Source organism: Notolepis coatsorum (assembly GCF_963971535.1).
Source record: "Notolepis coatsorum genome assembly, chromosome: 1".
NCBI classification, from domain to species: domain Eukaryota; kingdom Metazoa; phylum Chordata; class Actinopteri; order Aulopiformes; family Paralepididae; genus Notolepis; species Notolepis coatsorum.
In genome coordinates this window covers 303,588,769-303,732,947 of record NC_140165.1, presented here as the reverse complement: position 1 = coordinate 303,732,947, position 144,179 = coordinate 303,588,769, and the positions used below count along the sequence as shown (strand labels likewise).

At 44.2% G+C, this 144,179-nt stretch overlaps 4 protein-coding genes across 7 annotated transcripts; 1 reads left to right on the top strand and 3 right to left on the bottom strand.

Annotated features, from left to right (window-relative positions):
• Positions 1–32,757: 32,757 nt before the first annotated feature.
• socs9 (suppressor of cytokine signaling 9) lies at positions 32,758–41,482 on the bottom strand. 2 transcript variants are annotated; one of them, XR_014619955.1, is made up of 3 exons: positions 41,397–41,482; positions 37,658–40,139; positions 32,758–37,615 (listed from the first exon to the last, which is right to left on the bottom strand). XR_014619955.1 is itself a non-coding variant. In XM_084319291.1 (2 exons), exon 2 carries the CDS (start codon positions 39,960–39,962, stop codon positions 38,238–38,240), a length of 1,725 nt encoding a protein of 574 aa, XP_084175417.1. In that variant the 5' UTR covers positions 39,963–40,139; positions 41,397–41,482; the 3' UTR covers positions 37,608–38,237. The 2 variants fall into 2 exon arrangements, 1 of the variants encoding a protein (XP_084175417.1); XM_084319291.1 differs by having other exon boundaries at positions 37,608–40,139.
• A 3,744-nt stretch (positions 41,483–45,226) lies between these two features.
• samd4b (sterile alpha motif domain containing 4B) lies at positions 45,227–74,103 on the bottom strand. Of its 3 annotated transcripts, none has more exons than XM_084319263.1 (13): positions 73,454–74,103; positions 71,187–71,731; positions 69,560–70,048; positions 68,885–69,130; positions 66,479–66,588; positions 66,066–66,152; positions 65,063–65,339; positions 62,189–62,274; positions 61,791–61,906; positions 60,283–60,487; positions 59,382–59,508; positions 51,166–51,249; positions 45,227–48,473 (listed from the first exon to the last, which is right to left on the bottom strand). In XM_084319263.1, exons 2-13 carry the CDS (start codon positions 71,380–71,382, stop codon positions 48,445–48,447), a joined length of 2,052 nt encoding a protein of 683 aa, XP_084175389.1. In that variant the 5' UTR covers positions 71,383–71,731; positions 73,454–74,103; the 3' UTR covers positions 45,227–48,444. The 3 variants fall into 3 exon arrangements, with proteins under 3 accessions (XP_084175389.1, XP_084175391.1, XP_084175390.1); XM_084319265.1 differs by having other exon boundaries at positions 69,599–70,048; XM_084319264.1 differs by having other exon boundaries at positions 73,798–74,103.
• A 7,536-nt stretch (positions 74,104–81,639) lies between these two features.
• On the top strand, positions 81,640–84,540 carry gmfg (glia maturation factor, gamma). The gene is made up of 7 exons (XM_084319325.1): positions 81,640–81,750; positions 82,197–82,293; positions 83,442–83,491; positions 83,575–83,628; positions 83,723–83,801; positions 84,054–84,127; positions 84,356–84,540. Exons 1-7 carry the CDS (start codon positions 81,748–81,750, stop codon positions 84,425–84,427), a joined length of 429 nt encoding a protein of 142 aa, XP_084175451.1. The 5' UTR covers positions 81,640–81,747; the 3' UTR covers positions 84,428–84,540.
• Positions 84,541–84,781: 241 nt separating this feature from the next.
• paf1 (PAF1 homolog, Paf1/RNA polymerase II complex component) lies at positions 84,782–102,521 on the bottom strand. The gene is made up of 14 exons (XM_084319304.1): positions 102,300–102,521; positions 100,896–100,928; positions 100,127–100,219; positions 99,885–100,006; positions 99,704–99,770; positions 98,253–98,354; positions 97,676–97,781; positions 96,882–96,950; positions 95,996–96,099; positions 95,647–95,763; positions 94,872–95,000; positions 93,641–93,746; positions 89,841–89,916; positions 84,782–85,709 (listed from the first exon to the last, which is right to left on the bottom strand). Exons 1-14 carry the CDS (start codon positions 102,344–102,346, stop codon positions 85,204–85,206), a joined length of 1,677 nt encoding a protein of 558 aa, XP_084175430.1. The 5' UTR covers positions 102,347–102,521; the 3' UTR covers positions 84,782–85,203.
• Positions 102,522–144,179: the final 41,658 nt, after the last annotated feature.

Here is a 144,179-nt window from a genome sequence, read left to right as displayed (position 1 = left end):
TGGGCCGTCGAAGCGTCGGGCCGTGTTGAAGTTAGAGGTTCTATGTAGGATTGTTAGTAACTGTCTAACTGCATATATAACTGTTTCCACTAGAGGGCGCTCTAGGCGGAGCCACTCCTGATACCACCAGGTGGTGAGTATAAATAGAGATGTCTCCTCCCCCTCTACCTCTTTCCCCCCAGCCTCTCAGTGAGCGGAGACCTCATGTGCTGCTGCTATACCATGTGAATGAATAAACCACGCCGCTTAAAGGCTAAAGATAGAAACTATGCCTCTTGACCACATTATTGTCGCCCTATAGCCGGATTCTGTCAACAGGCCGAGATTCGATTTTAATCCGAAGCTTCAAGATAAAAAAAAAAAAAAAGATAAAAATTATCTTTTTTTAATCTTATGTTGTGGGACTTGTACAGCACTTTGGTCAACTTTGTTGTTTTTAAATGTGCTCTATAAATGAAGTGGATTGGATTGGATTAATTAATTAATTAAATGAATAATGAGTCGGGAGCTGCGCTGCCTGGGCGGCTGCTCTCCGTTACACAGCTAACAACATTACATTACATAATTATGTTGCAACCTTCGTCTATAAAGCAAACAATTATATAAATATTTATATGTATCTGGCACAACCCTGACTTTCAACTCTGCAAATCACCCATATACTTCCCAGCTTGGAAACAAAAAGGCATTACTCATCTTCACCACATCTTCACAGACAACAGCCTAATCACTTCTCAAGATTTGACTGAAGGATACGGCATTGGGACAGACCAACACTTCCAATTTCTACAGCTGAAATCCATTTGGAAATCTAAAATTAACACTACACAAAATTATCTTGAACCACCTCCAATTATATTAGAAATTAATAAAATAACATCACAGAAAAAAATATTTTCAAAAAGATACAAAATACTGGCAAGCGCAGACACTACATTCGATCTCCCCTTCACAAAATGGGAACAGGCTTTCTCTCCCAATGCTGTATCCTGGGAAAAAATTTGCACCAACACATTCACAATGACTAACAACACTAACCTTCAATTAACAGTAACAGAGTACATATCACACAGCACAGGATGTTTCAAATGGGATTGGCAAGCACATGTATGCTCCATTGCACCCTCAACACCCCAGACAACTATTTCCATGCCACCTGGCTCTGCCCACCTGTTCAAGACTTCTGGAATTCCGTCATCAATACACTATCCCGGGTCATGAGCTGCAGCATTCCTCTCTCCCCCTCCCTCTGTCTACTTGGGGATACTACTGCTATCACTTTATTAGTCCAGAACACCAAACCCCTGCTCGTTTCCCTAGCTGTCGCCAAGAAGACTATCCTCTTAAACTGGAAGACAAGAAAAAACGTGAATACTGGGCAATGGTTGGGCCTTCTCTCAAATTATATATCACAGGAAACAATCTCAACGGTGGATCACATCCAAGTCTCACAATTTAATAGCATCTGGGAATTGCTTGTGGATAATCTAGGCTCCTAATCACAGGAGATTGACCTGTGAGCCATCGACTCCACAGAGGGAGCTCCACAAATCATGTTAAACCCAGATTCGGCTCAAATAAGGGACTAAACACGTTTCGCAATTATGCCACATCAATGTGGAACGCCCTACCCAAAGCTGTAAAGGAATGTGGATCACTACCCACTTTCAAAACCTCTCTCAAGAGACACCTACGGGAGATTGCAATTCAACACTGGCCCCTGTAAATATCCTAACCCAACCCCCTCCAATGTACAGTCATTTACCTAGTATGGTTTTGTCAATAGTCCAATGTACAATTTTGTTTGTTTGTACAGAGTCTCCCCCCCCTCAATGTACAGTTTTGCTTGTTTATACAGTGTGCCCCCCCCCCCCCCCCCCCCCAACCACCTCCAATGTAAATTACCCAGTATGGTTGTCAATATCCCAGTGTACCCAACCCCCCCCACCCAACCTCCTCCAATGTACAGTTTCTACGTCAAATGTATATACTCCCTTTTCTTGACTCCTTCTGTATCACAAACAGTACTGTATTTGCAAATCTGGTATGTCATAAATGTATAGATGTAGCAGTACTGACTATCTGTATGTCATGTATGTCATATATGTCCTGATGAATTGAAAATGGGGGACCCTGGTGGAAACAAGACGAAAGTCTTTCTCTGGTCTGCATCCCCTTAACAATTGTGTGTATTGAGCTGTACTGTATTGTACCCATTCTGCAATCTGTTAATAAAGTTTTCAATCAATCAATCAAAACCACCCTCCTCTCAATCCCCCTCCTCACCCCCTCCTCTACTTACTCCCCTCTCTGCCCCCCCCCCTTTCCCTTGGCATGTGTATTCGTTGTAATTTGTTTGTCAATGTCTAGTCTGAGTTCCCCCCCCCCCCCTCCGAGAGGGCAATGAATTGTCACAATCTTTCTTATTTTACTACACTTTTTATTTAATTTTGCACTGTAAATAGTTCAAATGTATAATAAATAATAAAGTTGTCCCCCGAAGAGGGGAGTTGGATGGAGTGCCCTCAAAAAAGGGCCGGGAGTAAAAAAAATTTAAAAAATTTAAAATATTTATATATGTATATGTAGTTAATAGAGACAAAGGCAAAATTCGACTTAATTTTTTATTAAGACATGTTTTTATATGGGTCGGGACACTATAAAAAATACTGTAGAGAATTGTCAGTGCTGTAAAGTTTAAACCTTTTTTAATCTTAGACAAACGAAACACTTTTATGCTTTTATGAAATATTGTAAGCCGTCATTTGAGGCTTTATAAAAGCAGCACAATGAACACAAATCTGTCAGTGCAGAGTCCGACCTCATCTTAAATAACAAACAGCATTGCTTGTTGTAGTTAACAAAGAAAGGCAGAGTTAATGAGGCGTATGATGTTCGTTGCATTGGAGGCGCAAGATTTTGCAGGTGGCAGGGGGGATAACATTTATATATATATATATATATATATATATATATATATATATATATATATATATATATATATATATATATATATTCGAATGTTATTTTCCCGTTCAAATCCCGTGCCCATTGAACGAAGCTTTGAAGTATTTAAGACAGCCCTAATGAGAATGGAGGGGCATCACACCAAATAACCTGCTGGCCAGTTATGATTTTTATTATATGCACTGCTTGTCTTGATTCCATCTCTCTCTCTCTCTCTCTCTCTCTCTCTCTCTCTCTCTCTCTCTCTCTCTCTCTCTCTCTCTCTCTCTCTCTCTCTCTCTCTCGTACAACAGTGCCATATATTGGAGCTGTCCACTCGCGTTACTCTCCTTCCATATTCTCATTGTGGATATTAGCCTACACCTGGCCTGCGTTCTGCAGGAATGACCCGAAAGCAGCTGGGAAGATATTGGAAATGCGATGCAGATAATAAAACCACTCGCCCAGGCGCTACCCGATAATAAAACCACTCTCCAGGCGATACCAGATAATAAAACCACTCGCTATAGGCAATACCGATACAGAATGTCGGAAAGATCAGAAATTGTATTTCCAAGAAATAGCAGGATGACCAGCGATGACAGCTGTCTCTACAAAAGCTGATTAGGCCTATCTCGTGAAATCACATAGCACTTGCCTTGCGTGTTCATTCCATACTCCAAATTGCCACTCAAGTTCTCAAGTGTCCTTTACAAGCTCCTCACAGCTTCTTTCAGTGGGGCCCGTATGAATGAATGTATCTACAGAAATGAATCACTGTTCACTGGGAATTTGTGAAACAGTAGGGACCCAGTGCACTGAGTGAGTTGGACCCTTTGGAAAGATTGCAGGTTATTAGATTAGATTCAAATGAATTGTCATCATCATACAGCACAAGTACAGTACAACAAAAAGAAGTTTGGTATCCAAACAGAGTGCAAATGTAGCAGTACAGTGCAACAGCAATATACAATGTACAGGTGATTAAACTGGGTACAAAATATACAAATTAGTACTACTGAGTGTAGTGCTAATCAGATGTATGTACAGAGTTGTAGTATAATAAATAAAGACAGTATGACTACTACTGGCCAGCAGCGTACTAGTAAGAGTAGGATATGTATACAGATATAGATATAGTAGACTCCGGCTGTCGGCATTGCCTCCGGCTTGGGCCAGCCGTCATACTAACTCAATTGGCAGAGTTAGGGGGTGGAAGTCGATGGGTGGTAATCTGGACGTTGTGGACAGCGACTCCTTCAGGTCGGTTGGGGACGCCTGCACAGCAGAGACAGGAAGTAGCGGGGGTAGTGTGAGCCTCCCACACGCTTTCACCTCGCCAATGAGAGTCCGCGCTGGCAGGTGAAAAGAAGTGACAGGCTGCCTCCTCGTGTACCGGAGGGGACACGTGATGCAAGGCTTCTATACTCCCTACAACCGGCCAGTGGGGGGCATATGCGAGCAACGTTCAAGACAGGGGAGGGAAGAATTGGCACATTGGAATTGGGATGGGAGAAAAAAATTTAAAGTGGAGAAAAAGTGGATCAAAAAAACAAAAAAATATATATAGATATAGTAAAGGACTATGTGCAGGTAAGTACAGACAGGTGAGGATAGGATAGAGGATAGGATAGAGGATATCTGCATCCACATGAATTTATCATCATCCTTCAATGTGGCAGGACACTATAGCTGGGTAAATGACTGCATTTATATAGCGCTTTTATCCAAAGCGCTTTACAATTTGTTCCTCACATTTTACCCATTCACTCACACATTCACACACCGATGGCAGAGGCAACCATGCAAGGTGCTGCTGTAGTTTGTTGGTCATGTTAAATAAAAAGTACATTCATGTAACTGCTTTGTGGTCAATTCCTAATGTAAATTTCTTTATAATGCACCAGGTTAGAGGGTTCCTTGTACAATTTACAGCATTAGTTCTTTGAGAATTTCTTTCATATACATGCCAAATTGGTATTGTAACTGAAATATCCCTAACCAAACAGATATTGAATCACCTCGGAAACTGAATTGAATTCGGACGTTGTGAATCAGAATCGAATCGATTTGGAAAATTTGTGTCAAGCGTACCCAGCCTTATAGGACACATCTGCGAAAAGAATGTGGTGTGAGTGACCGGATCTCAATGTATCTTGGGTGCGTTCACACACCTGTACTTAAAGCTGTCAGTGAACGGATCACTGAAGGCCCATTGAGAGGGAGAGAACTTCAGGTTTACTGTACAAAATATTAGTTCTAAATGATTATAAGCGTTGAGATAAACATTGGACTCACCCCATTTAGTGGGATGTGTGACACGATGCTTTTGTAATCGGGCTCTGTGTACTACCTGGAAACAAAGATCCGAAGGGGCAGTTTGGTTCTGTTTTCACTTTTTTTCTGTTATTTTGCCTTCTCCAGGAAAGCCAGTAAGCCTTGTTACTGGACCTGACGTCTTTTCACAAAACAGACACATACAGCACATCTTTGAATGTCCTGTAGCCTACTCTTCTTCATACCCGTGTTTTTATAAAAATAATTCGTAGCTATTCTAGCCTCACATTAGCTTTCCACTGACACGATGTGTGTGCACCGGTGCATGGCCCAATATCAATTAGTAGTTCATTTGGAGAGGAGGGGAGAGGGAGGGGAGGGGGCATCAGATAGTTTTATAGGTTCTAAGTCAAATTAATATGTCTTCCCTCTGCTCTGCAAACGTTGTTCTTCCTCTGCTTTCTTTCGTCCTTTTGGAAGCCATGGCAGTGAATAGAATATCTGTCATGGGACTTGAGGACTCAAGTCAGTCCGTAAATACGTCAGAATCCGGCGATGTATGTGTTGAAACATGACTGAAAGTGCCACATACGAAGCATACCTAGATGCACAACCGTTTGGGCCGTCGCGACCATGGCTCCCGGCACACTTGGTCTAGTGCTGCAACGTAGCGCTCGCTATTCAGGCTCCATTAGCCTCTCCGTCATGGAGACTGCCTTGAGGTGTACGCCCGAATAGCCAGTCTGTTGACTCGGCTGTAGGGTGCTCTTCCTCCAGTTCATAGCAAATCCCATTCTGAAGACAAGGTTCACCAGAATGGCAAATGGAATTCCGGTGAATGAATACACCTGGACCCGAAAGGAAAAAGCAGTTGAAGAGTTACCGAGGCCCTTGGAACATGTTCGCCCCCAAGGGCAGATGTTTCTCGTGGCTTTGGTCGCTCGTACAGTATGTGCCTGGCTGTGAACTGAGGCGGCGTTGCGGCGGTGAACGCCAGATGTGGAGGGGGAAGTGGGGAGACATAATAGAGCATCACTGTCTAGTTCTCTAAATGTCGCTGAGTCGGAGGCCTCTGAAATGTGTTCACCCAAGGGCGGACATGACAGAGGCCGTTTGATGTCCTTTCTCTTCATAACCCATGGGATTAATGGAGGGGGGTGCCGTTCCACTCTTGATGATGCAGTAGAACAGACATGTCAGAACACTGCGCCAGATGTAGCAGGGATGCCGGTGTGGGCTCAGACGGGGGGTGAGGGGCTAAACAGGAACTTGCTTCTAATTGTGTTTGTGGGCGGAGGAGGGGGGTTTGGTTGGAGCAAGGGATGTGCAGCGCAGGGGTGTAAAAAGTATATATAAAAGTATATATAAAAAGAAATTATACTTAAGTGAAAGTATGGGTACCGTCTCAAAATCGTACTCAAGTAAGAGTCAAGAGTATCTGGCTAAAAACACACTTGAGTAAAAGTAAAAAAGTTTCTACTGTTAAATGTACTTAAGTACTAAAAAGTTAAAGTAAAAAATATTTTTTATTGCAAGGGATAGACCAGGGGTCTCCAACTCATTCCAGCGTGGGCCAAGTTTTCATTTGATATGAAATTATTCTTCTGATAGCAGGTGTTTAATCAAAGATCCCCGCTTTCTAGTCTTGCACAAGGACCAATCAGCATGGGTATGGTCGGGTTAATTTTCCATTGATGGGGATTTGTGCGGCCGCAAGATTAATAACGTTAACGTATCCAAGGGGAAGACAAATATTTGATTAAGATATTGATAGTGGCAGCCAAGAAAGCTTTAACTAAACTGTGGTACAAGGTAGAAGTGCCGACAAAGGATCAATGGATAGAGTTGGTAGAGGGGATACAGGAAATGGAGAGAATCACACATCTGCTGAGGCTGCAAGAAGAAAAGTTTGAATGGAAATGGGGAAAATGGGAACAATACAGGAGGGGAAGTAACGACATCACAGAGGTTTGAAAAGGATACAAGGAAATGAATAAAAATGTAAATAAATAATGCAAATGTAGAAGGGACCGAAGGACCCATGTCACACTTTTTCTTTACCCATTTTTTGTCTATTTGTTTTAATTTATGTACTGTGTATTGTCTATGAATGTTGTCTATGTATGTTGTTGAAAAAATGAAAATAAAAATTTAAGTTTAAAAAAAAATAACGTTAACGTTAGTTCGGCCAGAGAAACAAATATACTAATAAAAATGGTTGGACCTGCGAGATTTGTACCTCGTAGGTCTGCATTTTAAATGTAAGGAGTACGTTTTTTTTCTCTGAAATGTAATTGAGTAAAAGTACAAGTATACAAACCTAATAATACTCGAGTAAAGTATAAATCCCCAAAAACAGTACTTAAGTATTGTAACAAAGTACAATTACTCAAGTACTTTGCACCCCTAATCAAGTCTTTCTCGACACAAACATTACACAAACAACTAAACATATTGACCCCTTTTCCTCCCAAGCAGACACTTTTGTGAACATTTGGGCGCTCCCTCAGCCGCCACTTACACCCAGGCTGCCACCACGCTTGCTTTGCAAGGCTCTCGTGACTCTTGCCTGTGGTTGGGGGGGAATTCTGCAAAATAAGAATAAAACCCTTCCTCTCACTCAGAGATCTGGAAAGATTCATCCCAGCTTTAATTTAATCTCGGCTTGACTACTGTAATTCCCTGTAGCCTACCTACACTGGGATCAACCAGTCGTCCGTCCGTGTCCCGCCTGCAGCTGGTCCAAAATGCAGCTGCCAGGCTTCTGACTGGTTCCAGAAAGAGGGACCATATCTCCCCTGTTTTGGCCTCTCTTCACTGGCTCCCAGTTCATTATAGAATTGATTTCGAGGTCCTGCTGTTAGCTTTCAAAGCTCTGAACCAACTGGCTCCCTCTTATATCTCAGATCTCTTAAGCCCTTACACCACCTCCAGGTCTCTCAGGTCCTCTCACCTGGGCCTCCTGGCCGCCCCCCACGCTCAAAACTCAAACTCAGAGCTGACCGTGTGAAGTAACACATTTGATTCATAGGGCCATTGATTTAAGATTAAATTAAAACTAGCTAGATAAATAATATTAATATGTGGACTTTAGACACATTTGTCTCCAGCCTAAGAAAGACACACTATGTTGTTAAATTGCCACACCCCATGGGCCGGAGGACACAATCCCCCAGACTGACCTAATCAATCACACGCTAGTTTCATGTGACAGGCACTCTCACACACACACACACACACACACACACACACACACACACACACACACACACACGCACGCACATGCACACGCACACACACACACACACACACACACACACACACGTACACACGCCCTGACCCACCCGATCACAAGACCATTGTTGTTAAAACCTGTTTATCAAAGAAACCTTTGTAATACGTGTGATTTGGAGCAGCTAATTTTTTATGAGAATAGGGGTCAACAATTTAGATATAAGAACCCGGTTTGACCATTGTAAGGGACTCAGTCTAGTTGAGGCTGTGTCAAGGATGGAACTGTTGCTGCTGTGCTGTGAAACCTGTACTTTGAATGCTGAATAAATCACCTTTTCACCAACTGGGCCATTGCCGCTGAAAACAATCTCCAGTCTGAATTATTTCGGGAAACCAGCGCTCTCACTCACAGAATTATACTTCACGTGCTTTCGCAGTTACAGCCCCTAGACTATGGAATAGCCTTCCCTCTTCCATCAGACTCGCCCCATCTGACGATTCTTTCAAGTCTTGGCTTAAAACGTACTTCTATTCACTAGCGCTTGAATCTTCTTAATGGGTTTTTTGTGCTACTTGTATATAGTGTATATGTCTCTTCTATGCTGACTGCTGTATGCCTGCTTTACCATAACACCAAACACTTTGGTCAACTCTGTTGTTTTTAAACGTGCTTCAGGAGTTTCATAAGCAGGAGACGATAGGGTGCCACTGCCAGCCGCTTCTTTCCTTCCTCCACTTTGCTTAGCTTCTCCATCATCATCATCATCATCAGTCTTCCCCAAGCAGCGAACCATAGGAGATGTTGTCGAACAGGAGGTTTTGAGGGGCCAAGAAGAGGGGATGCTGCAGGATGATGGCATTGGATCGGTCTCCTCCTGGATTAGGGAGAGGAATGTGGGTGCAAAAAGGTAAGTTTCCTGTGCATCTGCAATCTCTCCCATCATTAGTCAGTGTTTGCTGCCATGCCTGCCTGTGTCATAAGGCGAAACATTAACCATTGAATTCCACTAACCCCATGTCAGTCGTATCATTGGGATAAGATGTCACCACTGCCGAGGAGAGACAATGAGGGAGGGGTCAGCACTGGAACCAGATCTCCTTCCAGTCAATGACGTTTTGCCGTCTTTGGCACACCCTGTTCCACGAATCCTTCAACAGCATATTCTCAACATCTTGAAAAGCTGGAGAGATGAAGGCTTCAAGGAAAGGAAGCAGTTTTCTCATTGGTCCAGTCGGCTGACCTCCACCATCGGCGAAGAAGGGGGAACTGGGACAATAATAAGTTGACATAAGAATCACATTAAAATAGAATGCCCCACTGGTGAGGGTTGAGAGGGAAGCACCAGAGGGGAAGACTTGTCGTTGTGCTGACTTGTCGTACAGAACTTGTTAGTCACTTTGGATAAAAGTGTCAGCTAAATGACTCAATGTAAATGTAAGATGGTCTGAGCATTCAGCTTCAATCTACAGAGTACACCTAATGTGTTCCCACAGGCTTGCAAACTTCTTTCTCGATAGCCTGTGAAAATTGGTGGCAGGTTTTCAGTTTAAAGCAAGCCAGAGCCAATAGAGCACACCTGGGACATCGCCTCCTTGATGAGCTGCCCCAGGTGAGGCCAATGCCTTGTTAACCCACTTGGCATTGGCACCTGTCTCACCAACTAGCTTGACTGCCAGTTGACGAGACAAATGGCTCTCTATTTTTCTCTCCCACCGCTTTGGGCTGTGCCTGACACATGCAATGCACCTGAGAAGAGTGAATAAGACAGTTTGGGAAGTCTGCAAGCACGCTTTAATGTCAGAATCTCTTGTGAATATGATTTGAGCTGAAACGCATTTGTTGTTGCCCACAATAAAAATATTTGTTTTAACAATATGATATTCTCAACTGGCTTATTTAACAATGTGTCAAGCTTAGTATCACAGGTTGACAGAAACATTGTCTATTATATTTCCCCTGAGTCCTTTTAAGAAACGGTCCTGTCTTGATGGAATGACCCTGTGTTTTTCCCCGTGGCTGTGTGCCCAAGGCTGTGATAGTGGACTAATTGGAGGATGAGAAGACACAGCTGTGGGGAGTTTAGATTGATTATGGGAAGACCCACCTATGTCTTTTCCCTAGTCTCTCATATAGGTGTGTGATGATGTAATGACCTACACACCTGGGCCTTATCATGGCAGCCCAGCGTTGAGAGGACAGATGACCCCTGGGTGGGATGATTAAACAGAGACTGAGGTCTCCCGAAGGCGTACAGCTCATTCTACATCTACAACGTTGGAGCCATTATCCACCATCTACCTCCATCTTCCATCTTCTAACCATCTACATCACTGCCGGTTTGGAGATCCACCGACTGGGGCCGACAACGCTGTGCATCTGCATCAGCCCCCCAGTTAAGTGCATTCTTGTTAACTCTGAGAACAACAAGCCATTGAGAAGAGGTTTCTCCTCCACCAGCTGCCTCTGTGCGACTGACGTGGCCGGAATCAACGGAACCTTCGGAGGATATGTGTTTTGACAGAGCACCGTTGTTTTTACTTTCTTTCTACATTTAAGTCAACTGTGGCAGTGCTGGCCAGTGTTCACGCTACCAGGACGGCAACATTTTCTTTTTCAATCTTAGGCTGTCTTCCCCCTGCTCTGTCTGTATCCTCCCTGTCCCGTTTCCCCTTTGCTGTGTTTTTTTTAGCTTAGGTAAGTGTTTGAATCAGGTAGTATTTTTAGTTCCCAGTGTGTGTTCCCTCATATCCCCCTTGTCTGCTTACAGTCTCCACGGAGGTCTGCTCGGGTGAAGGGACATCTCCGCCGCAACTGTAGCAGTGGTACCCTGTACCCCGTTCTAATCAGTCACTGTTGAAACCTGTGCATGACCTGTGTAGCTCAACATTTGAGCATGAAAATAAGTATCAGTAAATGTAGAATCCACCTTTATGGATGGTGATTTTCACAGGGCGGCTACGTGGCGTAGTGGGCAAGGCGCTCGCCACGAACGACGGAGACGCTGGGCTTGCCTGTTCGAGCCCAGCGCTCCACATTGCTTTCAGTTTAGCTGGTCGTTCATACTAATACACATTGGCCGTATTAAGGGGTGGGAAACTGATGGGTGGGGATCGGGCGTTGTGGACAGCGACTCCTACAGGTCGGTTGGTGCGCCTGCACAGTAGAATCAGGAAGTGTCGGGGGCAACGTGAGCCTCCCACGCGTTACTCCTCGCCACTGAGAGATCGAGCTGCGCACGTGAAAAGATGCGACTGCTGTTATCTCAAGTACCGGAGGGGACTTGTGCTATGTATGACTTAGTCCACATTGCAGCCGGCATGTGGGAGGCAAGAAACAGCATTCGTGACAGGGGAGGGTTGAATTGGATGATACGAAATTGGGATGGGAGAAAAATATAGAAAATGGGAGAAAAAGGGGATCAAAAAAATGTATGGTGATTTTCACCTGTGAGGTGTTCCAACGGCTATATGTGCACTGACACTTGAGATAAGATATTCCTTTATTGATCACCTTGGGGAAATTCAGGCATCATAGCAGCATGGGGGGAGGGGTGGTACAGGTCACAGAATTATAGTACAGTGGAGAAGTAAAAATATAAATATAATAAAAAGGCAGTGTAAACAATATACAATATAATTAACTCTTGACATGCGCATATGAGCAACAAGGTGCGAGATGAGGGTATGTAGCCCTCTCAGTTATAATTGCCAATTGTCCGTCATTAAGCAGATTGTCTGAGATTTTCTTTTAACCTTATTTTATTTTCATTTGTATTAAAGTTGAATTCCCAAATAAATATTTACCTGTTGTGCTACTGTGGTGGACTCAGGGCGGGGAGGGGGGGTGCAGGGAGGGGCCCCCATGGTTAAAAAACGTTGCGCGAAAACAAGAGGACCTTCCCTATTGGTTAAACTTGACCATGTGGCCCCACAGTTGAAAACATCGCGCTAAAGTGCCCTTTGAGTGGAGAAAATGAGAGGATGTGCCCTATTGGTGCCTTTCCAATGGTCTAAATTTCCTAATTTCCCTCTGGATTATTAAAGGATTTCTATTCTATGAAATTAATGAATGAAAACTTTATTTAACAGATTGCAGAATGGGTACAATACAGTACGGCTCAATACACACAATTGTTAAGGGGATGCAGAGCAGACCAGAGAAAGACGTTTGTCTTGTTTATATCAGGGTCCCCCATTTTCAATTCATAGTGACATTTATGACATACACAACATACATGACATCATGACATTTATGACATAGGGACATACATGACATACAGGTATATAGTACTGTTACATTTGTGACATATACGATATGCAAATATACAGTACTGTTACCCAGAGATCCTAACAGAAAAATATATACATATGATGGGGAGGAGACTGTATATTAGGAGGGGGTGGGTGGGTGGGAGAAAATATATTGAAGTATATTCTGCTTCATTTATATCTATATCTAAGTTCTGTGATCGTATAGTCTTTTACCATTCTCCTCTGCATTGTTTGGTATTTCAGATGTTCGGTTCAATTAAGGAAAGAAGCTGACGAGGTGGTCTGAATAAAACAAACTGGTGTGTTTATTTCCATTTCTAAATAAACCACAGCTATGAATCAAACCAGTACAAGATCTTTACTGTAATCAAATCGTCTCTTTGATGTGGCAGTTTTGTCCATGATCTGATCAGCTAGGGCCGATCAGAGCCGTTTCTCCGGTGGTGGTGTTGTTGTCTCTCGGGTTTCCCATGACAACACGCGGCTTCTCTTTGTGGTTGGTGGTCGCCAGGGCAACCTTGGGTCGTGAGTCTCAGCGCTCAAGCAAGGAGCGCTTGATTTCGTCTCTCTCCATGGCAGGATCTCCTGCTGCGAGGCGATCGTCTATCATCGTCTGGGTCCATAGCTCTGTGCGTCTCCGGCTCGGCTCTCGAGTCTCCGGCTCGGCTCTCGAGTCGCCGGGGTGGTGAGTATCTCTCCATCGGTGGAGGTTCAGCGCTCCAGTCTACAGGTCTCCTCCTGTCCAGGTCTGTGTCTCAGTCCATCTCCAGGTCTGTGTGTGTCTCGCTCTCGTCCATCTCCATCCGCCCTGCTTAAAAAGGGAAGAAGAAGGAACTCCCCCCCCCGTGTGTCCCAGGGCTCGGGCTTCTCCATTGGCCAAAGGATCTTCTCGCTGAGTGACACGTCAGCCTTGGTCTGCTGACACAACGTTTTCCACAGTAGAATCTGCCTCCTTGTTTAGCAGTTAGCCATTTATAGTACATTTCCTTTTAATGAGTGACACGTCCTACTGTTCTTGTGACACAATGTTTACACAGTCTAAATTGGGGAGACAGACTGGCTCTCGATTCACAGATAATAGCATATACGTCTTTCAACAGAAAATTTAATATTTGGTCTCTGAATAACCAATAAAGAGTCCTATGTCATGGTTCTTTTATCCTTTATTATTCTATAGTTTATTCTTTATTGTAACTACCGTTTTCCTCATAGTTCTAAGAGTTATGTCCATGTTACTAATGAAATCGAACTTTATTTGATTGTTTCATCCTACAGGGGTATTTCCTATTCTAAAGTAATCTGTAATCTAGGTTGTAGCTCTATTTTGATCACTAAGTATTTTGTTCAGTATTAACATTAATTAACAAACGATGTAACTGGTGGCATTCTACTGTGTAAGGGGAGATTTTCCAAATAGTCTGTGTCACCTTTCTGACCTCTGGGTCTTCGTCAGCAGCTGCCGTGTCGTAACCTGAAATTGCTTACTAGTGTCAATAAGACCTTTGATCTCAACTGTTATTTTCAGTTGGTCTTCCTGTTCTAAGATAATTAGTTCCTCTTTTATCTCTTACCATTTACTATAAACAAACCTCTCTTCCTGCCAGCTGGCCGGGGGAACCACTGTCTCTCAACCTCTTTAGCCTGGGGCCACAGAGATAACTAACATGGGGTTTTCAAATGACCCTCCTTGTCAAATCAGCATTTCTGTCTAATCATTATTTTGTACATTTCAATTGCTATGTTCATGTTTCATTTAGAAATACACGACAATATACATAATTTTTTTGATTACATTGGATGCCATTTTGTCACAGGAAAGATTTGCCTCTAGGATGGAACCCAGGTATGTAGAGGCCCCAGCGCGGTCTCCACGCACTTGGTGAAGATGCGAGGAGCCAGAGAGTAGCCGAATGGCAGCCTCCGGTACCCGTACGCTAAGCCCTGAAACAGGAAGCGTAGGTATTTCCTAGGAAGGAAGATCGGGATGTGAAATACGCATCCTTCAGGTATATGGAGGTGAACCAGTCTCCCACTCTGACAGCGCTTAACAGGTGGTTGACGGTCAACATTCTGAACCTTCCATGGGACAGGTCCAGTATGGGTAAACGCCACTCATCGCATCCTCCCATGGGACCACGACGATGGCCTGCTTCGCCACAGAGAACGAATCTCTTCGGCCAGGGCTGTCACTGCCACGGACTCTGACAATAGAGTCTGTACCAAACCCAAAAACGGAGGGTGGGGGTGTGCAAACTGTAACACAAGCCCCGCCCTCAGCGTTCTCTCCATCCACACCGACATATGGCACTACTATAGCCATACGTGGTAAAAATCCCAAAGCGCCCCCGCCGCCAACTGGCGCCGGTTCGCTAAGAATCGTAGACAGGTGGCCCGGTCCCTCCCGCTGTGCATTGCAACCCTGGTTTCGCCAACCGCGCAAGCAAGGTGTCTCGCGGAGTCGGGATATCGCACCCTGACTCTACCAACGAGGCAATCGCACCCAAGGGGGACCCCGACAAAAAGGGGCGGTCTGATACGGGGGGAGCGCTCATCACCCCCCGTGAATGAGGTAGTTCCCCCGCTGAGCATCTTCCCGGCTTAGCTTGCATGCTGCCCGATAGGGTGAGTCCCTAGACTCCCTACACACCGTCCCTGTAGTGATATTACTACCACCCAAATTACGCGTGCCTGACTGACCACCGCGGGATTGAAAGTCCGGACGGGGGAGGCACTAACGTAATACCCGGCCTGGCGAGGGCGGGGCTGGGGGAACCCACGCTGCGACCTCCTGGGCCTAGAGTTCCCCCTCTGACAATTTTTTTTTGATACAGGGAACCCTGCTCCGTCGTCGGATACAACACCAGGCTCACCAACACAGACGCAGGACGTGTGGTGCGGGAGCCTCCTGACAGTACAGCATTCTCATAGACAGACCCAGGCCTAGCTAGCAGCTGGGTGTCAGCCCCTGTCTCCATGAGAAGTGATATGTGGGGCCGCTTGCGCTTCACTGGAAGAACACGGCCCACAGCCAGAGGGGACAAATCAGAGCCTTGAATCCCGTAGTGTAGCGGGGGGAGTGACCGGAGAGCGTGCTAGACACAGCTAGATGGCAACGTTTTTTAGGGCGTGCCCATCTAATGCAGCCGATCCCTCGGCCGCCGAGACTGTGTTTTGGACAGACCAAAAGTCCATCCACGGAGAGGGGAGCCCTGAGGAGGAGAACCCTCCTCTCCTCCTCCAGTGGAGATTACTCCAACCAAAGATGTCTGTGAACAAGAATCGACAGCATCCTAGCCCTCCCTGCGGTTATTGCCTGCGGCTGCATCAAAAGCTGAATAACCTCAAAACCTTGCGCGATGGTTTTGACGTCGGCTAGTCCTAAGACCCCATCACCCGACACCATTTTCGACAGAAAAACAGCCAATTGAGTTGCTGCTAAATTCTGTACTGCTGCGGTATAAGCTTCAACAGCCCACTCAGCCACCTGCCGGGCCGACTCGCCCCTTGGCGTCGGCTACCGGGCGGGATACCGCTCTACCACGTCAGGACAAAGGACCGATGCCACCCGCTTCTCTAAGCATGGCACACCAGTGGCGGCTGCTGACCAATTCTATTTACTAGTAAAGCACTGCCTCACTAGTAGTCATGCAAAAACCTCCACTGCGGCCACCTGTCCTGAGCCCCGTCGTCAGACCGTCCCCCCGCGTAAGGGATAAATGAATGAATGAATGAAAACTTTATTAACAGATTGCAGAATGGGCACACTTACCACGGCCCAATCACAACTGCTAAGGGGATGCAGACCAGAGAAAAACATTTGTCTTGTCTACATCAGAGTCCCCCATTTTCAATTCATAGATTCATAAATGCATAGGGTAGACAAGCCTCAGATACCGTTTGACCTACAGCAGTGTAATGGTTAAACGGGGGGAACTGAACACAGCCCCGGCGGGACAACACACGTGGGAGCAGCGTCCCGAAAAGCAACAGAATTAGTAGTAGCCGCGCGCGCCATGATAAATGGAAAGACATTTAACAACGTGTCACATTCATCCAAATACACAGCCCCCCGCGCCATCACACTGCCCGGCCGTCACACAGGACAACCAGCAGTAGTGAAAACGCTTGTACTAAAACTTGCTCCCCCCTACCTGAGCACGGCGTAGCTCGACCGCCAAACGCCGCACGAAGTCCCTCGGCGAAGGGGCGGCGCAGATAGGGTCGCATCCTCCCAGTCTTCATCACAGGACGTCCAACCCTCCGGTCATCACTCCGAGACAGCCACTCACAGGGAGACAGGGGGACAGGGAGACAGGGAGACAGGGAAACAGGGAGACAGGGAGACAGGGAGCCGGGACAGGTGTTAGACAGTTCGCGTGATTGTGATGGGCGGACATAGCAATAGATACAAGTGGTAAGCATATATGTGAATAGAATAGATATATGTAGTAAGCATATTATCTGAATAGAATAGAAGCACCTAGTGGCGATTTGCTACTGCTTCTATGAAGCAGTAGCTGTGTCTCACAATTCAGGGGCCGCGTCCTTCAAAGTACGTAGTCTAAAAAGGCGTGTCATCGAATGAATAACTCTCTCCCGTCCTTCAATACCAACCACTGAAGTGCCCTTGAGCAACTGCTCCAGTGGAGTTGCTCAGTGTCAGACTGTGGTTGTACTGGGCGGCTCCCAGGTGTGAATGGAACTGTGTGAATGTGAAGCAGAGCCTTGCTGAAAAATAACTTCCGTGCTCAGCGAACCAACCCTGGGTAAACAAAGGATCCTTCAAAATGCGCCGTGACGCATTCGGCCTTCCTGAAGGATGAGGCCCCTGAATGGAGACACAGGAAGGAGTCTACTGTATTGTCTATTTTTTACCAAAAAAGGGCCACAAATAAAGGTGCTAGACATACGAAATAAATAGTATGTCAATAGGATACCAAAAATGCATAAAGTGTAAATAATTAGCAAAGGTGTACATTATGGGACGACAGCATGTGGCTTATTTTGGGGTTTCTTTTTCACTTAATTCGCCAAAGGTTTGAAAATGATTGAAGAATGTGTTCTTTTGCTTACAATTACATTTACATTTACGACAAGTCATCAGGAAGGGCTCAACTTTTTTCTTCTTTATAAAGGTCTGTCCAATTAGGCTACCTGGCTGCAAGAGGGAACCGCTGCTGTGCTGTAGGCTGGAGGGCTACTGTATGTGACAAAATGGTCAAATAGTTCTGTAACAGATTTAGTCACCAGTCAACAGTTATGTATAAAGCGGCACGGTGGTGTAGTAACACTGTCGCCTCACAGCAAGAAGGTCCAGGGTTCGATTCCCGCTTGGGGACCAGGTTTCCATGATGCCAGGTACTCAGGTGGGGTATCTCCCAGGCCTTTCTGTGTGGAGTTTGCATGTTCTCCCCGTGCTTGCAAGGGTTTCCCCCCCGATAAGATAAAAAACCCAATGGAAAAACATGCACAACAACAGATCGCTAACGCTGTGGCGTCCTTGACGAAGACGGACAGGAGCACTTGGATTGGTCCCCGGGGCGCGGCTCACGTTGACGCCCTATCTGCTCCCGGCTGCCCATGGGGGGAAGGACAACGGGATGGGAAAAGTGCAGAGAGACATTTCATCGGCAACTCAGTGCATGTGTGTGTGTGTTCCTGTGGGTCGCCCATCTCGCGTGTGTGTTAAAACTGCATGACAAATAAAGACTTCTAGTCTAACAATTATATTATATTATTAAATTAATTGGTTGTTAGTACATTAATGAAACTGCTCTTTGTTGACACTCCCCACCCTTGTGTGTGACCAGCAGCTGTAGCAGTCAACTACACATAGGCGTATGACAAAGTATTCAAATTATATTACCGTATCTGCTCTGTATGTAGCTCTGTTATTGAAACTGAATGTTTGGAGAATGCAATTCATTACGACATCATTCATTTACCCTCACATTTGGTTTAAATATATTGAATTTGAGTTTGTGGAAAAAACTCTACATACAATATTATCGTCCCACATCATTTACATAGTAAATGTATTATCCAGGCTATAAAGGCACGGTGGTGTAGTGGTTCTCACAGCGAGAAGGTCCTGGGTTAGATTCCCGCTTGGGGACCAGGTTGCCGGGCTACCAGATACCCAGGTGGGGATATCTCTCTGGCCTTTCTGTGTGGAGTTTGAGTTTGCATGTCCTCCCCATGCAACCCTTCCCGCTCGCAAGGGTTTCCCCTCCAGAAAAAGAGACAAACCCAATGGAAAAACATGCAGAACAGATCGCTAACGCCGTCGCATCCCTGACGTAGACGGACAGGGCGAACTTGGATTAGTCCCTAGGTGTGGCCTCACGCCACAGCCCATGTCTGCTCCCGGCTGCCCTTGGGGGGGAGGACGACGGGATGGGTCAAGCACAAAGAAGACATTTAATTGGTGACCCCCCCCTTAACCCTGAACCCCACCGTCATAGGCAACTATCGTCCTGTCTCTCTTCTCTCCTTCCTTTCTAAAACACTTGAACGGGCTGTATCCAACCAACTTACTGCTTATCTCTTACAGAATGACCTCCTAGACCCTAATCAGTCTGGCTTCCGGACTGGCCACTCCACAGAAACGGCCCTCATCGCGGTCACAGAGGCACTTCACTTAGCAAAAGCGAAAGGCCTCTCCTCTGTCCTGATTCTCCTAGATCTATCTGCAGCCTTCGACACAGTCAACCATCAGATCCTCCTCGCGGCCCTCGCAGTAATGGGAGTGGCTGGCTCTGCGCTGACATGGCTGACATCATACCTCAATGACCGCTCCTACCAAGTGTCATGGAGGGACCCTGTTGGCCACCCGCCCCCTGCGGACGGGTGTCCCCCAGGGCTCGGTCCTAGGACCCCTTCTCTTCTCCCTCTACACTAAATCACTGGGTAACATTATCACGTCTCATGGCTTCTCGTATCATTGTTATGCCAATGATACTCAACTCTTCCTCTCATTCCCTCCCTCAGATATCCACGTCTCTGAGCGGATCTCAGCCTGTCTGTCCGACATCTCCGCCTGGATGACGACCAACCCACCTCAAACTGAACCTAAGCAAAACAGAATTGCTCCACCTGCCGGCCAAATCCTCCCCCCTGACCGACCTTTCCATCACAGTCGAGAATGCAGCTGTGACCTCGTCCCCTCCCGGCCGCGTGAATATTAAAGGCAACCAACTTGTGTTCGGCTTTTCTCTGATTGGCCGCGCCCCCCCGCCCCCACGCGCAGGCAAGCGCAGTCGTCCCACGTCCCAAATGAAATCCAAGGAGCGCGCGCGAGCGGCAGCGCGGGCAACCAACTTGTGGCTGCTGTTCCAACGCACTTGTGTTGGGCTGCGGTAGCAGTGGAGCGCTATGAAATGCGCTGAACTAGAAAGCGTAACGTTATTATGTTTCGCGTTTTTAACAACCAACTACCAGATTCACTCGTGTATAAACAAAGCCCATACAGTTATGAAATGCGCTGAACTAAAGTTATTATGTTTCGCGTTCCATTGATTAACGCCATTACCTGCTGTGCTGTAGGAAGCAGAGGTACAGTAAGTTACAGTAGGTGTAGGTTATATGTTTAATCAAAGCCCATACAATTTTTTAGATGAATGATTGTGGATATAATATAGAAAACACATCATTATGATATTGTCAGAGGGAGAGGCATGACTTCGCGACAGCCATATTAGACACTCACTGTACATCAGTGTGGAACTGTAACATTATATGTTATTTCGCCCGTGGAGGCTGCTGAGCCTGAAGCGCCAGCGGGGCGACGCGGTGGTTTATACCCGGCTTTCGTGCGCCGCCGCCGGCTTGATACAGCTTCAGCAGCAGCAGCGGCGGTGCTCTGTTGTAGGAAGCCCTTCAATGACAGCGGCGCGCTCTCATATTTTGCGAATGCATAAACTATATCTTAAATGATGGTCTAATATGGCTGTCGCTTATCAATGACTTCGCGACAGCCATATTAGACACATCGCCATAATTTAAGATATAGTTTATGCATTCGCAAATATGAGAGCTCTGTCATTGAAGTGGGTGGTGGCAGCAGCATTACTAACAGTAGCGATTTTTATTGTTCTGTCATGACCAAACATAATCCCAACATAGATAGGAGGTGTACTGTATGTCAAATGTCGGTCATGTGGTGGAAGGGTTTAGTACAGTCACACAACAGAACACCGCTGTAGTACAGTCACACAACAGAACACCGCTGGTTCGACCAGCGCTTCTGCCGCGCCGCAAGGGCGTGTGCTAGTGGATTGATTGATTGGCCGTTAGGCCAATCAGAGAAACGCTGAATGAAAAGCTGAACACAAGTTGGTTGCCTTTAATATTCACGCCTCCCGGCCACTGCCACAAAGCCTCTTCAACTCATTCAGAACGCAGCGGCCCGCCTGATCTCAAACCTACCGAAGTCGGCCCATGTCACCCCACTTCTTAGGGACCTGCACTTGCTCCCCATTGCTGCACGTATCCGCTTCAAGGCCCTCGACCTAGCATACCATGCGGCAAAGGGAACCGCTCCCGCCTATCTCCGGTCAATGGTCTCTAACTACACACCCTCAAGACCCCTACGCTCTGCATCTTCTGGCCGCCTCAGACCTACTACTATCCAAGCTCCGGGAGGGTCATCAAAGAGAAGTTGCCTATTCTCAGTTCTTGCCCCACAATGGTGGAATGAACTACCCACCCCAGTTAGGACAGCCGAAACCCGTCCAATCTTTCGCCGTCGACTAAAGACGCACTTCTTCAACCATTATCTGAAATAATAAAAAAAAATAAAAATAAAAAAAAATCTAACCCTAACTAACCTTACTGTCATGCACTTGTCCTAATAAACTAACCTACACTCAACACTTTGCTGAACATTGTTACTCAGCTGATAGAGTTGTACCCTTCCTGATGACTTGTCGTACAGAACTTGTAAGTCGCTTTGGATAAAAGCGTCAGCTAAATGACTAAATGTAAATGTAAATGTAAATGACCGTTGTTAGCGGGTCAATGTTGACCCGGGGTCTAACTCAGTCCTGACCACTAAAAAGAAAGGAGTATCACTCAATATAGTTAATACTACATCCTAACTAACATTATATGCATTCATAACCATATAATCCCATTGTAATTTGATTTTATGGCCCCCGAGACACATTATGTCCCTTATTTTTAAGATGAAAATGAGGTTGTTCAATCATAATATACTAAATGTGAAACCCATAGATAATAATGTTTTCTGACTATAATAGAACAATATTAGAATATAACTACTGAAAAAAAGTTTAGTATATTTATTATTATTTTATTTATCTATATTTATTATTTTTATAGTATAGTTTTACCTTGTCGGGTCAAGAATGACCCTAACACCACAGTCGTACCCTTTTTTCTGCAGATACCTTCAGAATTTTCAAAATGGTGAAACATAGTTTTGCTGTGCTTATATGTGTGTTGTGGAGGATATCATAAAGCCTTGTTCTAATAAAATCAACTACATGGTAGTTATTACATATTATAACCTTGAAACGGGTCGCTGGAGAGACCCTAACACCACATAAGGGTTAAGAAAAATGCATGTGTGTTCCTATATGTCGCCCAACGCATGTGTGTGTTCGCTGCGCAATGTGTGCAATCAATAAAGACTTCTTCAAGTCCGATTTAATTTGCCATCATCACGCTTGGTTCAAAAATATCGAATTTGACCTCGCAAAACTCTACACACAATATTTACCGTCCCACCCCCCCCCCCCCCCCCCCCCCATGTACTGTAAGTGTATTATCCCGGCTATAAATAACGTACTGGCTTTCTGTGGTAGCTTGTATGCTAAGCAGCTACTATTTAATCTAAGACCTGCCATAGCAGGAGCCGTCACAGCAGGGGTGAGTGAGATAGTTAGAGGGAAATACGGCCGTGAGAATATGCCACAACAAGTCAAATTAGTAGACTGAGACTGCAAACAAAAGAAGTCTCTCTTTTATGTGGCAAAGGACCTACATCGGTTTGTATATATATATATGCCTGAGAGAATAGGGATGGTATTGGGTTATGAATATGAGGCAAAGGAATTGTCATGGTGTCAAAGAAAGGCCTGCATTCAGGGAAACAAGCCATACATGTTCAAAAATTACTTCCTACGGGGATATTTAGAGACTTTTAAGAAATCTTAAATGATGCTTTATATTCACAGAGTACTCGGTGAAAAGGGGGAAAGATGGGGGACTCGGGAACACACGGGAATGTTACCTTCATCTTCATGGTGGAATTTCCAGCGGGATTCGTCTGGTGACCCAAAGTGTCCTCTGCTCTGTCAGAACTGCTAGCTAGATAAATGTATTCCTCCTCCCAGGAGGATGAGAGGAATCGTGTGTCTTGCCGTGTGCATCCTGCAAGAATCTCAAATCTGCTTTGCTACACCGTCCCCTGGATTTACGTCCTAAATACAAAGTGCGGCATTCCGGCTCAGGAGACGATAACGATGCCTCCACACATACACCCGCCAGTCCCCCTGCACCCTCTGTACGCACAGATGAGCCCTGTCTGAGGCACAAGACGAGACCCTTTCACAGGTGTTGTGTTGATTATATGACCACCGGATTATTTTGGGAAACTATTGTCCCTCCGGTGTTGTGAACATTCCAAGCTTATTCTCCACCCCCACGGCGTTCCATTCTGGAGATTAGGCTCAGGGGGAAATCTTCTCCCTCGATGGATGGAAGGTAAAAGGGGGCCAAGCAGACTGAAACACACTAAGTATGTGTAGCCAATCTGCTTTCTGCCTCGCTGGTGCCTGATGTCCCTCTGGGTCCGTTGATCCAGGCACGGTAAAGTCCCTTTTCTTCCCCCCCATGTGCCTGAAATACAGTACCTGCATGGGAACCAGGGCGCTGCAGCAGCCACGCTCCTCACACATGCCACCCCCAACACACACACACACACACACACACACACACACACACACACACACACACACACACACACACACACACACACACACACACACACACACACACACACACCACACACACAGAAACTCAAGTAAGCATACAAACACGGGCAGCCAGTGTTTCAAACATGGAAGCTCTTTAGAGCCACCTACTGTATTCCCTGCAGCACAGCATTGTTGTGGCTCACTGACTAAGGCACTGAGAGGTGTACTGTACATCATAGAAATGCATATTTGCATTTGTAGTTTTATAAAATGTATTGGTAAATGATAAATGGAGCAAGTGTCTTGCTCAAGGACACTTCGACACCCTGCCCGGGAGGAGTGGGAATCGAACCGGGAACCATCCGATTACCAGATGACCGCTCTCCCACTGTGGCCAGGAAGAATAAGCACAGAAGGAAAGGCTATTTAATTGAGAGAAACCACATAATGGGGCCTAGTGCACTCTGGGAAATAAAAACATATGGAATAATATGGAAGGTAATGAGTCATGCTCTGCTGAGACACCTGATGTATCTGACGTCTGAATGTGTCTCAGAATAGGATCGTCCTGTTGCTGACGCAACCTAGTCTCAGTGACATCAAGTTCCAGTCCTGTATCTGGAAGTATTGGTACAGTGCCCTGTTGTAGAGCTGCTATTGGTTTATGTTTTTATTTATTGTTATGTAATTATTTGATTATGTTTGTGTGTTTTTTACTCTGTGGACCCTGTGTCTGTTAATAAAGATGATTGATTTTGATGAATGGTGTCACAGTGCCATCCAGAATTATTGGGTGCACTGTTGGCAAAAAGGACAGAGTCGTGAGCTATATTCAAACTTTTATTCAAACCTGGGGGGGGGGAAGGCACTTGTTCAAAATAAGTTGATTTCCACTGTGTGATTGAGCTATTAAAGAAATATGTACCTCAGATGAAGAACGATATAAGTCCATTTTAGGTTTTCAAAGGAACAATGTTTTCAAACTTTATTATCTAAAGATGGTAAGTTAGATTGTTGTGTTCATGCATAGTTAAAGACAGTAGAGGTTGAGTACTTTATTATCTAAAGATGGTAAGTTAGAGTGTTGTGTTCATGCATAGTTAAAGACAGTAGAGGTTGAGTACTTTATTATCTAAAGATGGTAAGTTAGAGTGTTGTGTTCACTCATAGTTAAAGACAGTAGAGGTTAAGTACTTTATTATCTAAAGATGGTAAGTTAGTGTTGTGTTCACTCATAGTTAAAGACAGTAGAGGTTGAGTACTTTATTATCTAAAGATGGTAAGTTAGAGTGTTGTGTTCACTCATAGTTAAAGACAGTAGAGGTTAAGTACTTTATTATCTAAAGATGGTAAATTAGTGTTGTGTTCACTCATAGTTAACCTGTTAATCTGTAGACCGTTTTCGCCTAAAGGTACATGCCTAAGTAAATGGAAGATTGCTCCACTTCTGCAAGGTCAATTTGCATGTTCTTGGTATCTAGGAACATCTAGGGACCTGGGGGTATGTATTTCCAGTGTCAGAAATATTCACCACCTTATTGAGATCATGTGTACAAAAAATCTAAGCAAATGAACCACGGGAAGATGATTAAACAGAAGGATTTGTAGATACAGTAATTAATGATAATCGACTTTAATTATAAATTCATATTTGACCTTGAACTTGACCTTGACCTTATTATGGCCAAATCATACATCTATGGATGGGGAAAATGCTCCTCTTTCCAATGGCAGGGTTGAATCTGGATTGAGTCATTTCTTGCGGTTTTTACGATAATTAGCATTTTCCGATAAAACATTTTTTTCCGATAAATCGTATAAAACATCGGTACAAATTTAAATATACACTTTGACTACTGTTTTTGATAGGGTTATGGTCTTTACTCTTGGCTACAAAAAAAATATTTAAAAACATTGACCTCTTAACATCCAAGGGCCCACATGTGGACGATTCTTTGCTGACCTCTAGTGGCTCGGGTGTGCATTTTTTTTTTTTTTTTTTTTTTGTCTTTTTCCCCCTCCATTTTTCCTCCGATTTTCTCCCATCCCAATGTTAGTCGTATGCCAATTCCCAGTCCCTTCCTGGTCGCTGCGCTTTACCCCCCACAGTCAGATCATTTGGGAGAGTGGAGGCTACCACGTGCTTCCTCCGACACACGTCCAGCCAATCACCGCTTCTTTTCACCTGGCAGCGCGGATTCTCATTGAGAGGGCGTAGCGTGTGGGAGGACCACACTATCCCCCTCACGTCCAATCCGCGCTTAGCAGGCGCCCCGACCGAACTGTAGGAGTCGCTGTTTACAACGACCCGGACCCACCCCGCCAGCTTCTCCCACCCTCTGATACAGCCAATTGTATCAGTGCAGACGGCCAGCCAAGCTGGTGACAACCCCGGAGCTGTGAGCTGGATTCGAACAGGCGAACCAAGCTCACAGCTCCGGGGCTGGTGACGAACGCAATCTCCGCTCGACCACCTAACCGCCTGGGTGTGCATTTCTTTTAATACAATATATAGATGGAATTAAAGCCCTATTTGTTGCCTGTCGATTGCCCTTTCAGGTGACAAAATCCGTTCAGCGGTTCTCGAGTTACATGCCGATATGTGAGGCGTGCCCCAAAGTACGCAAAAGTACACATTACCACCCCCGACTCCCGGGGCTCTAGCTCCGTCAATCATTTGGCGATCTCGAAAATCTTTGCACAGGGTTGTAGCCAATGAGTGTGGCTTTCCAATGATACCCCATTATATGATAATTGGGGATCTAATACGGTCTCTATTGATCGATTTATGATAAAGAAAAGCAGGGTCCCCCTATAGGGGGACCTTAAGGCTTAACATGTTAAAGACAGTAGAGGTTAAGTACTTTATTATCTAAAGATGGTAAGTTAGAGTGTTGTGTTCACTCATAGTTAAAGACAGTAGAGGTTAAGTACTTTATTATCTAAAAATGGTAAGTTAGAGTGTTGTGTTCACTCATAGTTAAAGACTGTAGAGGTTGAGTAGTCTCAACACTCCCAAGTGATTTAGATGAACTTCACAACTGCAAATACGTGGGCTGTAAAAAAAAAAATCAATTACTGTATATGGTTCTTGCAAGTGTAAGGGTTCAATTGTCGGCAGCCTTTGTTATAAAGCTAATTAGAGACTTCATAGAAATCTACTCAAACTCCTGTTTCAAGTACAGTGTAGCCCATCTAGCTCTTGATTTATAGCTTCCTGCATTTGAATACAGCTCTGTGGGTTTTTCAGAGCTTTCCATTTTTGGGATATTCAATGTAATGTGGTATTCTAGTATTGTGTGTACTATAGACTTAGTCAAATGCCCTTGTATAATTTGGACTGCATGGATGATGAATGGAACTGAATGCGAGACGCTGAGGTTCTGAGGGTGAAATGGAACCATCAACCGCTTTCAATATACAAAAGCATCACAGATAAGGGGATGTGTTACAATTACAATATTGTAATTTCCCCCGTTTTTATGGAAAAATACAAGAAACCCCACTTTAACTCAGTGCCAGGGATGAGCCTTATCCCGTTCTAGCTATGCCACGCTTTAAATATAGGGGTGTGTCACCTTGTATGTAGAGCTATATCTATATTCTATATTATAGCTATGGAGACAATACTATAGTCATTTGACAGTGACTTTCTTCCGTCGAACATGCAAAAAAGAGATAGTTTTTCATGCATACGTTTGCGCGTTATCCTGTGGTGAATATAAGTATAGTTTGCCCCTTTTTTTTTTTTTTTTTGTACCGGCTCAGTGGCCTCGTGGGTAGAGTGTCCGCCCTGAGTTCGGGAGGCTGGGAGTTCAAGCCCCGGCCGAGTCATACCAAAGACTATTTAAAAATGGTACCCATAGCCTCCCTGCTTGACACTCAGCATCAAGGGTTGGTTTGGGGGGAAGTCCTTGCGACATACTAGCGTCATGTCCAAGTTGGACATGACGCTAGTATGTTGTACTTGTACATCAAGCTGCCTCACACTTCGGAAACAGGAGATAGGCTCCTGCCCCATGTGCCGTTACGGCTCGAGAGCCATTGGTTCTCAAAGGCAACTTCTTCTTCTCTTCTTGCCCCTTTTCCACTGCATGGTACCTACTCTACTCTACTCTACTCTACTCTACTCTACTCTGCATTTTCGGTTTTCCATTGCCAAAATACCTGGAACCGGGTACTTTTTGGGTTCTTTTTTAGTCCCTGCTCTGTCGAGGTTCCAAGCGAGTAGAACTGGTACCAAAGTGACGTGAAACACTGCAGACCACTGATTGGTCAGAAGAGAGAAGCGTCACACGTTGGAGCGGACTCTGCACAAAAACAGAAAGCCGCCATCTTTAATGCCTCGCATAGGATTTCATTATTTGTTTGCAGCAGGAACAAGTGCAATAAACAAAAAAGGATACATTCACTGTGTATTCTGCCTCATTTATTGATGAAACAAAACCAACATCAACACAATTTACCACCGAGCGGAGAGTTTACTCTCACAAAAGGATCGCTGATTTGTTAGCTTATGTGATTGCGTTTTACCGTTAGCATTTGGCTAGCGTACATAGCCTGTACAGATCAATATAACTCGCTATTGATTGTTTGTACTAGTAACGTTAATGCTAGTAGAATAGACACAATGTGAGGTAATCATCATCATCCATTTTAAACCGGTTATTACCTAATGCTAACATTAACATTAGTAGAATAGACACGAGACAATGTTAATGTTAGCAGAATAGACACGAGAGGTTATGTTAACGTTAGCGGAATAGACACGAGAGATAACGTTAACGTTAGCGGAATAGACACACGAGAGTCTGGTTAATGTTGTTATTGATTGAAAACTGTGTTTTACTCTGGCTTGCTCCAAGCCCCCACGGACATAGCTATGCTCACGGAGCTCATGCTGTACGCCAGCGGCCCCGCCTCCCCACAAAGAGACAAACGGAGTACTACCTGCAGTGGAAAAGGAACGAAGTACCAGGTATCTAAAGCGGGTAGAGTAGAGTAGGGTAGAGTCGAGTAGGTACTATGCAATGGAAAAGAGGCAGTTTAGGAGTGATCCGGGATAATTCCTGGGGGTTGAAATTGATGTCAGATAGTCCTTACCTTTGGTCGGGGGTATTCCAAAAAGAATATTCCATTGTCTGATCGCGATTTCCAGTATTGGTGTCCATCTGGTCCCGAACATAATTTGGCACAACTTATGGATCGAGTGCCAGATGCGTTTCGAAGTGGTCGGATGAAGCGGTTTACTCGGCTCCATAACATTTTTGCACCCGGAGGGATTTGAGTATAACACAGGGTCTGGAACAGGGTTTACTGCACTCTCGATACTGCCACCTGGCAGGATCTGGCCGGTACTGCACCCTCTGGGTTCCAGTATGCCTTTTAACGACAACATACAGGTCTGTGACATTGAATAGAATATTAAAATCGGACCAAATAACGTATATACATGTGGTTGGCGTTCAACGGTTGTCGAGCAAACACGTATATAAACGTTGGTGCACAAAGTGTATAGCGCCACAGCAGCACTTTGCAATAATTTAGTCAGTTCAGTCAAGTCGTGTAGTTAACGACATACCAAAGTAAACAATAGCCCAATCAGGTACATACCTATTATCTATATATACACTTGCATATAACCCAGAGCTCTGTATGATAGCATGTACAATAATGCTGTATATACCGTATATATATTTATTCTCACCATATATATATATATATATATATATATATATATATATATATATATATATATATATATATATATATATATATACATCCACACCTGTCTGTACTTGTCTGTACATCTGTAGATACTAGATCTATATCTGTACATATCCTTCTCTTACTAGTTACGCTGCTGGCCAGTATGACTACTACCATACTGTCTTAATACCTATATCACTGTACATATTACTACAACTCTGTACATACATCTGATTTGCACTACACTCAGTAGTACTAATTTGTATATTTTGTACCTAGTTTAATCACCTGTACATTGTAAATTGCTGTTGCACTTTACTGTTACATTTGCACTCTGGTTGGTGCTGCTGTATAATGACAATACATTTTTATCTAATCTAAAAACCCAACGGTGGTTTGAGTAGCATATGCTGCAGATGAGGAAACAATATGCCATGAGACTTATGATCTAGAACGAAAGTAGACAAGATAAATACAACAAAGAAATAAAAAACATTTAGGTCTAACTATTGCAATGCAAAACTTTTTAATGACCGATTGCTTTTGAATGTGAGTGTAACTTTCTCAGTGGACTTTTAGTACTTTTAGTCCAGACAAAATGGTTCAGATTTACCTAAAAGCACCTAAATTGATTCAAATAGTTTGATGGCCATTTTCAGAATTGGACCCATCACAAAAATGGCACCCAAATGGCTGCCATTCTGCGTTCCATCATTCCTGGCAAATGGGTTTTCCTGCACGTCTGCTGAACTGAGCGTGATATGATTTTCTTTTCTTCGCATCTACTACCCTTATGTTTTCCTGGTCAGGGAATGCAATGATACCCAAGAAAATGGCAAACTCAATGATATCCTGCAAAGTAATACAATAGAATTGCAGCTTTTAAAAGAGCATGGGAACATATTTTCCATTTTACGATCAAATACAATAAAACGGAAATACAAGAAACAGTTATCGACAGTAAAAGGGATTTTTATTAAAACTGGGAACAGATTGTTGATAATGAACAAAAGAACAACAACATTCAAATATCTGAACATATACCTCTAGTTGTATGAACTGTCGTTATGGGTAACACCTCATCACCTGAACTCAGAAAGTTGCGTCTGCCGCCATCCAATCGCATTAGGGCCATGTCGCTGTCATAAAAGACTATCAACACCTTCTCAAGGTTATAGACCCGGCACTGCCACGCTCCGACTCACTTGTTCAGCCAATAAAAGAAAGTAGAAACAGAACAGAGGGCCTGCATTCACCAAGCTGCACACTAGTTAATATAACTAACGACATACCTATCTATTGATGTATTTCACTAGTGCTTCACTGTCTGAGAAGCTGTCGCATTGCGTAATGAGTGTCTGAGTCTGCTAAATGTGAAGCAACAGACCATGGGGTGGGCGGCTGGCTGGACTGCCGCCTAGTTCCTGTCTCTAGCAGGAGGGAGGAGGGCACCAGGAGACTGAAACCAAGGTAACAATTCACGTCAAGAACAGACAGAAGGCTGGAATTGTAAACTCATAAGAACCAACAGAGTAACTGGAACTGCATCCAGGTTCTTACTGTATCCCCATTATTCTGACCACTTGGTTCAGAATAAGGGGTACCTTACTTTTATATAGGGATGGTAACAGGGTTCGAGTTATCGCCTGAAAGCTATGGGGGCCCCCGAAACCATGCGCCGCCGGAAATTTTTTTTACTCTATTTTTCCTGAAATTGTGGCAGTTTTTGAAGTCATATTTAGAGGAATATCTCATTAGGATTAGAGTCTAATAGTAATGAGTAATGACATCACACAACAGTCTAGGATGGCTTAGAGTAGACGACACACAGGTACCCATGTACATGTCGAAATACTTCCCAAAGGTCAGTGAATACCACGCCCACAACACCAGAGGAAGTTCCACAAATCATGTGAAACCCAGATTCGGCTCAAACAAGAGACTAATGTGGAACGCCCTACCCACAGCCGTAAAAAGATGTGAATCCCTACCCACATTCAAAACCGCTCTCAAAGAGCACCTACGGGAGGCTGCAATTCGAAACTGGCCACCATAAAGGTCCAACCCCAACCCCCCCCCCCCCCCCCCCCCCCAAATAGACAATCTCCTCCCCACCGTATGTATATTTTTTCTCCCACCCGCCCACCCCCTCCAAATGTACAGTCTCCTCCCCATCATATGTATATAATTCCTCCTAACTTTTTCTTTTATCTGCTGGTTCAGTGGCCTGTCCATTAAAGATAGGAACAGCCTACAGTACATAGTGAAAGTGTGCTCCAAAATAATTGGAGTAAAACAGAGAGACCTATGTTCTCTCTGGACGGACCAGGTGGTCAAGAAGGGGACGAGCATCATTAATCAACCCCTCCATGCTCTGTCTCAGCGGTTTTCACTGTTGCCTTCTGGCCGCCGTTATGACGTCCCACCAAGTAGGACCAACCGCTACGCTAAATCTTTTGTCCCCTCGGCTATCAGACATTTAAACACAGACGGTAGTCATTTTAAGTAGCCTTTTGCACTTGGTTGTCTGTTTTTACTTTTACTTTTACTGCTGGATTGTGTATCACATGGAGTGTTTCTCTTTTTATTTGCCGTGCTGTCGTTGAGATGTTTTGTTGTTTGTTTGTCTTTGTTGCTTGTTGGTGAAGCTGCAAATATGAATTGCCCCACGCGGGATCAATAAAGTTGTCTGAATCTGAATATAATCTCTGTTAGGATCTATGGGTAACAGACTAGTACTGTATATTTGCATATGGTATGTCACAAATGTAGTAGTACTATATACCTGTATGTCCCTATGCCATATATGTTGTGTATGTCATAAATGTCACTATGAATTGAAAATGGGGGACCCTGATGTAAACAAGACGAAAGTCTTTCTCTGGTCTGCATCCCCTTAACAATTGTATGTATTGAGCTGTACTGTACTGTACCCATTCTGCAATCTGTTAATAAACTTTTCAATCAATCAATTAATCAAAACAATTGTGTGTATTGAGCCGTACTGTACTGTACCCATTCTGCAATCTGTTAAATAAAGTTTTCATTCATTCATTCAGTCTAATCATTAGACTATTGTGTGGTGTCATTATTCAGTCTCATTCTTAACCATCATTATTTGTTCATTGTCTTTACTTATTTGCATCTGATAAAATACAACAATTTAATTTGAAAAATGAGACAAAATGTATGAACTGAAAACAAAATATTATCTATTAAGAATTTATTTAGGTAACATATTAAATAATACTAATTCGTACATTGAAAAAAAATATATATACAAAAATTATTTTCAAAATGCTTTTTTTGAGACCCCCACATGTGTTGTTGACTATGGGGGCCAAGCCCCAATAACTCGAACCCTGGAGTGGATGGTAATATACTGGATGCTAATTCGCTCCGTAAAACTGCCTGTACTAATCCCTTGCTGGGTCTAGGACAGAAATGGCAAAGGATTTGGAAGACATGTTCATAATGTAATGATTAACATTAACACGGGGAAGACCGCAGCCTCAAGGCCCGGACCAGCAGACTACCGGACAGTATTTTCAGACTCATGAACAAATAACACTAGCGGCCTATGACTGGGGAATCCAGTGCTGTTTTATTGCTGTTCTGCACACACTACACCCATGCAGTGTCTGCTATGTAGAAGCCTAGAGCTACTTCGTCACACTCTGCCACTTTGTACCACCACACCCAGTGATTACGACATTGTAAATAGGTGCTTTTTTTTTACCATTGCTTATGCTGCTAATTCATACATTTTTATTGCTTTCTTTTGTACTACTTTGTTGATGATGATGTTGCTGCTAGACTCAGGAACAAAGAACAACATAATTTCACTATGCTGTAACAAGGACAGGGAATGTGACAATATAACCGATTCTGATGCCGCCACACATATGTCTTCCACACTCACTCCCGTGCTGAGAACAGTCCACATACCAATGCTATCGTGGAATAAATCAAAAACTGGCAGGATATCCTTGGTTGCAAAATTGGTAGTTTAATTGTAAAAAATGTACCACAGGGGGAGAGAGCGTTTCTGTACCCCATTACCATCTCTTTGTCAGGGCATCCCTTTTACACTAATACAAAGATGGGGAGGGGAGGGCAAATGGTGAAGACAAGCCTAACCAATTGAATTGGACTTACAATCATAACACCATAACGGTTTAGAATCAGTCTTCCTGTGTCCTGGGGGTAAGATTCCTACCCAGTATATGACCCAAAAGATTTACGGTTAAAACAGAACCAATGGTCTCGGGAAACATTTGATGTATCTGTTTAATAAATGGACTGCATTTATATAGCAGCTTTTATCCAAAGCGCTTTACAATTTATGCCTCACATTCATTCAGTCATTCATTCACACACCGACAGCAGAGGCGACCATGCAAGGTGCCGACCTGCTCATCGGGAGCAGTTAGGGGTTAAGTGTCTAATATTTTATGTTTGTCTTAACAAGTAATGTTACAACAACCGTCTCGAATCTATGAAACTTTCACAAGAATTTAATTGTAATGAATCACTATGAGACAAGTGGGGTGACTCACAAACTGGGGAGGGAGCCCATATATTTACATTGGATAACCAGTGCTCCAACCTCCCTTTTGTTCTCGTCTTCAGGTACCGAGACATTGTCCTCATTTGCTTCCAAGGGAAAGAGGACAGGATGGGACACCTGGATGTCCTATGACAACGTGAATAGTAGAGAGACCTTTCCATCGCTTGCAAATGTCTCGTATGCATTTTCCCCAAAGATCATTTCTGATTTGGAGTGTGAAGCATTTGATCATTTTATCAAAATCATGCCGACAGCAATGTGGAGTTCAGTCAGCAACAACCAAGACATCGATCTTGAATTATTTTTCTAACTTCTTTTTTTTACAGATTCCTCCCATTTGGGATTCTCTGGTGCTGCACATCAAGAGAGCTATGTACCACGGAGGATACCGGTGGGGTGTCAAGCTCTAAAGGTGACTCTAAACACATCATCTCCAGCTCATTGAGATTGGAATAGCCCAACCTACTGGGGACCATTATGGCCCATCCTTCCCCCTAGCAGATCAGTCATTACTTGAGCGTTTGCCGGTTAAGAGGTTAAGGCACTCAAAGTGCTTAAAAGCATCACTTAAGTGTACAGTTCTCCGTCAATGGAGGCAGAGAAGAATAGTTATCGAGTGAGAATGTATGAGAGTTGAGAGCATGATTTTCGATGCATTATCAACAATCTGTTCTTAGTTTAATAAAAGCCTTCCATTTCTTGCATTTCTGTCCTCGATAGTAAAATGGCAATTACTTTTGTGTCTTTTATTAACAGTTTTACACACTTGTTTTCTTTATTTTGTATGTTTTATTATTCTGTATATTTTTATTATCATTTTACATCATTGTAAATTAGGGCCAGCCCTCAATGATTATTCGAGAATAAATAAAGGCTATATATAGATATATATTCTCTGCTCTTTATAAATTGCTATTTCAGTGTATTACTTCACAGATCATTGAGTTTGCCATGATATGAAAATCTGAACAGCTTGTGTTTTTCCTTATTATTGCATTGCCTGTCCATGAAAACATGGGGGTAGACTTTTTTTTCTTTTTTTTAACCCCATCATGTTTAGTTCAGCAGGAGGAAAAGTTGGTGATGGTGAAAAGATAACTGTCCGTTACTACTGCGGTTGGGTACGATTTTTGCTATGGCTCCAATAGAGGGCTCGCACAAGACGCTTGTGTATTTCTTTATTCCAGTATGGCTGCCAGTAAACAATGGTAACCACTTTAAAAAGAAAATGCCTAATTTCTGTGCAGTGGTAGAGTAGGTAAAACACTGGAAAAGCACGATATTACTGTTCCACTGTGACTTGTTTACAAGATCCAGTAATAAAGACACCAAATTGTATACAGTCGCTGGACTCGGTACATCACTCTGCCCTCAGATTCATCACTAAATGATAGATACGACACTCATCACTGTGTCCTTTATGAGAAGGTTGGTTGGTCCTCGCTGATGGAGAGGCGCAACAAACACTGGTATTTGTTCATTTTTAAGGCCCTTATTTGTAAGCTACCTCCTTATACTACTTCATTATTGGAATGGAATGTTGGATCCTATGGAACCCGTTCTAGTGACTAGAATTTTAATTTATTCACACACAGCTGGTCCTTAAGGTCCCCCGAGTTTGCTCGGAACAGGGTAAATCTGCATTTTGCTATTTAACTCGTGAAATTAACTCCAACAGTCCTTAACACACTCTGTGCCAAAAATGGCTTTTTACGTGTTTGGGCGCCGACGGTTGACGTAAACGTAAAAAGTCGTTTTTGGATCGTTTGATCTTTTTACTTTGATCCCCGCTCTACACAGTTGCCCAGAGCGATCTGCATCATTTAGGCACGTCCCAACACATTGGAACTGCATTCTGATCGACTATCACCAGGTGGCAGTATCGTCCCGTGTCTGAACTGCATGGGGCTCTGGGCCGATAGTCAGCTTCACTTTCAGTTTCTCCTCGCGAGTGGCCCCTCCTTCTCCTGGGACAGAAATTCACAGTCCTCGCCTCGGGATTCCGTTGCATAAGCGTATTTGACCATCGAAACGTGTATAGACATATACACTGGTAATCGCAATGCGATCACTTGGAATTATTCTTTTGGAATACCTTCTGGCTAAGGTAAGGTACATTCTATGTCTATTTTACCTCATCTGAAACGTGTTTTTCTAACGATCACAATTCTGTGTTTCATTCAACAGACGAAAAACATGCTCGGCAAACGCGATCATAGTTACCCCCCCCTTGATGATTTTGTGATGATACATATATACAAGTCATATATATACCTTTGATATGGGAGTATTCAGGGTTTCAGGGGATCAGCCAGAACGGTTTGAGCTTATTGCACATAACGTGTTTTATCTCGCGATCTATGAAAAAATACTATTATCTTGGAAATGCACGATGTTTAGCGTGTAATAAACAACAGCGTGTGGAAACAAACTATTATTCCCATGCTGGACTACAAGTAATGTTTGACGAAATGGGCCACACCGTGTCTCTACAGCTATAATACAGAACACATACACAGCTTCACAAACATAGTGCAACGACCACGGAAACGACTAGAAAGGCTGGCATTCTAAAAGGTAAATTAACCAAACAGCGCGGCACTCAAAGTGTTAATGCTTGGGATTCTCCCCTCTGTTGTAGTTAAAAATCTTGATTTCCAACCTTTCAAGTTGTACGTGTTTTTGTTGATTTGTTACCCTTACTTTTTCCTCGACTTGTCGTCTTATGATTTAATATGCCGTGTGATTTTAAGGCTTTTTTGTGTGTGCTTATTTCTGTATGTACACTCGACGTGACTGTAAATGAGGGAAACCTCAGTTGCCTTTCGAGTTTAAATAAACGGTTTGAAATTAAACGGAAAAATATATTTCTCATATATCAAGACATAGCAACATTGCAGTGTAGTACAACGGTTGCTATGTTACAGGCAGGAAGACCGAACAACAAAACATCCCGTGTGAGGCCTCTTCGGGGGAACACACTGCACTGCGTGTATGAATTTTGGCATTTTTTGGGTAAATCTGAATGAGTCATAGCCATTTCGCCTGGAGTATTTACATCGTTATTTACCAAGTGTGCCCGTTGCTCTGGAGAGCACTGCACGAAGACCTACGATACAAAAGGAATCAGGATGGCTAGAGGCCAAATTCCTTTATGCAAAAGAATTGCATGCAAATATTTCGAACCTTGCCGTAGCCCCACAATTCATCACTGTAAACTCTATATTCATGTAATTCTAAGGGTAAGGCTTTTGAAGTAATATAGATGTTGTATAGGGTAAAAATAATTTCCATCTGGTCACACACACATACTAACAATTAACACACATTAACTGACGTATCTCCCTTTGGAACCACCGAGTGTTGAGAAAATGAATACCAATGTAAATGGTGCATTTATATAGTGCTTTTATCCAAAGCGCTTTACAATTTTGTTCCTCACATTCACACAGTGACGGCGGAGGCGACCATGCAAGGTGCCAACCTGCTCATCAGGAGCAGTTAGGGGTTAAGTGTCTTGCTCAAGGACACTTCGACACGCTGCCCCGGGAATCGAACCGGGAACCTTCCAATTACCAGACGACCGCTCTACCTCCTGAGCCACTGTCACCCCGATGTCAGTCAATCGCCCCCCCCCCCCCCCATTATCAGGTGACGACTGGGTTTACTAGTATCCTAGCTTCCTCCTGAACGACTGACTGGTCAACACATACATACACTCGAGTTCCTTATCCCCTTCGATGGTATGACGTCGATCACATGATCAATATTTCACGGCTATTAATAAAAACAGCTCTGCACCTCGGAGGGGGAGATAAAAACTCGTCTCTGCGTGAGTGCTACCTTCTCAGCGTCTGTCTGATGAACTGCTCCATCATAATCATCTCATCTCACCTCACCTCAGGGAGCATGCCCGGCCCCCACTCACTGCCAAGTAATTACACAGGTTGTGTCAAGCCGCCACGCGCGTCTGATTGGAACACTTCAGACACAAAAGAAGACGGATATGAAATGGTGCACGCGCGCCACACACCGTCTGTTGTTAAAAACGAGCTGCATGTTTAATGTGGGCATAAAGAAATTTGGAGTGTGCGGGATACTTCACAACTAACGTACTGTTTATAAATTTTCGTTTTAGTGTAAGACACACGGCAAAAAAATAAATAAGTACAGTGTAGATTAATAAACAAAAAGGGAGTGATGAGCACGTCAACTCATTGTTCAGGAAGAGGGACTTGCTTTAAAAAAAATTGTTTTAGTCGTTTTTTTTGTTGTTAATTCGCTCTTTGTTAGTCCCACCAGGTGTCCATTCTCCGTACGCGCACCCTCTGCTTGTAGTGGTACTCCTTCAGGTGCTTCTTCAAGGCGTTTGGAATGGGAAGCACGTTGATGCCGTCGTAGGTGGTGCGGCTGCTGACGACCGCGCGGCAGACGTGCTGCAGGCCGAAGGGCTGCGTCCGGTGGATGGGGTTGGACAGCAGCGGCTCGAAGAACATGCAGGAGTTGGGGTCCTTGTAGTGCTCCAGCAGGCCCGTGACCGTGGGCGCGTGGAACACGCTGGGGTCGTGCACGTCAAAGCTGAAGTTGTGGTTCCACTGTTCGATGCGCGCGTGCAGCGAGCGGCCGTAGCGTCGGAAGCTCACGGAGAAGAGGTAGTCCTCCTGGGCGGAGTCGCGCAGGAGGAAGGTGCCCTCGGGCTTGCCCTCCAGCAGAGTCTCCGCCTCGTAGCGGTCCATCACCCCCCAGTAGCAGGGCAGGTTGGTGATCTGCAGCAGGTCCGGGACCAGACAGTGGATGTAATCGATCTGGGTGTGAATGCGGTAGCCGTCCTGACTAGGTGGCGGTTGCTCGGCCGGGGGGAGCGCGGCGCTCGGTGGCATCTGGCTCACGATCACCTCTGGGTCAGCCGGAGGCTCGGGGACGGGATCACAGGTGGATGTGGGAGCAGGGGCTGGAGCAGAGGCTGCGGCAGGGGCTGAAGCGGAGGCAGAAGCGGAGGCAGAGGCTGAGGCAGAGGCTGAGGCAGAGGCCACTACTTCATCCAGAGTGTCCAGACAGCTCTGTAGGAGGAGCTGGTGTTGCTGCTGTGTCTGGAGGAGCAGCTGTTGTTGCTGCTGAATCGTGGCTCTGTCGTCCCCCGCCAACTCATTCATGCCGTGGGCTAGCTTTGGACCCAGCTTGTAGAGGGGGTTGATTTGCGCCGTCACCTCGAACGTGTGGATCTCGGCGTTGGGCGGCGGCTCGACGCCTTGCTCGATGCTTATGCGCCGGCGCTCTCGCAACCGGTCGTCCACGTCCTCCACCAGAGCGGCCATGGTGGACGTCGACGCACTGCTGGCCACCGCGGGAGGAGCACTGCTGCTGATGACCACCATGGCGTCCAGCAGCGGAGGCTGGGTGATGGGGGCCGTGTGCTGCTTGATGAGGTACCACTTCTGGGCCAGCTCCGAGCCCGCGGGGAACGGGCAGTCGTCCAGCATCAGCTCGCTCAGGTGGATCTTGCGCTTCGACGAGGCAGAAGCCGCCGACGACGGCGGGAGAGTCTGCGGAGTCGGCGGTGCTGCGGTAGCGGCTGCGCTGTGGGTCTTTATGGGGAAACACTGCCCCATGGCGTCTTGGATCTTTTGACGGAAAGTGCGGCTGCCGCTCATCCCCCTGCCTTCGTCCTCGCAGGGCGGCTGTATCTCTGCGACCGAGCCGTCCGCTCCCTGTCCGGCGGCTACGCCGTCTTGTCCTAGTAACGAGGCGGCGGCTTCCAAGCCCTCCCACCTCTTACCTTCCGAACTTTGGTCCCCGGCATCGAGGCCATTTAGCAGCTCACCGTACTCGAAGCCGTCGCTGACGGGTCGCTCGGAAACCGTCTCATGGGTAGCGAGGCCCTTCTTCTTCCCCTTTCCCCCTTTTCGTCCTCCACCCGTGTCCCTTCTCTCCTCCGACCGGCTCTGCCTCACCTTGGGACGGGCTCCCCGCTCTCTGCCTTTCCCTCGCTCCTCTGTCTCCTTTGGTAATGACATGACCGTTTAACTGTGTGTACTGAACTAACGAGAGTTGCACTGGAAGAGTCCACTCCAGTGGAATTGTGAATGACTTGCGAGTGCCCTTAGTCCTCAACAGCAGGTTTTCCATCCAGAACGGTAGATGGCAGTCATTACCGTGGTCCATGCATCACTCTCACCGAGACATCAGGTTACCTGTTAAAACAGAACAAGACAGCTCCAGTTAAAGACAGAAATTAACGTGTTAGGATGATTCTAGCTAACATACTGTCATATTACATGGTGAATGAATGAATGAAAACTTTATTTAACAGATTGCAGAATGGGTACAATACAGTACGGCTCAATACACCCAATTGTTAAGGGGATGCAGACCAGAGAAAGACGTTTGTCTTGTTTACATCAGGGTCCCCCATTTTCAATTCATAGTGACATTTATGACATGTACACAACATGACATCATGACATTTATGGCATAGGGACATACATGACATACAGGTATATAGTACTGTTACATTTGTGACATATATGATATGCAAATACAGTACTGTTACCCATAGATCCTGACAGAGTATATACTTGGGGAGGGGACTGTACATTAGGAGGGGGTGGGTGGGTGGGTGGGAGAGAAATATACATACAGTGGGGAGAGAATATATACATACGGTGGGGAGGAGACTGTACATTAGGAGGGGGTGGGGGTGGTCAGATTTGTTTTCATCACAGTGATTATATAAATAGTATCATGTATATGGGCCTAGTTTAAATTCAATGCATATTGCATCAGTGACCAGGAAGACACCACCAACGACAGTACAGGCAGCCACAGGCCCAACAGCTTGACATCACAAATTGGGGTTCTATGGTTTTTCAAGCCAGCTTTGGGAACAATAATATCCTGGTTAGCATGCTAACGTTAGCGAATTACTTGAATCGCATCCCTCTCCTCCAGTTCCACTTTGCAAGCTAGCTCACTTAGCAATCGTACTACTAGCCCAAGACAAGACACAACACAACAATAGAGCCGGATGTGACTGAAAAGCGAGTAATAGAAGGAATAAGCACAATGCTGCTCTGCAGACTCTGTAGGTTACAGCTTCAGCTCGATGATCATAAAGCAATGTTTTCGTTTTTTTAGCTACAAATTAAAACGCTAAAAAGGTAATTTAGCTGATGTGACAAACGGTGGTCTGGTTAAAGGAAACACAGAGGCAGTATTTCCCAATGCAACTGGAGTAAATAAACACTGGACGTCCCACCAAGTCCCGTGTTCTTCCACCACAGCAGCTGTTTGTGTTTAGCCAGCGTTAGCTGTTAGCTCTGTTAGCTAGCCACTGTTAGGCGGCTCTGAAGGGAAAGGTTGTATTTTAATGTATATACAGTAAGGTTTATAAAAAAAAATGACATCAAATCCTAATAAGCAGTTAGTGTTATAATTTAATGTTACATTACCGGTCGACGGAAGGAGTGTTTTACTCTTTAGGTAGCTGATAGAAAGTGGCGAGAGAGAGACGACGAGACGAGACCACGGGCAATACATAACCCGGAAGTAATATCAATAATGAATATTCAAAAAGTATTTTTAATGAGCTTCAATGCAGTGAGTTATTCCTCACTGAAAAAAGCAATAATATCGGTACAAAAGTTAGTTACATTCAAACATCGTAGCTAGCTACACCAAATGGGGGACCCTGATGTAAACAAGATGAAAGTCTTTCTGGTCTGCATCCCCTTAACAATTGTGTGTATTGAGCTGTACTGTATTGTACCCATTCTGCAATCTGTTAATAAAGTTTTCATTCATTCAGCTACACCAGGGACAACAATGGGAATAAGTCCTGGGACTTTTCGTTTCTATCCCTGACAAGCAAATACTCATGTTTCAAGTTCAAGTTTCTTTATTAGTTGTCATACAGAAGTACAGAATACTTTTATACAAAATGCTTCTTTATATTCATGTTATCTGTATATGTTTATGTCTAAATAAAATCAATCAATCAATCAAGCTTATGAATACGAAACTGGCCACTGTAAATGTCCAACCCCCCCCCCCCCCCTAATGTACAGTCTCCTCCCCATCATCACAAAAGGCTGGCTGCCACAAAACAGTCACATCTAGAGACCTCAAAACCTACTCTAGCGAGGCCTTCAACCTTGAACTGGAGAGTCTGGACTGGTCAGAGGAACTCAATGGTACACTGGTTGACGAAACATGGCTTGGTTTCAAAACCAAATTCTCAGCAATACTAAACGACATGGCCCCCCTAAGAACCACCAGGGTAAAAAATCGCGCTGAGCCGTGGATGCACTCCGAAATACTGGCCGCTATGAAAACCAGAGACAAAAAATGCTCTGAGTTTCGTAAAAGTCAGTCAAAGCTTACTAAAAGCACGAGCAGTGAACTCCAAGCCCACGTGACTGAACTCAAACTAGAAAGAAACAGACTAAGAAACGACGTAAACTCCATGATCAAAACTGCAAAAAAGAATTTCATCAATGACAAAACTGAGGAAAACAAAAACAAACCACGTGAACTTTGGAAATTACTCAATAATCAACTAGGATGCAGTAAAAAACTTAAAACCAGATTCTCAAACATAAACATAAAAACTGACAACACGCTCATCACAGACAAGCTGGATGTAGCCAATTACTTAAACATTTTCTTCACAAACATAGCCACAACACTGGTAAACAAACTACCCTCCCACTCAGGGCTTTATGGGGTAGAACACATAGTAGCTTTCTACAAAAACCTAGGGGTCCGCAAGGACGACTTCAAGCTGGAAATGGTAACAACAGATGAGGTACTCAATAAACTGAGCGCCCTCCAACCTAACAAGGCCACTGGCCATGACAACATCCCCTCCAAATTCCTCAGAGACTCAGCAGCCGCCATCACACCAATCATCACACACATAATAAACCTCTCCATAAAACAGGGACACGTCCCCAAGGACTTCAAAATTGCGAGGGTGACCCCTCTGCACAAAAAGGGCAGCAAATTAGACCCAGGCAACTACCGCCCTGTTTCTATTCTCACCTCCATCTCGAAAGTCATGGAAAAAATAGTCTACGAACAGGTCGAAAAGTACCTAGCGGAAAAAAATCTAATCTACGAATTCCAATCTGGCTTCAGAACATCCCACTCCACTGACACATGCCTTCTCTATTTGAATGACCACATCAAACAAGAGGTGGACGCAGGCAAATACTGCGGCATGGTCATGCTGGACCTACAAAAGGCCTTTGACACGGTCAATCACTCCATTCTGATTGACAAGCTAAAAGCAATTGGTTTTGATAGTCTATCAGTGAGCTGGATGCAATCCTACCTTGAGGGGAGGGAACAGATGGTGGAGGTAAACGGTACCCTATCCCCCCCCCTCACAGTGAGCTGTGGTGTTCCACAAGGAAGCATACTAGGACCGCTACTGTTCCTAATTTATGCAAATGACATGTCGTCAGCTTGTGACTGCAACTTGTTCCTGTTTGCGGACGACTCAGCCCTGCTGGTCTCTGACAAGAACAAGTTACAGGTTGAAAAAACCCTCAGCTCGGAACTAGGCAGAATCTGCATATGGCTCGCTGATAACAAACTATCATTACACATGGGCAAAACAGAGTCCATTCTCTTCGGTTCAAATAACAAACTCAGCAAGACCGACGGCTTCTCAGTTACAGTGGGTGACAATATTGTCACAAGGAAAGATGAAATTACCTACCTGGGGTCCATCCTAGAGGCTAATCTCTCCTGTGACAAAATGGCATCCAATGTAATAAAAAAAGTCAACCAACAAACTCGATTCTTGTACCGGATCTCCTCTCTGGTAAACAAGAACACCCTGAAGACTCTGGCAGGAGCACTCATTCAGGGGTACTACGACTATGCTTGCACCTCATGGTACCAAAGCACCTCAAAGGCGCTAAAAACAAAATTACAAACATCTCAAAACAAACTGGTCAGACTACTGCTTGACCTTACTCCTAGAACCCACCTCACCCCTGCCCACTTCGACAACCTAGGATGGCTTAGAGTAGACGACAGAGTACAACAACTTGCAATGGGCCTGGTCTACAAGATACACTACACGACCAAGGTACCCATGTACATGTCAAAATACTTCCCAAAGGTCAGTGAATACCACGATCACAACACCAGAGGGAGCTCCACAAATCATGTCAAACCCAGATTCGGCTCAAATAAGGGACTAAACACGTTTCGCAATTATGCCACATCAATGTGGAACGCCCTACCCAAAGCTGTAAAGGAATGTGGATCACTACCCACTTTCAAAACCTCTCTCAAGGGACACCTACGGGAGACTGCAATTCAACACTGGCCCCTGTAAATATCCTAACCCAATCATTCCAACCCCCTCCAATGTACAGTCATTTACCTAGTATGGTTTTGTCAATAGTTCAATGTACAATTGTGTTTGTTTGTACAGTGTCTCCTCCCCCCCCCCCCTCAATGTACAGTGTTACTTGTTTATACAGTGTGCCCCCCGCCCCCCCCCCCCCAACCACCTCCAATGTAAATTACCCAGTATGGTTGTCAATATCCCAATGTACCCAACCCCCCCCACCCAACCTCCAATGTACAGTTTCTACGTCAAATGTATATACTCCCTTTTCTTGACTCCTTCTGTATCACAAACAGTACTGTATTTGCAAATCTGGTATGTCATAAATGTATAGATGTAGCAGTACTGACTATCTGTATGTCATGTATGTCATATATGTCTATATGAATTGAAAATGGGGGACCCTGATGGAAACAAGACAAACGTCTTTCTCAGGTCTGCATCCCCTTAACAATTGTATGTATTGAGCCGTACTGTATTGTACCCATTCTGCAATCTGTTAAATAAAGTTTTCATTCATTCATTCATTCATCATATGTATTTATTTCCTGTAACAGTACGGTATATTTGCATATCGTATGTCACAAATGTAACAGTACTACCTGTATGTCATGTATGTCCCTATGTCATAAATGTCACTGAATTGAAAATGGGGGACCCTGACGTAAACAAGATGAAAGTCTTTCTCTGGTCTGCACCCCATTAACCAAGTGTGTGTATTGTACCCATTCTACAATCTGTTAAATAAAGTTTTCATTCATTCAGTTGACCACAATCATTAGCTGCGTGAGTGTGAAAAGTATGCCAAATCCGTTTTACAATAAGGTCAAACAACGAACTGTAACATTATTCCTGTACGTTACAAGGTGTAGTTTGTGAATGAGAAAATAAGACAAAATAACCCAACACTCGTGATTCAAGTAGCAAAAGAATTTAACTCCTTTATTTGGACTGTCAATCTGATGAATGCTGCAGTTCAGACCATTCAAACATACAATGAGCGACAGTAAAAAAGTAGAGTGTGTAAGCATGGGATGCAAAATGTTCATTCATAAAATATTAGAAAATGTTTGGGGAGTCATTAGAATTAAATATAAATTGTACAAGACAGATGCAATATAGCCAACGACTGACTGCTTTATTCACTAAGCCTGGCAGGGATATTGACAATATCTGACGGACCACTTGGTATAAGAGTCTTCATTTAACATAGGCTTTGTACCTCATAGTAGCTGCTTGGTATGTAAAAAATATACCCAAGTCTCAACTTATGAAGTGCATTTTCTAACCCATTTCGTCCATCACTGGAATGTAAACATGGAGTAAACATATTCCTTGGCCTGTTATTAGTGTTCGGTTATATACACAATCACATCATCTATGGCTCAGATAAGCATTTCCATCACCCGCTTCACCTTCACAATGCACAGGCACCTGTAAAAATGTGCTGGCGTGTAGCCTTGTTGCTTTCTATCGTCAGTATTTCCACAAGTCTCACTCGCATCCCAGCCTTTACAGAGAGGTTATGAAAAGGAAAATCTGAGCCATATAACATAAGAGCAATCAAAATACAGTATACCCAATAGGCTTCATATAACTGAATCTTCAATTTGTCTTACATTTTTAACCAAATTTGACTTTGTGGCCATGAATCTTTGATGTATTCATCAAGTCAGATCTATCCCAAGAGCCTGCTCTGAAGAAAACCACGACTAGAACACTATCCAGGGTCACGAGAGGGGAAGAAAACGTGGCTGTGCAGTTCAGACACCACATGAACAGTTCAGTGAAGATGTGGCATAGTAAGTTGTCTCGCAAAGGCCAGGGAAACTAGTCTCGTCACTCCACAATCAAGAAAAGGCAGGCAGCGCAGGCCCCCGGGCAGCTAAATCGCTTGAAATATCTACCAAGTCCTAATTACATAAGAGTAGATGGATGAGGGGGGGGTAGAAGGCGTCCGTCGTCAAGCTTCTGCCCAGCCAGCTCGCTTCGTGAGGCGGCTACTTCAGTACTTTAATGTGTTACATTAGTGAGACAATGGAATATTCATGACATCACATATAACATGAAATATGGGCCTATCCCAGAGAGATGTAAACAGTGACATTTAGGCGGTATTAACATAGAACATTAGTTGCAGAAACATTTCCGCTCTCTAGCTTCTGGGGGAGGTGATGCAGAGCTCCGCCGACCACCATGACTATTCTGCCCTCTATCTACAACAGTGCTGAATTAGTGTGACAAAACATGCAATTATAGAAAAAAGCATAAGTCTTCAATATCAAGGGAGTAAAAAAAAAAAAAAAAAAAAATACAAGTGGGAAAACATATGTTTGTAAATAACCATGTTTACTAAACAGACCAGCCACGGCTCTGCAGAAATAAAAATGCAAATGGTTATCCCTGCCTTATGATGCAACCAAGGGTGATCCAAGAGTTAAGACCATATTACACATACATGCACCTCCGCTCCACCACATTCCAAGACAGAGGCTGTATAAGACAGTTTTTGATTCAACACTGATACCACATGATAATGTTAGTTCTTTTTTTTGTGTTTTTTTTTCCTCGACTGAAACATATATAGACCCAAACGGAAAAGTATGGACATATCCAAGCACCTTTTTAGGAGAAAAAAAAAGTATGATTCATCAAATCTCCACACTGGCCTTTTTTGAGGAGAGGGCACTGTTGAGGATGAGGAGGTGGGTACTGGTGCATTCATTACAAGACGGAGCTTCATTTGCATTTTCCAGAGCCAATCATAAGGGGGCCAGAGGGTTGAAATGGGTTTCATTAAGTTTCCTCACTCAGCATTAAATTGAAAATTGAAAACAGACACTTCGCTCTCTCTCCCCTTTTTTTTATCAATTCAATATCACATCAGCTCCCACGCAGTACAAACCTCACCAGCCCTTGTTCAACCCTGCGGGGGATTCCTCGGCGCAAAATGAGATTCATCATCATTTATCGTAGGGCACAAAATATCAACGGAGACAAATTGCAGCTGGCATAAATTCTTCAAACTGCCATTGTTGTTTTTTTTTCTTTCTTTTTAAAACAATTATTATACGACTGTTGCATTTGCCTACAAATATCATTCTAGAATTAACAATCACACAGCCCTTCTCTTTGGCTTTCGCAGAGGTGAGAGTAGGACAGTCGTTTTCCACCATGTCCGCGTTTGACAAATTAACCAAGACAAAGGGTATGCCTACGCTTGAATTTACAAGCCTTTCCCCCGGTACCTTTCCGTCCTACAAACTCGGGCCTGTCACAAGTGACACGAGAGGAAATTCTATTCGCTCTCAACACGGGCCTTCTCCTCTAATGCATTTGGAGAGCAGGGCAGAGAGAGAGAGAGAGAGAGAGGACATGAGGAAATAAGGAAGGCTCCAACCAACACAAGGCCCCACTAGCAAGTGGCTATGGAGCGCTGGGTTGCAGCTAGATAAGTGTGTGGTTGTCTTTGTGGATCAAGCCCTGGCTACAGGTCGAGGCTCTGTGTGAGTGTAGAAGTGTGTCAATCATAGCTCAGTGCCCAATTTCAGAGATGTATGTGTGTGGAAGATACAAGTGCCTTACTCCTTGTTGGGAAACGTTTAACTCTGTACATTATATGGGACAGGAGCTGTGGCGGTCAGTGTTTTTTGTTGTTGTTGTTGTTTTTTGGGAAAGTAGCCTTACTCCAGGCAGCACTACCACATTTTGCATTTATTTGTTTATTTATTTTTTGCTGGGAGGAAAAGAGGAGACACATGTAGGGCAGAACCCCGTTAAGACAGCACCGATCCGCCATTTTCCTCTCAAAGGAGCACGGCAAACGGAGCCTATACGCACGCCCGCCACGTCACAGTCCTGTAGTCGACATGGATCAGTTTGCACAATTAACCTCTTCTCTTTCCTGCAATATAATAATCATCTGTATTCCATTTATAATAAACTTAGTTGTATATAATAAAGTAGAAAAATATCAGAGAACATATACACAGTTAGTTTTTGTCGTTTTTTTTGTAGTGACCATTCTGCTTTGTTTTCTTAAGCGTATTATCTTTGTGCTGGGTGACGAGGAACTGAACAGGCCTCAACTGAAGTGAAGTGTGTATTTCTTTCTTCCTTTTTCCCACGGCTGTTCATATTGTTGATGTTCGGTCTATTCCATCTGAGGAGGAGACGGGGAAAGAAATTAGTTTAAGTACACTTACAATAGTTAAGTACACTTACAATAGTTAAGTGCACTTACAATATTTATTATACTGCAACACGTGGCTGGGCAATATGTTGATATGTATCTGCGTTATCGTATCGTGGTATTTTCTTTCTCCCCTCCGGCTCTCACTCTAGCCAAACCCAACACGAGAAAGAACTCCATTGTAACGAGAATACTACTAATAAACCTGTATAGTTACACAACAGTTAGATAGAACTGACCAAATGTAACTGGGACAGTGAGCTCAAAGTCACACTTCACACTTTGAACGCAAGTAACGTCAATTGATCACTACCAGGACGCAGGATCTTCCAGGCCTAATCCGTCGATGGCCAGACTTTCATTCAGATATCAGTCATTCTAAATCCAGTCACGATTTATGAACATAAGCCTTGTAGGTCAAAAGTAATGTAGACACACATTTAAAAAATATAGCCACAAGAGACATAGCGGAGCTTTCCAGGCCAAGTGTGGACACAGAGCAATCCAGTTGCACAGCAAGGTATTTTTTGATGACAGCGATAACCTCCTTTAGTTTTAGTGCTGTGACAGTCTGAGCCAGGAGAAATGCTTGGCACACATGTAGCCAGATACTTAGATTCTACAGGGAATGGACAGGGTGTTCCAGGCTTTACGTAGTAAGCCAGTGGGATAGTGAATGGTAAATGGCTGCTTTTTTATATAGCGCTTTTATCCAAAGCGCTTTACAATTTGTTACTCACATTTGACCCATTCACTCACATTCACACATCGACGGCGGAGGCAACCATGCAAGGTGCCAACCTGCTCATCGGGAGCAATTAAGGGTTAGGTGTCATGCTCAAGGACACATCGACACGCTGCCCGGGAGGAGAGGGAATCGAACCGGGAACCTCCGGATTGCCAGATGACTGCTCTACCTCCCGAGCCACAGGTTAGAAGAAACTTAAAGGGTAATTCCGGTATTTTTAGACCTGGACCCTGTTTTCCCATAATTTGGGGCTCGGGATTAATTGGGGATTAATTGGGGATTAATTCCCATTAATCATCACTTTAAGGATTTGAAATCAGAGGTGGTGAGCCTACATGGAGACAATTCATACTCCAGAAAGGAACATTCACCTCTTCTCACCTTTCACCAACAAACACCATGGCTAATGTTTTCCATCAATGGTACCAACCACTCACCTCTATTTCAGCCTGTGTGGGTCATTCTATTGACCATAGTCACACGGTGACCATTTTGCTCTTATGTCATGCTCAGGTTGGGATTCCTTTCCACCCTCATTTTGCTCTGATCAGGTTGGGATTCCTTTCCACCCAAAGGAATCCCAACCCGATCAGAGCTAAATGAGGGTGGAAAGATATCCCAACCCGAGCATGACATAAGAGCAAATGGCCACCGTGTGAATATGGTAAATTGTATCTGGGAAATGCGTCGGGCAGGCACATATTGTTGCGGGACTCTAGACACACATCCGTGTATATGGATCGCTGCCATAACTCAATAATCGATATGATTTAGGCGTTTATTTCGCCATACAAACCGGACATGGATCTAGTAGATCGCCGTCAAATAAGTGGGATCTTTTTCCTCCAGTCTCATCGGCAAACGGTAAGAGGACAGTAACGTTACTTTCAGCGTGATTGTTTATTATTATTAATGCAAACTGCTCTGATCAATATATCACCCATACTACATAAAGCATTTACTGATGATCACGGAATTATAAACGAACCCCCCCCCCCCGTTCATCCGTGCATGATGAGTCATAACGTTTAGGATCATGTACAGTTGACATTTTTAATATAGCGTGTATCGGCAACAAACGGCAGTTGATAATCTATATATGCGTTTATGCCTATAACTCACGTTCTAGGAATTACTGCAGAAAATGATAAAAACATATATTCTAGACGGTATTTTCGTATGAATCTATGAATGAAAAAGTATAACGTTCCTACATCCTGAACGATAGATAATCGATGTTGAATGGGCCATAGTAATGTCAATTTAGCAATACAATTTAAAAAGTTATAGCCCTGCAAAGAAGGTGAACATCTCCATAGGCTTAGAGTGGTGGCAGAGAGTGGTATGAGAGGGGCAAACTGCGTGGCAGTTAATGTGTTAAGAACAGCAACTATTTGCTGTGTTGTCTGTTTTCATGCTGATAATTTGGTCGCCAGCTGATTGGCAATAGTTAAAATAAGACTTGTGTGGTATTTGTGAATCCATCGCACAAAAAAGAATATCTGCGTGTGAACCACGCAAACCATCCCAGCAAACATCTGTTGGCAGTCTATTGGCTGTCACACAACAGTCTTCAGACCAATGTTGTTTCAACTGCAGTATTAAGATAAGATGAAAGAAATACAGTAAACACACTTCAAACAGCACCTTCAAAGTCTCCAAAGTCACTGGCAAAGTCTTCCAATGTGAGAATCAACATTTGGGTTGAACGAAAAGCAAATTGGCATCAGGTTGTAATGCCTGAACTCTGCCTGATGTTTGCTGGAATGTCGTTTTTTCCTCTGCCCAGTTCCTTTGCTCAGGAGGATGAATCCTGTGCGTGTGCGTGCGTGCGTGCGTGCGTGCGTGTGTGTGTGCGTGTGTGTGTGAGAGTGTGAATGTGAGTCTGAGTGTGTGTGTGGGAGTGACACTCACCCCCTAAGGCATGCTCTGTCATACTGAGGCACAGTGACTCCAGCGTGGGGTTGATCTCCAGGTCTGCACCTGGAACTTGGCATTCTGGAAGAAATAAAGCACTTGGTTAGGATGTTACAGGTGTTGCTGTGCAACACGTGTTTTGTGCTGTGTGTGTGTGCGTGTAGGTGTGTGTGTAGGGGTGTGTGTGTATGTGTGTGTGTGTGTATGTGTGTGTGTGTGTGTGTGTGTGTGTGTGTGTGTGTGTGTGTGTGTGTGTGTGTGTGTGTGTGTGTGTTTGTTGGGCAATTGGACGAACACATCGGGGAACGGCAGTGGACGAATGCCAAGGCTGATGCAGAATTGCATTACTTTTGCGGATTTAAATGTGTGTGTGTGTGTTTGTTGGGCAATTGGACAAACACATCTGGGATCACCAATTTGCGAATGCCAAAGTTGACGCAGAATTCAATTACTTTTGTGGATTTTAATTACCTCGATCTTTGGTCATTTAATATATGAAAATGCCTCCATCTGTGTGCATTTAAAAGCAATTTTTCCGAGGCAAATAGACTTGATTAATATCTGCCTCAGTTCAAGTCTTCACACACCTGCACACCCATGTGCACAGTCTTGGCAATTTGAAAGTGGCTTCTAATGTTAACCGTTTCACTACCACACCACAGAAGGTTAACCTTTCACTACCACACTAGAGACAGTTAACCGTCTGTAGTGTGGTAGTGAAAGGGTTAACCTTCTGTAGTCGCAATAGTCGGGGCGCCTGTTCAACAGGGAGGGGTCTGGGGGAGATAGCGTGAACCTCTGCGTGCGTTACGCTCTCCCAGTGAAACTCCTCGCTGTCAGGTGACTCCACATGTATCGGAGGAGGCGTGTGGTCGGCTACACCCTCCCCAGACCGACAGTAGGGCAGCATGTGGTCGTCTACACACTCCCCAGACCGACAGTAGGGTAGCATGTGGTCGTCTACACCCTCCCCAGACCGACAGTAGGGCAGCATGTGGTCGTCTACACCCTCCCCAGACCGACAGTAGGGCAGCATGTGGTCGTCTACACCCTCCCCAGACCGACAGTAGAGCAGTGCAATGACCAGGAACGGAATTGGCATAATGACAAAATTGGGGGATATGAGAGCAAAGTAAAAAGGAAACAGAAACAACACAAAATAGCATACGTTCCAAGCAAAATAAAAATGTTGGCAGCTGAACAAAGTACATTTAAGTTTTAATAGAATGGAGAAAAGGTGTCATCATATTTTGCACTGTAAAGTGAGCATGTGTGAAATTATGGCGTGATAAATCATGTTCATGTCTATAATGATTCAATTATATCATTAATCTCTTTTTATCACACCCGCGCAGCACAAGGCGCTGGCGGGGGTATTGCAATCACTCACATGGTTCTGTCTGTCTGCACCAGTCATAACTTCTACATTTCTAATCCGATTTGGATGAACTTCGCACTACAGTTCTAATCCAATTTGGATGAACTTCGCACTACAGTTCCGATTTGGATTAAACAGGCTGAATTCTCTAAGATTGTACATTGAAATATTAGATACAATATAAAGTTACACCTTTTGAACACAAGAGGGCGATAGTACACAGGTTGCCGCTCTCTCCCTCACTTGATGGAGCACCTGAGCGTATGTATCAGAAACTGAGCAAGGGCTCCGATATTTCATGCACGGGCCGAAAGAGAGACCGGATCACAGTGAAGGTTTGTAGGTTAAGTATTCAATGTTCGCTACATGGGCCAACTGTCCTCCATCATCTTCTAATTAGGAAATGCCTACGTTATTAAAAGTTGAGAAGTCTAGTGATATCAAATGCACAAAATCTATTATTTTCTTTCAGCAAATCTTAGTTACAACAAGATAGCTAGGTTGGGCAAATTCTAGTGAGGTGTCCTGCTCTAGGGCAGGAATGAAATATAGCCCTATCCTAATAACAAATGTTCATAGCTGATGTTAAGATAGGGCTTTGCGTGCCTGCAGGGGTGTAGGTATCTCTCCAAGTGCCCTTCTAGTTCTATATATATTTGTTTCACTTTCAACCCTATCCAGCTCAGGTGGTTTGTCCTTTCCCCATGACGGTTTGAATTACAACCCAAGTCAGTTTGATTAAAAAGCTTTCTGTCGAGCGTTTTACTGGACTAATGATAGCGAAACAATAAATGTGCTGAAAACAAAGGGATCCAAATTGGGTTTCTTTAACACTTTGAGTGCCAACGACGAGAATTCTCGTTATTGCATGCCAACCGTTCAGTGCCAACGACGAGAAATCTCGTTATTAATCGTTATTTTTTTTATTAGCGATTTCCATTCATTTGTCATCAATCTAGCCTCACGTTACCACTGGGACTCTCTCTGAGCTCGAACAGGGAAAATACCGCCCCCTATCGTCTCCCGGATGATAATGCACCCATTGGATTGGACTGAATGAAAACGCATGGGGAAAAGAAAATCCGGAATCCACATTTTACTTGTCAGGTATGTAGGGCTGACCCCTATTAGTCGATTAGTCGACTAATCGGTCGACTGGCCAACCTCTTAGTTGAATATATATAAAAAAATTAAAAAATTGTATCATTCTTTCCAAAAGAAAAGAGGCCTAGAAGCGTGGCTAATGCTAATGGCACGCATACCAGAGGCTAAATGCCTATGAAAACAGGCACAGAGGCACTGAAAGAGGATTTCACCCATCTAATGAACACACTAGACTAGACAAATATCAACAAGATGTATCCATCAGTGGACCAATTGCATGCTTTTGCAGAGGACAAGAAGCCTTCAGTTGACTCCTTCAGACATTAAGCACCCCCCACAGCCCAAATGGAATGATAAAAAAATATATATATATAAATAATAAAAATATTATCCTTTTTATTTTATTTATTTTTTTAGTCTACCAATAGTCAACTAACGGCAAATTTTGGCCAATCATAGTCGACCATCCAAATCCTTAGTCAGGGACAGCCCTACAGACATGTAATCAGAGCCGATTGCAGTCTTTGTGGTCCCTCAGAACAGCGTGGAATATGTGTTTCGAGCACCCAGCGTTGGATCAATAAACGCGATCGATATTTGGAATGGCGATCATGAATTGGAATAATCTTTTTGGATAACATCTGATCTGAGGTAAGGAATCTATTTTACCAGTCTTGGGGTAATCAGAGCTTTTTTCACAGATATATCAACGTGGGCCCTATATATGTGTGTGTGTGTGTGTGTGTGTTGATCAGGAAATAAGATAATCGATTTTTCAGCCCGCTTCTCAGCGTGCATAAGTACACATATACTATCGATAATCTAGCGTTTATTTGAAAACTATTCATAAATAGGCCGAGAAGTGACAATGTTTTTTGTGTATTCCAGTAAAGGGCGATTCCTGCAGAATCTCCTTTTTTTCTGAACATTTTCAAAAACAAGCGTTTTTCGAAATGGTATAAAACGGAAATGTACCGATGAAAAAACAATCCGTTTCGACAATGTTGACTGCAAGCAAGTCATTGATAAGCGACAGGCGTATTAGACACATAGCCATAATTTAAGATATAGTTTATGCGTTCGCAAATGTGCTCGCCCTCTCATTGAATAGAGCGCTGGCACTCAAGCGCTAAATCGTGCACCCCCTGCTGGCACTCAAAGTGTTAAGAGAGGTTTTCATCCCTTTAAAAGGAGGAGGAGGGGAATGAGCTAGTGGCTAAGGACCTTTCCGAGTACCTCTCCTCGAAACCTAGCAGGATGTCAAAAAGGGCAGGAAGAGGGTTTCATAAGCATGTCATGTAGTCCAAGAAAGAGAGAAACTGCCGGAAAGCTCAACTCCCTTTTTTGGAACTCTGCAGGCCCCTAGGTTAACTGGCTTCAAAAAGTCTGTACGATCGGTATAGGAAAGAGAGGGCGGCAGCATATTTATTATTCTTTTTATCTTCAACTGTATATGCATATTGTATCTTAATGTTTTATGATGATGTTTTATGTTGATGTATGTCCTGTCTATTCATACCAGGGACCATGATAGAAATAAGTGCTTGCATTTTATCATGTTTTTATCCCTTGGATCATGTCTCAAATCCACAATAAAATCAATTAATCAATCAATGCATACATTCTACACACACCGCCAGCTATATGTGATACTAACGGTAATGGGGAAATATAAAAAGAATAATTTATTTGATTTTATTTGATTTAAAAGCCTCTTTAAAACTCACCAATTGTGTGCATGTATTGGTATTAAATTCAGGTATGTTGTTAAAACAACATTAGGTAGCTAATATTCACGTTTACTATAGATAGGCTGGTGTTGATGTCATGCCTCGTGTTAGGTCAGAGTCATGGAGACTAAATACATGCCGTTTAAGTCTAGAACTGTTTTGACCCCGACCAACATCAAAGTTTATCATCATGTCTAAAATGTCAATCTTTCATACTTTTCAGTCTCATGTCTAAAATGTCTTGTGTCTAAAATGTCAATCTTTCATACTTTTCAGTAAATGGCTGCATTTATATAGCAGCTTTTATCCAAAGCGCTTTACAATTTGTTCCTCACATTTGACCCATTCACTCACACAGACGGCGGAGGCAACCATGCAAGGTGCCGACCTGCTCGTCGGGAGCAGTTAGGGGTTAAGTGTCTTGCTCAAAGACACTTCGACACACTGCCCGGGAGGAGCGGGAATCGAACCGGGAACCTCCGGATTACCAGACAGCTGTTTTACCACCCGAACCACTGTCGCCCCCTTTCAGTCTCATGTCTAAAATGTCAATCTTTCATACTTTTCAGTCTAAAATGTCAATCTTTCAGTATGAAAGTATCAATATGAAATAGTGTAGATAAGAGATCAGACCTACTTGGACAGGATGTCCTGAGACTGAACTTAATATGCACATGGATTTGACTGTTAAGATGCACAAATCAAATATAATATGATGAACATTTATGGTTTCAAATGGCACAGCAAACTAATTCATAGAACGCTGAATGTCCTGAAGCAAAAATAGAATCACACGTGGTATATTCAAATGTGTTTTTTTCCCAATGACAAAATAAAATCGATGACAATCCAGCAAGGTAATTATAAACGAGCTGTGTACATGTGCACCCGTGATGCGATCGAAAACAATTTTTCACTAAGAAATGGTCATAATGCCAGACACAATGAGCTCCATGCTGATTTATAAAAAAAAAAAAAAAAAAAAAAAATCACAATAATACCCTCCTGCCTAGAAATGCCAAGAAACTTGGGATCCCAATTGCATGTTTTACCTGGAGGTTAATTGAACCCTTTTCGGTGAAGAACCCTATAAGTCAGTTTGTGAAACCTTTTGGACAGCCCATGTATATCAGCAGTTGTAAAAATCAATCCAAATCACACGGGAGTGTGAATGTGAAATATCACCAGAAAGCACTCAAGCATCTACAGTGTTGAACTACGAATATAAACAATACACTCTAACTTAGCATTTTTCGATAAATCTTTAGATAATAAGAGGTTGAAAACATCCGTTCCCCCGGAAAACGTCAAATATAGACTCAGTCCGAGGTACTCAATTTTACTGCCTTTTAACTGTCGGTAAAGGAGCCTGTAATTTGTATTGGCGTGGGCAGTGGGCACATGCAATCTGTAGCAGTGACAGACGCGGGAGAATCGATGCTCTGTTAATGATTGCATTAGCCCAGCTCCCGCAGTCTGAATAGAGCTGTAGAGCGGGGGGCGGAGAGAGAGAGAGCGACGTGATACACATTGGCGCTTGTATCTATATAACTGCAACAGTTGGGAGATGTTCCACCTTGTGTACCACTTCATAACTTTGCTCCGATGATTGGCTTATGATTCGAGTCCCTTAGGGTTTTTGCGTGCGAACTGGGGAAATCTGCTTTTAGCTGCCGTGCTCCGGATGAACAGAACATCTTGCAATGCATTTTAAAACTCAATACGTTAGCATCCGTTGGGACGGTTTAATTCATCACTAAGCGTCGTCTTTATACCTGTATCACTGTACATATTATACTACAACTCTGTACATACATCTGATTAGCACTACACTCTTAAAAAAAGAAAAATATGTATATATACCCAGTTTAATCACATCTACATTGCTGTTGCACTTTACTGCTACATTTGCACCCTGGTTTGGATACCAAACGTCCTTCCGTTGTACTGTACTTGTGCAGTATAATGACAATACATTTGAATCTAATCTAATATAACCGTTTCACCCTAGTCTGTAATTGTTTCGTTTGACTCGTCACATGACATTGCATTTATCGTGTTGCCGTGTATCGAATTGCTTCTTCTCGTTTGACTTCTCTTCTCTCTGTATCCGTTTTAACTGCTGTACTCAACACCGCTGTAACTGAGGGCTCGCCCTCGACGATTTATCCAGATTAAATGAAGGTTGAAGGAAAGTTAATATGAAAACTAGCTCATTAGCCAACTCCGCCGCAGTTACATTGATGTGGGAAAGTGTTTGATTGATGTGCATTGTCCCTGGGTAGAAAATAAATAAAAATACACTTAAGCTTAATATAATGCCAAGAGAGAGGGAAATGTGAAAGATTGTGTGTTGTGGCTCTTGTGTGTGTGTGTGTGTGTGTGTGTGTGTGTGTGTGTGTGTGTGTGTGTGTGTGTGTGTGTGTGTGTGGTTATTCTAATGCAATCTGGGTGATTTGTGTCTGGAAGGCCATTTGCAACCATGTAAGTGGCAACAGTGGCTCAGGAGGTAGAGCAGTCGCCTGGTAATCGGAAGGTTCCCAGTTTGAATGTTAAATGGTGCATTTCTATAGCAGCTTTTATCCGATGCACTTTACAATTTTGTTCCTCACATTCACCCATTCACACACCGACGGCAGAGGCGATCAAGCAAGGCGCCAACCTGCACATTCAGGAGGAATTGGGGGTCAAGTGTCTTGCTCAAGGACACTTCGACACGCTGCCCGGGTGGAGCGGGAATCGAACTGACTACGAGACGACTGTTCTACCTCCTGAGCCACTGTCAGCCCGATGTGTGTGAATGTGAGGCATAAATTGTAAAGCGCTTTGGATAAAAGAAAAAGATTATAAAGAAAAAATTATAATATATATAATATAAATATACAGGTGCATCTCAATAAATTAGAATATTGAGAATTTTATTTATTTCAGTAATTAAATTCAAAAAGTGAAAATCATATAGATTCATTACACAGAGTGTGTACATTTTGATGATTACGGCTTACAGCTAATGAAAACCCAAAATTCAGTATATGATAATTTTTTTTATAATAACAAGCCCAATAAAAAAAAAATATATATATATATATATATATATATATTACATAAATGCCGGCCTACTGAAAAGTATATGCACTCGATAGTTCGCTCGGGGCTCCTTTTGCATGAATCAACGCGGCGTTGCGTGAAGGCAACCCATATATTTCCTCAATATTCTAATTTATTGAGATGCACCTGTGTATATAGAACATAGGAGTGAGAAGCAAAGGCCCTGGCCCAGAAGAGAGTGAGACGGAGAGCTCTGGTGGACGCCCTATGCCCCCCAATGGGGGTAAAGAGGATTAAGTCAAGTAAGTCACCTGTGTATATAGAATAGAATAGAATAGAAATACTTTATTTATCCGGAGGGAAATTCGGCACTACAGATCGCTCACAGTAAACAGTAAACATTTAGGTAAGTCAAAAACAAAAGTCATGAATAAGAATACGGTCCGGGATATACATTTCTATGTTATGTATATACCGTAATTTTCGGACTATAAGCCGCGCCTTTTTTCCCCATTTTTCAACCCTGCGGCTTATATAACGGTGCGGCTTGTATGTGACTCGACGTGACCAAACCCGAAAATATTGCTTTTTTGACTGCATTGAAATGTTATTTATCTGTTCCCTTATTTGCTAAACTTAATACAACTTGTAAATGAGTTAATTCTTGTTATTTGTCCGACAGTATTGTGTCCCAATGCTAATTACATATGGTAATTAAACATTAAAACACCTGCGGCTTATAGTCCAGTGCGGCTTATATATGTATACACATCATTCAATTTAGCTGCTGCGGCTTATATTCAGGTGCGGCTTATAGTGCGAAAATTACGTACATTCTAAAATATTAAATGTACAGTCAAATATATACAGAAATATACAGTATGTGTACAGTAAAAAGTGTAAAATTTTACACAGTGTAGATTTAAAAGAAGAAAAAAAAGGTCAATGTGTACCTTGCTGCTGGAACAGGAGCATGGTCTGAGGGGACGTGTGGACCGGCAGGGAGTGGGTCCTCTGCACCGAGCTGCGGCTCTGACTCGGCATGCTGTTGCTGCCTCCGGGGTTAGCAAACCACAGGTTCTACACGGAAGACACTCATCTTTAGGGACACTTTCTCTGCCTTTATCTTTCCGGCAAAGTCATTAGACGGAAAAGTCTTGCAGCTACGGTGAGTCAATGAGCCGGATCATAACAAAATGGCGAACCCCCTTGTGTCGAATCGTGCACATTGATTAAACTGACGGAGCCTCTTGTTTCGCTTGTTTTTCCCATTAGAACACACTTTCGCTAAGGAGCCGTTCGTTCCTTGGGCATATTATCACGTAGATCAATACCATAAGACAGATTGGATCGGGCCGACGAGTCGAAGCTCGGCACACAAAACACCAACAGCCACCTTTCTGGAAATTCTCCACTGCGCAAAAAAATGCGAACGAAGGATGAATTGCTAAATCTTCCGTCGAGTGTGTAATTGATGCCTCCTGGAAAGCACACTTCAGGCACATTACCACCAAACCCCCGGAGGATCACTGACACAGTGCAATAAAGAAATCACGGCGTTTGATGTAAATACCAATGAGAAACTCCCAAATACAGACTCCCACGTCTGATGCAAGATTAATGAATAAATATTTCATCGTGGGTAATAGTTTAGGGTCCAGACAACAGGTTTTCAGACACCAGGACTTTACGCTGGATGCTACTTAAAAATGGATGGCAAACATCTCAACAATGGAAAACCATCAAGGTATCAATTCCTATCTGGGCAAGAATAACACGGGACTGATATGTCAAAGAATTGCGGCACTGTCCTTTAATAACTATCCAACGCCAGGAGGACTACTGTCTACTGACCTGTCGGCCCTGGCCGCCCAGCGCGGGGCTGGTGAGCGTGTGGCGCGGAGACGCCGCCCCGATGCCCCCTGGGCTCAAGAGACCCATGCGCCCGGCTGGGAGCCCGCGGGGAGGGGGGGCCATCTGGAACGGCCTCTGGGCCCGGCGCCCCAGACCTCCGCTCACAGAGCCCGCTGTGGGGAGGGAGTTGGACCCGTACGTCCAGCTGGAGAGGGGAGAAGAGAAAGTGAATCAAGACACTGGGTAGAGCGGCGTGGCTACATGGGTAGAGCAGCGTGGCCAGAGCAGCATAGCTACATGGGTAGAGCAGCAGTGTGGCTACATGGGTAGAGCAGCGTGGCTACATGGGTAGAGCAGCGTGGCTACATGGGTAGAGCAGCAGCATAGCTACATGGGTAGAGCAGCAGCATAGCTACATGGGTAGAGCAGTGTGGCTACATGGGTAGAGCAGCAGTGTGGCTACATGGGTAGAGCAGTGTGGCTACATGGGTAGAGCAGCAGTGTGGCTACATGGGTAGAGCAGCAGCATAGCTACAGAACCCAGGGCACCTATCACAACGAGTAGGGGGTTCCCCGACATTCCTAACCAAATTCCCAATCAGGTCTCGGACATCAAGGCCACCTAATCATCCCTCCCTCCCTTAATTGGCCGGTATCAATACCCGTCTCCTACATTGTGGGGAGCGCTTTGAGTCTATAAAAGTGTTATATAAATGCAACGATCATTCATTCATTCATTCCTAAAAGAGCCATTGATGAGGAGGTAGAGAGAATAACGAACCGCCGCAGATTCTGAGGGTTGAGTCAATAACTCGTCCTAACCGGAATACAGTATAAAATGACCCGTTTTCTCTCTAAAGTCTCCTTTCTCCGGTCGACAAACGCTCTGTGCCGCCACCACTGGTCTCCAATAAGATCAGCACCTTGACCCGCGACAGGTTAACAGCAGCACAGAGCGTTCCGACAAGCTTTCCCAGACATCCACAGAGAAGAACATCTCGGCCGGAGGGTTTGAAAGGAGACATCGGAGTGAAAAGGGTCATTTTATTCTGTATTTCAGCAGCGGCTTGTGTTTTCACCCCACCGGCCTTTGTGGAGAGACTGAGCTTTCGGTTGATCCCTTCGAAAACACACAATGCCAACTTGCAATAATTCGTTTGGACGGGGTTGTGACTTAACCCTCGGACTCCGCGATGGAATCCAGTTCTCTTAACTCGTCAATAGAGCCAAGAGAACAGGAGACGGAGAAAGTCTGAGAGACGGTTAAACGAGAGAAAGACGGAGTAGAGAGACGGACCACCTCTGGAACGCTAGCAGGAGAAGGGTCAAGGAGATGCAACATCTCGTCAGTTGAAGAGAGCGAGAGATTCATTTGCCATTATGCAACAAGTACAAATGCAATGCAATTCTTACTCTCCGTCTGCTCCACAGCATAAAGGGATGACAAACAAAGCAACCATATACAATAAACAACAAACGGACACACACACACGAGAAGATTATCTCACCCTTTCTGTCGGTACACAGGCATGTCCAGCATGGCCTTCCGAGGGAACAGGCGGAGCAGTTTGAGCACCTGCTGCTTCCAGGACACCAGCCGCTTCCTCTGGGTCTCGGTGAAAGCCTTGGTGCACGGAGACAGCGGCAGACAGAGTGATCAACACCTCGACAATCACAGAAGGGTGTCGAACTCCCTTCTTAGGAAAGAACATGCTCTTCTGAATCACAGGAATTGTTAAGAATGATTTCCACCAAAAGACATTTAATAAATGTAGCGCGCTGTGCTGCACTGTACCGACAAAATTACACATACAAGTTCTTACTCGTCTGCACACAAGTTATCTTACTCTGCAAACAAGTTATCTTACTCTGCACGACTAATTAACTTTGGATTCCAGGTTCTCACCTCGTGTGTCAGACACTTCTCGATGAGCTGCAGGTAACAGCTGATGTTTTCCTCATCCGGCCTCGACACCAGCAGCTGGGTGCACACTGTAACACATGGTCAGGGTTAGGGTGCTGGGTGCACACTGTAACACTACGTTAATATTGTGATATTATTCAGGATAATCCAGTATGCTGTGGTTAATATTGTGATATTATTCAGGATACACCATTCTGTTTTTAATATTGTGATATTATTCATGCTGTGATGTGAATGCCGTCCATGTTAGTTTACCTTCAATGGAGAAGTGCATTAAATAATTTTAATGCAAAAAAAGTGTCCTCTGTTCTTTCATTTCAGCATTGTCTATCGCAGAACACATTCCATTGTGGGCAGAGTGTGCTTGGTTTCATTCCAGCCTTGCCTAAACACCAGCTGATGATTTCACTAATTGGCTCACCTCTTCAACAAACTCACCTGGTGCAATGTATAGTTCAAATGAAAACTTGGCCCACGATGGAATGAGTTTGAGACCCCTGGTCTATCCCTTTAAAAAAAATTACTTTTACTTTTTAGTACTTAAGTACATTTAAAAGTAGGACTTTTTTACTTTTACTCAAGTGTGTTTTTAGCCAGATACTTTGACTTTTACTTGAGTCAGATTTTGAGACGGTACCCATACTTTCACTTAAGTATAATTTGTTTCTGGGTACTTTTTACACCCCTTTCCCCAGTCCACACTTTCTGCTGTTCTCTATGGCTCTGCCTCTGATCAGGATTAGCTTGTTAGCTTACGCTAACGTAAAGTTAATTTCGGGCGATGTGGGCATAAAGGAATGGCGGCGATGCAAAGCATGTTAGATGCATTTGACCCGTTGTTAAGAAAAAAAACACCAGACTTATTTCAGGTCGCAAAATAGGCGCACTGCTGTGTAGCCCTGCTCTGCTTTAAAGGGGAACTATCTTATAAATGGCCTTTTTCAGTGTTTAGCATAGTTTCCTAGCTATGTGGACTTATATTAATAGGATCTATGTCTCTAATTCTCATATTGGCGCATTCTTCCAATTCTCCTCTCACAATATTCACCCTCACTGAATTGAGTCATCTGAAAATGTGCATATCTGTGATGTCAGAGATTTCTCAGCTGCATAATAATGTGGCAGTTGATGTGGCAGTTGGCACCAGGCCACACAGTGGTTGGAGCCCAGCCTCAAAACGGCTTAAGATCTTGAGGTCGAAAAATGCTGTTTTTGAGTACTTGATTAGAAATACAAAACAATGAATTAAAAAAAAATTAAAACTTACAGAGGTGTTCCATAGACTCACAGGAATTGTGTAAAAGTGCCCAAATAGTGAAAGAAATAGTAAAATAGTTCCCCTTTAATGCCAGCAGACATTAGCATGGACTGGGCGGATATGACTAGCCGAGTTGCCACTGGATCTTGAAAATAAGAGTATCGATATGAACCGAACGTTGCTAGCTGCCGGAGCCATAGATATTATGACTGGAGCTGCGCTTGGGGCGGAAATGAGACCCGCCGCAGGATTTTCAAAACAAGAGTATCGATATGAACCGAATGCCTATCGCACCAGTGCTACTGAAGTAAATCTATTCATCGCACAGATCGATGTTGCTGTAGCACGTGCAACATATATCGCGCACTGTTCAGCCCTGCCTTGTGTATTATCATTAGGGATGCACGATAATTATCGGGCCGATAATTATCGGGCCGATATCAGCAATTATGACGTCATCCAGATAAACTCGATAACGTTATTGATAGCTCCGATAACATATAATAAATTTTTTGGTTAAAAGAAATCCGGTGTGGGTGGATTTGGATGAAGGGCGCTTGTTTTTATTATAGCCTCCTCCCGTTTTGCCAGTACTGTGGTAAAACTGATAGCGTGTGGTTTAGGAACAGGGAGTTTTTCACAAATCGAGCGCTCCCTTTCTTGGCTGTGACATAGTCACGTTACATTCGGAGACAGACAGTCGATCTGCCAATTACGTCCCACGGCTTGCACCCACCTCTTCTTCTTACCACCAATCAGAAGCTCTCGTTCGTTTATTTACCTCCGGATTGTCAGCCATTACTCTACTCGGAGCTAACGTTATCTCCCCGCCAGCCACATTGACAAGTACCAGCGCTTATACATTACTGGCAAATGTCTTGTTGCACTTGTGGCAACGAGCGTTGTCAGCATCGACTTCAGTAAAATAGACCCAGACTTTTGAACATTTCGTTCTGTCCGCCATTATGAGAGCAGAGCTGCAGCGCAGCACCCGTGTGAGTGAGTGTGTGTGTGTGTGTGTGTGTGTGTGAGTGAGTGTGTGTGTGGGAGCCTCCCACACACACACACACACACACACACACTCACTCACACGGGTGCTGCGCTGCAGCTCTGCTCTCACTGGGAGGGGAAGAGAGGAGAGAGCAGGCAGCCCGCTCCCCGCGCAGGAGAGCTAATAGAGATTAGTTTGCAACGTTTAAATTCCTCAAAAAAAACCTCCATAATTTCTCGAGTACCGATAGCAGTACCAATGACGTCGGAGCTTATAAATACTAAAAAAAAAAAAAAAATTTGGTAAAAAAAATATATATATATATATATATATATATATACAGTTAAAAAAAATATTATAATACAATAAATATCGGTTATCGGTATCGGTATCGGCTTGAGGAGCATAAAGTTATCGGTATCGGTGTCAAAAAATCAATATCGTGCATCCCTAATTATCATTATGTATAACCTTTATGTATTATACCAACACGAATTAATAGATATAAGCACACTGTTCACTCTAAAGAATTGTCTAGAAAACTCTATAAATGAAAGTTTGTAGTAGACATTCATCACGTACTCAGTACTTGCTATCTCCGTCTTACCTTTACCCATGACACGCGTGAACTGTCCGGCGATGTCGCCGTCAGAAATGGGCGTGACCGAGGACTCTACGTCGCAGGGGGGAGGATTGTGGGACTGGAAGACCTCCGAGGCCAGCTCCTTGTCCCCCCCGGACTTGGAGGCCTCCGAGGGGGAGGAGATGCTCTGCTCTGAGTCCGTGTGGGCCAGGCAGAGCAGACCCTGCGACTTGATGGGCGTGATGATGATCTGCTGCAACTCCTGGAGGGCGTTGCGCAGGTTTCCCCCTTCCAAGATGTCCTGCGCGGGCGGGAAAGGGCCACCTTAGCGTCACAGAAACGCCCTTCACAGGCTTCCTACACACTTTCTATGTAATCATTTCACACTTTCAGAGTGACATCGTCTAGTGGGAGAGGCATATTGCCCAGCCACAGTCAGAGTCCGTATATATATATATATATATTATATTGTGCACAGATAAAAATCATCAAATCCATATGGTCTGGAAGAGCCTATATCATTTCTTGATCCTCCAATCACAACTGTTGACAAAGGTTTGTCAGAGGGAAGTGACAGCTGTGATTGGAGGATCAAGGAAAGGGGGGGGGGTGGGTTGAGATAGGTCGATTCTATACCTCTTCCAGACCATTATGAATATAATCGTCCGTTCCGTGCACAATATAATATATATGTGACTGTGGCTGGGAAATATGTCCCACTAGACAATGTCACCCTGAAAGTGAGGAATATCACAGTCACATGTGAAATGACTGTAGGTCTGCTTACAATGACTGAACATTGTTCAACAGAATTTTTGTGCAATTCTTAAACTATTCAAGAAATCCATACTTTTATAGTGTCCTTCCATACTTAGCCTATGTAGGATCTCCATTATTAGTATAGCAAAGCATGAATGAACAACTTAAATCCCAAAAGATCAAGGAAACATTCGCAATGCCCCAACACAGCCGACTTATCGAAAAGCCTTTGAGATGAGAAGAGCGTTCACACTGTGACTCGCATTACCTTTTCTAAGGACTTCAGCACACTTTGCCTCTCTCGCAGTTTCTGGATACTTAAGGCAATCTTATGCCGAGCCCCTTTAGTCACATTCTAGAGGGAGAAGAGAAGAAGGAAGATGTGTTGGTGGGAGAGAGGGTAACACTGGACATTCTGTACAGCTACTAAATTACAACCCTAATCACCATCTAGTTCATTAAAGCTACGGAGCCAAAGGAATGCCGCGCTGTTTGTGTGTGTGTGTGTGTGTGTGGGTGTGTGGGTGGGTGGCTCTATATAACTGTAGGGTGCATCGCTTAATTTCATGCCTCGTTGAGAGTTGAGATATCACCAGAGCTCAAGGCGGGAGTGTAAGCCGTGCTTACAAATCAAAAAGTCCTTATTGTCATCGATCTGAATGGGGGGGGGGGGTTTCGAACCTGTGACTCTAGGTGATGCTCCGTCAGGATCATCATCTCATCGTAGTTCATCTGGGAGAAAAGTGCTGCGTATTTATGAAGACGGAGGCTCTTTAACCACGTTGGAACATCTGGAGGGCAAACACGCAGACCGTAAAAACACAAACACACCGGGGGGCAAGAAAACACACAATTACATTCAGGGTTATATCACAGTGGCTGCTGGCAGTTCACAGCGTTTAAGTATATAAAAAAAAAAAAAAAAAAAAAAAAAAAGCAGGATAGAATTGTTGGTCCAACCTACATGGGACAGGGCAATATAAAAGGGTTGTGCAATACAACATAACCTCATGACGTATGAGACTGTGCCACATGAAATTAATTATGTTGGTCGGTAAGGGAAGGAAGGGGTTGTTTCTCTGATGTCTTGTCTGTCTGTATGTCTGTCTGTTCTGTAACATGGTTGTTTCTCTGATGTCTTGTATGTCTGTCTGTTCTGTAACATGGTTGTTTCTCTGATGTCTTGTATGTCTGTCTGTTCTGTAACATGGTTGTTTCTCTGATGTCTTGTCTGTATGTCTGTCTGTTCTGTAACATGGTTGTTTCTCTGATGTCTTGTCTGTATGTCTGTCTGTTCTGTAACATGGTTGTTTCTCTGATGTCTTGTATGTCTGTCTGTTTTGTAACATGGTTGTTTCTCTGATGTCTCGTCTGTATGTCTGTCTGTTTTGTAACATGGTTGTTTCTCTGATGTCTCGTCTGTATGTCTGTCTGTTCTGTAACATGGTTGTTTCTCTGATGTCTTGTCTGTATGTCTGTCTGTTCTGTAACATGGTTGTTTCTCTGATGTCTTGTCTGTATGTCTGGTAGGGCTGTACCGAATGTCATTTTTTAACATTCGAAGCTTCGATTGAAGTATTCGAACGAAGCTTCGAATTTCTATATAAAAAAGATTACAAAAAAAAAACTTTTCTCGTCAATGACGTGTTACCACGTCATTCCTCGCCATGCGTAATCTGCCAATGACGTTTTACAGCGTCTTTGAGATCAATATTTCAAATTTCTGTCATGGTATTCATATTTCACCCACGGATCCTTGACTGGTGCTGTAGATCTCCGCTCAACTCTCCAATACCGCCACCAGGTGGCCGATCAACGAGTTGCAACCGGATGTCGATAATTGTGACGCCGGTGTGTCTCCCTATTCCGTCCGGCCGCTCGCTTTCGCTCGCGGGATCCAGACACCGTGCATATCGATCCGTTGCCATAACTCAATAAACAACATGATTGGACGTGTATTAGTAATATACAACCCGGAAATGGTTCACCTAGATCAACATCCCATAATAGCGATCTTTTTGCTCCACGCTCATCACCCAACTCTACGAGGAGACTGGGGTGAGTTTCAGCCTGTTTGGTTACCATTTTTGATACAAACTGCTCTGATCTATATATCACCCATACTACATGAATGATTTAACGTCGGCCACGGAATTATAAACGACCCCCCCCCCCCTCCGGTCAACCGCGCATGATGAGTCATAACGTCTGGGATCATGTACAGTTGACATTTTTTATCTGGCGTCAATCGGTATCAAACTGCATTTGATGATCTAATATATGCATTTATGGCTATAACTCACGTTCTATGAAATACTGCAGAAAACGATAAAAACATTTATACTCTAGACCGTATTTTTGTATGAATGTGTGAATGAAAAAGTAAAACGTTTCTACATCCTGAACGATAGATAATTGATGTTGAATGGGCCATAGTAATGTCAATTTAGCAATACAATTTAAAAAGTTATAGCCCTGCAAAGAAGGTGAACATCTCCATAGACAAATAGTGCTGGCAGAGAGGCTACAAGGATGAGAATAAGCTCCGGCAGATAAAGGGTTAACTGAATCCTCAATTTGAATAAAGTGATTAATCTGATTAAATTTGTCTTTTTCTTTTATTAAATCAACTTTCTTTAATGAATATTACTCATCAGTTTCGTCAACATAAATAATCCAATAAGGGCACGGTTGGTATGAAAGTGATGGTGACGTCTCATAGTATAATATTATAATATTAGTGTAGCCTAATCTTTAACTGCAACTGTGAAGAAAATCCCCATTGGTTTAAACAGATTGAATAGACACAAAAAAAATAATGATTTAAATTTTTTTTCTTTTTCGAATGTTGATTTAGAATTCGAACGTCAACATTATGATCGAAGCTTCGAAGCATTCGGTACAGCCCTAATGTCTGGCTGTTCTGTAACATGGTTGTCTCTCTGATGTCTCGTCTGTATGTCTGTCTGTTCTGTAACATGGTTGTCCTATGTTCTTCTTTTTTTGTAACGCAGTATCGTGCGTTTCGACACAAAACAGAATTTCCGCAATAACAGACGATAAAGAACCATCTCATCTAAATCAGACCTTTCATGCCACTGCCGTCCTCCTGGAAGGTGTTGCGCGCGGAGCCTTGGTCGTCCGTCTGCTCGCTGCCCGAGGAGGCCACGCTGCTCTGGGGCGACAGGGGCGCGTGGTCCGTGGGGACGAACCCCTGCCGCCCACCACCGAGGTCGTCCTGGCTCAGCCAATCAGAGCCACAGGCCTGAGGGCTGGAGGGGATCAGGGACATGGACCTTTTCAGAGGGCTGGGCTGCATCTGACCACCCATGCCTGGCAGCGGACGCGGTGCCGTTGGGTAGAATAGGAAGGAAAATATCAGAATACGTAGGAATGAGAGTGAGGAAGGTATTCTAGTCTTTCTAGTAAGATGTGACGGCCAGTGATATATAATTGCAACCATATTTTATCTATTTATTACTAAAGGATTTGCACTGCCTCATTTTTGCATTTTGTACATCGTATATTTTGTATAGTGTTTGGTCTTTATTCTTTTTTTTTACTGTATGAAGCACAATTTCAGGAGGCTCATACAGAACCAAGCATTTCACTGTAATGTACGTGTACCTTATATGTGGCAAATATAAAACAAAACTTAAATGAATGTGTGAGATATCTACTTATATCCCTCCACACACGCACACGCACACGACTCTCTTCTCCCCAGCTGTCATCAAGTGATGGAAGGGAGAAAGAGGAGACCTGTGTTGTTATTGCTGTTGATGGGAGAGGGCATTCCACCTGGGAATGGCATGTGTCCGTTCTGGCCTGCCGGAGACGTGCTGGAGGAGGAGGGGGACTTGTCCTGCCAGGCGTGGCCGGGGTCCAGGGCCTCCGCGGAGCTGGGCCACTCGTCTGAGCCCTGGCGGGGGTGATGATAGGGGCTGGCGGGGGCCCGGGAGGAGGGCGCCGCGTAGCCGCTGGACAGATGCTCCTCCAAGTGGTTCAGCCACATGGCCAGGGAGGTGCGGTCGTCCAGGGTGGTGGCGGGGTGGATGAGGGCGTAGGACAGCAGCTGCCGGCTCTCCTCCACGAACAGGCTGCTCTCGATGGTGTGGCTCAGCACCTTCTGCAGCAGCTTCATGTACTCACACTTGGCCTCGCTGTTGCGCGGCTGGAGCAGCGGGAGGTGGGACAGCAGCAGAGACACCGCCTTCTCCTTGGGCTCCTGGTGCCACTGGCTGACGATGGCTGGTGAAAAGAGGCAACGGGGGGGGGGGGGGGGAGATAGCGAGAGAGTGAGAGTCTTAAGAGACACTTATCAACACTTTTAACAGCAAGTAGTTAACACTTTAATCGCCGAAGACGCTGGGCAGCGTCTTTCCCCGCCATGCTTATTCTGCCGAAGATATCAATATTTCAAAAATCTGTGATCGAAATCATATTTCTCCCCCGGAGACATTATATGTACTGGTGAGCCCCTCTCAACTCTCCAACGGTTCAAGAGCGCCATCTGGTGGCCGATCGGCCGATCGCCCAAACAGGAAGTGATGCGGATGAAGTGGTGCTCACCCATATTTCTTCCGGGCACTCGCTATCGTTAGCGAGACTCCATCTTGACACACTGGATATCGATCGATTGCAAATAACTCGATAAACAACATGATTTGGTCGTATATACTATTATAAAACCTGGAAATGGATCGGATATTTCTACATCCCATAATAGGAATATTTCAGTTCCACGCTCATCGTCCAACGGCGCGAGGAAGATACGGTAAGATCCAGCGTTATTTTTCAACGTGTTCTTTACTAACTGCTCTAATGATCATATCACCCACACTAGATTAATGATATAACGTTGGCCACGGAATTATAAATGACCCCCCGCCCATCCGGTCAACATCAGATCATACTTAGTAACTCCTAGAAGCACGTCCAGTTGACATTTTTTATCTCGCACAGATTCCTATCAAACTGTATTTCATCATCAATATAATGCATTTGGGGCTATAAATCAAGTTCTGGAGAAATCTGCAGAAAACGATAAAAACATACTTATACTTTAGACCGTATTTTAGTATGAATATGTGAATGAAAAAGTATAACGTTGCTACACCCTGAACAATAGATATAGGACGTTGAATGGGCCGTAGTAATGTCAATTTAGCAATACAAATTAAAAAGTTATAGCCCTGCAAAGAAGGGGAACTTCTCCATGTTAAATAGGGCTGGCGAGGGATGGTAAATTATGAATTTAACAAAATTTAACAAAAGATCAAAGTGTTAACGGTAAAAACCATTTCGACAACAACAACAACAACAACAACAGACAATAAACAGCGTGTCTGGCACACTATCGGGGGGGGGGGGAAACCGCCATGCTTACCGGCATTGTTGGCCTCGGCCTCCAGGATGTGGATCTCCGTGCAGTCGGCCAGCCAGTGCTCCAGGCAGATGTGCAAGAAGCGGGCCTGCGTGCGAGAGACCCTCTTCAAGAGGGACAACAGTGCCACCGTCTGCTCACACTCATTCCAGCCCTTGAACCAATCCGTCAGGATGCCCACCTGGTCTCGGAACATCATGGCGCGTCTCCCCTCGGGAAAAGGAGAACAGGAATGTGCGCGGGCGGGCGGCGAGGGGGGTAGTGGGAAGACTTTGCTTTCTCACTCACAGGGTGGGTCACTCTAGCCCCGCACAGCGGTGGCTTATCTGGAACAGTCCTGTGATCCCCTCAAGAGAGATGCGAGGGGCCCCTCACATGGTTCAAGTGCTGGGGCTCGGCTCCAGATGGGGCGTGGCGCACGGTAGCGTTCGGGAGGGGCCGGGTGAGGTTAAGGCGGGGGGGGAGAGTACGCATCCGATCTATAGCTGGGAAATGGTTCAGACTGGAGGGGTCATCATCGCACTGGAGCAGATCACATCATCTTTTTCCTACCAAACGCGAGAAAAGATCATTAGTATAGCAGTATTGTATACTAGGCCTAAATGCATTTGAACATCATACGTAACGGGATATGTTGGATTTGGAACAACAGTACCAGTACAAAATATAACTTAGGCGTTGCTTGCTTCGATGTGGGTTTTATTAATATAAATAATACCACATCTATATGAAAGCAAGAAAAGAAAAACACTAGTGAAGAGGAGTGGTGTAAAATATTAGATTAAAATCCCATCATTGATGATTGTGGTTCAAATTGATTTACCCGTTTCTACGATTTTATGCAGTTTTGTCAATATTTATGTATAATATATTATAATAATATAACCCTAGTGATTCACTGGCTCTCACTGAATATCCTCATCTACTACATGTTGAGTTGTGATGGCAATTAGGAGCCATGTGGTAGGATATGTTGTAGCATTGGCATTGTTGATACATGGAGCTCACTTCAAAAGGGGCGTGGGTCTGTTGAAGTTGGCAATGCTGTTTGGGGGCCATTATGGGCCATGTAATACATTCATAGTGTGTAGTTCCATAGTATGTATGTATAGGTATGTTAAGACTTTCTTTGAGCAATGGGAGTGGGTTTCCTTATCATTAGGACACACAAGTATCTTGTGTTGGATGTAAAGAGGTTTCTCATACAATCAGAAACAGAGTCTTGATGCCAACAAGATAGAAAGTGATCGACGGTAAATGAGAAAAGAAAAGTTCCTTTATTCACAACTGTGAGCACAACAGATTTTGGCACTCGATTGCTTATTGGTTTCTAGCTTTGACAGGAGATCCCTCTATTCCTCTTGAAAACGAATTTAATCATTTAAATAAAATGATTGAACTGTCTCACATTACTTTAAACTGGTTACATGGGACAATTTGGACATTAACCTGATTTGTTGAACCGAGAAAACGGCTACTACCACCACCTCAAAACGTTGACATTTTTTTTGGTATCAAACAAAGCATTGGAAATTGGTCTCAGTCACAAATAGAACAATTAACCTGCCATTAACAAAAAATAATTTGGCAACAGTATAGAGAAGGCAACCAGAAAAATATAACTCCTTCGAGCTTAATTTTTGTCCCAACAAAACTTCACAGTGTACTGAAACTGAACAAAAGGCTTAACAGCCTTCAGAATTCCTGCCAAATAAACCAGTTGTTCAGCTTTCTGTCTCTTAAGTCACTTCTTCTATCCATTACTGGTGTGTAATGCAACAGACGCTCAGACAGCGTTGTCCAATTAAATCCCATTCAAAACTGCATGGAGTGATTTGTGTATAGGGTTGTGGATTTCAGCTGAGCTCTATTGACGAGCTTTGTGTGCATTATATGTAATGCTGCACGCCACACAGCTCGTCAATGGAGCTAGATTTCAGCTTTTGCTATTTGTGCTAGTTCTTTGTGTGTTTGACCTGAATGCTGCATATTTTAAAAGGTTAAAGAAAAAACTGCTGTACGTCGCTAACATTACAGATAACGATGAATTGTAATCAAGCTATTAAGAGTTATGGATCAACACCATGGCATATTATTAAGATTACACACACATTACACACACATGCATGTCCTGTATTTAGAGCAGCTAATCATAATGCACAGATAATCTGCTACTATATGAGAGCACACAACTAGCCTCTATGATGCCAACATAATCAATTCCTAATAGCAGACATGATTCAGTTTTTAGCCACGTTTAATGAACAAACCTGTGGTGATCGGTGATGATAATTCCTGGATCACCGGGTTGTTGTTGCTTTTGTTATTCCAATGCTTTGATTTTTAGGAATCGTAGTGTTGCTGCTGCACTCAGTTAGCTTAGCTTTCAATCCAGCATTAGCTGACGCTAGCTCGATCAGGCCTTTAAGTCTAAGTGATGAAGGATTCAGGATTTGTATTGTTTTTCCTTGCTGCTGCTGCTATGACCCCTTTTCTCGCCTCGTACTTCATGCACATGTAGTCTTCAACCAGCAGATTACACCAACACAGTGTTAGTTAAAGGTAACTAGCTCGCTATTTCCACTCAGTGGATTCTAAAGGTTGGTTTGTTTACCTTTGTGAATTGTCACTTATTATTAGCGCGCTAGGCTAACCGTGCTACTGAGCTACTAGCCTGCTAGCTCGCTGTGTAGCTTGCTGGCTAAGCTAACGTTAGCAGAGTTTGCTTATAAATGCAAAAAAAAAACGTTAGCTTAGCTGCGAGAAGTGTGTCGATTTCGATCCAGTGCACGGTGGCAGTCGATGGTCATATTCCTTTTTGAAGTGACGCGCTTGTCTGATTTCAAATAGAATCTATAAAAGGATATATGTACAAATGTTTATTATTACAACACAGAAAACAGGAGAGAGTGCGCTTGGGAGAAATCTGGCTACTTCGATTTAGAAGTGACGCAAGACGTAAGGGTTCGACGTGATGACGTAGATGCCGTCACGCAATGTTTTCTTGTTCCACCCCCCACCCCCCTTTGATTGATTGATTGAAAACTTTATTAACAGATTGCAGAATGGGTACAGTACAGTACAGCTCAATACATACAATTGTTAAGGGGATGCAGACCAGAGAAAGACTTTCGTCTTGTTTACATCAGGGTCCCCCATTTTCAATTCATCGTAACATATATGACATACATGACATACAGATAGACAGTACTGCTACATCTATATATTTATGACAGGAGGCATTTTATCTGTCAAAACATTGATGACTGAAATTTGATTTTGATCACCGTTATTCGTAAACATTTGTAAACATTTGATTTGATTTTATTAGCGGTCCCCATTAACTGGTGCGATAGCAACCAGCTAGTCTTCCTGGGGTCCACACACAAATAAAACATACAAAAACAATCACTGTTACGAAGGATCAGATTAAACCGAATATATATATTTATTTATTGATATATATTGAATAGTATTTGTATATCGTTTGATATCCCTTGTATATTCCTTGTACATATACACGGAATATCCCTTTAGCCTACTATAGCCCATAATAGTTCATTCTCTTATTGGACAAAAGGACCGGGCGCCAGGGACCAGCCCCTGACGTCAAGTTCAAAGGTACCGACGAGACATGTCCGTACTAGCCCCGGCTCCGCTCAGGGATACGGCTACCGAAACGAGAGTGGCACTATTTGTTCACCGTGCATATAAATATGGCGCAAGTAAATGTAGAAGACCCTTAGCCCTTTACCCTTCTACCCAACTTAGTAACAGAACGTGAAGCCTCACCCACGATACCGCGTGCGGTGTAGTATGGCCTGTTTGGCCTTAGAATAGCATCGAGACCTCGTGCGAATTAATAGCTGAATTGTCAGAGTTTGGCACTGTACCGTCGAGTGCGACGTATTTCTATTAAGTAATAATAGTCTATCGTGTATGGTGCATCGTGCGGTTAGAGTTCTAAAGTGACCAGCATCTCCAACGCTTCCTCGTGTTATCTAGAGTCTTAACTAGGCTGGGCCGACCACATGGCGCCTTCATCCGAGGAGATCTAGACGAGGACCGAGGGACATGTACACTGGATTACCTACCCGACGACTGCTGAGCCCTATGCGGCTGGAATATATTTGCTTTGGTACTGTGATTTGTGGAGCGGATAATCGCAGACGCCTGTGAGTGTTGGATTTACCCCCGAGAGGAGTCAAGTTGAGTCGGCGCTCAGAGAGACTGAGGTCGCCTAGCTTCTTCTTCACTGTGGAGCTACAGCCTACAAGAGAACCAAGGTGTATTCATCTGCGGATCAAGAGTCTACTGCACTGTCTTCTGTACTTGAAGTCTCCCTAGATATCGTTGACCAGACGGTCTACTACCGACGGCTCTCCTACCCCCCCTACCGGCCTACAACCGGGAGGACCCCTTCCAGAATATCCTGCTATATCATTAAGAGTACCATAGATCTAATTCCCTAAGAGCCAGGTTGTATACTTGCTTCCTGCGTAACCAGAGATTGGACATTCAGTGTTGATTTGCCTACGAGTACTCATTTGCCTTACAAGTGCATTCAAATCATAAATGTAATAGTAACTATCATATGTACCTTTTGCTATATATTAAATATTTGATTATTACCTTTGTGTGGAACCGATTTCATTGTGGGAAAGTGTTCATCATATTTAGATATCGTGTACTGTATGGCCAGTAGTTAAAGTACATAAAGCGGTAGTGGTTTAATGATACCATACTTATCAATACAGTCAGGGAATTGTACCCCTCAGTTACAATCACTATTGCAAAAACAAAATTATTAAAAGTCAGTACACACATGAACACCATAAATAAAATCATTTAAAAAGAATATAATTGGCCATGTATTGAAATATTTGAAATATATTTATCAATGCGATTTATTTGCAGTTTTTTTGCACCAGATTGTATACATCCTTGTATATTCCTGTACATTTGACTGTATATTTTAGAATATACATATTTTAGAATGTATATCTTTGACTGGGTATTCTTATTTTTTACTACCTAAATGTTTATTGTGAGCGATCTGTGGTGCTGAATTTCCCTCTGGATTAAGTACCTCTATTCTGACAAGAACAAGTTACAGGTTGAAAAAACCCTCAGCTCAGAACTCGGCAGAATCTGCACCTGGCTCGCTGATAACAAACTATCATTACAACACCTGGGTAAAACAGAGTCCATTCTCTTCGGATCAAATAACAAACTCAGCAAGACCGACGGCTTCTCAGTTACAGTGGGTGACAATATTGTCACAAGGAAAGACGAAATTACCATCCATCCTAGAGGCAAATCTTTCCTGTGACAAAATGGCATCCAATGTAATAAAAAAAAGTCAACCAATGAACTAGATTCTTGTACCGGATCTCCTCTCTGGTAAACAAGAATACCCAGAAGTGGGGGCGGCTGGGTGGCGCAGCGGACTAAGCGCTCGTCACCAACGCGAGAGACACTGGTATCGAATCCGGCTGTCAGCGGTGCCTCCGGATTGGCCGGCCGTCATACTGGCTCAATTGGCAGAGTCAGTGGGAGGGAAGCTGGTGGGGTGGTATTCTGGTGGTTGTAAACAGCGACTCCTACAGGTCGGTCAGGGCGCCTGCACAGCGAGGGAGGGAGATGGTGAGGGTAGTGTGACCTCCCACACGTTACACCTCACCAATGAGAGTCCGCGCTGGCTTGATTGATTGATTGATTGAAAACTTTATTAACAGATTGCAGAATGGGTACAATACAGTACAGCTCAATACACACAATTGTTAAGGGGATGCAGACCAGAGAAAGACTTTCGTCTTGTTTCCACCAGGGTCCCCCATTTTCAATTCATCAGGACATATATGACATACATGACATACAGATAGTCAGTACTGCTACATCTATACATTTATGACATACCAGATTTGCAAATACAGTACTGTTTGTGATACAGAAGGAGTCAAGAAAAGGGAGTATATACATTTGACGTAGAAACTGTACATTGGAGGAGGTTGGGTGGGGGGGGTTGGGTACACTGGGATATTGACAACCATACTGGGTAATTTACATTGGAGGTGGGGGGGGGGGGCACACTGTATAAGCAAGCAAAACTGTACATTGAGGGGGGGGAGACTCTGTACAAACAAACAAAATTGTACATTGGACTATTGACAAAACCATACTAGGTAAATGACTGTACATTGGAGGGGGTTGGGTTAGGATATTTACAGGGGCCAGTGTTGAATTGCAGTCTCCCGTAGGTGTCTCTTGAGAGAGGTTTTGAAAGTGGGTAGTGATCCACATTCCTTTACAGCTTTGGGTAGGGCGTTCCACATTGATGTGGCATAATTGCGAAACGTGTTTAGTCCCTTATTTGAGCCGAATCTGGGTTTAACATGATTTGTGGAGCTCCCTCTGGTGTTGTGATCGTGGTATTCACTGACCTTTGGGAAGTATTTTGCCATGTACATGGGTACCTTGGTCGTGTAGTGTATCTTGTAGACCAGGCCCATTGCAAGTTGCTGTACTCTGTCATCTACTCTAAGCCATCCTAGGTTGTCAAAGTGGGCAGGGGTGAGGTGGGTTCTAGGAGTAAGGTCAAGCAGTAGTCTGACCAGTTTGTTTTGAGATGTTTGTAATTTTGTTTTTAGCGCCTTTGAGGTGCTTTGGTACCATGAGGTGCAAGCATAGTCGTAGTACCCCTGAATGAGTGCTCCTGCCAGAGTCTTCAGGGTATTCTTGTTTACCAGAGAGGAGATCCGGTGGCAGGTGAAAAGATGCTGCTGGCTGTCTCCTATGTCTCAGAGGAAGCGTCTGATAGACTTCAGGGCTCCCTAGACCGACCAGTGGGGGCACATGCGAGCAACGACCAGGAAGGGGAGGGGGGAATTGGCATAACGACTAAATTGGGATGGGAGAAAAACACAGAAAAACAGGAGGAGAAAAAGTGGATAAAAAAAAAAGAATACCCTGAAGACTCTGGCAGAAGCACTCATTCAAGGGTAATAATAATAATAATAATGCATTTTATTTACAAGGCGCCTTTCAAGGCACTCAAGGTCGCCGTACAACAATTTAAAAACAGTTAAATTCACAATCACAATCCATTAAAATATAAAATCAGACAAAAAAATTAAATCAGACATACGCCTGCCTAAACAGGTGGGTTTTGAGGTGGGTTTTAAATGGAATGATGGAGTCAATGTTCCTGATGTCGGGGGGAGGGAGTTCCAGAGGCGGGGGGCAGAGCAGCTGAAGGCTCTTGACCCCATGGTGGACAGATGGGCTGGGGGGACGGTCAGGTTGATGGAGGAGGCAGACCTGAGGGACCGGGTGGGAATGTTGATGTGGAGGAGGTCAGACAGGTATGGAGGGGCGAGGTTGTGGATGGCATTGAATGTATGGAGGAGGATCTTGTAGTCTATGCAGTGTTTAATGGGAAGCCAGTGTAGTTGACGTAGGACGGGGGTGATGTGACTGATGACAGGGGTTCTGGTGATTATACGGGCAGCAGCGTTCTGGACCAGTTGGAGCTTATGGAGGAGTTTGTGGGGGAGACCAAAGAGAAGGGAGTTGCAGTAATCCAAGCGGGAAGTGACGAGGGAGTGGACCAGGATTGCGGCGCTGTTGGGAGTGAGTGAAGGGCGGAGGCGGTTGATGTTGCGAAGGTGAAAGTAGGCGGACCGGATGGTGTTATTGATGTGGGAATGGAATGATAGGGTGCTGTCGAGGACGACACCCAGACTCTTGACCTGGGGGGAGGGGGAAACCAAGGAGTTGTCTATGGTGAGGGTGAAACTGGGGTACTACGACTATGCTTGCACCTCATGGTACCAAAGCACCTCAAAGGCGCTAAAACAAGATTACAAACATCACAAAACAAACTGGTCAGACTACTTGATTTGATTTGATATTTTTTATTTTCGTGTCTTACATACAGATGTATGCCCAGCCCAAGACACATAACAATAAGTATATAATAATATACTTTACCAATTACTTAACAAATGACATAGACCAAGATGGCCATACAAAAAATACAAGAAAATACAATAAAACGTAATATAACACAAGCTGTACTCAATGTAAATAAACAGAAAAGCAAGGTGAATTCAAATACAATTATATAGGATACAGTGTGTTTTGTCTCAGGTGCCATGCCTTCTCCAAAAATCCTGCAAAACCGAAGATGTCCTCCACAAAAAAACAACTCAACATACAGCTCTCAGACTGCCAAAACAAATCTGGGTTTACAATTTGAATTTTTTCAAATAAAGCCCTCCTCAAAGTGGTGTACAAAGGGCAATAAAAAACAAAATGATATTCATCCTCCACCACTCCCAGATCACACAGAACACACAACCGCTCCTCCTCAGGTTTACCCTGGAATCTACCCACTTCCACAGCCAATGGCAGGGTGCCAGACCTCAACTGGGCACACAGAGACCTCCGTCTTCTCTTTAAGTTTAACATTACATAAGGTTCAGTAAAATACTCATTTTTAATTGCAATATATTTTCTAAGTTTAGGTTTTTTCAAAATCTCCACCTTCCACTTATCCTGATGGATTGTTGATAATTTTGTTTTAATTATGTGAACCTTACACTGCAAATTGTTCATAAAAATCATACTCAAGTCAGTGGAAGAAAAAATCATTCTTTCTTGACCTTACTCCTAGAACCCACCTCACCCCTGCCCACTTTGACAACCTAGGATGGCTTACAGTAGACGACAGAGTACAGCAACTTGCAATGGGCCTGGTCTACAAGATACACTACACGACTAAGGTACCCATGTACATGTCAAAATACTTCCCAAAGGTCAGTGAATACCACGACCACAACACCAGAGGGAGCTCCACAAATCATGTTAAACCCAGATTTGGCTCAAACAAGGGACTAAACACGTTTCGCAATTATGCCACATCAATGTGGAACGCCCTACCCAAAGCTGTAAAGGAATGTGAATCACTACCCACTTTCAAAACCACTCTCAAAGAACACCTACGGGAGACTGCAATTCGAAACTGGCCCCTGTAAATGTCCTAACCCAACCCCCTCCAATGTACAGTAAATTACATAACCCAAGAATACACGAGACCCTCTTCTTGGAACCAAGTATGATTTTGTCGATATTCCAATGTACAGTTTTGCTTGTACAGTTGTACAGTTTCCCCCACCCCGGAAATTAGCTTACCGTCTTCTCCAGAGAGAGACAAGAAGATGGGTACCAGTTTCCTCTCTGTGCGTTCAGTATAGAAAGCTATCTGGCTGCACGTTAGCCTAGCTTAGCACAATGAATGGAAGCGGACAGTGACGGGTTGCCTTCGGCAGAGGTGTTAGTTGGACAATGCCTAGGCTACCCGTCACTGTCCGCTTCCATTCATTGTGCTAAGCTAGGCTAACGTGCAGCCAGATAGCTTTCTACTGAACGCACAGAGAGGAAACTGGTATCTATCTTATTGTCTCTCTCTGGAGAAGACGGTAAACAAATGTCCCCAAATGTTGGCGTGTTCTTTTAACTCATAACATATATTAAACAAGGGCGGCTGAGTGCCGCAGTGGGCAAGGCGCTCGCCACTAACGCAGGAGATGCTGATATCGAGCCCAGCTCTCTGCGTTGCTACCGGCTGGCCGGCCGTCATACTAACACAATTGGCAAGTGTTAGAGGGTGGGAAAGCCGGTGGGTGGGGATTGGACGTTGTGGACAGCGACTCCTACAGGTCGGTTGGGTGACGCCGGTGCGGCGGAAACAGGAAGTATCGGGGGCAGCGTGAGCCTCCCACGTGTTACTCCTCGCCACTGAGAGTTCGAGCTGCTGCGGTGAAAAGATGCGACAGGCTGCCTCCTCGTGTACCGGAGGGGACACATGATGCAAGGCTTCTATCCTCACTACAGCCGACCAGTGGGAGGCATAGTCTAGCAACGTTCAAGACAGGGGAGGGAAGAATTGGAAACACGAAATTGGGATGGGAGAAAAATAGAAAATGGGGAGAAAAAAGTGGATAAAAAAAAACATATATTAAACATACATTATTATTGCTGGTCTCCATGGGGCCCCCCTAGCAGCTGAGCCACAGAACCCCCCCCCCCCCCCCCTACACCCTTATGCGCAACCCCACAGTAGTTATGTAGGGCAAGGGTTTGCCTTTGTAGGGCAGTATGGTACCGTCTCTGATGTCTAAGATGTCTCTAGGAGAGGGTGATGAATGTTCACAATCATTGACTGAACTCTCACGGGGCACAGGGATAACATACACCCATCTTAACAATGTGTGGCATTCCCCTTTAAGTACTGTAAGTGCATAACAAATATATGCAGAACAAGCTCAGGAGACTAGAGATGGCATCAGAAGGAGTGTGCATACGCGCTTGATGGCATTGCAGAAAGGGGAGGAGGCGCTGGTGACACACCGCAGGGGGCCTGTCCTCCTCTGGTCGGCTAAAGGAGGATGTTGAGAGTCAGTCAGGCAGTGTCTTTTCAGTAGCTGCTGGTGAGGAACTATACTTCAACAAGACAGTATCATATTGAAAAAAGGGAAGGCAGACCAGGATCTCTTTCAGAATGGTATGAGAAATTACACTTTTTTTTAAAAATAAGATAATGCACTTCTGCATACATTTCATTCGGGGTGGTGGTGGTGTCAGTTATGGTTAAGTTATTATTATTAAATTCAGTGGGTTTCTAATTAGTATACCATTGCTTGCTACTCAGGTCTACCATCCCCCACAATATATATGACACAGGAAACTGCATCGTCCCATGATGCAAGGGGGGGGGGGGGGGGGGGGGGACATGTCCTGCCCTCAATCTGTCACTTAATGTTTTGAATCTTTAATAAGTTTCTGCCGTGGTGCACGGGGACCTGCACATTTGAAATAGCAAAGTTGCTTTCCCTGACCTTCTTTGGTTTTGTTTGTTATAAACATTTCATTAAACCGCTCCAATCCTTTTCACTGTATTATAGCATATTTGATTCATTTATTTCCTGTGGTTTCTGATTCAAATTACAGTCCAGCTCCCTGGTTGTGTGTGAAGTGGATGACAGTCTGAAAGAAAAACTGAAGAAGTTCAGATTCCGAAAAGAGACTAGCAATGCCGGAATGCTGAGTGAGTAACACATAGTGGTGAAAGTTCCTTGTATATATTTCCACTGTGTTTATTCCAACCAGGTAGTTATACCTTGCTCAATCCTGTATTTTAACCACTTAAGCATTGGGCAAAAGTAGGTTTGAACACACTGAAGTAAAAGTTTTGTGTATTCTTTTTACTGCTTGCCTGATGCCTGTTTTTAAAGAGGACATATTATGAAAAATGGATTTTGGCTAGTCTTTAAGAATTTGGCAGTCTGAAATCTTATTTAGGAAAATGTATAGGTACTCCTTGCAAGCTTGGCCAGGGTTTGAAGTCTTCAGATAAAAAAATAAATAAAGCTGTTCAGAATTATTACCCCTTGTGTTGTCAAGCAATTCATTAGATCAGTGAATTTATTATGTAACATTTTGAGGCGCTTGTACTTTACTTTAACTTTAGGGAACTTTGTACACTTTTACCCCACTACACTTCAAAGGAAATATTGTACTTTTTACTCCACTACATTTATCTGAACCAGTAATCATTTACTAGTTACTTAGTTTGAAGAAAAAGATTTAGCACAAAGAACATGGCAAAAATGTATTTGAAGCCTGCCAACTTCAAGATGACGTAATCAGACCAGCATAACTGGACCACATACTACTTTAACATAACCTTTAGAGGTCAATGGTTTGAGGGTTGAACACTCCCAAGCACTGGAATACACAAACATCATGTAGAACTTTTACTTTTGATATACTGAAGTACATTCAATATAAAATACTTTTACCAGTACTATTCTATCTGGGTATTTATAGTTTTACTTCAGTAAAAGGAACTGTGTACTTCCTCCACCACTGCAAGTTTGTACGTTTTTTACTCTTGGGTACTCTTGGGCCAGGCAGAGAAGGAAATAATTTATTTAAAGTCTGGTGTGCGCTACACCTGACAAAGATGGTGTTCAATAAAAGGGAAGAGGTGCTAGAAAATAAATAATCAAAAATAGATTTGGACCAGTTTTAGGAAAGAAACTGTGAACAAACAGCTTCCACAGATTCAATGAAGTTGTATACAATTGTTGAAAAGATACAATATCATGTCTCCTTTAAGAATGATCTGTAGCAAATGCAATGAAAAAGGCAAAACATGTTGTGCTGTGACCAATAATCGTTCTAATTTTTCAGTAAAAATAGATATGGTGAAGCAGCTTGTAATCCTGGAGGAGGAATACGAGGTAAGCTAATTCTACGAGCTTTTGTCTTTTGAAAATCTAACAATCAGAGTTAAAATCAATCACCAATAATACCTGCCTTTCAGGACATCTCCCTGGACGAGCTGAGGGAGGAACTTCCAGAACGGCAGCCCAGATATCCTTATGTCATTTCCAATTTGCACGATTGTCATCAAAAGCATTGAGTTTTACCATTGTTGTTGAATTTGAATTCCTTGACAGGAGTGCACATATATCGTCTATAGCTATAAATATGTCCACACAGACGGCAGAGTGTCTTATCCTCTGTGCTTCATTTTCTCAAGTCCAATGGGTAAGTCATAATTTCCCTCAACCGAAACTAACCTCTTTCCCCTTGGGGTCAGGTAATGATCTCCGCTTAGTTCAAGATGGTAAAACAGCCAAATCAACGGTGGCATTTGTCGATTCAGATTAGAATGGTATATTTGTGGGGAATATAAGTGATAATTAATTAAACATCTATCAAGATTTATCAGGGTACATTAACCTTCAATTACAGAATTCCTAAGAATAGCTTAAACTTCAATCATGCTTAATTTCACAGGGTGCAAGCCTGTGCAACAGATGATGTATGCAGGCAGCAAGAACCAGCTGGTCCGTGCTGCAGAGCTCACAAAGGTGATTATCTTAAATACAAACAGATTTCTCTAATACGATGACCATGAGAAGAGTACATGAGTACAATTATGACATTTTGAAAAGGTTCACGATTTTAATCTTCATTTATGTATCTTGTGAAAATTATAATGGTGTGCTTTTATTTATAAATTGTTTAAAGCTAATTAACATTTTTACAATACATGTGTACATTTCACTTAAGTGTTTCTTCCTTTTAATATTTGTAAGGTTTTTGAAACAAGAAGCCCAGATGAGTTGACAGAGGAGTGGCTGAAGGAACAACTGTCATTTTTTAGCTGAATATTCATCTTAATATAAAAAAGCAACAAATATTGTTATTACATAATATGTTGATCTTATTAAAAGATATTCTCTGAAGTTTAAATGATTAATTTCTCTTGTGGCACAATGGGATTCATTTTCTATTTCCGTAGGACCTCTCCTTAAAAGTTTACTCATTGAAATGGGATATAAACCTAGAGGCTTAGAACATTACTGTAATGCACTGACGACAGCTAATAAATGTATATCATCAGAATGCAGTCAAGTAAAATCAGTAGCTAGGTTTGTGGTATTTTGAGGTTCACAGTCAGTTTCCGGGGAGTAAAAATAACTTCCGACTTTGATTTTCTTACAAAACTTTAGACTGCATTTTATTATCAGTTTCAAAGCCATAAAGCAACATTGTGTGAAAAGCTTAGGGAACAAAGAAACAAACAACGTTTTACACATTTTCTTTGCATTGAAAATCTGCCATACTGAGGAACATCAAAAAAGAGGAAACATGATCAAGTTGTGTACAAATAACTAAGTACAAGCTAAATCTAGGAATCAAAACTTTCAAATTTGGGTAATTGATATTTACAGGAACCCAAAAGACCCCTCCCTCACAAGTTTCATCTAATAGAACAGATCTGAATTCCTTCCAACTGCCAAGAGACCCGAGTGTCCACGTCTCAGCTAGCGATGTGGACAGCAGAGCGCTGCCACGAGGTCGCCGGTGCCCTCGAGGACCAGATGGGTCGTAGCTAGAGGAACAGACGAGGGGAGGGGGCGCGTCGTGCCAGGAGGGCATCTCATTCGCTGTCGCTGCCGTCGCTGGAGTCAGACGCCTGCTCGCTGCCACTGCCGCTCTGGGCCCGGCCCTCGGAGCGCTCGCTGCCACTGCCGCTGCCCGCCGGGGAGCCGCTCCCGCTCCTCCTCCTCCTCCGCCTCCCCCTCGCCCGGGCGCCTCCTTCCTCCTCCACCTCGCTGCCGCTGCCCTCCTCCCCGCTGCTCTTGGCGTTCTTGGGCTCATTGTCATTGTCATTGTCGTCGCTGTCGTCGTCGTCGCTGCCGAAGATCTCCTCCTCGTCGCGCATCTCCCGGGTCCTATCCTCGCCGCTCTCGCTCCCGCTGCCGCTGGTCTTCCTCTTCCGCTTCGCTGCGCCTTCCTCGGTCGCTTCCGCTTCCTCTCCCTCTGCCTTCTTTGCCTTTGCCTTTCCCTTTCCCTTTGCCTTTCGCTCGCCGTCTTCGCCCTCCTTCTCCGACTCGCTGTCGGAGTTGTCGGCCTCGCTCTCGCTGCCCTTCTCCTTCTCGTCGCCTGGGAAAGGAAAAAAGGAGATTTTAAAATGTTATATAGGGACAAATGAAGGCTGTGGTCCATCAGGGCCAGAACCTCACGCCACAAGAACAGCTTCTACCCCTTTGCAGTGGGCCTCATCAACAAGAACAGCTTCCTCTGCAGTGGGCCTCATCAACAAGAACAGCTTCCTCTGCAGTGAGCCTCATCAACAAGAACAGCTTCCTCTGCAGTGAGCCTCATCAACAAGAACAGCTTCTACCCCTCTGCAGTGAGCCTCATCAACAAGAACAGCTTCCTCTGCAGTGAGCCTCATCAACAAGAACAGCTTCTACCCCTCTGCAGTGAGCCTCATCAACAAGAACAGCTTCTACCCCTCTGCAGTGAGCCTCATCAACAAGAACAGCTTCCTCTGCAGTGGGCCTCATCAACAAGAACAGCTTCCTCTGCAGTGAGCCTCATCAACAAGAACAGCTTCTACCCCTCTGCAGTGGGCCTCATCAACAAGTACAGCTTCCTCTGCAGTGGGCCTCATCAACAAGTACAGCTTCCTCTGCAGTGAGCCTCATCAACAAGAACAGCTTCCTCTGCAGTGAGCCTCATCAACAAGAACAGCTTCTACCCCTCTGCAGTGGGCCTCATCAACAAGAACAGCTTCCTCTGCAGTGAGCCTCATCAACAAGAACAGCTTCCTCTGCAGTGAGCCTCATCAACAAGAACAGCTTCTACCCCTCTGCAGTGAGCCTCATCAACAAGAACAGCTTCCTCTGCAGTGAGCCTCATCAACAAGAACAGCTTCTACCCCTCTGCAGTGAGCCTCATCAACAAGAACAGCTTCCTCTGCAGTGAGCCTCATCGACAAGAACAGCTTCTACCCCTCTGCATGGAGCCTCATCAACAAGAACAGCTTCTACCCTCTGCAGTGAGCCTCATCAACAAGACCAGCTTCTATCCCTCTGCAGTGAGCCTCATCAACAAGAACAGCTTCCTCTGCAGTGAGCCTCATCGACAAGAACAGCTTCTACCCCTCTGCATGGAGCCTCATCAACAAGAACAGCTTCCTCTGCAGTGAGCCTCATCAACAAGAACAGCTTCTACCCCTCTGCAGTGAGCCTCATCAACAAGAACAGCTTCCTCTGCAGTGAGCCTCATCAACAAGAACAGCTTCTACCCCTCTGCAGTGAGCCTCATCAACAAGGCTCAGAACCCCCACTGACGGTCTCTCATCTCCTCTCCCCATATACACTATACCAACACAAGTAGTGTTGTGTGTCTGTCACAATGTGTTACATTAACACACCCTTTCTAGACTATAATATATATATTTGCACATATACCGTACTCAAAACTGTGAGCATCTGAACATGACACTTTATTATTACTATTTTTATTCTAATTTAGTGTATATACCCTACTACAATCCTGCACAGCCCTGTCCTATATTATTCTATTCTATTTTTATTCTAATTTAGTTTATATATTCTAAATTAGAATACATTTGATTTTATTCTACTTTAATTGTCTGTTTAATGTTGATGCGAGTTCTAACAAATTCCTTGCATGTGCAAGCTTACTTGGCAATAAAAAAAACGTTCCGATTCTCGGGTGAACGTGTATTACCACTTTTGCTAAGTCGAGACAGAGCGCTAAACTTTAATTATCAACCGATAGCGAGTTCTGTTCCCATCCATTACTTTTGCTGAATGATATAGATATAGAACATTAATTTTGAATGGCTGCGCAAAAATAATTCTACAAGAAATTAAAAGATAAAAAAGAATATTCTCCATTAGAGACCTCCACCGTCCCTCGATGTAGGGATGTGTAGCAGAAATTGAGGTTTCTTTGCATTAATTATGCCACATATGGATCTTGGTATAAGTATTTGATCATCCAGGGAGTCCCTCAGATGAGAACCATATATGCCCCTTCAAAGATTAATGATGAATAATGTTTTCAGAAAACAAATTTATCTGGAGATGGTGAGTTGGAGTGTTGCATAATATTGTCCCGAATACAAGTCGAGTCTGATTATGAGACGACCCCACCCTTTTCAAGATGTCTTTTTAGATAAAAAGGTTTTAGGAAGATCAAAATCTTGTTTTTATAAAAGAAGTATAGCCTATCTGACCACTAGTAATAACACCACATTGAATAAAACAAGGTAAGTATATATTTACATATTTTACAAGAAATTGTATTGTTTACATAAAATAAAAATACAATTTAGTTATTATGAATCCAAATTATTTTACGAAATTAAACTGTAGCCTACTGGTAGGCCTTTTTATATGTATATCTATATTATATAATGTATATCTCAAAGTGAAAAACAGAACCATAGGTTATATTTAAATGTATCACCATTATCTTACATTTAAATTATAAGTCCCGAGTCCTGACTCTGGTTACAGGGTTCCCACAGACATTGCAAAATGAAATTCAAGGACTTGCAAGTACTTTTCCAAGCACTATTTTTCATTTTAAAAGGGCATCTAAAAGGATGCAATTCACTTTTAAATACTGTTTTTATAGAAAAAAAAATGGGATCCAATATTTATGGTTTAAAACCAATTTCAGACAATTAGTTACTTTAAATAAAAAAAATACATTTCTTGATTCAGAACAATTTTATCATGGATGAAAACTTTCAATGCGAATGATTGATTTGAATTTCAAGGACCTTTTAAGCATCTTGTAATACATTTTTTGCCGTTTTCTAGGAATTCCAGACCTCGACTTAAAAAAGAATATATATATATATCAAGCCCTTTAAGCACTTCAAGGACCTTGTGCGAACCCTGTGGTTAACTTGGTCTACTTTCAAACCGCTTAATCCTAATGATGAGCTAGAGATCATCCGACATCAACATCACTTTTGAAGGTTAAGTGCGGAGCCAGTGTGATATATGAATCTTGAGACTGCAAGGAATCCATTGATACCAAATTCGTCATACTAGCTTACCAGGAAAGGGGCCAAAAGCATCGCTCCAAAATCACTCTGTGACGCCTCCAAACCTCCAGAGTGCCAATAGAGTCTTATAAAAGTCTTATATTCAGGACATTACAGTAGTTAAAAGCTCCAATCTTTGATTGCTTGAGCTTAAAATGGCACCACACTACAGGATGTTGTGACACCTGTCTGCCAGGCAAGGTATTGCATAATTCAGTCGATATACTCTGTAGTCGAGGAAAAACAACAAAAACAAAACTATTTTTGTTGCCATTAACACAGATAGTTAGCTTCATTCACCCAAGTTTAGTATATTCACTTCGCTGGCATATAGCTTCACTGTAAGGAAGAAAAACTCCAGCCCTCAATATGTACAATAACTTACAAAGAGGTGGTGGAAAGGTATAAAGGTCACGGTTTTCCCACAAATTACAGACTGGGGCTTAAAAAAGACAGTAGAAGTTGTGTACTTTCAGGTGATCCGTCACATTCATATTGAAAGTGTACATTTACCCTTTTAAATGTTGCGATCCAAATACAATAAAGCTCATTACCACAGTGGAATGGGATCTTTTCAGCACCTCGAACAGCGGATTCACCTCTTGGGTCCAGTAAACACATGGACCCTTTCTTTCCTCAGCTTTCCCCACTGCCCACTTTCTTTGACCTAGATGTTCATTGGTTAGTGCCAGTCTAAACTCTCTCCGTTTCACTCTGATCACTCCACACTAGAGGAGTGCTTCGAGATTAGAGTTCTAAATATCAAAAATAAAATAAAAACTACACGCCGCTTGCTCATATTCAGTTAATTATATTGTTTACACTGCTTAATAAAAAATAAAAGAAACTTTACTATAATTGTATTACCGGTACCTATATTTAGGTATTCTATTATTACCGTACCTATGCCCATACCTGTTCCTCCCCTCCCCTCTCCCCCATGCTGCCATGATGCCCGAATTCCCCCAAGGGGATCAATAAAGGAATATCTCATCTCATCATCCCAACTGTATCCAAATCGTGCCAAGAATGAGTCAACCTCACCCGGCCACCAAGACCTGGTCGAAAATAGTGGTTGTGGAGTGTGTCCCTAGCTCTAGCCGAGCGCTCCGGTGAACCACGGAGGTCCAAACTAATGACGAAGGATGGGATGCAGAGGAGGAGGAGGAGTACAGAGGAGAGGGGAGCAGCCAACTGACCGGAGTCCTGCAGGTCTTTGAGATCCTCCTCTTCGTCCTCTGGCTCGTGGTTCTCCAGCTGGGCCTTACGCGCATCCTGCAGAGAGAGGTGAAGAAGAGACGCCGTTATGACACTACTGCCGTCTTTGGGGCATGATCCAAGCTTATATTGTAATGAACATCTATCCACACCCCGTCTATACATACCGATACTATATCTGTACATATCTGCTACCCTTACTAGTTACGCTGCTGGCCACCAGTATGACTACTACCTAGGGATGGGTTAAAGGTACTTACCGAAACACGTCGGTACTACCCAGTATCGATTCATCAATTTTTTTTTTAACTTTTTTTCTTTTCATGTCAACGTTCACACGCACAATATACGCTTACCTAGGATTTGACTTGATTCAACAACAAAGCAGTCGGGGCAATGGCAAGCCGAAAACGGTCGAAAATGTGGTTATTTGAAGTTTGGATTTTTTTTTTTTTTTTTTTTTACAACTGAGGTAGGTAGATTACATTTTTAGAGACTAAAGTACAGAAAAAAGGTACCGTTAGGTACCGGTATCGATTCAAATGTGAACGGTACTCATCCCTACTACTTTATACCTGTATCACTGTACATAGTTTCAAGTTTCAAGTTTCTTTAATAGTTGTCATACAGAAGTACAGAATACTTTTGTACAAAATGCTTCTTACTGTTGCGCTCCAGAGACTGTGCATGACAAGATAAGTATGAAATAAAAACATAGTAAAAATTAGAAGTAAAAAAAGAGGTCACAGTGTTCAGTTTAGACATATGTACAATGTTCGTAGACGTAGTTACCATACAATATACAATACTGTGCAGTGTACTAATATACAATACTATATAGTGCAAGGCATAAATGGACGAGGTGCAGTTTAGGTACAATTCACAGTAGGTGTACGAGTTGTAGTGCAAATCCTTTATCAATAAATATAAAGTGTAAGTGTGTTTGTGTGATCTAAAATGTGGAGAGTGGGTGCTGCAGTGTGTTGTTTGTTTGAGTGAGTGTGTGCGTGTGGGTGTGTGTGCTGTGTGCATTTGATGGTTGTTGCATAGTGATTATTGTTCGTTTAGCGATTATTGTTCGTTTAGCAGCCTGATGGCCTGGGGATAGAAGCTCCTTCTGAGTCTTTCTGTGCTCGCCATAAGACTCCGGTATCGCTTGCCTGACGGCAGCAGTTCAAAGAGGCAGTTGTTCGGGTGGCTCGAGTCCTTAATAATTCTCTTAGCCTTCCCCTTGCACCGCTTGTTGTAAATGTTCTGGAGGGTGGGAAGCCCCCCTCTAATTGTGCGTTCGGCTGAACGTGTCACTCTTTGTAGTCTGCTACGGTCTTGTGCAGTGCTATTCCCAAACCAGGAGGTGATGTTGCCGGTCAGGATGCTCTCTATTGTACATGAGTAGAAGTTCCTAAGGATCTTCTGACTGACTTGGAACTTCCTTAGGCGCCTGAGGAAGTAGAGGCGTTGTCGTGCCTTCTTCACAACACTGTCAATGTGTGTGGTCCATGTCAAGTCCTCGGATATGTGGGCTCCGAGGTACTTGAAACTGTTCATACCGGTATTAATACTACAACTCTGTACATGCATCCGATTAGCACTACACTCAGTAGTACTAATTTGTATAGTTTGTTTGTACCCAGTTGTTGTATATTACTAGTGCACTTTACTGTTACATTTGCACACTGGTTGGATGGCAAACTTCCTTTCGTTGTACTCTACTTGTGCTGAATAATGACAATAAATTTTAATCACTTATCACCTCCCGCTCCCTCCATAAACTGCAAATGGTCCAAAATTCAGCCGCCCGCCTCCTCACTAACACCCGGTCCCGCGAACACATCACTCCTGTCCTCCACTCCCTCCACTGGCTCCCGATCAAACACCGCATTAACTTTAAAACACTACTCCTCACCTTCAAAGCCCTCCACAGCATGGCCCCCCCCTACCTGACTGATCTCCTTCTCCCCTACCGCCCCACCCGTTCCCTCCGGTCCTCCTCCACTGCCTCCCTCACGGTCCCGACATCCAAGCTTAAAAACTTCGGAGATCGGGCCTTCTCTCGCACTGCACCCCGACTCTGGAACTCCCTCCCCCAGTCCATCAGAGACTCCCCTACACTCTCCACCTTCAAAGCTTGCCTCAAAACCCACCTGTTCTCCCTTGCCTTCAACCCCCCCCCACCCCTAAACCCCCCCCTCCCCTCCAACCTGATTGATATGTCTCCAGTCTTTTTTTTTTTTTGTGCCATCAGGCTGTCTCCCCCGTTCCCCCCATGGTCTCATGTTCCTTTTGTTTTTGTTTCTTTGTTGTTTTGTTTTTGTTTCTTTGCTTTCGTTTCTTTGTTTGTACCCCTGCTCCCGACTACTGTCAGCGACTTCGGGTTATTGAGAAGCGCTATATAAATTAAATTAATTATTATTATTATTATTAATCTAACCTAACACAACTGTCCCTCAAACTATAATTGTTACTTTACTCATTTGATTCATTGACCTATAATTATCTCAAACACAACAAACGTACAAATCACAGTAAAAGACTAAATGTAAAACATTTGAGTCCATAGAAAAACAAACAAGGATGAGTTTGAGAAGCAAACCCTTTCTTACAATATCATAACATTTAAAATAATACTCTACTACTACTCTTACTACAAACACAATCTCAAAACATGGTTAAGAAATAACTACACATGTGTGAACACAACAGCCCTTCAGAACCCTAACCCCGTCTGCTTGCCCTGGCCACATGTACATGTATGATCGTGTGTACCTAATATGTCGTATTATTGTTTGTACATTGTCTGTACATGTCTGCTGTACATATTTTGCATGATGTGTTTTTAACCTGTTCTTAATTAACTGTAACACCAGGCCCAGGGACAACAGTTGAACATGAGCTTTGGCCAACACTGTCTCACACATTTACATTTATATTCATTAATGCGTGATGTCCCTGTTCAAATAAAGTTTAAACTGAAACCTAAAAAGAGAGACAAAATAATCCGAATAGTTGATTAAATAAACAAATCTATGAAATAAAAAATATTCCGGGCAGTATTTGTGAACATGCACCGCTCTCTTCTAAGCGGGAAACCAGAGAGAATTAAGTCAACAGTGACCAATTCATTGGCTAAGGAGCAGCCCCAGATTTGACATCCCTTTCCAATATCTAGCTTAGGAGAAAGCGGTGGACGTTCAGACTGTCCTGGGGGCACAGTAATAAAGCGTGTGTGAAATCCTATTATCCTCAATTCTCCTTTCAGTGCCCATTAGATGACTCATCTGGAAAAAATCCCCCAAACAAATCGCTGCTATTGTGTGGCGTGCGCGAGCAGCATCCCGACTCCATGTACAGGTAGTCGAAAGGCTCTAAGAAGAGAGCCTTGCCCTTAGCTACTAAGAACCTCTCCTTGTCATAAGAAATCACAGTGAATGCTAACCAACAAGCCAGTAGGTCCGTTTACATATTGCACAACCCTCATGTATCACGAGTCAGGTAGTCAAAGGCTGAAGAGAGCCTTAGCTACCAAGAACCTGTCCTTGTCCTAAAAAGGTCACAGTGAATGCTAACCAACAAGCCAGTAGGTCTGTTTACATATTGCACAACCCTCATGTATCACGAGTCGACGAAAATAAACCGGTGATGGAATTGAAAAAACGCCTCCTCTACACTCATTGAGACTAGTTGACTTACTTGATTAAGAGAGGAGCAGTCCTAGTGTTTAAACAAAAACAACAAACAATACAAACAAAAAAAAAGGGTCTAAAGTAAGCGGTGGACTTACCTGGGCTTCAAGCTCCTTCTCATTCATATCTCTGTGCTTACAGACCAACACAGCGTTGGTGGTAGACTGTGCTCCAGCCTTGGCTCTCCTCTTGCTCAGACGCACTCTGCAATGGAGAAGGAGAGAAGCTGAGCACAAGGCCAAACGGAGAAACCCAACATACATATCCTCGATATATCGGCTCCCAATACCAATTTAAAATAGACTCTCCCGGTCTTCGAAATGTGGTATGGCTGTGGTATAACACTGCCGGAGAACTAACGGTGGCAGAACTCGAGAACTACTAGGAATGTCTGACCACCACTAAGTGTGTCCAACTCTTACCACCTAAACTGCACGGATTACAACGTATAGCGCGTGGCGTATATCATTCCAGTTAGGGTACCCACTACCTTGTGTATACCGCACCTGTGTATACTGTATACTTTACTTACTCATAGTATATACCGGTATTCTGATTTATTTATTGCAACGTATAATATAGGGCACCGTTTACTTGCTCATATTCTTTTTTTTTTTTATCCACTTTTTCTCCCATTTTCTATATTTTTCTCCCATCCCAATTTCGTAACATCCACTTCAACCCTCCCCTGTCACGAACGCTGTTTCTTGCCTCCCACAAGCCGGCTGCAATGTGGACTAAGTCATACATAGCACAAGTCCCCTCCGGTACTTGAGGTAACAGCAGTCGCATCTTTTCAACTGCGCAGCTCGATCTCTCAGTGGCGAGGAGTAACGCGTGGGAGGCTCACGCTGCCCCCGACACTTCCTGATTCTACTGCGCAGGCGCACCAACCGACCTGTAGGAGTCGCTGTCCACAACGCCCGATCCCCACCCATCAGTTTCCCACCCCCTAATACGGCCAATGTGTATTAGTACGGACAACCAGCTAAACTGAAAGCCAATGTGGAGCGCTGGGCTCGAACAGGCAAGCCCAGCGTCTCCATATTCCGTGGCGAGCGCCTTGCCCACTACGCCACGTAGCCGCCCTACTTGCTCATATTCTTATATTTAGAGTCAATTATATTGTTTACACTGCTTATTTTTTGTCTTTACTATAGTTGATTGCCTGTATTTATGTCTTCTACCATTATCATGCCCATACCTCTACCCCCCCTCCCCCCCCGGCCCCAATGCTGCTATGACGCCGGAATTATATACCGGTAATAAAGGGATATCTTATCTTATATAAGAGTAAACAAATCCATTCACACTGCCTGATAAAGTTACCTGGTCTCCAACTCATTGTAGTAAACACCATCTCCATCCCTGAAGATGAAGAAGTAGTTTTCTTCGTAACCCTTGCTGGCTTTGTTCTTCACGTTCCAGTTGTACTCCCTGGCTATCTTGTAGTCGTACCTGTAACACATTAGAATATTCAGATATTTCAAGGGAAAATTACATTTTATGAGATTACCGAATTCTCAAATAAAATTTGACATTGCTCGATATTGGCTTTTTTACAGATACCGATATTGTCCAACTCTTAATTTCCGATACCGATATCAACCGATACCGATATATGCAGGCCCCTCCCCCCCCCCAAAACTGAATAATTTCAGGTAATTAAAATTACATATCTCTTGTCGTGTAATTAACACAACATTATGCATACTTTGACAATAAATAAAATAATAATTTGTTCTTACTTGCCTGGGTAAATAAAGGTTAAATAAATGTAAAAAAAAATATATATATATATATTATTCTTTTGAAAACAGATACCGATATTTTCCGATATCACATTTTTATGCCAATATCGGTAGGCCGATAATATCGGACATCCCTAGTTTAGTGTGTTTATTTAATCTTCAGAGAAAGGATACAATTGATGATAATGAGGCACATTAGAAATAGAATATTCAGATATTTCAAGGGAAAATTACATTTAGTGAGATTACCGAATTCTCAAATAAAATTTGACATTTCAGTAGAAAAAAAACCGTAAGATAAATATGGTCTATAACACAGAACCCCCGCTGCACTGGGACGGCCCTCTACTCACAGCTCGTCCGGCATGTAGTCCAGCTCCTCGTCCACGTCCCTCTTGCGCTTGCGAAGCGTCTCCTCGTGGGGCAGGAAGTAGGCCACAAACTGGTTTCCTTCCTCGTCCATCATACCTCTGTACGGCACAAGAATAAAGAGACGGTGTCAATAAAACGTTCACGTTTAACAAGAACCACACATCTATTTTATTATCTATTCTAATTTTATTATTTGTATTTTTGCACAATCAAGGCGGGCATGGCTACCCTTCATTTCACTACATGTCCCCGTGTATGTATGTATGTGACAAATAAATCTCTTGACTCTTGAATCTAAGGTGTCGTCCTCGGCGAGCCGCTGCTAGTCACCTGATCATGGCCTGAGACATCATGTCTACTCCCGCGGTCGCAGTCTGGTCTTTAGGCGCGGGGTCGGAGTCGAAGATGACCTGAGCGCACGGGTTGATCCACATCTAGAGAGAGCAGGCGGAACACAATGAACACAGCGGTTAATAAACCCAGATGATCACACAAGACAAAGCAATTAATGAAGAAGAAGAAAAAGAAAAAGAAAAAAGGACACATCCTGGAAAGATTTTAAACCAAGAAATTGAATGAGATTCAGGAAAGGATAAAACTGAGGTTATGAGTAGTGGCCGACCGATATGGGTTTTTCAATGGCCGATACCGATGCGGATATTTGGAGAGCATGGTGGCCGATAGCCCATATAACAAGTTTTTTTATAATGATAAAACAATTTAATAATAGCAAATGAGAACTTAAGCTCACCTTTATTTATTCTCAAAAAGACTATTGAGGTCACCCTCATCTTCAATGTCGTCAAGACTTTACAGACATTTCAATGCACACATTTCTACAATAATAAATATAACTATAATGTTAGCTATATAAAAGGTAGCTAAGATGATGGATAAGAGCTAACATTAGCCTAAATAAACATGGAGTTAGCTTAAATGTAGCCTAAAAGAATATTGCTAACCTTATACAATATTGCAGTATTTTGCATGACCCTTTCCGGGTCAAATAGCATGAGCTAGCTATCCTTAAAATGTTGCCTGCTAGAGTCCGCGATAGAAGGTAATGTCGACAGGCTCACAATGGAAATGTGATACTGGCCGATACGGATATTTTAAAAACATCCAATAATGGCAAACAAATATACCAAGAAAACCGAAAAAACCAACCAAGAGAGACTAAAAGTGGACTGTTGTTCAGGCCAGGAGGACGGCTCACCTTGAAGTCAGGGAACACAGGCATAACCTCCACAGGAGTGACTCTGGGTTTACTGTAGTGCTGGGAAACCTGCAGAGAAAGACCATGGTTACATTTTCAGCCCGTCAGGTGTGAATAAACAAGGACACACACTGTACTGTATAGTTAGTATAGTATAGTTATATATAGTATAACTGTATATTGTATAGTAGTGTATATAGACTCATTACCTTTCATTCGTAAGCTTAGCGTTGTATTGTATTTTATCTTAGTACTTTTTATCATGTCTATTTTATTATCTATTCTATTTTATTGTATTATTATTTTTAAAAAATGTGCACAATCAAGGCGGGCCACCGTCATTTCACTACATGTCTTGTGTATGTATCGGACGCATAAATCTCTTGAATCTTGAATCTACTGCCTGTAAGCCACCACACGGAGCGGAGTGGCTAACCGTGAGAGTTGATGAGTGGGTGAGTGAGTGAATGAATGACAAGAGTTACTGACATTGCCTGTCAAGAGGAACTCGGAGCAAATGTATACTACTAACACAACCTATAAACTATGTAGGCTATGGCGGTAGTTCTCAGCCTCTTTTGCCTATGATCCATAAATATTGTTATTGCCTATTAGCAATTCCCCAACACAGGCACATACAAACAAAAGTGTGAAATTCTTTCCTTTTCAGGTAACTTTCCCTGATTAATTATGAGAGGATGCCTATAGGCTGTGAATAATCATTTATAAGGGAAGGAGGGGGCACTCTTAATTGGAATACAGAAATTGGTCAGTATTGCAGCAAGCTCACTCACCGATTTCTGTGCATCCTCAAATGTCTTCTCAATAGCAGAGATCTGACTATCTCTATCCTTGTAGATCTCTTCCTCTGTGAACTGCTGTTTGACAGACACACCGATCCTGACGGCAGAGGACATTGAAATTAGAGAGTGGGACACACACGCATGACACATAACAGCAGGTGATGGGCCCTTTTCACAGCAGACATTTTGACTCGTCATAGATGGACAAAGACAGGCGTAACCATAGATATAGAAGCCATTAAGACGTCGGGTAATAGGGACAATTCTTTGTAACAAAAGATAAATAGGCTGTTTATGTAATATGTTTATCTTTACATCTCCCTCTGACGTGTTGTCCATCTTTTTTTCCCTTTGTTCAATATTGTTTTTCTCCATATAAAATGAAAATTGTTATGTAAATATTGTCAATGAAAAGAAATAGATGGAGAATAATGATTATATAGCTCATTATTCTATATGGTTACAACTGTGTTTACCCATCTACAATGAGTCAAAATATCTCCTGTGATGAGGGCATACCGCAAAGCATAAAGGCTACAAGCGAGGTCCGACTGATTGATAAACTTACTTGACTTCCACTTTCTCATTGGAGACGCCATATCTGTTGAACTCTGTAGAAATGTACTCAGTCTTTCTCATCCATGGGACCACCTTGGCGTGCTGCTGAGACCTTTGGTGGGAGGGGAGAGAGGATCAGGAGGGTCAGAACAGAGCATTCTAAATGATTGGTATTCTTAACCACATAACGTGCACCGGGACGTATATGTGACCAGGCCTGGATAATAGGGTCATATCGAGCAAACTTCAAATTTCTTACATTATATCAAAGTACAAGTTCCTACCTACAAAATAACAGCGCACATGGAGCGATCTATCCTCTCTCTCTCTCCACCTGCATTTTACACACAATCGCGAGGAGCCGCTCACACAGCGCACACGCAGTCGCGCACGGAGCGATCTATCCTCTCTCTCTCTCGCTCGTTCTCTCTCTCGCATGTATCATGCTGTGTGGGTGACTGTCACTGAAAGCGCTTATGGGCGGAGCCCAGTCCAAAACAGCTTGAAATCTTGAAGGGGGAAAATGCTGCTTTAGAGTACTTGATTAGAAATACGAAACAATGAATAAAAAAAATAAAATAAAAACTTACAGATGTGTTCCATAGACTCACAGGAATTGTTTTAAATTGCCCAAATAGTGAAAGGAATAGCAAAACATGGGACATTTAACACCTCAGAGTCTGAGGGCAGCCATTCTGGCATTGGTTATTCTGATGAGAGTATTCTGCCAATGAGAGAGAGCTAGTCAAGATAGTAATCAAGATTTAAGATTTTATTATAATTCGAGTACAAAAGAGGTAAAAGCAAATACTATAAAAAATATATTATACACAACAAAATGCTAAAATTTGGTAAAAAAATAGCTCAGATAAATCATACCTCAAGAGTATAAAAAAAGAAGAAAAAAAAACTATAAAAAATAATGGGGGGTGCAAATAAGGGAACTAGTTGAAAGTTGACGAGCGAAAACGGGAAGTGAATCCGACTTCAGAACACACAGCGGTGGATGAGGAAATGGATTTTGGAACGTTTTTTTTTTGCTTCGGTTTTACTCTGTCATCTCTCAAAGACCCATTTCTGAACGGATTTTTATAAAATTTGGACCTGTACTACATCAGGCTATGGAACTGCTGTGTTTTCCAGCTTATACCTCTATGATGAAATATTGGAATATGGAATCTTGCAACCACTACAGAAAAATGTGAGTACACAAGTTCAACTCAAGTTCAGACCTCCATTGTTACTCCATTTCATTAACACTAAAAGTGATTTTCCTTTTTTGCATTAGTAACTTCATAATGTTATCTTTCAAAAGAGACCAGGCTTGTGCATGTGCTATAAGTATTAAAAAAAAAGTATGCAGTCCTCAAGTTCAAGTAAAAGAAATTCCACTTTTCTGGGTGCCTGTTAAGAGGTTAAGTTAAGATACTGGTTCAGTGTCGTCAAGATCATAGTACTCACCTCTTAGAACTGGCCGGTGCCTGGATGTCCTCTTCCAACAGCTTCTCATCCGCCGGATCCAACAGAACTGAAATAATGAAAGAAAGAAGGAAAAAGGAAAGGAATCAATTAACGGCCGTAGTCTCGGGTTGGGGAAGATGATAAAAGTAAGAATGGCGAGCGCCCAGAGGCCCAGACTTACTGCTGGGGTCTATTTTGTAGGTGTCTGGGTTGATCAGGTCAATGGTGACGCCTAGGTCTGGCTCGGTCAGAAGCTCGTGCTTGTGCTGCTTCTCTAAAGAGGTGGCTTTATACTGCACAAACCTGTCGAGAAACACACGCACAAATGCCGAGCCAATGTCCAGAGTCCGTCCGCCCACAAGTCTAGTCTGATAATTGCAGTGAATATGGGAGAGAGTGGTTAAGTAATGAGGACATTATTACCTGTGCTGGTCAAATGGATATGTGATGAATTTGGGATCGAAGGGGATGTCGGGCAGGCTGTTGCAGTATTTCACCCGACAGACCACTCCCGATCTGTCATAGGAACAAATACATAGAACGCAAAGCTCCCATTAGTAGGGATGGGCATCGATTTTCAAATAGTTGTTAAAAAGAAATCCATTCGCTTTTGTGAATATATTTTCCCTTGTTTTTATCGGCAACTCACAAGCTGTCAAGGCAGATGTTGAACAGATGTGGAACAGTTAACACAGGTGTATTAGCTGGCAATAACAAGGTTAAGTGACACCACTTAAGACAGCTTATCTCGCATAGAAGAGTGATCGGTTAAAGGCTGCATCCGTTGTATAATTTCCTAGTGGAGAAAAACAGACTTCACGAAGCCAAAGCTAACTTAACTAAATGTCCTTGCTCCGACTTGGCTGGTTGCTACAGTATCGATCTACCAAGAAAGACACAGATCTCACAGTAGCTATACTTGACTTACAGAAAGAAGAAAGAACACACAAAGATGTTACTGTTCTCAATCGACTTGATTTATAGAGAACTGTTGGCCATTTCTTCCACTTTGCAGGATAGAATAGATCTTTATTTGTCATTGTTGGTACAACGAAATTTGTTAGGAACATCACCACTGGCATACAACATAAGATATAACATGTGCAAAATAATAATGGATTCCACTAACTCGAAGAATTAACAATTATTTGTAATAATGTGTGCATGGTGAGAACAACAACATTTCATTTACCTCTCCGGGACCGTTCTGTGAGAGGAGCTCCGGCTGTAAGAGAGGAAAAAAAGCTTTATGTCACACTTGTCATCACCAGTTTTAATTCTCAGACATGTTGAGTCGGTCAGCGAGTAGTACTGTCCTGTTGTGTTCTACCAACTGTCCAGTCCTGTATGTTGCCCATCTCATGTGTTATCATGTTTGCCTAAGATTCCGGACTGTTGTTGACATTGACAGTTTGAAAGTAGAACCAGTATCTTGACTCCTCCGTCTATTCCCCATGTATTTGCCACTTGTTATCTACAACTCCCAGTCATTAGTAATGTTGCAATAATTAAATAAAGATAAAGAGATTATCACTGACGAATGACGATGCATTTAATGTGTCTGCAAGCACAGTCGTTAATACAATTTGAGCAAGTGGCGACACACTGCTGGGCAAAATTCTTAGGCAACATGATAAGGGCAACGTGCTTGCTAAGGAATTAAATGAGACATGGTGGTAAATAAAAAATCAGTGTATGTATCCGGAGTCGGACTATAACGTTACACAAGTCACTAAAGTTTAAAGTTTTGTTTTTATTGGTCGCATAGTATATTGATTGATTGAAAACTTTATTAACAGATTGCAGAATGGGTACAATACAGTACAGCTCAATACATACAATTGTTAAGGGGATGCAGACCAGAGAAAGACTTTCGTCTTGTTTACATCAGGGTCCCCCAATTTCAATTAATCATAATGACATACACGACATACAGATACAGTACTGCTACATCTATACATTTATGACATACCAGATTTACAAATACAGTACCGTTTGTGATCCAAAAAGAGTCAAAATTAATATAATGTACATTACAGTGAAATGCTTGGTTCTGTATGAGATTGTGCTTCATACAGTAAAAAGTTAAAACAATAAAGGCCAAACACTATACAAAATGCAAGAATGAGGTAGGGATGTCGTGCAAATAAATAGATTGTAATAAATAGATACAAATATGGTCTAGTGGTGAAAGTGTCTAAAGTGAATGTTAATAATAAGGTAAAAGAGTCACTGTGGACGTTGTAACCAACAACCAGAGTTCTAATGGAGGGCCAACAACACAACAGGAATAGTAAATACAAGATTTAGACCAACGTTTAACGTTACATCTATGAAACTGTGGTCGTCTCGAACTAACAACATGTAACGTTATGGTTAAGCAGCGTTAGCCACATTGCTAATTGGACATGCGGCAGGCAATAATAACATTGTTAGGACATGTTGATTACTTGCTCCACAGCCAAATAGACAAAGCTATGTCATTGATTAGTGATCGGCCGTGTTGTAGGGTCATGTTGGTCGTCTTAACTACCGTTAACTTGAGCACATTGTCAACAACTCGGTGGATGTTTGGTCTGATTCTTCTGAACGTTACCTGTGGCCGTCCTCCCGTTGTGATTGTGTCTGGATAGTTGGAGCCATGTTCTTCACGAAACGCTCCCAACTGGCAGCACGGTTACTTTGAAAAACAAACAAACTACGACACAAATCGACCCTCGATGAAAGTCGCGACCTAAATAACACCAGAAAATTAATAAAATGTGGGACTTTCCTCACAATCCGCTCTCTGTCGTTTGTCGTCGATTTCTGCAGTTTACCTCTCCTCCCGTCTTGTTCCTGAAGGACCCCGGGGGCGGCGGGCTCCACTTGATTTGTGTGGCTCATAGAAGTGCCTGATTGTAATTTAATATTTAGCGCCCCCTATTGTTCTGGCATATGAAGTGGGGGGAAAGCGATGCATTTGTTTTGACCAATTATTAATGTTGTTGTTTGTTATTATTATTAGTATTACTTTGATTATTATTGTTATTGTTATTATCTTTTGTTTTCAGAGGAAAAACATTAATTGATTAATGTACACTGTAGTGCACATCAGGACTTACTTACTGTAGCCTATGTTTGTTTCATATTGATTGAGTAGACAGCTCTATGTCAGAGTGTGAGAGACAGAGGAACACTGGTCTACTTTGACCGGTATTTCACCATCAGTCTTCTGGATGCTCTTCAGAAAAGGGCCTGCCTGCTACTGGGACAATTCAATTTGACGTTCTCTTTTCTTCTTTGTCACACACCCTTTTGGCCAGTGAAAAGACTGAATGTGGATGCAATTTTCATAATTCCAAAAGATTCCTATGCAAGATTCTCATTGTTTTACGATCAATGAAGTCCGGTTGTGCACTACAGTGCAGATTCTGTAAAATAAATAGTAAAAAATTCAAATGTGTTCTTTAGCACAAAAACACTTAATTTATCCCCAAAAAATACAAGTGACAACACTTTCCCCCCTGGGTCTCAGGAGGATATTGTAAACTATAGATGAGACTAACCAGCTGAGATAAAGGGTCTGACCCATTAGCAGGTGCTGGTTAACTGCAACCGACTCATCCATAGTTTACATAATAATTATTATTAGCTAGTTAGTAAAGTTAAAGTTAAAGAAAAAACTAGTGTGTAGGTTGAAGGCGATCAAACCGGGCAGAGAATGTAAAGTCATTCTTCAATCCAAAGTGTTTTTCTTCATGAAAGGAAAGTAGTATACATTCCAAATTACAGACTGCTTTCCACAACTTCTTCTGTATCTGTGTACCACATTTTAATGATATTTTATTATTATAAGTGTTCTTGAATGAAAGGAAAGGCAGGAGATTATCCTAACCACACAGGTGTTCTTTAGCCTCAAAACATACTATATAAATAGGGCTACATTTTAACAGTGGATTATGAAGTACCCCTTAAAAGGACACTTTAAGAAAATAAGTGATTATTGCATAGTATAGTTAGTAACAGCAAGTATAGCATAGGGACAGAAGTAAAACGGTATATTGTAGAGGAGTGTACATATGACCCATGCAGTGCCTTTAAGTGATTTATTAACATGTCTATTTTATCATGTCTATTCTACTTATTTTTATTACTATTTACCATTATTACCATTGTATTCTTGCACAATCATAGCGGGCATGGCCAACCGCATTTCACTGTATGCCCTGGTATGTATGTGATGAATAAACTCTTGAATCTCCCCTATACCCACTGAAATCCAACCCACACGTCAACAGCGCAATGTAATGCACTTTAATGTAACGGTGACATTAGAGATTCTACCTTTAAGTGACATGAAATGTAATTTCCTCCTTGTGTAGCCAGTGTGGGCTGACAGTGGCTCGGGAGGTAGAGCAGTCGTCTGGCAATCCGGAGGTTCCCGGTTCGATTCCCGCTCCTCCCGGGCAGCGTGACGATGTGTCCTTGAGCAAGACACTTAATCCCTAATTGCTCCAGATGAGCAGGTTGGCACATTGCATGGTTGCCTCCGCCGTCAGTGTGCGAATGTGTGAGTGAATGGGTAAAATGAGAGTACCAAATTGTAAAGCGCTTTGGATCAAAGCGCTATATAAAAAAGCAGCCATTTACCATTCAGCCTACTGTCATGCATTTTGAACATTGGCCATTTATAGCCTGTGTGTGTTGATTTAATAAAGTCCATGCAGCAGTGTTACTTTCATAAGCATCAATAAAGCATTAATATTGTGTTCACAAGCATTGTCAAGTATTTCATCACCATGACACACATTCACATATTTCACACCTTTATATAAATAATTTCTTGACTCAAATTGGGTAACTTAAAGTGATATGAACACTATAGCTTAAAGGGAAACACCACTCAAATTAAAAAGGTGAATGTTATTCCCATGGCCTAAGACAATCAATCAATTTGTGGAAAAATTAGCTACTATGGATATTTGCACACATTCACACTCCGACAGCGGAGGCAGCCGTGCATGGTGACTGCCAACCTGCTCACTGGAGCAGTTAGGGATTAAGTGTCTTGCTCAACATGACGTGCTCTCAGTGGTCTCAGTTCTGAAACAGAAAAATGTACTTATGAACTCAGAACATTCCCATGGCTGCTCAGTGTCCTCTATAAAATCTTTCCCAAGTCATGACATTGGGTCTCATTCACAACATTGTCATAAGATTTCTCTTACGACAACCACCTTGGAAGATCATAAGAGAAAGTCGACGACAATTACACCCGGATTCACCAACGCATGGAGAGGCTGTCTTAACTCGCCAAAATGATCACAGCTGTGATGCCCAGAATGAGATGAGTCACTCATTGACAAACTTGCGCGCGTTCCCCGTTTACTTCATTTGCATACAGACACGCCTGTCCATCTCATTATAATGCGAGGGCCGTGTGGAAATAGAGGTTCGGAATTGCCCTGTATTCAACAGGTAGCGGAAGCGCTTTGCGACGGATCAAAATTAGATTAGATTCAAATGTATCATCATCACACAGCACACTACTTAGGACCCACACCACCCTGGCAACGAACACCTCATACGGCTGCGCTCGGGGCAGGCGTTTCAGTGTCATGCCCACCCGGACTAACAGACAAGTTCAGTTTTTATCCCAGGGCCATAAGTGCACTTAACCCCCCCCCCCTAGGACTGTTAGCACCTAGGGCTGCATTTAAAATTTTGTTGTACCATTCTTGTGACAATGACAATAAAGATCATTAATTCATTCTATATATACCTATAGTGGAATAGACATACCATCTTGTTGCGCACTCCTGGCCGTGCACGATCGAGAAGGAAGCCCTTGCTTTGATGTTTGAGTTACAATATTTTGAGGTCCATGTTGGGTCTAGTTCTTTTTTTTTTTTTTTTGTCTTTTTCCCCCTCCATTTTCCTCCGATTTTCTCCCATCCCAATGTTAGTCGTATGCCAATTCCCAGTCCCTTCCTGGTCGCTGCGCACTTACCCCCCACAGTCAGATCATCTGGGAGAGTGGAGGCTACCACGTGCTTCCTCCGACACACGTCCAGCCAATCACCGCTTCTTTTCACCTGGCAGCGCGGATTCTCATCGAGAGGGCGTAGCGTGTGGGAGGACCACACTATCCCCCTCGAGTCCTATCCGCGCTTAGCAGGCGCCCCGACCGAACTGTAGGAGTCGCTGTTTACAACGACCCGGACCCACCCCGCCAGCTTCTCCCACCCTCTAATACAGCCAATTGTATTAGTGCAGACGGCCAGCCAAGCTGGTGACAACCCCGGAGCTGTGAGCTGGATTCGAACAGGCGAATCCAGCTCACAGCTCCGGGGCTGGTGACGAACGCAATCTCCGCTCGGCCACCTAACCGCCTATGTTGGGTCTAGTTCTATGCCTTGTTTATACTGACCACAATCCGCTAGTATTCCTAGCTCGTATGTACAATCGATTCCCGCTTGTCCCGGGCAGCGTGTCGATGTGTCCTTGAGCAAGATACTTATCCCCTAATTGCTCCCGATGAGCAGGTTGGCACCTCGCATGATTGCCTCCGCCGTTGGTGTGGGTAAAATGTGAGTAACAAATTGTAAAGCGCTTTGGATAAAAGCACTATATAAAAAAGCAGCCATTTACCATTTAGACATAGGCTATACAGTGGCGTGTGTGAGTGTGCACTGAACATTGCCAGGAGCGCGCAACAAGACGGTATAAATATGGAATATTAACGCAGTCTATTCCACTAGATATATCCATGCGATTAGCTTTAGTTCTTATTTATCCACTGTCTTTACAGTGTTGGTGTAGTGCTATTATTTATTTTCGGACATCACATGCATCGTTGAGGCATGACCGTAAAAAGTATTTTTTGGATACAAATATTGTCATATTTATTTAAATTATGATTAATTAATTCCAAGGAGGCCTATAGAGTTGACATGAATGAAACCATGATTCCTCCCAAATAAAGACCTTAAGAACATCACACCAGTCTGTCGACTTACGACTGCTATTCAGCGCTCCTAAATCCTGCTTAGTTAGGATCGAATCCAGAGAAGGGACTGTTCGTGAATCCCAAAATCGGCCCGAAAAGTGGCGCTAAGACCAATATTTGTCAGATCCTTTGTCCTAAGTCCGTTTGTGAATGAGACCCATTGTCTATGGAGCAGCTTCAGACTATACATAATGGCATCACAGGTTTGAGTTTTAGTGCTCTCGTTTTTGGATTTGGGAGAGTTGCTCATTTTCACAAATATTTTGTACCGTTAGACCAGATGAATAATATGAATTCTGAAATTGTTCTTGTTACAACCCCAGTATGTCAGGGAAGGGGTGAATAACAAAGGATGATTGTGTTGTAATTTGTGATAAATTAACCAAATGATAAATAAAGCAATGCCCACAACAAGTTTAGGTGAAAGAAAGTAATATATTGTGCCTTTTATATATACAAACAAAACAGACTAATAGACAATGACAATGGTGGATTTGAGACACACACAACCAAGGGGGAAAAGGGGGGGGGGGGGAAGGGAAAAGGAATAAACTAAGTAAAACAAAACACAACTAACTCAGTAAGGAACATCTTGTCTACCTTTATACAACGGCATGCAAATTTCTCTATTCTGATTGGCTGAAACAGGCCATTTACACGTATGTATCCTTCATAATCCACGCTCCTGGTCCCAGGACCCGCCCACCACCGAATCACATCACTCCGCCGGATCACTCCGTCGGAAAAAACAAGATGGCGGACAATAATCTTTAACAAATGGATATGTTGATAGCGTCATAACGACTAAATATAAAGCGATTCTGTCAAGGGGAACGTGTTAGTATTTTAAACAATGTTGGATGATGTAATTGATGGGTCTTGACTCAATCTAGAACAAAAGAAAAATCGCGGATTGTTTGATTGATTAATTGATAGATTTAAATTTCTACTTCCTCCCCACTGACTGCACTGCAGCGTTCACTCTCACTGTCCGACGCTGGAGTACCCACAAACACACACACACACACACACACACACACACACTGTGACACACACACACACACACACGCACACACACACACACACACACACACACACACACACACACACACACACACTCCTGTCTGCAACAGCGGAGGAGTCAGACTGAGAGAGAAGCAGCGCTGTTTTAAGTGAGCATGGTCTATTGAATTGATTGATTGGTTGATTGCTAATTTTATTACTGTACCCCTGGTTTCCAACTGGTTAAGTTTAGGCTAAAAGAAATAAATAAAAAAATAGGGCGAAGAAAACGTTTTTTTCCTATAGGGCAAAGAAAACGTTTTAATTTGTTTTACCTACTTTATATTCTGCATCTGGTAATAAAATTTTCAATCAATCATTCCAATAATACACAGTTGGATGTGTTAGTTGGTTGGATGCACTTCAAGCTGCTTCCACATGAGGCAACTTCTCTCAATCATTCCAATAATACAGTTGGATGTGTTAGTTTGGTTGGATGCACTTCAAGCTGCTTCCACATGGAGTTGTGGGAACTACTTTTTCTGGCGGATGGTTTTTTCAATAAATCTTCGATTAATGTGTGTTTATTGTATAGAAATAAGGTTGGATGAATCTAGCAGTTGTATAAAAGCTTTACACCACGTGCAGTCGTGGTTTGTGACCAATAAACCATGCCTAGGGGGGTCTAACGACCCTCGGCTGCGCCTCGGGCCTAACAACCACCCCTAGGCATGGTTTATTGGTCACAAACCACTCCTGCGTGTGATGTAATGCTTAAATACATAAACACAAAGGTCAAATAAAACCTACTGCTCACTACCTACACTACCTAACCAAACATATGTCCAAAACATACAATGAGTGGCATCACTCCTGACCTAGTGTGTCACTCTAGACAATACTATCACTACGTGTAGCACCAAATGTGTTGGGCCCCTTACCTGCTCCAATTCCCAACACACACACACACACACACAGACTTGTACCAAGTTGGCTAATTATATCAGAGTCAAACATTTAACCAACAGCATAGAGACAAAAAGAAGGGAGGGAAACAGGAAGTGCCACATGGGTTTTAAAACAAGAGGAGGGCTTCCGATTGGTCAACTGGTGATTTGAGTGATGGCTGGGATGACTGGCTGGTTTCCAATTAGTGTCCTGATGAATGACAGGAACCAGAGTATAGTTGGAGGAGTGAGTGGGTGAGAGAGCGAGAGAGAAGGGGGGGACACAACAATACAAACAACATACAACAGCCACCAACACCTGTTGTGACGACATTACACACGCACGTTATGAACCATTGATTAAAATATGCACGTGCGTGGTGATTGTGTTGGGCAGACAAAATGTTTTGATAAAAACGCTAAAACTGGGTCAATTTCAATACTTTTTTTTCCAATTCTTCATGAAAGTCACTGTTGGCCTAGTCCACATTGTTTATTGAACAAAAATACAACGTGGAGGTTGACCTTTAAAGAAAAAACTAGTGTGTAGGTTGAAGGCGATCAAACCGGGCAGAGAATGTAAAGTCATTCTTCAAACCAAAGTGTTTTTCTTCATGAAAGGAAAGTAGTATACATTCCAAATTACAGACTGCTTTCCACAACTTCTTCTGTATCTGTGTACCACATTGTAATGATATTTTATTATTATAAGTGTTCTTGAATGAAAGGAAAGGCAGGAGATTATCCTAACCACACAGGTGTTCTTTAGCCTCAATGAACATACTATATAAATAGGGCTACATTTTAACACTGGATTAGGAAGTACCCCTTAAAAGGACACTTTAAGAAAATAACAGTGATTATTGCATAGTATAGTTAGTAACAGCAAGTATAGCATAGGGACAGAAGTAAAACGGTATATTGTAGAGGAGTGTACATATGACCCAGTGCCTTTAAGTGATTTATTAACATGTCTATTTTATCATGTCTATTCTACTTATTTTTATTACTATTTACTATTATTACTATTGTATTCTTGCACAATCATATTCATAGCGGGCATGGCCAACCGCATTTCACTGTATGCCCTGGTATGTATGTGATGAATAAACTCTTGAATCTCCCCTATACCCACTGAAATTTCATAAGCATCAATAAAGCATTAATATTGTGTTCACAAGCATTGTCAAGTATTTCATCACCATGACACACATTCACATATTTCACACCTTTGTCACCATTTATATAAATAATTTCTTGACTCAAGTTGGGTAACTTAAAGTGATATGAACACTATAGCTTAAAGGGAAACACCACTCAAATTAAAAAGGTGAATGTTGGGGTGCTCCAGTAGCACACCATGTTACCGCGCTCGCGCGGGACTCCGTGCTGCGTCACGGATCTGGTTGACTCCGAGTTCGATTCCCGGACCCGCCGTCATTTGCCGAATGTCTCCCCCTGCTCTCTCCCCCGTTTCACCCTGCAACTGTCGGTCATGCTTGACCAGGAAAGCGATAAACGCTAAAAAATAAAGTTTAAAAAAAAAAAAGGTGAATGTTATTCCCATGGCCTAAGACAATCAATCAATTTGTGGAAAAATTAGCTACTATGGATGGATTGCACACATTCACACTCTGACAGCGGAGGCAGCCGTGCATGGTGACTGCCAACCTGCTCACTGGAGCAGTTAGGGATTAAGTGTCTTGCTCAACATGAATGAATGAATGAATGAAAACTTTATTTAACAGATTGCAGAATGGGTACAATACAGTACGGCTCAATACATACAATTGTTAAGGGGATGCAGACCTGAGAAAGACGTTTGTCTTGTTTCCATCAGGGTCCCCCATTTTCAATTCATATAGACATTTATGACATACCCAACATAGATGACATTTATGGCATAAGGACATATAGGTATTTAGTACTTGTTATGGTTTGTAACCAACCTCAAACGCAATGGCACAGACAGGAAGTTCAGAGTTAGCCAAAAGCTAGGGCGTATTTATTTACAGAGTCACAAGATGGATGAGGTACAGTAATCAAACAAACAGGGATCTGGCATGTGACGATGTAGCGGCTCTGCAGATACTCCCAGTAGATAGTGATGAGGAATTGGCATGTGACGTTGTAGCGGCTCTGCAGATACTCCCAGCTTTCACTCACGGTGGAAAAACGGAGAGAGAGAAATCAGAAACAGCCCAACGAACACACAGAGGCAGAGAGGTGACTGAGTCCAGTATTAATCCCAAGTGACTTGATCTTCGGTGTACCACACACCAGTTAGCTGAGTCCAGTGAAAAACAACACGGTATTCTTCAGTGTTCACCAAACACACAAAAAACTGATAATCCAAAAGGACTGTTTCCAAAAACTCACCAGAGCGCAACGCGTAAGGCGGGCAGATAACGAGGCGCAGCTCCAAACGGGGAACCAGGTTCTCCACAGCGGTTCTCCACAAAAAGGTCCTGGAGAGAAAGAAGACAGGAACAGCGACGGGGAATGACAGGTATATGCAGTTGTATTCCAGAACGACCCAACATCGATAGCAAGGAGGTCTGTGTATATAAAGCCTTCAGGGGCGCTAATTACAAACTGTGACAGCTGCGGGATGAGATTGATACTTGCTCCAAAAGCGTGTGGCGGGGAATGCACCAATCAACACGGCACCTTAAAGGAACGGAGCGCGTGGCGGGGAATGCATCACTCAACATAGTACCTTAAAGGATAACTCCACTATTTTGGGAAATTAGCTTATTTAACATCTTCCCTGGAGTTAGACAAGAAGATGCATACCTTTTTTGTCTCTGTGCGTGCATTTTAGCTTTGGGAATAGATGCTCCGTTAGCATAGCTTAGCTTCATCACTGGAAGTGAGGCAGGACAGTAGCCTTACAGTGCCTTACAGTGTATTGCAAGGTCTGACATTGACCAAACTTGATATGCATGACCTTGGTGGGCTCTAGGTCAACTCCTGAAAAGGGGGTCAATGTCAGACTTTGCAATCAAAAGTTAGGGGGATAATAACCCTTGCCATAATTTCAGTGTGCCCCTAACTTTTGATTGCAAGGTCTGACATTGACCCCCTTTTCAGGAGTTGACCTAGAGCCCACCAAGGTCATGCATATCAAGTTTGGTCAATGTCAGACCTTGCAATACACTGTAAGGCACTGTAAGGCTACTGTCCTGCCTCACTTCCAGTGATGAAGCTAAGCTATGCTAACGGAGCATCTATTCCCAAAGCTAAAATGCACGCACAGAGACAAAAAAGGTATGCATCTTCTTGTCTAACTCCAGGGAAGATGTTAAATAAGCTAATTTCCCAAAATAGTGGAGTTATCCTTTAAAGGAACGGAGCGTGTGGCGGGGAACGGACCAATCATCACAGTACCTTAAGAAGCCTGTGGTGGGGAAAGAACCAATCCTCACAGTACTGATACATTTGTGACATAAACGGTATTCAAATATACAGTACTGTTACCCCTAGATCCTGACAGAGTATATACATATGATGGGGAGGGGACTGTACATTAGGAGGGGGTGGGTGGGTGGGAGAGAAATATACATACGGCGGGGAGGGAATATATACATGCGGTGGGGAGGAGACTGTCTATTAGGAGGTGGTGGGGGTTTTGGGCATTTACGGTGGCCAGTTTCGAATTGCAGCCTCCCGTAGGTGCTCTTTAAGAGTGGTTTTGAATGTGGGTAGGGATTCACATTCCTTTACAGCTTTGGGTAGGGCGTTCCACATTGTTGTGGCATAATTGTGAAACGTGTTTAGTCCCTTGTTTGAGCCGAATCTGGGTTTAACATGATTTGTTGAGCTTCCTCTGGTGTAGTGGTTGTGGTATTCACTGACCTTTGGGAAGTATTTTGACATGTACATGGGTACCCCGGTCGTATAGTGTATCTTGTAGACCAGGCCCATTGCAAGTTGCTGTACTCTGTCGTCTACTCTAAGCCATCCTAGGTTGTCAAAGTGGGCAGGGGTGAGGTGGGTTCTGGGGTTCAGGTCAAGTAGTAGTCTGACCAGTTTGTTTTGTGATGTTCGTAATTTTGTTTTAAGCGCCTTTGAGGTGCTTTGGTACCATGAGGTGCACGCATAGTCGTAGTACCCTTGAATGAGTGCTCCTGCCAGAGTCTTCAGGGTATTCTTGTTTACCAGAGAGGAGATCTGGTACAAGAATCTAGTTCGTTGGTTGACTTTTTTTATTACATTGTGTAACTGAGGGGTACAATTCCCTGACTGTATTGATAAGTATGGTATCATTAAACCACTACCGCTTTATGTACTTTAATTACTGGCCATACAGTACACGATATATGAATATGATGAACACTTCCCACAATGAAATCGGTTCCAGTCAAAGGTATTAATCAAGTATTTAATGGAGCAAAAGGTACATAGGATACTTTACATTATTCTTTGAATGCACTTGTAAGGCAAAGGAGTATGCGTAGGCAAATCAATAACGAATGTCCATTCTCTGGTTACGCAGGAGGTAATTATACAACCTGAATCTTAGGGAATTATATCTATGGTACACTAGTAACAGCGGGAGATACTGGAAGGGGTTCCCACTGGTTGTAAGCCAGCAAGGGGGTAGAAGATCTGTCGGTAGTAGGACGTCTGGTCAACGATGACTAGGGAGACTTCAGGTACAGAAGCCGGTGCAGTAGTCTCTTGATCCACAGACGAATACAGCTTGGTTCTCTTGTAGACTGTAGCTCTACAGTGAAGAAAGCTAGGCGGCCTCATGCTCTCTGAGCGCCGACTCGACTTGACTCCTCTCGGGGTAAATCCAACACGTGCAGGCGTCGGCGATTATCCGCTCCATAAATCATAGGACCAAAGCAAATATATTCCAGCCGCAAAGGGCTATGCAGTCGTCGGGTAGATTAATCCAGTGTACATGTCCATACGGCTCTCGCCTAGGTCTCCTCGGGTGAAAGCGCCATGCGGTCGGCCCAGCCTGGATAAGAACTCTAGCTAATACGAGAAAGCATTGGAGATGCTGGTCACTATAGAATTCTAACCGCACGATACACTATACACAAATAGACTATTAAAGACTCAATAGAAATATGTCGCACTCGACGGTATAGCGCCAAACTCTGACAATTCAGTTACTAATTCGCACGCGGTCTCGATGCTCTATTCTGAGGCCAAACAGGCCATACTTCACCGCACGTTGTATCGTGGGTGAGGCTTCACTTAGTGGGTAACATACTAAAAGGACGAAGGGTACGGAGGTAAAAGGCTAAGGGTCTTCTACATTCACCTGCGCCGTATTTATACGCACGGTGCACAAATAGTGCCACTCTCATTTCTGTCGCTGTATCCCTGGGCAGGGCCGGGGCAAGTACAGACATGTCGTGTCGGTGACTTTGAACTTGGCTCCGGGGGCCGGTCCCTGGCGCCGGTGGACCACTGTCCAATAGGAGAATGAAATATTATGGGCTGGACTAAAGGGATATTCCGTGTATATGTACAAGGAATATACAAGGGATATCAAACGATATACAAATACTATGCAATATATATCAATAAATAAATATATATATTCGGTTTAATCTGATCCTTTGTAACAGCCGCCCCCTAATTAGTCCCACCTAATTAGCTAAGCAGAGACAGATTAACCGCACTGTCCACTACTCAATGTCTGCTGTGAGGGTCAGTCAGTTCACAAAGTCATGGGGTCATGGTCGTCATCGATAGTATCGGGGAGCCTTGGCAGTTCTATTAGCCTCGCCACGGGTCGGGTGTAGGTCCGCCCTTGGACGAGCACTTCAGCTGCTCGGACCTTTCCGTCGGCACCGGTGATCACTTTGCTTACGCGGCCAGCCGGCCACATAGCTCGGGGTAGTGACTGGTCGATAATCATGACGACTGTTCCTTCTGTCAAATTGTCTCTCTCTTTCACCCATTTCTGGCGGGTCTGTAGAGACGGTAGGTAGTGGAGTAGGAAGCTGTTCCAAAACTTGTCAGCCAATACTTGACTGTACCTCCACATTCTTCGGCCGTATGCTTCTTCAGGCCTGTACATTGTCTGGGGTAGCGCGGGGTCCAGCCGCCCCATCAAGAGTGTGTTGGGGGTGACTGGGTCGACATCTGCTACATCACTTGAGACGTAACCGAGGGGCTTTGAGTTCAATACTCCCTCGATCTCCGTGAGGACTGTCATTAGGACTTCTTCCGCCACGGTCTGGGCCCCAAGCACGGCGTACAGGGCTGTCTTTATTGAACGTACTTCTCGTTCCCAAGTTCCACCGAAGTGAGGTGCGTTCGGGGGATTAAACTGGAAGTCAATCTGGGATGGACCGAGGTGGGTCTTAAGTTCTGGGCCCATAGCTTGGAAGCTCTCTCTCAGCTCTCTTTCTCCGCCTTTGAAGTTTGTCCCGTGATCAGACAACAATATAGACGGTTTGCCTTTCCGCGATGTGAATCTTCGGAAGGCCATAAGGAATGAGTCTGTGCTCATGGTTGGAAGGAGTTCTATATGTATCGCTCGGGTGGTCATGCATTTGAATACAATACCCCACCGCTTCTCGGTTCCTCTTCCTTTCTTTATATACAGCGGGCCGAAACAGTCCATACCGGTGGAGTGAAAAGGCTTGTCGCCGAGTCGGAGGCGACAGGGAGGTAGGTCAGCCATCCGGGGTATACTGGGCTGCGCTCGCCACTTACGACAGTCTAGACAGGTTCGCTGGAAGCGCCGCACTGCTTCTCTCCCTTGCAGTATCCAATAACGACGTCTGATCTCCGCGAAGACTCTCTCTGCCCCTGCGTGGTGCACATCCTCGTCGTATTTCTTTATGATCAGCTCTGTGACCTTGTGTCGGCTGTTCAAGACTATCGGGTACTTGACGTCATCCGGTAAGTCTGGGGCTCTCCGCAGACGACCACCCACTCTGATGAGACTATGGGCGTCGCTCTCGGGTGCTAGGTGGAGCAGTCTGCTGTCTGATGGGACGGGCTTTGCTCCCTGTAGACAGTCTAGCTCATCGGGGAACGAGTCTCTCTGGGCTCGTTGTAGTAGAAGAAGTTCCGCTTCTTCGTAGTCAGCTGCAGTAATGTCAGTAGTGAGCTGAACCTCTGGGTGGTGCCACAGGAATGTCTTTAGCTGCGCACTCTCTAGGGTGAGGCAATCGTCTATGTCGGGGTCTGTGGAGACGAGTGTGTTCAATCCACAGAACACAGATTTCTTGTTTTCGGCCTCCTCTTTACTCGCCTCCCGTGGGGTGGGCGTAGGCCACTCTTCTTCCGGGAGCTTGAGGAACTCTGGCCCGTCACTGTATAGGTTGTGACGGGTGAGGTCATCCAGGGACATTCCCCGGGTGATGACGTCAGCTGGGTTGTGTTTTGTGTCCACATACCTCCAGCTTGCTACTTCTGTTAAATCTTGAATCTCTGTGACTCTGACCCCCACGAAGACCTTGTATCTGCACGAATCAGACCGGATCCATGTGAGTACTGTCGTGGAGTCTGACCACAAGATTGTTCTTTGCACCGGAATGGTGAGTTCACGTTGGATTAACGTGGCGAGGTGCGCTCCTGCTAGGGCTGCGCAGAGCTCTAGACGCGGGATAGATTGTTGCTTTCGTGGGGCTATTCTTGAGCGGGCCAGGATGAAGGCAGTATGTATTTCTCCTCCCTCCTCTCGGGCACGCAAGTAGGCCACCGAACCGTAGGCTACTTCGGAGGCGTCGCTGAAGACGTGCAGGTCCATCTGGCACGTCTCCGGCCTCACTGTGGGTGGGAAGTAGCTGCGGCGTATGTTAACACCTGGGAGTGAGCTGAGTTCCGTCTCCCACTCTCTCCATGTGGATGCAAGGTGTTCGGGTATGGGGTCGTCCCAGCCCTGGTCCTTGTCCCATAACGCTCTTACAATCATCTTTGCCCTGGTGGTGTAAGGTAGAATACATCCCAACGGGTCATATTGTCTGGCGAGTGTTCTGTATACACTCCGTCTGGTGGTCGGTAGTGCAGTCGACCTTCCCTGCTGGTCGGTCAGGGGTGTGTGTTTATAATGGAGCGAGTCTGTTTTGAAGCGCCAGACTAGTCCTAATGTCATTTCTTGGGCTTCTCCTGGGATGGTCGCCATCCAGGTCTCGCTGCTTGCTGCCTTGTCCTCGGGGGAGAGGCTGCGCAATACTTGCGGGTCGCTGCTGGCCCACTGCCTGAGATCAAAGCCGCCTTTGATCAGGGAGGCGCGGAGCTTGAGTAGAAGGGCCTCGGCTTCTTCTGGCGTCGAGACGCTTTGCAGACAGTTGTCCACGTAGAAACTATTTTCTACACTTTTTCGGACCTCTTCATCAGCTGCTGGGTCCTCTGCGACGTGTTTTTGCAGTGCAAACGTAGCACAGCATGGGCTGCATGTGGTTCCGAAAGGGAGGACTTCCCATTGATAGATGGCTGGTTGCTCATCCCCGATCCTCTCTCTCCATAGGAACCGCAGCAAGGGCTTGTCCTCCTCCACTAGTCTCACCTGCAGGAACATCCCTTTGATGTTGCCGCTGATGGCCACCTTGTCCTGGCGGAAACGTAGTAACACGCCTAGTAGGGAGGGGCCGAGTGTTGGGCCGGGCAAGAGCTCTTTATTCAGATTTTGTGATCCGATCTGGTAGCTGCAGTTGAACACAATACGATCCTTGCCGTTGTGGTGGACTTTGTGGTGCGGCACGTACCATGATTCGGTCGTCTGATCGGCCTCTTTAATGTCAATTTTCTTTATGTGTCCCGCTGTGATTAGCTTGTTAATCTCAGCGCGGTACACAGTCTCTTGAGCGGGGTCTCTGGCTAGGCGCCGCTCTGTGTTCAATAGATACCGCTCCGTCGCTTCTTTTGGGGCATGGAAGGTGGGCATACCCTCTCGCCTCAAGAGTGGAGTTGCGTATCTCATCACTCCGTTGACTTTGACTCTCTTTGTCCCTTGCTCGAGGAGTGCTATGGCGTAAATGTCTTCCTTGGAACGAATGTCTTTCTTTTCGTTCTTAAAGGGCATTGTCTCTAGTGTCCATAGCCTCTCGACATGCTGTAGGAGGGTGGTGTCTTCTTCTGTCACTCTGGAGTGGAGGCAGCTAGTGGCTGCTGTTCGGTTAAGAGACTTAGCGAGGGGGCCTTGTAATGTCCATCCTAGGCGGGTCTCGACTGCTGCAGGACAGCCTCTGGGCCCTGTGTGGACTATGAGGTCTGCATGGTCGGAGCCTATCAGCAGGGTCGGGGTGGCACCGTCTATGAGCGGGATAGGTAGTTGACGCAGGTGCACATATTTATCCATCAGCTTGGCGATGGGGTAGGTGTACTGCGACAGGCCTATTTCTTGGCTGGTGAAAGCATTAGTAATCCTATACCGTCTCTCTGGCTGCCCGCTTGCTGCGATAGTGAAGGAGACATTCTCGCCCTTTATCGTCTTTAGATCTCTTCTTATTGTCCGAATCGTCATCTGGTTTTCGCTCCCCCGCAGCCCCAGCTGGGCCGCAGCGGACGCGAGGAGAAGGGTCTTCTCTGACCCGTCGTCAAGGACGGCGTAAGTGTCCATGACCTTGTCTTGGTAACTCAGTGTTACGCGGACCACCTTTAAGAGCACTCGGGCGCCCCCGCTGCTGGCGGGGTCAATGTACATAACACTTGCCTTTGTGCTGCTTGAGGGTGCGGGCTTTCTTCTGTTACTGTCGTGTAGGACATCTAGGTGGGCTCCGTCACACCGACTACACCTCTTCTTTAAGCGGCACTCGGCTGCCATGTGACTGCGCGCACATCGGTAACAGCGTCGGTTGGACTTTATCCATTGACCCACTTCGTCGGCGGTCATCTTCTTGAATGTGTCACATTGTGACAACCAGTGTTCTTTCTCGCAGTACGGGCACACCATCTTCCACTTCTCTTTCATCGAGGGGGTACTGTGGTTCTTGCTGCTCGGTACTGGTTCTGATTGGTGCATGACAGTCACCAATCTTCGGCCATCGTTTGCTCTCCTAGGTCCCTCTCTGGAGCTTGGTGTGCTCCGCACGAACGTATCCAATCGCAGGCTGCTGACTTCTCTCGCCAGGAAGTCGGCTAGGTCTAGGAGGGATGGCTCGGGACCGTTAGGATCACGGTGGTCTCTTTGCCGCCTGAAGCGCTCTTGTCGGGCGGGCGGAAGCTTCTCTAAAATCCTCTCGACATTAGAGTTTGCGTATAGTTCGTGCATACCCTTTTCTCGTTGCGCCCCCAGCATCCCTACCAGGGATTGTACCTTGATAGACAGGTCGTCTAGTGAGCGATTGTCTGTTGCTGGGGGTAGGCGGTCAATATGCCTTATCTCTTGTATTACGTAGTCCCATATGCGTCCATATCTTTGGTCGAGTGCTGCTAGAGCCGCTGTGTATGGGGTAGTAGAGGTGGCATAGGCCAGCGCTATATTGTGCGCTGGGGCCACCTTGAGGTGCTTCAATAGGATAGCATACTTGTGGCGTTCATCAGTTACATCAGCCATCATTGTCTCTAAGCACATCCGTAGCTCCGTGTACTGTGCTCTGTTCTCATGGGTGAAGTCTGGAAACGTCGGTGTGCCAATGTATGATGGCGTAGATGGCTGGCACATCGGTGAGCGTTGGAAGAGAGGCCTCCTAGGCGAGTCTCCTCTTACGCCTCTCGGTGGGCTGGTACCGGCAGGGTACCATGGCCCGCGTATCCAGGTGCTATTCCTCGGGACTGGTCGTGCGTCAATCTCACCCGTGAATTGAGTCGGGGGTCTGTAGCGCAGAGCCGCGGGGGTAGAGCCTGGGCTGTACTGGACCTCCTGGTCCTGTGGAGTACTGTGCTGCTGTCGGGCTTGACTCTCCTCCTCTCCCTCTTCTTCTTCCTCTGGCAGGTCCTCTAGATCCTGTAGTCGTCTATTTAGCCTCTCCGCGGTGTATACCGTTCCTTCCTTGTAGCTGGGTCTCACTGGGACCGGTCGGGGAATGAGTTCGGAGGGGGGTATAGGCTCTCTCTGGTGGTCGGGCTCAGGGTCGCTTGATCGGTTAGGGGAGGGTGCCCTTGACCCGTGTCTTGACGAGGCCCTGGAACCCCGTGCGGAGGGAGGGGGTGTTGCCCTGGCGATCAGCTGCTCCATTAGCTGCGCTTGTAATCGGTCGCGCTCGGCTTCGCGCTTGGTGAGAGCGATGTCGCGCTCTGCTTCTCTTTGGGCACCGGCAGCGGCGCGCTGGGCTTCGGCGGCGGCGCGCTGGGCTTCGGCGTGGTCTCTTACCATATTCTCTTCCGTCTGAAGGCGTCTAATCTCTAGACGTATACGATCTTCGTCGCTCCGTTGCTGCGCTTGAATGCGTTCTCTTTCCATGGAAGAATGTTTGCGCTCGCTAAGCATCTGTGCTTGGAGTTGTTCGCGCTCGCTAAGCGTCTGTGCTTGGAGTCGATCGCGCTCTGTAGAGGCTGCTAGGCTGGCGAGGAATGCCTGTGCCAGCATCTTGTCCGCCTCGCTGGGGGAAGACGCTGGTTGAGGTGATCCGCTCCTGGCAGTACTCGTTGGAGATGCGTTCTCCTGCGGGGAGTCTTGGAGCTCTATCTCCTGGGCGCTCTCCTCTTCTTGTACCGGGCAGAGTTCCATCTCTGGAGGGTTGTCTTTCTCCTGGAGCTCTCCGGGGACTACTTCTTCGGTCTTGGCGGGGGGTAAAGTCATGTCAGTTCCCTCCTGGTCCCTACCGTGAGCTTGGTCAGTTACATTAGAACCCACTAGGGCCTCTGTTGGCGGGGTAGCCTGGTTGATAGGGTCGGACATAATTTTACTTTCTACTTTTTCCGTGTTTACCGTCTGTAGAAGGCTAGGTAGTATACTGGCAACGTAATCCTCTAAGTACTGAGGTGGCTGCCGTCTACGCTGCAGGCGATCTACTTTAGGAGGACCGTTTTGTGGAGTGTTCATCATAGGCCATTTCAATATTAATACCACTATATTAATATTACACTAGTTAATATCCGGCTCGAAGGACCAATTGTAACTGAGGGGTACAATTCCCTGACTGTATTGATAAGTATGGTATCATTAAACCACTACCGCTTTATGTACTTTAATTACTGGCCATACAGTACACGATATATGAATATGATGAACACTTCCCACAATGAAATCGGTTCCAGTCAAAGGTATTAATCAAGTATTTAATGGAGCAAAAGGTACATAGGATACTTTACATTATTCTTTGAATGCACTTGTAAGGCAAAGGAGTATGCGTAGGCAAATCAATAACGAATGTCCATTCTCTGGTTACGCAGGAGGTAATTATACAACCTGAATCTTAGGGAATTATATCTATGGTACACTAGTAACAGCGGGAGATACTGGAAGGGGTTCCCACTGGTTGTAAGCCAGCAAGGGGGTAGAAGATCTGTCGGTAGTAGGACGTCTGGTCAACGATGACTAGGGAGACTTCAGGTACAGAAGCCGGTGCAGTAGTCTCTTGATCCACAGACGAATACAGCTTGGTTCTCTTGTAGACTGTAGCTCTACAGTGAAGAAAGCTAGGCGGCCTCAGGCTCTCTGAGCGCCGACTCGACTTGACTCCTCTCGGGGTAAATCCAACACGTGCAGGCGTCGGCGATTATCCGCTCCATAAATCATAGGACCAAAGCAAATATATTCCAGCCGCAAAGGGCTATGCAGTCGTCGGGTAGATTAATCCAGTGTACATGTCCATACGGCTCTCGCCTAGGTCTCCTCGGGTGAAAGCGCCATGCGGTCGGCCCAGCCTGGATAAGAACTCTAGCTAATACGAGAAAGCGTTGGAGATGCTGGTCACTATAGAATTCTAACCGCACGATACACTATACACAAATAGACTATTAAAGACTCAATAGAAATATGTCGCACTCGACGGTATAGCGCCAAACTCTGACAATTCAGTTACTAATTCGCACGCGGTCTCGATGCTCTATTCTGAGGCCAAACAGGCCATACTTCACCGCACGTTGTATCGTGGGTGAGGCTTCACTTAGTGGGTAACATACTAAAAGGACGAAGGGTACGGAGGTAAAAGGCTAAGGGTCTGCTACATTCACCTGCGCCGTATTTATACGCACGGTGCACAAATAGTGCCACTCTCATTTCTGTCGCCGTATCCCTGGGCAGGGCCGGGGCAAGTACAGACATGTCGTGTCGGTGACTTTGAACTTGGCTCCGGGGGCCGGTCCCTGGAGGAGAATGAAATATTATGGGCTGGACTAAAGGGATATTCCGTGTATATGTACAAGGAATATACAAGGGATATCAAACGATATACAAATACTATGCAATATATATCAATAAATAAATATATATATTCGGTTTAATCTGATCCTTTGTAACACATTGGATGCCATTTTGTCACAGGAAAGATTTGCCTCTGGATGGAACCCAGGTAGGTAATTTCGTCTTTCCTTGTGACAATATTGTCACTCACTGTAACTGAGAAGCCGTCGGTCTTGCTGAGTTTGTTATTTGAACCAAAGAGAATGGACTCTGTTTTGCCCATGTGTAATGATAGTTTGTTATCAGCGAGCCATATGCAGATTTTGCCTAGTTCCGAGCTCTCAGTGGTCTCAGTTCTGAAACAGAAAAATGTACTTATGAACTCAGAACATTCCCATGGCTGCTCAGTGTCCTCTATAAAATCTTTCCCAAGTCATGACATTGGGTCTCATTCACAACACTGTCATAAGATTTCTCTTACAACAACCACCTTGGAAGATCACAAGAGAAAGTCGATGACAATTACACCCGGATTCACCAACGCATGGAGAGGCTGTCTTTTTTTTTAAACTTTTATTTTTTAGCGTTTATCGCTTTTCTGGTCAAGCATGACCGACAGTTGTAGGGTGAAACGGGAGAGAGAGCAGGGGGAGACATTCGGCAAATGACGGCGAGTCCGGGAATCGAACTCGGAGTCAACCAGATCCGTGACGCAGCACGGAGTCCCGCGACGCAGCGCGGTAACATGGTGTGCTACTGGAGCACCCCTGGAGAGGCTGTCTTAACTCGCCAAAATGATCACAGCTGTGATGCCCAGAATGAGATGCGTCACTCATTGACAAACTTGAACGTGCGTTCCCCGTTTACTTCATTTGCATACAGACACGCCTGTCCAGCTCATTATAATGCGAGGGCCGTGTGGAAATAGAGGTTCGGAATTGCCCTGTATTCAACAGGTAGCGGAAGCGCTTTGCGACGGATCAAAATTAGATTAGATTCAAATGTATCATCATCACACAGCACACTACTTAAGGACCCACACCACCCTGGCAACAAACACCTCATACGGCTGCACTCGGGCAGGCATTTCAGCGTCATGCCCACCCGAACTAACAGACTCAAGTTCAGTTATCCTAGGGCCATAAGTGCACTTAAACCCCCCCCCAGAACTGTGTGACTGTTAGCACCTAGGGCTGCATTTAAAATTTTGTTGTACCATTCTTGTGACAATGACAATAAAGATCATTCATTCATTCTATATACCTATAGTGGAATAGACATACCATCTTGTTGCGCACTCCTGTCCGTGCACGATCGAGAAGGAAGCCCTTGCTTTGTTGTTTGTTTGCGTTACAATATTTTGAGGTCCATGTTGTGAAGGGCCAGATTAAACCGAATATATATATTTATTTATATATATATATTTAATTGTATTTGTATATTCTCTAATATTCCCTGATATCCCTTGTATATTCCTTGTACAATATGCATTGAATATCCATTCTAGCCTACTGAACATCCCATAATAGTCTCCATTCTACTATTGGTCGAGACCTTGGTGCCAGGCTGCCATACCCCTCAGACCCAGTTCAAACGTACCGCTCAACATGTACGAACAAGTCCTAGTTCCGCGTAGGAATCTGGCTACCGCACCACTAATGGGACTATTTGTTCATAGTGCGTATATATACTGCGCTACTAAAGTAGGACTTCCTTTTCAGTCCAGTTTCTTACCCTCCAATAGAGTCACAGACGTAAAGCCTCCCCGCGACGCCACGTGTGGGAGTAAGGCCAAGTTCGGCTTACCATCGGTATTGAGACATCGTGTATATTAATATTTGAATAGTCATATTTGGCACTATATCGTCGAGTTGGACGTAGTCTATTAAGCTAATAATAGTCTGTTAATATATAGTGCTTCGTACGGTGAGAATACTACCGTAGTCAGCACCCCATCGTTTCGGGCAGAAAACTGGCTGCTTATCCAGGGTGGTTGACCCCACGTGAAGCTGCACCCGAGGAGCCCCAGAGCCGACGAGCGAGTGGACCTGTATACCGGATTATTCTACCGACGACAGCCCGCCTTCCCGGCACGGATTATGCTTTGTATACGTTGATTATTCCATGGATAAAGACCCCCGACACTGCCGTGTGTTGGAACCCCCCCCCCTGGAGAGGACGCAAGGTGAGGAGACGCTCTGCAAGACGAGGTCGCTTCACGTCTCTCCTCCGTGGACCGGAGGACGCCGGCCCACAAAGAGTCCACCTGCTTTCATCTGTGGTCCAAGGATCGCCGGCGCATTGAACGGCACTACAGTGGGTTCACCTGGGATACCCTTGGCCGGATGAGGCAGCCGGATTCTACCCCCCCCCCCTTCCTACTCCTGTCGGCTTACAAGCGACCGGATTAACCCCCCCTAGTGTATCCAGTATATAATCATTCAAGTATCATTGCTGTTATTCCTTAACTATTCCAGGTCGTATATGTACCACCTGCGCCTTCAGAGATTGGACATTCTCTATTGATATACCGACGAATACTCTTGCCATAAAAGTGCATACTAATTCCCATTCATAAATGTGATTGATTTGATTAAGTGCTTGCTCTACACACCATCGCTGTGTAGAAATAAAGACCTATTTCTAATTCGTACATTTGTGTTGGATCCGTTTCATCTACGTGACAGTGTTCATCATAATATATTTATGCCGAGTACTGGGTGGCCGAATATTAAGTACAAAGGTAGTGGTAGTAAGTATCATATCTAGTAATACAGTCAGGGAATTGTACCCCTCAGTTACAATTGGTCCTTCGAGCCGGAGGGTAATCAGTGTAATATTAATATAGTGTTATTAATATTGAAATGGCCTATGATGAACACTCCACGAAACGATCCTCCTAACCAACACCCGCAGCGCGAACGACGGCTCCCTCAGTACTTAGAGGCTTACGCTGTCAGTCAACAACCTAGTCTTCTACTAACAGTAAACGCGGTAAAACTAGAAAGTAAAAGTATGTCTAACCCCAACGCCCAGACTACCCCGACCATAGAGGCCCCTACGGGTTCTAATGTAACTGACCAAGTTCACGGTGGGGACCAGTGGGAACCAGACATGACTTCACACCCCGCCAGTACTGAAGAAGTAGTCCCCGATGAGTCCCGGGAGGAATACAACGCTACCGAGACAGAACTCGGCACGGAAGAAGACGGGGAGAGCACCGTGGAGATAGAGCTCCAAGGCTCCGCAAGGAGTACCCCGAGGGAAGGCTCCCCTATACAACCGCCTTCCCCCAGCGAGGCAGAGAGGACCCTACAGCAGGCCTTCCTCATCAGCCTGAACGCCGCTGCTGAACGCGACCGACTGCAGATCCAGCAGCGGAGCGAAGAAGAGCATATACGTCTAGAAATAAGACGCATTCAGAGGGAAGAGAATGTGGCCCGAGACCGAGCAGACAGCCAGCGAGCAGCTGCTGGTGCTCTACGGGAAGCAGAGCGCGACAGACAGCAAGCGCAACTAATAGAACAGCTGATCAGACGGACAACACCCTCTCCCTCCGCCAGAGGCTCCAGGAACTCGTCTAGACACACCTCCAGGGCGGCATCCCCTAGCCGAGTAAACAACCCTGAACTTGACCAACAGACGAGGTCTATACCCCCCACAGACCACCTCCCCCCACCGGTCCAAGCGAGACCTAGCAACCGGGAAGGAGCAGCATATCCTGTGGAGAGGCTAAACCAGAGACTACAAGCACTGGATGACCTAACTGAAGACGAAGAGGAAGAGGAGGAGAACCACGCCCGACGACAGCACAGTACTCTACCGGACCAGGAGGTCCGGTACAGCCCAGGCTATACTCCCGCGGAGCTGCGCTACAGACCCCCGACTCTATACACGGATGAGCACGACGCACGACCCGCACCGAGGAACAGCACCTGGACAAGCGGGCCATGGTACACTGCCGGTACCAGCCCATACCAAGGAGCGGGAGGAGACTCGCCTAGGAGGCCTCTCCCCCAACGCTCGCCGATGTATCCACAGTCAGCGTCATACATTGGCACGCCTATGGTACCCGACTTCACCCAAGAGAACCGGGCCCAGTATACAGAACTCCGCATGTGTCTGGAGACCATGTTGGTGGATGTATTGGATGAACGCCATAAATACGCCATCCTACTGAAGCACTTAAAGGTACCCCGCGCACATAATATAGCGCTCGCCTACGCGACTTCCACCACCCCATACACAGCAGCGCTGGTAGCATTGGACCAGAGGTATGGGCGCATAGGGGATTACGTGATCCAGGAGATCCGACACATCGACCGCTTACCCCCAGCAATAGACAATCGAGCACTGGACGACCTGTCCATCAGAGTGCAGTCCCTGGTAGGGATGTTGGGAGCGCAGAGAGAGAAGGGGAGGCATGAACTTTACGCCAACTCAAATGTGGAAAGGATCTTGGAGAAGCTGCCGCCCGCTCGACAGGAGCGTTTTAGGCGACAGAGAGACCACCGAGACCCGAATGGCCCCGAACCGAACCTCCTCGATCTAGCAGACTTCCTGGCGAGAGAAGTCAGCAGCCTACGGCTAGATACATTCGGACGGAGCACCCCTGGCTCCAGAGAAGGAACCAGACGACTAAATGATGGAAGAAGATCGGTGACTGTGATGCACCAATCGGAGTCAGTACCGAGCAGCAGGAGCCACAGTACCCCCTCCAGAACGGAGAAGTGGAAGATAGTGTGCCCCTACTGTGAGAAAGAACACTGGCTAGCGCAATGTGACTCCTTCCCCAAGCTGAACGCGGAGGAAGCAAGTCAATGGATAAAGTCCAACAAGCGCTGTTTTCGCTGTGCGCGCTCACACATGGCAGCCGAATGCCGCTTAAAGAAAAGGTGCACCAAGTGCGATGGAGCCCATCTGGACATACTTCACGACAGTACCAGACGGCGCCCTTCACCCGCACCATCCAGCAGCAAAGCGAGCGTCATGTACATCGATCCCGCCAGCAGCAGTGGAGCCCGAGTACTCCTAAAAGTAGTGCGTGTGACACTAAGCTACCAGAATAAAGTCCTGGACACTTACGCCGTCCTCGATGACGGGTCAGAGAAGACCCTTCTGCTCGCCTCCGCTGCGGCCCAGCTAGGGCTGCGGGGAAGCGAAACCCAAATGACAATGCGGACAATAAGACGAGATTTGAAGACGATAAAGGGCGAGAATGTCTCATTCTCTATCGCAGCAAGCGGCCAGCCTGAGCGACGGTACCAGATTACAGACGCTTTCACCAGCCAAGAAATAGGACTGTCGCGGTACACATACCCCGTCGCCAAGCTGATGGAGAAATATGCACATCTGCGCAAGTTACCGATCCCGCTCATAGACAATGCTATGCCGACCCTGTTGATAGGCTCCGACCATGCAGACCTCATTGTCCCGATAGACCGGGTTCATACCGGACCCCGAGGCTGTCCTGCAGCAGTCGAGACCCGTTTGGGATGGACTCTCCAAGGCCCGCTCGCCAAATCTCTCAACCGAAGTACAGCCACCAGATGTCTCCACTCCCGAGTCACAGAGGGAGAAACCGCACTCCTGCAACACGTAGAGCGGCTATGGACCTTGGAACAAATGCCCTTTAAGAACGGAAAGAAAGACATTCGCTCTAAAGATGACATTTACGCCATTCACCTCCTCGAGACAGGGACCAAGAGAGTCCCGGTCAACGGCGTGTTGAGATACGCCACGCCACTCCTGCGGCGAGAAGGAATGCCTACTTTCCACGCCAAGACAGACGCCACAGAACGGTACCTGCTGAACACGGAGCGGCGCTTAGCCAAGAACCCCGCCCAAGAGAGTGTATACCGCGCTGAGATTGAGAAGCTCATCACAGCGGGACACGTCACAAAGATGGACATTAAAGAGGCTGACCAGACCACTGAATCGTGGTACGTGCCTCACCACAAGGTCCATCACAACGGTAAAGACCGCATAGTATTTAACTGCAGCTACCAGATCGGATCCCAAAATCTGAATAAAGAGTTACTGCCCGGTCCCACACTCGGCCCCTCCCTACTCGGCGTTCTACTCCGCTTCCGCCAGGAAAAGGTGGCCATCAGCGGGGACATTAAAGGAATGTTCCTGCAGGTGAGATTAGTAGAGGAGGACAAGCCCCTGTTACGGTTCCTATGGAGAGAGAAGCCAGGAGATGAGCACCCAGCCATCTACCAATGGGAAGTCCTCCCCTTCGGAACGACGTGCAGCCCCTGCTGTGCTACATTTGCACTACAGAAACATGTAGCAGAGGACCCAGCAGCGGACGAAGAGGTCCGACACAGCGTAAAGAACAGATTCTACATAGACAACTGTCTACAAAGCCTTTCAACCCAGGAAGAAGCCGAGGCTCTCCTGATTAAACTCCGCGCCTCATTGATCAAAGGCGGCTTTGATCTCAGGCAGTGGGCCAGCAGCGATCCGCAAGTACTGCGCAGCCTCTCCTCCGAGGACAAGGCAGCCAGCAGCGAGACCTGGATGGCTACAATCCCGGGAGAAGCCCAGGAGATGACCCTGGGATTGGTGTGGCGATTCAAAACAGATTCGCTTCACTACAGACACAAGCCCCTGACTACGGACCAGGGAAGGCCGGCGGCGGCGCCGACCACCAGACGGAGTGTGTACACAACACTCGCCCGACAATATGACCCGCTAGGATGTATTCTACCGTACACCACCAGGGCAAAAATGATTGTACGAGCATTGTGGGACAAGGACCAGGGCTGGGACGACCCCATTCCCGCACACCGTGCATCCACCTGGAGAGAGTGGGAGATGGAGCTCCACTCACTCCCAGGCGTTAATATGCGCCGAAGCTACTTCCCACCCACGGTGAGGCCAGAGACATGTAAAATGGACTTACACGTCTTCAGTGACGCCTCAGAGGTCGCATACGGATCAGTAGCCTACTTGCGGGCCCAAGAAAGGGGGGGAGAGATCTACACAGCATTTGTCCTCGCCCGCTCGAGAATAGCCCCACGCAAGCAACAATCTATCCCACGCCTAGAGCTCTGCGCAGCCCTAGCCGGAGCGCACCTAGCCACGCTCATCCAACGTGAGCTCACCATACCGGTGTCTAGAACAATCCTGTGGTCAGATTCCACGACAGTACTCGCCTGGATCCAATCGGACTCATGCAAGTACAAAGTCTTCGTGGGAGTCAGAGTCACCGAGATTCAAGACTTAACCGAAGAGTTAACCGGAGAAACAGAGTGGCGCTACGTTGATACAAAACAGAACCCAGCTGACGTCATCACCCGGGGGATGCCCCTGGATGACCTCACCCGTCGCAATGTCTACAGTGACGGCCCAGCATTCCTAAAGCTCCCGGAAGGAGAGTGGCCCACGCCTATCCCGAGGGAAGCCAGTCAGGAGGAGGCTGAGAATAAGAAGCCTGTTTTCTGTGGATTGAGCACTGTTATCTCCGCAGACCCCAACACACTCCTGATGGGGCAGCTAGATCCTGCATTACCCCAGACAATGTACCGGCCTGAAGAAGCGAACGGCCGACGAATGTGGAGGTACAGCCAAGTATTAGCCGACAAGTTTTGGAGCAGTTTCCTACTGCACTACCTACCGTCTCTACAGACCCGCCAGAAGTGGGTAAAGGAGAGAGACAATTTGACAGAAGGAACAGTCGTCATGATTATTGATCAATCACTGCCCAGAGCTATGTGGCCGGCCGGCCGCGTAAGCAAAGTGATCACCGGTGCCGACGGCAAGGTCCGAGCAGCTGAAGTGCTCGTCCAGGGTCGCACTTACACCCGTCCCGTGGCGAGGCTCATAGAACTGCCCCGACTCCCAGACACAATCGATGATGACCATGACCCTATAACCCTATGACTTTGTGAAGTTGACTGACCCCTACAGCAAACCCTTATGTGTAAATAGACAACGCGATTAATCTGTCTCTGTTTAACTGATTAGGTCTGGGACCAATCAGGGGGTGGCTGTTGTGAAGGGCCAGATTAAACCGAATATATATATTTATTTATATATATATATTTAATTGTATTTGTATATTCTCTAATATTCCCTGATATCCCTTGTATATTCCTTGTACAATATGCATTGAATATCCATTCTAGCCTACTGAACATCCCATAATAGTCTCCATTCTACTATTGGTCGAGACCTTGGTGCCAGGCTGCCATACCCCTCAGACCCAGTTCAAACGTACCGCTCAACATGTACGAACAAGTCCTAGTTCCGCGTAGGAATCTGGCTACCGCACCACTAATGGGACTATTTGTTCATAGTGCGTATATATACTGCGCTACTAAAGTAGGACTTCCTTTTCAGTCCAGTTTCTTACCCTCCAATAGAGTCACAGACGTAAAGCCTCCCCGCGACGCCACGTGTGGGAGTAAGGCCAAGTTCGGCTTACCATCGGTATTGAGACATCGTGTATATTAATATTTGAATAGTCATATTTGGCACTATATCGTCGAGTTGGACGTAGTCTATTAAGCTAATAATAGTCTGTTAATATATAGTGCTTCGTACGGTGAGAATACTACCGTAGTCAGCACCCCATCGTTTCGGGCAGAAAACTGGCTGCTTATCCAGGGTGGTTGACCCCACGTGAAGCTGCACCCGAGGAGCCCCAGAGCCGACGAGCGAGTGGACCTGTATACCGGATTATTCTACCGACGACAGCCCGCCTTCCCGGCACGGATTATGCTTTGTATACGTTGATTATTCCATGGATAAAGACCCCCGACACTGCCGTGTGTTGGAACCCCCCCCCCTGGAGAGGACGCAAGGTAAGGAGACGCTCTGCAAGACGAGGTCGCTTCACGTCTCTCCTCCGTGGACCGGAGGACGCCGGCCCACAAAGAGTCCACCTGCTTTCATCTGTGGTCCAAGGATCGCCGGCGCATTGAACGGCACTACAGTGGGTTCACCTGGGATACCCTTGGCCGGATGAGGCAGCCGGATTCTACCCCCCCCCTTCCTACTCCTGTCGGCTTACAAGCGACCGGATTAACCCCCCCTAGTGTATCCAGTATATAATCATTCAAGTATCATTGCTGTTATTCCTTAACTATTCCAGGTCGTATATGTACCACCTGCGCCTTCAGAGATTGGACATTCTCTATTGATATACCGACAAATACTCTTGCCATAAAAGTGCATACTAATTCCCATTCATAAATGTGATTGATTTGATTAAGTGCTTGCTCTACACACCATCGCTGTGTAGAAATAAAGACCTATTTCTAATTCGTACATTTGTGTTGGATCCGTTTCATCTACGTGACAGTGTTCATCATAATATATTTATGCCGAGTACTGGGTGGCCGAATATTAAGTACAAAGGTAGTGGTAGTAAGTATCATATCTAGTAATACAGTCAGGGAATTGTACCCCTCAGTTACAGTCCATGTTGGGTCTAGTTCTATGCCTGTGGTTGTTTATACTGACCACAACCCGCTAGTATTCCTAGCTCGTATGTACAATCGATTCCCGCTCCTCCCGGGCAGCGTGTCGATGTGTCCTTGAGCAAGATACTTAACCCCTAATTGCTCCTGATGAGCAGGTTGGTACCTTGCATGATTGCCTCCGCCGTTGGTGTGTGAGTGAATGGGTAAAATGTGAGTAAAATGTGAGTAACAATTGTAAAGCGCTTTGTATAAAAGCACTATATAAAAAAGCAGCCATTTACCATTTAGACATAGGCTATACAGTGGCATGTGTGAGTGTGCACTGAACATGGCCAGGAGCGCGCAACAAGACGGTATAAATATGGAATATTAATACAGTCTATTCCACTAGATATATCCACGCGATTCTTTAGTTCTTATTTATTTATCCACTGTCTTTACAGTGTTGGTGTAGTGCTATTATTTATTTTCTGACATCACATGCATCGTTGAGGCATGACTGTAAAACGTATTTTTTTTTGCATACAAATATTGTCATATTTATTTAAATTATGATGAATTAATTCCAAGGAGGCCTGTAGAGTTGACATGAATGAAATCACCATGATTCCTCCCAAATAAAGACCTTAAGAACATCACACCAGTCTGTCGACTTACGACTGCTATTCAGCGCTCCTAAATCCTGCTTAGTTAGGATCGAATCCAGGAGAAGAGACTGTTTGTGAATCCCAAAATTGGCACGAAAATGTCTTAAGTGGCGCTAAGACCAATATTTGTCAGATCCTTTGTCCTAAGTCTGTTTGTGAATGAGACCCATTGTCTATGGAGCAGCTTCAGACTATACATAATGGCATCACAGGTTTGAGTTTTAGTGCTCTCGTTTTTGGATTTGGGAGAGTTGCTCATTTTCACAAATATTTTGTACCGTTAGACCAGATGAATAATATGAATTCTGAAATTGTTCTCGTTACAACCCCAGTATGTCGGGGAAGGGGATGATTGTGTTGTAATTGGTGATAAATTAACCAAATGATAAATAAAGCAATGCCCACAACAAGTTTAGGTGAAAGAAAGTAATATATTGTGCCTTTTATATACAAACAAAACAGACTAATAGACAATGACAATGGTGGATTTGAGGGGGGGGGGGGAGCTTGAATGATGCCAAAGGAATAAACGAAGTAAAACAAAACGCAACTAACTCAGTAAGGAATATCTTGTCTACCTATACATAAACACAAAGGTCAAATAAAACCTACTGCTCACTACCTACACTACCTAACCAAACATATGTCCAAAACATACAATGAGTGGCATCACTCCTGACCTAGTGTGTCTAGACCAGTGGTTCTCAACTGGTCTAGCCTCGGGGACCCAACATTTTCCTTAGTCATTAAGTCGCGACCAAAATTTTTTAACCACTATGATTTATAAAAAAAAATTATTGCAGTAATACACAATCTTTCATGCACTGTTAAAAACATGAACTAAACACAAAAAAGTGCAACAAAAGTGCAACTAGGGCTAAAAATCCAAAAGAATAAAATAATAATAAATAATATTATGCTTCTTAGCAGATTTCTTAGCTTATCATAACAGACCTAAGTTTGGGGGAACTAATGGGATAACTGGGGTTGCAACACAAGTGCAACTAGGGCTAAAAACACAATGAAATAAAATAATAATAATAATAATAATAATAATAATAATAATAATAATAATAATAATAATAATAATAATAATAATAATAATAATAATAATAATAATAATAATAATAATAATAATAATAAATAATATCCTTCTCAGTAGACTTCTTAGCTTAACATCCCAGGGAACTAATGGGATAACTGGGGATGTTGTTTGCTCCTGACAAGAGTCTCAAAGTCTGGGGCGATGGTAGACAAAGCAACTCTGAGGTCATGCTCAATGTCCAATCTGTTCCTCTGCTTTGTCGTCAGCTGGACCAGAGCTGAGAAGCCACTTTCACAAAGATAGGTAGTAAAAAAAAAAAAAGTAAAAAAAAATATATATACATATATTTCTTTTTTTGTACTTTTTTTTTTGTTTTTTAACACACATCCACGACCCACTCAAAATGGCCCCGCGACCCACTTTTGGGTCGCGACCCACCAGTTGAGAACCACTTCTAGACAATACTAACACATCTGTTACATGAAGCTCATGGGAGAGCGCGGGGGGGGTACAATTAATTTATGTAGAATAGAATAGAATAGAATAGAAATACTTTTATTATCCAGAGGGAAATTTGACACTGCAAATCGCTCAACATTTAAACATTTAGACAGAACAGGTCACAAATAAGAATAACAAAACAAATAAAATCGAATTGCCTAAGATAAGAGTAGAATAAAATTGAATAAAAATGGAATAAAATATACAGTAAATAAATACAGTAAAAATATACTGAGGTCTACAGTAGGTGTAATATTGCACAGTGCTGTTTCAAAACTAAGAGTGTGGTCCCATGCAAACTGAATCTGTAAGTGGAGCAAAATATTTTGTGACTTTCATTGATGATTACTCTAGATGCTGCAAGGTATACTTTCTGAAACAGAAGAATGAGGTGTTACACAAATTCAAGGAATTTGAGAAAACATTCTCAAATGAGTGTGGGCAGAGTGTCATGAGGCTGAGAACAGACAATGGTGGCGAGTACACATCAAAGGAGTTTCAAGAATATTTGAAAGCTCAAGGCATCCACCATGAAATGACCACCACAGCAAAATAGTGTTGCAGAAAGAAAAAATAGGACATTAGTTGAAGCAGCTAGAAGCATGCTGTCACATGCTAAGTTGCCGAAGATGCACTGGGCAGAGGCTGTAGCCACCGCAGCTTACATACAGAACAGTCTGCCCACATCTGTCCTGAAGCAAGAGACTCCCTATGAGAGATGGTATGGAAAGAAACCTGACATGAGTCACATGAAGGGGTTTGGCTGTGTTGCTTATGCACATATCCCAGATTCAGAGAGAAGGAAACTGGACAAAAAGGCTGTGAAGCTTCGTTTTGTGGGATATGCAAACAATGCCAAGGGTTATCGCCTGTATGATGAAGAGAAAAGGAGAATTCTAATCCGTCGAGATGTCATCTTTGATGACTCAAACTTCAACTGTAAACAGGAAGTAAAGAGCGAGATGACGATTAAAACAGGTGAGAGTGAAACACGAGAAGTGAAGAACGAAATAACCATTAAAACAGAGGAGTGTGAAACACAAGATGATGAGGTCGATAGCACTGTCAGAACAAGCGGCAGAATCAGAAATGCTCCAAGGAGATATGGATATGATGACTTTGCTGATACAGTGACTGTTGATCATCATGCCAATATGTGTCGTGTGAGTGTGACAGAGCCAATCACACTGAAAGAAGCAATGGTGAGTCCTAATGCAAAGGAATGGCAGGAGGCAGCTGATTTGGAATATGAGTCGCTGCTGGAAAATGAGACATGGGACATAGTGGATTTACCAAGAGAAAGAAAGACAGTAGGATCAAGATGGGTGTTCAAAGTCAAGCATCACAGTGATGGACGAGTGGAGAGATACAAATGCAGACTCGTCGCCAAGGGCTACTCACAGTTGTATGGTGCCGACTATGATGAAACGTTTTCACCTGTGGTACGATTCAGCTCTCTTCGTACACTACACTGTAAAAATTAACCAGCATTTCACAACATTTAACAGTATTTGTGAGGATTCGCCAGTCCCTGGACCCTTTTTCCCTGTCTACTCTCCTCAACAGCCCCCACCCTTGCAGGAACTTTTCCCTGCCTCCTACTCTCCTCAACAGCCCCCACCTTTGGACTTTCTTATACTCTTGGCGTTTTTATTGTCTCCTGTGTTGTTTAACTGTGTTCTGTCTTTAGTCTCGTTCCCTTTGTAATTATTTATTAGTTCCTTGTATGTTTTGTTTACTCTGTCTAGTGTTCAGTCTTCTTGTGTAGTTAGTTCTGTTTGCTTCCCTGTTTATTTTCCCCATTGGTCTGGTGTTTTCCTGTAGCCCTGTTAGTTCTGCCTTTTCCCTCTTGTGTGTCTCATTTTGCTAATTGCCCTGCTGTCTCTCTAGTGTTAATTGTTTCCCCTATATCTGGTGTGTGTTCCCTACTCTTATTGTCGGTTCATTGTTTCGGTTCCATGTTTGATATCCTCGTCCCTGTTTCATGTGCTGTTCTCCTGTGTTCATAGTAAGTTTCCCAGTGTCATTTAGTGTTGTGTTTTTGGACTTGCTCTCTTTTTGAGATTATTCTTTGTTTTTTATTTTGCCCTCTGCCAGTTTTAGCTGAGCTATACCTTGTTTTGTTTTGCTACTGCCTTGGAAGTATTTTTGTTACACTTCACCCCTGGCTCGAAGTGTTCGAATTAAAGGAGCAGTGCTCATTTTTGACAATCTACCTTTACCTCTCCCTCGTATCTGTTTGCGCCTGGGCCCTCTGCTAACAATCCCTAACAGTATTATCTTACAGTAACATATTGTAATTAAGGCCTCCTGTAATATCCCAACAAATACATGTAAAAAAGACAGTATCTTTTGATTTCACATTATATTATTCTTATTTCACAATAAAATACCGCAATCAAAATCCTCTGTAATATCACATCAGATGTTGTAATCTCACAGTAGCATTATGAATATTTCACATTTAATTATTATTTCACAATAAAATAGTCCCCCCCCCACCCCACCCACCTCCCCCAATGTACAGTTTCTTTGTCAAATGTACTATTTTTTTTTCTTTTTTTGTAAATACAGTACTGTATTTGTAAATCTGGTATGTCATAAATGTATATAGATGTAGCAGTACTGTCTATCTGTATGTAATGTATGCCATAATTATATGTTATGATGAATTGAAAATGGGGGAACCTGATGTAAACAAGACGAAAGTCTTTCTCTGGTCTGGTCTTATTTATTTATTTAATTTATTGAGCTGTACTGTATTGTACCCATTCTGCACCGCATGCATTGCGTATGGGCATATATAATGTTAGGCGAGTACTCCAATAGGGTCCAGCTGCAGACTCGGAGCCTCGAGGTCCAGAATGGTACTTCCGCCCTGCCACAGGACTATTAGTCCTGTGACAGGGCTATGCGCTGATTGGCGGAAAGTACGGAAGTATCTCGAAGATCTGTTAATACAATTTTCAATCAATCAATCAATCAATCAATCAATCAATCAATCAAGACCCTCGTCGCGGGCACTGCATTCCGTTCTCAGAATGGATTTGACTTGAGAGAGATCATCAGCAGCTATATATGATATTCAGACTCTAGATCTATTTGCAGAGCCAGATGAGATGAGGCAACCTGTGCGATTGGCTCTTGACAATTAATTTTGCACGTACTGTATAGTGTCGTGGAAATATATTATCATGTTCTTATATATCTGTGTGGAGATATCATGTTATACAGCTTGAGTTTCAATATGACCAGATTGACTGGTTAATGTGTGTATGTCTCTTTAAGATCACTCTGACATCCTACCAGTCATAACAAAGTTGTTGTTTGCTTCCAGTTACTGAGAAACCATATCTGATATAATATGTTACGTCTGACAACTGTGTATTTAACATATGTCTGAACAGAACTCTTGGTCAGTTCATGGCCAGACGCTACTGTGTGAACATGTGTCTCTGACTGTGGGTTGAACTTTCATTGTGGCCACGGTGAAATAAACTTTTCTATTATTAATAATGACTCAGAATGATTAATGTAAACGGCTCATCGTTTGTCCTTTAATAATTCCCATTACAGATGGCGACGAGAGATGTTTTTTTTTAACCGATGGGTGTCGAGGTCGGCCGCCAAACGGACTCTGCAGAAAGGGTGAATCCTGGAATTCCGGGGGAGCGCTGTCTCGAGGCTCCTCCGTGCGAGACACGGAGGGGAGAGAACCAGCTGCGCCGTCCGCTTGGCTGTCACCTCCGGCATGAACCTTGGGGACGCGTGATAAGGAACACTCGGTGAGCTGTTGACATTCTGATTTCTGTTTAAAACATTTTTGTTTTTAAATTTATAATTAGAGGTCTAAACTAGAACATGGTGCCGGTCAGAGCTATTTTTTAAATGTATATTACTGTGTGCTCTGCAGTGGTTATTTTTTCATTGTATTGGTATATTACTGTGCTTGGTAGACTGGCGATGGTTTTTTCTATAGTTTCTCAATCTTGGTACGTCCCGAATGTATTAGGCAGGGATTAGGCTCGTGCCTTATAGACGGGGTGCGGGGGCCTACCACGAGTATAATAAAATATGTTGAGTTCAAGTCTGCATCCCGAAGAAGAGGGGTGGGGGTTTTTGGGCTTCAAAATGAAGGGTGGTCCTGGGAGAGGATTTTTTTTTGGGGTTTTAAAATGTCCTTTGGAACGCTGTGAATAGGTGATCCTGCCGTAAAGGGAAAAAGAGACAGTATGTTCCACAGGGGTTGATTATCTTTAATTATTTTACCTGGTAAGAACTAGGGTATAAGGGTACTTTCTCATGGGGTCATGGACAAGGGAGGCAGTGCTCTGAGGGTTAATTCCATTTTTGTTTGTCTGTACTATAAGGGTTTTTTTTCTCACAAGAGGCGGGAACGCGGGACTGAGTCTGGAGAATTTACCTATGTTTTTCAGACCTACCGTCATTTGCCATTCAGTCTGTTTTGACCTGTTCAGTACTTGCATGTTTATAGTAGCTGCTAGCAACGGCGATCATCTAATTTCATGTGACCTGCAGAAATCATTATGACCTGTTTGCCGACGAGACTCTTAGAGACGTTGTTTTTTGTTGTCATGACTTAGGGAATCTGCCCTGCTCGTTGGAGCTGATCGAGGTACTATAGAATGTCCTAACTTCAAGCCTGGAGTGGACCCTTTCTACCCTTTTAGTGTGTAACTGTCTATAATGTGTGGTAACGGGCAAATATTTTTTAAGCGTGGCTGAGAAAAAAAAAAAAAAAAGAGGAAAGAAAAGGAGATTACAGCCAGCCACTCATATCTCTCTTTTGTCTTTTTTCTCCCACGTACACCTATGTATACCCCTCTCCTTTGTAGTTTCTCAGGGGGGGGTCCTCCGTCTCTGTGCCAAACAAGTGACCGCCGGGCCCTACTGACCACTGCCTCAGTGAGAGGAAGCTGTTCCCGGAGAAGCATATACCTATCAGCCTGCAGCTGGCCTACTACTCTAGCCTGCAGCGGGCCTACTACTCTAGCCTGCAGCGGGCCTACTGCTCTGGCCTGCAGCTGGACACGACGACGCAGCTATGAGCTACATCAGACACTGCCCAACAGCTGACCACAGCTGGGACAAGCACTGGCCGAATCATTGGTCGAAGATAAAGAACTAAGGGACAGTTCAATCCTAACTGTCCAGGTGGTTGACGTAGGGGAGGCCTCACACACGGAAGGGCATCGAGGTCAGGGTCCAGACAAAGCAGCAAAATGTTATCCTCTACATCAAGACAGTTAGCCTGTTTTCAGTTTTCAGTTGTGAAAACGAACCAGGGGCAGTGCGAGAGGAACAGACCATCGGCAACGACGAGGGAACCATCGGACTGGGTCGGCCCGGGGGTGTTTGGTGCGAGGAGAGGGGGGACCTGCCTGAGATTCAACAACTGATTAAGAGGCAAGTCTGACCCACATCACATTACATTATCTCAGAAATGTTGTTTTGGGAACACTGCCTCTGCATTATGTTTCATTAATTTTGCAAGTTTGTTTTGGTTTGTGCCATCTCTTTGCTCTGGGGAGTAGCAGCCTTGAGTCTCTCCTCTGCGGGGGGAATTGTTATTGTTCGGCAAAATGCTTTCCTGGGTTTTGTTGTGTTCTTTCCAGCCTGGTGGTTGGTGATATCTGTATTCTGCACCCTTGACCGCCCAGAGCCTGGACACTGTGTTGTGAAATCCCGACCATCCAGACAGGGGTTTTGCTGGAGACCACCATGTGTGGATTTCGTTCTCCCTCTAGTGACTGTTTTTTAGATAATAAAAATAGTTTGTGCTGAGTTTTTATTATTTGTGTTATTTTTGGTTTACGGTTGATAATATTTTTTGTTGTCTTTATGAAGTGATAATGATTGATTATTATCAGAGGAGGGAACTGTCGTGGAAATATATTATCATGTTCTTATATATCTGTGTGGAGATATCATGTTATACAGCTTGAGTTTCAATATGACCAGATTGACTGGTTAATGTGTGTATGTCTCTTTAAGATCACTCTCACATCCTACCAGTCATAACAAAGTTGTTGTTTGCTTCCAGTTACTGAGAAACCATATCTGATATAATATGTTACATCTGACAACTGTGTATTTAACATATGTCTGAACAGAACACTTGGTCAGTTCATGGCCAGACGCTACTGTGTGAACATGTGTCTCTGACTGTGGGTTGAACTTTCATTGTGGCCACGGTGAAATAAACTTTTCTATTATTAATAATGACTCAGAATGATTAATGTAAACAGCTCATCGTTTGTCCTTTAATAATTCCCATTACAGAAAACTGTAGTGGAAATATATTATCATACCATTGTGGTATTGTATGAGAGGGCGCTGTCATCAGATATCAACGTAGTGTGTGCGTTTCTCTTTAAGAGAAGCACACATTAGCCAGTCAAAACAATATGGTTATGATCTATGTTGATCCTTGCTATAAGGCCATAAGTGACATTGTTATGGGATCCGCTCTGTTTTCCTTGTAAAGCAGCCATAATAGTCATTTCAGCCAATCCTCAGGGTGATGTTCCAGTTCCTTCCACGTCATATGTATATATTAATTTTGTATTAACGGTCTTGCCGAACGAGAGATCGTCCTCACTTGGTGATCGGACATTTGTTTACATGGTCTGATCTTCAACTGTGCATTCCTTATCAATTGATCTATGTGAGGAATTAAATCTATTTCCTTATTTCAACTTTTGGACTCAGAACAAGTTATTGCTCATTATTATATTATTAATCTCCCATAACAATAGCTACAGACAGTATGTGTGTATGCGCGCACTGCGGGAGGTGGCCAGAAGCGCGCAACTAGCCAACTACTATTATTACTACTAATACAGTTTGATCCATCGCAAATCGCTCCAGCGCTTGAATACGGCCGGGGGATCCGCTCTATACAATGCAGACCCACGGCTCTCGTATAATGACCCGCGAGGCGTGTTATTATTAGAGTTAATAATATTGTATATTGTTTACACTGCCTTTTTATTCTATTTTTACTTCTCCACTGTACTATAATTATGTGACCTGTACCTCTATGTCTTCTACTACCTGTACCTCCCCTCCCCCCGGCCCTCCCCATGCTGCTGATTTTATATTATTTTATGAATACAACATTTAATGTTCGCTAACGTAGAGAAACGTCAGACGTAATTCGAGAGACGTCAGATGTACTTCGAGATACTTCCGTACTTTCCGCCAATCAGCGCATAGCCCTGTCACAGGACTAATGGCGCTTTTCCACTGCATGGTACCTACTCTACTCTACTCTACTCTACTCGCTTTAGGTACCTGGTACTTCGTTCCTTTTCCACTGCAGGTACTAAAATAAAGTACTCAGTTTGTCTCCGTGTGGGGAGGCGGGGCTGCGGCTGCTGGTGTACAGCTGAGAGCTCCCATCAACCTGGACCCTCTGCAATTTGCATATCGCCCCAACAGGTCCACGGAGGACGCCATAGCCCATGTGCTGCACACAGCAGCATCACACCTGGACAAGAGGCAGGGGAACTATGTGAGAATGCTGTTCATCGACTACAGCTCAGCATTCAATACCATAGTCCCCTCCAAACTCATAGCCAAGCTCAGGGACCTGGGCTTGAACTATGACCTGTGCCAGTGGGTCTTGGACTTCCTGACGGGCAGACCCCAGGTGGTAAGAGCCGGCAACTGCACCTCCTCATCCATCACGCTCAACATAGGGGCCCCCCAGGGCTGTGTTCTGAGCCCCCTCCTCTACTCCCTGTACACACATGACTGCGTAGCACAGCGGAACAACAACACCATCATCAAATTTGCTGATGACACAGTAGTGGTGGGCCTGATCTCTGCCAACGACGAAAGGGCCTACCTGGAAGAGGTAGAGAACCTGTCACAGTGGTGTCAGGAGAACTGCCTCTCCCTGAACGTCAGCAAAACAAAAGAGATGATTGTGGACTTCAGGAGGTCGGGGGTCAAGGACTACAGCCCCCTCAGCATCGACGGGGCACCGGTTGAGAGAGTGAACAGTTTCAAGTACCTCGGAGCCCACATATCCGAGGACTTGACATGGACCACACACATTGACAGTGTTGTTAAGAAGGCACGACAACGCCTCTACTTCCTCAGGCGCCTAAGGAAGTTCCAAGTCAGTCAGAAGATCCTTAGGAACTTCTACTCATGTACAATAGAGAGCATCCTGACCGGCAACATCACCTCCTGGTTTGGGAATGGCACTGCACAAGACCGTAGCAGACTACAAAGAGTGACACGTTCAGCCGAACGCACAATTGGAGGGGGGCTTCCCACCCTCCAGAACATTTACAACAAGCGGTGCAAGGGGAAGGCTAAGAGAATTATTAAGGACTCGAGCCACCCGAACAACTGCCTCTTTGAACTGCTGCGGTCAGGCAAGCGATACCGGAGTCTTAAGGCGAGCACAGAAAGACTCAGAAGAAGCTTCTATCCCCAGGCCATCAGGCTGCTAAACGAACAATAATCGCTAAACGAACAATAATCACTATGCAACAACCATCAAATGCACACAGCACACACACCCACACGCTCACTCAAACAAACAACACACTGCAGCACCCACTCTCCACACTTTAGATCACACAAACACACTTACACTTTATATTTATTGATAAAGGATTTGCACTACAACTCGTACACCTACTGTGAATTGTACCTAAATTGCACCTCGTCCCATTTCTCCATTTCTGCCTTGCACTATATAGTATTGTATATTAGTACACTGCACAGTATTGTATATTGTATGGTAACTACGTCTATTCTGCATCGAACATTGTACATATGTCTAAACTGAACACTGTGACCTCTTTTTTTTTTACTTCTAATTTTACTATGTTTTTATTTCATACTTATCTTGTCTTGCACAGTCTCTGGAGCTCAACAGTAAGAAGCATTTTGTACAAAAGTATTACTTCTGTATGACAACTATTAAAGAAACTTGAAACATAGCTCTGTGAGAGCTCCACCAGCATAGCTATGTCCGTGTCATGAGCTAGTAGGCGCAAGCCAGAGTAAAACACAGTTTTCAATCAATCAATCAATAACAACATTAACGAGACTCTCGTTGTGTCTATTCTGATAACGCTAACGTTACCTCTCATTGTGTCTATTCTACAAGCGTTAACGTTAGCTAGGCTGTCTATGCTAACGTTAGCATTAGGCTAACAAGCTGTAACGTTACCAGTCGCGTCTATTTGCTAACGTTAGCATTATGTAATAACCGGTTTAAAATGGATGGTGATTACCTCACGTTGTGTCTATTCTATTAGCATTAACGTTACTCATACAAACAATCAATAGCGAGTTATATTGATCGCGCTATGTACGATAGCCATGCTAAAACGCTAGCACAACATCAGCACAACATAAGCTTAAGCCTTAACAAGTCAGCGATCTTTTTGCGAGACTAAACTCTCCGCTCGGTGGCAAATTGTGTTGACGTCGGTTTTGTTTAATCAATAAATGAGGCAGAATACACAGTGACTGTATTGTTTGTTTATTGAACTTGTGCCTGCTGCAACCATAATGAAATCCTATGCGAGACATTCAAGATGGCGGCGTTCTGTTTTCGTTCAGACTCTCCAAACAGTGACGCGTCTCTCTTCTGACCAATCAGTGGTCTGCAGTTTTTCACGTGACATTTATGGTACCAGTTCTACCCGCTTGGCCAATAGGGGGTATCTGCAGAGCCGCAGAGCCAGGCTGGACGGGTATAAGTGGTCTGGACAAGTAGTTGCGAATGGGGGGGGGGGGGCGGGGTTCGTCTCGTTTACATAGGTACATTATACATAGACAGTAATGTTACATCTAGACATGTAATAATAGAGTAAACTTGTACCCATACAGTGTTACATCTAGACATACCAGATCTAGTAATAATAGAGTAAACTTAACTTTCGTCTCAGTAACAATGTTCATAAAGTGTTGAGTGCTACAGTGTAGGTTAGTTTATTAGGACAATTCCACCATTGTGGGGCAAGGACTAAGAATAGGCGACTTCTCTTTGATGACCCGACTTCTCTTTGATGACCCTCCCGGAGCTTGGATAGGAGTAGGAATAAACTGTACATATACAGCACTGTTTGAACCTGGCACACAACATACTTCACATGTCATTTTTCTTTTTGTTATTCCACCATTGTGGGGCAAGGACTAAGAATAGGCGACTTCTCTTTGATGACCCGACTTCTCTTTGATGACCCTCCCGGAGCTTGGATAGGAGTAGGAATAAACTGTACATATACAGCACTGTTTGAACCTGGCACACAACATACTTCACATGTCATTTTTCTTTTTGTGGAGACGAAGATGATGAGTACCGGTCTTCTCCTCAGACATAAAATCAGTTTTTCAATACAAGTACGACTCAAGACACAGAACATTAGTATGCAAAACAAAAAATGAACACAGATTTTGAGTGTGAATGAAAACTTTATTGCAACAAGATTGCAGAATGGGTACAATACAGTACGGCTCAATACACACAATTGTTAAGGGGATGCAGACCAGAGAAAGAAGTTTTGTCTTGTCTTCTCGTACTGAAAACGTGACTGTTAGCACAGAGACGGCTGCAGTTACACACAGGGCCATTTTCGTTTCGTTTTCAGGGTCAGTTTCGCTTTTCAGAACGCAACGTAATGGCAGGCAAGTTGCCCAGTCCACACGA

Excerpts from the sequence above, each read along its gene's own strand:
- gmfg (XM_084319325.1), top strand. Across the intron at positions 82,294-83,441 it reads TAGCAATGCCGGAATGCTGA|TAAAAATAGATATGGTGAAG; the intron begins GTGAGTAACACA and ends CTAATTTTTCAG. Across the intron at positions 83,802-84,053 it reads CATTTTCTCAAGTCCAATGG|GGTGCAAGCCTGTGCAACAG; the intron begins GTAAGTCATAAT and ends TTAATTTCACAG.
- socs9 (XM_084319291.1), bottom strand. The coding sequence starts at position 39,962 with ATGTCATTACCAAAGGAGACAGAGGAGCGAGGGAAAGGCAGAGAGCGG.
- samd4b (XM_084319263.1), bottom strand. The coding sequence starts at position 71,382 with ATGATGTTCCGAGACCAGGTGGGCATCCTGACGGATTGGTTCAAGGGC. Across the intron at positions 66,589-68,884 it reads GGACGGCAGTGGCATGAAAG|ATGTTCCAACGTGGTTAAAG; the intron begins GTCTGATTTAGA and ends TTTGCCCTCCAG. Across the intron at positions 61,907-62,188 it reads AGAAGTGTCTGACACACGAG|GCTTTCACCGAGACCCAGAG; the intron begins GTGAGAACCTGG and ends CCGTGCACCAAG.
- paf1 (XM_084319304.1), bottom strand. The coding sequence starts at position 102,346 with ATGGCTCCAACTATCCAGACACAATCACAACGGGAGGACGGCCACAG. Across the intron at positions 99,771-99,884 it reads CTACAAAATAGACCCCAGCA|TTCTGTTGGATCCGGCGGAT; the intron begins GTAAGTCTGGGC and ends TCATTATTTCAG. Across the intron at positions 97,782-98,252 it reads AATGAGAAAGTGGAAGTCAA|GATCGGTGTGTCTGTCAAAC; the intron begins GTAAGTTTATCA and ends CTCTGCCGTCAG.